Source organism: Hemitrygon akajei, chromosome 3 (genome assembly GCF_048418815.1).
Source record: "Hemitrygon akajei chromosome 3, sHemAka1.3, whole genome shotgun sequence".
In the NCBI taxonomy this organism is placed as follows: Eukaryota; Metazoa; Chordata; class Chondrichthyes; order Myliobatiformes; family Dasyatidae; genus Hemitrygon; species Hemitrygon akajei.
Window position 1 is genome coordinate 113,135,386 of NC_133126.1, and position 115,601 is coordinate 113,250,986.

The window sequence follows — 115,601 nt, forward strand, 5'->3', positions numbered from 1 at the left end:
TTATTCACTATTGTCAACAGAGGCTGCCATTGTCTGAGTTGCCCTGTTCAGGAGTTTCACCAAAAAAGTTAGTTACCTTTTTAAGATGTTTTTGTGAACTAACCATATCCCAAGAGGTGGAGGCTCAATTATTTTTAAGATATCTAAGAGGAGAGGATTCTTTAATTCATTAAAGAATCCTCTGTCAGTCCGGCGTTTGAGAAGTCAGATCACTCCTCCATCTTCTGCCCATGTACAGGCAGAAGCTGAAACAAGAGATGGCACTGTTGGTCTGACCAATTGGTCTCCGTACTACAGGACTGCTTTGATGACATCAGCTGGAATGTCTTTTGTGTTGAGAATGTCTCTGAGTTCACAGAAGGGGTCATGAGCTTCATCCAGAAGTGCTTCTTGGACATTATCCCCCAAAAATCAGTCAGGGTCTATCCAAACCAGAATACCTGGATCAACAGTTCCATGCGTGCTGCACTTACCATGTGAGACAGAGGCAGGAACTCAAGAAATGCAGCTATGATCTACGCAAAATCATCAAGGCAATGGAACAATACAGGGACAAGATCCAGACACAACTGTGTACCAACAACACACGCAGCATATGGCACGGTCTGCACACCAATGCAGACTGAAAGCTAAATGCAGTTGCTGCTCCCAACATCTCTGCCCCTCTCCCAGGTGAGCTAAATCTTTGTTATGCTTGGTTCGATATCGCCAACACTGAGCCCCTGAGGAGAGCCACCGAAGCGACCTGTACCTTGGTCATCTCTGAGGCGGAAGTACGCAGGTGTTTCCAACGTGTGGACAGTCGCAAGGCTGTGGGACTGGATGGCATCCCAGGACGAGTACTCAGGATGTGCACGGCTCACCTGGCAGGTGTGTTTACAGACATTTTTAATCTCTCTCTCCCAGTGTAGAGTGCCCGTCTGCTTCAAAACATCCACCATTGTCCCCATACCTAAAAAGACCAAGGTAACATGTCTGAACAACTGGTGTCCTGTCGCACTCACCTCAATAATAAGCAAATGCTTTGAGAGGCTGGTGAAAGATTACATCTGCAGCATGCTACTATCCACACTGGACCCCCGACAATTCGCCTATCAACACAACCGTTTGACAGATGATGCAATAGCCACAGCTCTACACACTGTCCTTACACACCAGGAGAAGAGGGTTGTTTATGTGAGAATGCTATTCTTGGACTACAGTTCAGTATTCAACACTACAATTCTTTCCAGGCTCGACAAGAAGCTCAGAGACCTCGGCCTTCACCTTGCCTTGTGTAGCTGGATCCTGGACTTCCTGTCAGATCACCAGCAGGTGGAAAGAGTGGGATCCCTCACCTCAGCCCCTTCGACCCTCAACACAGGAGCTCCTCAGAACTGTGTCCTAAGTCGCCTCCTTTACTCTCTGTATACCCATGACTGTGTTGCCACCCACAGCTCCAATCTGCTACTTAAATTTACTGACAATACTACATTGACTGGCATCTCAAATAATACAAGGCGGCCTAAAGAAAAGAAGTAATTACCCTGACTCAGAAAAAATCCTCTCCCTCAATATCGCAAAAATAAAGGAGCTGGTTGTAGACTGCAGGAGGAAAGGAGACATGCTAGCCCCTATTGACATCAATACATCTGGGGTTGAGAGGGTGAACAGCTTTAAGTTCCTCAGCATACACATCACTGAGAACCTTATGTGGTCTGTACATGAAGAAATCTGCAGATGCTAGAAATTGAAGCAACACACACACAAAATGCTGTGTTCCACCAGCGTTTTGTGTGTGTGGTCTGTATATACTGGCTGTGTGTTTAAAAAACTACAACAGTGCCTCTTTCATCTCAGACAGTTGAAGAAGTTTGGTATGAGTCCCCAAATCCCAAGGACATTCTACAGGGGCACAATTGAGAGTATCCTGACTGGCTGCATCACTGCCTAGTATAGGAACTGTACTTCCCTCAATCACAGGACTCTGCAGAGTGGTGTGGATAGCCCAGCGCATCTGTAGATGTGAACTTCCCATTATTCAGGACATTTACAAAGACAGGTGCGTAAAAAGGGCCCAAAGGATCATTGGGGACCCCTGTCACCCCAACCACAAACTGTTCTAGCTGTTACCATCCGGGAAATGATACCACAGTGTTAAAGCCAGGACCAACAGGCTCCAGGATAGCTTCTTCCACCAGACCATCAGACTGATTAATTCACACTGACACAATTGTGTTTCTATGACTGTTCTGTTGTACATACTATTTATTACAAATTACTGTAAATTGTACATTGCACATTCAGACAAAGATGTAAAGATTTTTTCTCCTCATGTATGTGAAAGATTTAAGAAATACAGTAAATTCAATTTATTATACTATTTATACAATTTCTTGGCCATTTCTTTGAGACCACACTACCAGTTTGAAAATGTTTTGCAATAAGACTATGGAATAGCAACTGAGAGAGAGAGCCTTACAACTAAGTGTTTAAAGCTATGACCTGATGATTCAGCTAAGAACAAGTTAACCTGGTTCTTCATAGATATGATTGATGATGTCACTTAAATGCCTAGATTACTGCATTGGAATCAGTCCCAGGAACACATTATGCCATAATAATAGCAGATCTTGTGTTGCTTACTAAAGAGAAAGGTCTTGAATTACTTGGGAGATTGTCACGAGGAAGCAGGGTTTGGTAAGTGAGATAGAAGATGCAGATTACAAATAAGCACATTCACCATTTATTTACAGACAAGCAGTAAAACAATCAACCAAACATCTGTCACAGAAACTACAACACCAAACATTCAAACTCAACAGGTACTGAGCTAAGAGTGTGCATGGGCCTTCCTATATATGCAGCACATTTTCCCAATGGTTCTTCAGCACTGGTCGCGACCTCAGTGTGAAGGTGAGCACCTGGAGACAAAGGAAAGCCTGCAAGTCTCTTGCACGTACTATTCAGCACCTGGAACTGGACTTGGGGAGCAAGGCAACCAATGGGAAGGAGCTGATGCATCCCTTGAAAGGGTTAATCAACAACCAGCACGGTAGCTGCTTTTGATCAACAAGTAAACTAGCCTTTCACATTACAGAGATTCTCCTGCTATGTTGCTTAAAGTATTTTTGAGATTTGTTAGAATGGAAGTGAGGCCGTCAAGAAACAGTTCTCCCTCAAAACTAGTGGCTGCTCCAAACCTTTGACTTCGCCGACAGCTTTTATTTTTACCTATTGCAGTTTCTGAGAATCATGCTTGTAGCTTAAGCACTGGCAAAGAGAAAGAAAACGCTCCCTGCGGGGAACTGGTGTTTTAATTGCTAGGCATCCTAAAGAGACTATTTAAACCTGAAGCTATATGTACAACATAGAGGAAAAAAAAGCTTGGGTGCTGGTAGCACCATATGAACCACGAACTAAGAACTTACCCACATTTGTGTAAGATGGAAGTGATGGTTATTAAATAGTCTGCCAAATGTAATGGCTCTTGACTACTGGATCCAAGATGAAGAAATGCTTTTGCTGTTTAAACTTCTGAAAGTGTTTTGTACCCCATGATATGCTGAAATTTTGTCCAGTGCTGAATTCCAGAAATGCCACATCAGAGGAAGCCACTGCCTTTTTTCCATTGCCTTTATGGACAGTGAATTTCAGATCATAACTACTCCTGATAATTTGTTTCTCACATCCCCTTTACATCTTTTATCTAAAAATTTCTGTTGCTGGCTATTGAAGTAATGGGACCTGCTTTCCTTTATTTACCCAATCAAAACCAATCACATTCGCATGCAATTCAACCAAATCTCTCAACTTGAACAACACAGACAAAACACTGGAGGAACTCGGAATGTAGTTATGGAGGAGAATAAACATTGATGTTTCAGTCCAAGATCCTTCTTCAGGATTGATGAAACCTGATGATCAGGATCTGACTTCTTTCTGTACTTTTTGTGTGTTGCTCAAGATCTCCAGCATTTGCAGAGTCTCTTATGTTTATGATTCCCTCTTGGCTTTCCTTATTCCAAGGAGAGCAAGCACTCTCCATTCTAACTTGACATTAATGCTGATGAATTTTGCTGAGGTTCCTACCAGATTCCTGTTCTGATTCTTTAACTTATAAGAATTATTTCTCTGCAATCACTTGTTTCAAAAGTTATTAGATAAGTTATTCTTACTTTACAGTGAGGTGTTGCCCACCTGGAGATTAGTTCTGGACATCATGCCTTAGTGGCTTTGGAGAGGCTGAAGTATCTAAGGATTAGATCAGCTGATGAGAAGTAATCAACCATTACCTCTTTTTTTTAAGCACAAAACTGCCTGACCTGATGAGTATTTCCAGGAATTTCAGTTGTTTTTGAATTTCAGATTTTCAATTACTGTCCTTGACAATACCTCCTAATTTTGTATCATCATCAAACTTGCTAATTGTGCCATTTATATTCATATCCAAATCATTCACATATATAATGAGTAACAGGTCCTGATGCTGACCTCTGGGCCACACCTGCTAGTCACAGGTCTTCAGTCAGAGTCAACCTTCAAATAACCCTCTGCATCCCATCAGCGAGTCAATTCTGTTCACTATATCCCCTACAACTCAATGGCTACCTATGCATTATAGCAGAAATGACAGAGAACGATTATACAAGGAAAGATGAAAAGATATTATAGTATCTGAGCAATGGTAGGAATTTAGAAATATTTCATAATTTTCAAAATATCACCCACTGTAAATCAAGATACCATGGGCAAAATGAACGTTTTATAGCCAATGAGTCAAGGTATATTTATTATTAATATATATATACAGTATATAACCTGAGCTTCGTGCTCCCACAGGCCACGAAACAAAGAAATGCCACGGAACTCATCCAAAGAAAACATCAAACACTCAATGTGCAAAAGAAAGAACAAATCACTCAAACAGCAAAAAGTAAGAACAACACACAGAATGTTAAATACCAAACTAGAGTCCTCGAAATGGTCTAGGAATGTTCGGTTTAATTCGGTCTGGCACTGTATTGTTTGGTGATAGCAGGCCACAGTGACAGTATGCGCCAAAGTGCCCTAATCAGATCGTGCAAAATGGCAAAAAAAGTAACTAGAATCCAGAGACACATGTAATGTGAACCACAGTCCTCCAAAAACAAGTCCATAGCCATGAACCATGCCAACCACACCTTGCAGTGTGAGACCCGTGGCTCCTGCAGCAGTAAGTGAGGGGGGAGGGAGACCGGTCAAGCACAGACAAATGGCATTGAATACCCACTTGCCTTCCACTCTCGTCCTCGTCAATTTCAATCTTGCTTGATGCTTTAATCAGCGAGAAATAATAGAGCTGACCAGGAGTTTGTGCTCCACCTTTAGGCTGCACACTCTGCTCTCAACCTCGCTAAATTCCTCTGGAGACAGCAAAAGATCCAGAACACTCAGTCGGCACAAAACCACATCATCAAAATGTAAATTTCAGGCACCAGTTACATGCAGTTTAGTTATAGAAGCGTATTTAAAAGAAGTTTTATGAACTGTTTGTGGAACATCACTGTTGGTTGGTCACTGGCGCCATCATGTCGCAATGAAATACATTATCAGTGGTATTGGACTGGAAGAAAATGCTTGTAAAATTGTAATAAATAGTAGGTGAAGGATTGGGGAGCATTTAGAAACCCATAAAGCAAGACTAAAATATTGATTAGAAGGAAATACAAGACTAATACTTCAGAAAGATTGGAAAACAACATAAAACACTGCTATTCGAAAAAAGAGGTTGACAGGTGATTTGAAAGATATATTCTTAATTGTGAAGGGCCTTGGGAAAGTGAAAGAAGAGAATCTGCATGGACCAGCACATTTAAACTGGATGATAAAAGTTGATGTTGATATGAGGAGAAACTTTATCACCCTGTGAACTATCATCATCCAGAAATCACTGCCTGAAAGTGTAATGAAAACAGGTTCAATAATTACTTCTGCAGGATTTTACAAAAGACCTGGGAACTAAATCTGAATCTGAAACAGAACTGATTAAATTATATTTCCAAAGTGTCTGTGCAGACTCTGGCCCAAATAGTCTCCTGGCCTCCTGTAAATTTGCTATAATTCTTGACTCTCTTTAACTGTAATATTTTGCAACCCTCCAACATCTTTGCAATCATTTATTTCTGACTTTACACATTCTCCCCACAACTGGGAGGCTTTGCCAAGAGCTGTGACTGCCCAGTACACAAACTCCTTAACAAAACAATATTTCTTTAACTCCTCTTGTTTTTTTTCTAGATTCTTGGTATGATTCTGACCATGCCTTAAATGAGGCTTATAATGACTTCTTTAAATCCTACTATTTCTGAGATGATATGCACAGCTATTGCCATCACTATCACTCATGGAGATCAACGATTATGTTACAAGCCCATAAGGAACTCTCAGTGACCACTATATTAGGTACACCTGGTTATTATGCAAATAGATAATCAGCCAATCATGTGGCAGCAACTCAAAGCATAAAAGCTTGCAGACATGGTCAAGTGGTTTGGCTGTTGTTCAGACCAAACATCAGAATGGGGAAGAAATGTGATCTAAGTGACTTCGACTGACATGATTGTTGGTGCCAGACAAGGAGGTTTGAGTATCACAGCAACTGCTAATTTCCTGAGATTTTTCACATCTCTAGAGTTTACAAAGAATGGTGCAAAAATCAACAAACATCTAGTGCAAACACGAGGAAATCTGCAGACGCTGGAAATTCAAGCAACACACACAAAATGCTGGTGGAACGCAGCAGGCCAGGCAGCATCTATAGGAAGAAGTAAAGTCGACATTTCGGGTTGAGACCCTTCGTCAGGACTAACTGAAAGAAGAGATAGAGATTTAAAATGAGAGGGGGAGGGGAGCTGAAATGATCGGAGAAGACTGGAGGGGGAGGGATGAAGCTAAGAGCTGGAAAGGTGATTGGCAAAAAGGATACACAGCTGGAGAAGGGAAAGGATCATGGGACAGGAGGCCTAGGGAGAAAGAAAGGGGGAGGGGAGCACCAGAGAGAGATGGGAGAACAGGCAAGGAGTGATTGTGAGAGGGACAGAGAGAGTAAAAAGAGAGAAGGAAAAAATAATAAATAAATAAATGAGTGGTGGGGTAGGAAGGGGAGGGGGAATTAATGGAAGTTAGAGAAATCAATGTTCATAACATCAGGTTGGAGGCTACCCAGACGGAATATAAGGTGTTATTCCTCCAACCTGAGTGTGGCTTCATCTTGACAGTAGAGGAGGCCATGGATAGACATATCAGAATGGGAATGAGACGTGGAATTAAAATGTGTGGCCCTACGCTCTGCCAGAAAAAGCAGGATCTCCCAGTGGCCACACATTTTAATTCCACATCCCATTCCCATTCTGATATGTCTATCCATGGCCTCCTCTACTGTCAAGATGAAGCCACACTCAGGTTGGAGGAACAACACCTTATATTCCATCTGGGTAGCCTACAACCTGATGGCATGAACATTGATTTCTCTAACTTCTGTTAATGCCCCCCTCACCTTCTTACCCATCATTCATTCATTCATTCATTTATTTATTTTCTCTCTTTTTACTCTCTCTCTGTCCCTTTCACAATCACTCCTTGCCTGTTCTCCATCTCCCTCTGGTGCTCCCCTCCCCCTTTCTTTCTCCCTCGGCCTCCTGTCCCATGATCTTTTCCCTTTTCCAGCTGTGTATCCCTTTTGCCAATCAACTTCTCAGCTCTTAGCTTCATCCCTCCCCCTCTGGTCTTCTCCTATCATTTTGGATCTCCCCTCCCCCTCCCACTTTCAAATCTCTTACTATCTCTTCTTCTAGTTAGTCCTGACAAAGGGTCTCAGCCCAAAATGTCGACTAAACATCTAGTGACCTGGCTGGCCATTCTCAATGGTTATTTGAGTTATTGACAGGAAAATGACAATAACTCAAATAACCATATGTAATTTGAGTTATTGTCTCTGCACAACATGTTGAACTTTGAAATGGATGCATTACAACCACTTGTGTTAGGAACAGAAGGTACTTAATAAAGTGATTACTCATTGTATAGGAGCAAAATCACGCCATGTGGTCCATGGAGTTTGCTCTGCCATTCTCATGGCTGTTCTTTTAATCCTATTCTCCTGCCTTTTCCAGTAACCTATCAATCTCTGAATTAAGTATACCCGATGCCTTGACCCCCGTTACCCACAGTAGCAATAAACTGCAAGATTTCATTACCCCCCAACTGAAGAAATCCCTTTATTCTGTGGCTGTGCCCTCAGATCCTAGACTATCTTACTAATGAAAAGATTCTCTCAATGTTCATTCTATTCAGGCCTTTCAGTATTTGGTAAGTTTCAGTGAGATCCCCCATCAGGTAGTCATCATTGAGAGGACATTGCTCTTTCTGTCGCTGAACTGAGGACCTTTTCACTCATTATGTGGCCATTACCTTTCGCTGAGTGCCAAAGATCTGAATGGTTGAGCTACTTTAGAGATGGTTGCAGAATCTGACTGATGCTGACATATTTCCCAACAAACTTCATATTTTGCTGAAGCCGGAATACCTTTTCACAGCAAGTCAAGGCAAGCAAGTGGTTTATGGGAGAGGGAGTTCCTCTACCAGCTACCTCTTCAAATTGGATTTCTACTTTGGCTGAGCTATACCAACAGTAATACATTCCATCCTAATAGGATAATCTCAAAGGTGCCCTGTCATTTCTCAAGACCTTCCAAGAATCTTATTCCAAACAGTGAAAACTCCACTAAAAACAAATAGCACTGAAATCATTGAGACAACACTGATGGGCTATGGAGAATATCAGAGGAAGTAGCTAGTGAGTTTTCAGTCAATTTTAAATTCACTCTGCAGCACATTACAGACCCTTCAGCCCACAATGTTGTGCCGACCATGTAACCTACTCCAGAAACTGCCTAGAATTTCCCTACTGCTTAGCCGTCTATTTTACTAAGTTCTTGGTACCTATCTAAGAGCCTCTTAAAAGACCCTATTGTATCCGCTTCCACCACCATCGCTGGCAGTGCATTCCACGCACCCACCACTCTCTGTGTGAAAAACTTACCTCTGACATCCCCTTTAACCAGCACCTTAAAACTGTGCCCCCTTGTGTCAGCCATTTCAGCCGTGGAAAAAAGCCTCTGGCTATCCACATGATCAATGCCCCTCTTCATCTTATACACCTCTATCAGGTCACCTCTCATCCTCCATCACTCCAAAGAGAAACAGCCACGTTCACTCAACCTATTTTCATCAGGCACGCTCTCCAATTCAGGCAACATCCTTGTAAATCTCTGCACTCTCTCTCTATAGTATCCACATTCTTCCTGTAGTGAGATGACCAGAACTGAACACAGTACTCCAAGTGGGGTCTAACTAAGGTCTTATATAGCTGTAACATTACCTCACGGCTCAGTCCCACGGCTGATGAAGGCCAACACATCATATGCCTTCTCAACAACACTGTCAACCTGCACAGCAGTTTTGAGTGTCCTATGGACATGGATCCCAAGATCTCTCTGATCCTCCACACTGCCAAGAGTCTTACTGTCAATATTATATTCTGTCTTCAAATTTGACCTACTGAAATGAACCACATCACATTTACCAGGGTTGAAATCCATCTGCCACTTCTTAGCCCAGTTCTACATCTTACGATGTCGCGCTATAACCTCTGACAACCCTCCAGACTATCCACATCACCCCCGACTTTTGTGTCATGAGTAAACTTACTAACCCACTCTTCTACTTCCTCATCCAGATAATTTATAAAAATCACAAATACGAGGGGTCCCAGAACAGATCCTTGCGGAACACCACTGATCACTATCCTCCATGCAGAATACAAACCATCTACAACCCCCCTTTGCCGCTGTGGGCAAGCCATTCTGGATCCACAAAGCAAGGTCTCCTTGGATCCCATGCCTTATTACTTTCTGAATAAACCTCATGTAGGGAACCTTATCAAATGCCTTTCTGAAATCCATATATATTACACCCACTGCTTTTTCTTCATCAATGTGTTTTGTTACATCCTCAAAGAATTCAATCAGAAGAAAAACATGGACCCCATAAGGAGTGTTATCAGATGCACCTTTAAACACTGCCCTGCCCAGATTGTTCTTGTGATGGTGTGATCTGGCAATGAACCAGACTTTGATTTGAACCTCCACTCCTCTGATACTTTCACCTAGAACATGGAACATACAACAGTACAGCCCAGGAACAGGCCCTTCAGCCCATAATGTTGCGCCGAACCAGCCAAAAAGCAAAACAAAAACACTAATCCCTCCTACCTACACAATTTCCAGATCCCTCTATCTTACTCACATTCATGTGCCTGTCTAAACATCCCTTAATAGCCTCTGATGTATTTGCCTCTATCACCTTCCGGCATCCATCACTCTCTGAGGAAAAAAGACTTGCCCCTCCCCATTCTCTTTGAACCTGACTCCTCTCACCTTCAATGCATGCCCTCTGGAATTAAACATTTAAACCCGGGAAGCAGATACCCCCGTCTACTCTATCTATGGCTCTCATAATCTCATAAACTACCATCAGATCTCTCCTCAGCCTCTGCCTCTCCAGAGAAAATAACCCAAGTTTATCCAGCCTCTCATGATAGCTCACACCCTCTAAACCAGGCAGCATCCTGGTAAACCTCTTCTGCACCCTCTCCAAAGCCTCAACATCCTTCCTATGGGGGGGGGGGGGCGACCTGAACTGTATGCAATACTCTAGATGCGGCCAATCCAGAGTTTTATATAATTGCAACATAACCTCTTGACTTTTGAAAATGCCTCGACTAATAAAAGCAAGTATTCCATAAGCCGCCTTAACCACCATATCAACCTGTGTAGAGACCTTCAAGGACCTATGATCACAAGACCTCTCTGCTCTGCTGTTAAGGGATCTTGCCTTTAACAGTGTACTGTGTCCTTGCATTTGCCCTACAAAGGGCAACACCTTACATTTATCTGAGTTAAACCCCATCTGCCATTTCTCTGCCCATACCTGCAACTGTTCTATATCACACCACATTCTTCGCCAATCGTCTACACTATCCATAGCTCCACTATCTTGGTATCATCCACAAATTTACTAATCTAGCCATCTACATTTTCATCCAGGTCATTTATATACATCACAAACAGCAGAGGTCCCAGCACAGATCCCTGCAGAACACCATCAATTACAGACCTCTAGCTCAAATAACCCCCTTCAACCACTACCCTCTGTTTTCTATGCACAAGCCAGTTCTGAGTCCAAACAGCCAATTCACTGCAGACCCCATGCATCTTAATCATTTGGATTAGCCTCCCATGAGGGATTTTGTCAGGCACCTTACCAAAACCCACATAGCCAACATTCACAGCCCTTTATTCATCTCTCTCTTCACCTTGTCAAAAAAAATCTAATGGGTAAGGCACGATCTGCCATACACAAAGCCATGCTGGCTCTCCCTAATTAGGCCATGGGTTTCCAAATGCTCATATATCCTATCCTGAGAATTTCCCTACAACTGATGTGAAACTCACCAGACTACAGTTCCCAAGACTTCCCCTTGCTTCCCTTCTTAAATAGAAGTAGAACATTAGCCACTCACCAGTCCTCCAGGATCTTGCCTGTGCCAGAGGGCGTGAAGATACTGATCAAGGCCCCAGCAATCTCATCTCCTGCCTCCTTCAATAACCTGGGGTAAATCCCATCAGGTACTGGAGACTTATCCACCTTAATACTCATTAGGAGGCCCAACAATACCTCCTCCTTAACGTCTAAATGCCCTAACATATTTATACATTCAGCACTGATCTCCTGGTCCTCTATATCCTTTTCCTTGGTAAATATAACCATATAACAATCACAGCACGGAAACAGGCCATTCCGGCCCTCCTAGTCCGTGCCGAACTCTTAATCTCACCTAGTCCCACCTACCCGCACTCAGCCCATAACCCTCCACTCCTTTCCTGTCCATATACCTATCCAATTTTCATACAGTGCAGGAAATGTTCATGCCCAAGGCCAGAAGAAGCAATAAAAACAATTGATTAATTACATGGATGAATGAAGATATACATAAAGAATTATTGAAGAAAAAATAGTAATGATATTAACTGTAGGGCATATGAAAATATGAGAGCTATAGTCAAGAGGGAAATTTGGATTGCCAAAAGCAGGTTGAGAAGGATATTGCTGATAATGTCAAGATTGACCCCAAGAGATTTTTTTCAATCCTTTAGTAGTAAAAGAAAAGTCAAGGAAGAAGTTAAGTGTATTAGGAATAATAGTAGGGTGATGAATTATGCAGAGAAAGATATAGCAGATATTCTTAACTCATATTTGGCTAAAGTATTTACCCGCAAAAATGTTAACAGTATGCCAGAATGTGCAGAGAAAAATAAGTTTAAGAGACTTACAGTTCTTAGAAAGTGAGGTTCTGCTTCAGCTGAAAAGGCTGAAAGTTAATAAATCTGCAGGACCAGACAACATATATCTGAAGGTACTTAAAGAGTTCTGTGATTATACAAACAAACCCCTAACATGTATTTTTCAAAAATCAGTGAAGACTGGTGAAATCCCTAAGGACTGCAAAAGGGCAAACGTTGTCCCAGTATGTAAGAAGGGTGACTCCACTGACCCTGGTAACTATAGACCAGTAAGCTTAATGTGTATCATAGACAAAATAATGGTAATAATAAAGAATGGGATGGAAAAGCAGCTGATAAAAACAGGCATGTTAGCAGAAAGGCCAGTATGAGTTCAGAAAGGGGAAATCATGTTGTACTAACATGCTGGAGTTCTATGAAGAGGCAGCCAAAATTTTTAACGATAAAATGACTTATATCATTTACCTTGGCTTTCAAAAGGGTTTTGACCCCATGGGAGGTTAATAATTAAATTACAAGAGGTAGGGATTCAGAGTAAGGTGTGTGAATAGGTGCAGAATTGGCTCAAAAACAATAAACGAGTTATGGTGAGAAAATCATTTTCACACCTAGATGTTAAAAGTGGGGTTCTGTAGAGGTCAGTTTTGGGGCCGCTGCTGTTTTTAAATTTACATGAATGATTTGGATAAGCACATAATGTATAAACTAGTAATGCCTGCAGATGACACAAATTAGGGGGACGGGTTGATAACTTTCAGGCCGCAGAATCAATACAATTAGATCTAAGTAAAATCCAGATGTGGGCAGATAAATGGCAGATGAAATTTATTGTAACTAAATGTAAAGTATTACATATAGGAAGTAGAAATATTAGATATAGATATACAATGGGGGGCCTTGAGTTAAAAAGTACACTGTATGACAAGGATTTGGTTGTCCTGGTAGACTCACCACTAACAATGTCTAGACAATGCACAGAAGCAATTAGGGCTAATAGAATGTTGGGTATATAATGTGCTCAGTGGAGTTCAAATCAAGAGAGGTTCTCTTTAAGGTGTATAATGCGCATGTGAGGCCACACCTTAAATAATGTGTACAATTTTGGTCTCCATATTGAGTGAGGGATGTGAAGGCACTGGAGACAGACTGGAGAAGGGCACTAGACTCATTTTGGGTCTGCAGGGTATGAGCTGTGAAGAAAGATTGAAAGAATTAAATGTTTTTAGCCCAAGTAGATGTAGATTGAGAGGAGACATGATAGAAGTGTTCAGGATCATTAAGGGTATAAGTAAAGTGGATGCCAGTTGCTACTTCAAAATTAACCCGTCATCAATGACATGGGGCTGTAGGTGGAGATTGGTTAAGGAGAGTTTTCAGACTAACATTGGAAGCATTTCTTTACACAGCGAGTTGAGGACACATGGAACAAACTACCTAGTTGTGTAGTTGAGAGCAGTACCTTAGAGGCTTTCTAATCTAAACTCAATAGTTATTTCAACAAACAATGTGAATATGAATTTGGCAAACAAGAGGAAATCTGCAGATGCTGGAAATCCAAGCAACACATACAAAATGCTGTAGGAACTCAGCAGGCCAGGCAGAATTTGGCAAGCTTTGTTGGGCTGAATAGCCTGTTCTTGTCAAAGACTTCCCAATGTTCTACCGATAGATTGTGGGCGAAAAGAGTATGTCTGTAGTGGGAGGGGCCTTTGATTATGTTAGCTGCTTTACTGAGACCAGCAAGAAGTGTAGGAAGAGTCCATGGAAGGGGGACTGATTTTCATGACAGACTGAATTGTGTCCACAACTCTGCAGTTTCTTGAGGTCTCAGGTAGAGCAGTTGCATACCATGCCATAATGCATCTGGAAAGGGTGATTTCTATGGTCCATCTATGAAAATTGGAGATGGCAAAGACTTTATATTTGTAAGGAGAGATCAGCAAGAAAGGCAAGCACCTTAAATAAGAACAAAAATATAGAGAGCATCAGAGTAAAGTGGGGGCATTGACAACAATTGTTATAAGGGAGATGGGTAACTAAAAAGTGAGAGGAAATTGTTTAAAAATATGAGTGGATCTTCGTAGAGAGGTGAACAATAAAACAGGAGCTGATACCAGGCTTTCAGCCTTGTTAGTACATTCAGTAGCCATTTTATTATGAACCTCCTGTTACTAATAAGGTACCGTCCTAGTGTGTGTAAGTGGTCTTCTGCTGCTGTAGCCCATCCACATCATGCTTCAACATGGTATGCATTCAGAGATGCTCTTCTACACACCACTGTTGAAACGCCTGGTTATTTGAGTTTGAACCAATCTGGCTATTCTCCTCTGACCTCTCTCATTAACAAGGCATTTTCACCAATTTTCACATGAAAACTCTTAAGATATGTAAACCACTTTGTCTGGCACCAACAATCATTCTACAGTCAAAGTCAATTTGGTCACATTTCTTCCCCATTCGGATATTTGGTCTAAACAACACCTGAACCTCTTGACCATGTCTGCATGCTGTGATGCATTGAGTTGCTGTGACATGAGTGGTTGACTAGATATTTGCATTAACAAGCAGGTGTATCTAATAAAGTGGCCTCTGAACATAACTGGGTATGGTAGGAATTACTCAGAAGATATTAAACCAAGAATGGAATTTAGCAGAATATAAATTATTTAGAACAGATGGAGAGGAATAAAAGAGAGGAGTTTGCAGAATGTATAACATAATAGCAATAGAAGATAAATAGAGCAATATGAAGACGAAAATAGAACCACTTAGAAATAATAAAAAGGATTGATCATACTAATGGTGGAAGAGAGGTGGAGGAAAGTATATGCTAGGGAAATGAGCAGAGAAATAAACAATAGTCATGGGGGGGGGCTTCAGTTATCCTATTGGACAGAAGAGGTCAGCGGAGAAGGGAATGTAATCCTATAATGCATATAGCACACTTCTTTTTAGCTCAATATATAAAATCCAAATAAGGGACGATTCATTGTTGAAACTATTAATGATAAGTAGATATGTCGGGGAATAATTCAACAATACTGAGCATTCTACACTCAATAATTGGTCTAAGTATGACAAAAACACATTGACAGATTGGAAAAAAGCTGATTTTGAGTGTCTGAGGTTGGCATAAAGGCAGATAAAATAAACAATATTGGGGAAAAATGTAGAATAATAACGAGAAATAAGTAAAACTGAGCTCAAAGTATAGGAAACGTATGCTTCACAAAAGGAAATTAACAAACTAAATAATCATAAATTAATAAAGATGTAAACTGAAGCTAAGAAGAGGCATATATTATGTACCTGCAGAAGAATACACAATAAGCAAGAATATGTAGGCATTCAGTCATGTCAAGAGTTGAGTTGGAGAATTCTGTATTAAATCATAAAAGAACATAAACCAGAAAATATTTTGCAGACATATCAATGGAAAAATAAGTTGATTGCTGTGAAGACAGAACAAGAGAGGACGCAGGATATTTACTTATTTAGAGATACAGTGTGGAAAAGGCTCTTTGAGCTGCACAAACCCAGCAACTCTGATTTAATCTCAACCTAATTACGAGACAATTTACAATGACCCAGTATGTCTTTGGACTGTGGGAGGAAATTGGCAGACCCAGAGAAAACCCACACCTTCCATGGGGAGGATGTACAGAGGATGCTGGAACTAAACTCCGAGCTGCAAGTGTCATGCTAACCACTATGTTACCATGGTGCCTCATCACATACAATTATGGAGATAGGACAGAAATATTAAATTGGTATTCATCAGAGAGCTACAGTACAATGACATTGGATGAGGCAAGTAATATGGTAAACTCATTTAAAATAGTAGTGGATAAATTGCACACACAGATCAAAACACTGGTTCTGGTGCATCACAGTCATGTATCTAGGTCCTAATGGATTATATTCATTTAAAAAAATTAGAAGAGATAGAGAGCCTCACTTTAATTGCACAGTCCAAGGTGGTAGGTTAATTGGTCATTGTAAATTGTCCCATAATTAGGGTTAAATCGAGGGCTGCTGGGCGTGCGGCTCAAAGGGCTTGAAGGGCCTGGTCTGCACTGTATTTCAATAAATAAATCCATTAAAAGGTTGCAGCACAGAGGATGAGTGACTCTGGAAACATAAACACGGTGTCTAAATTTGCCAATGATGTCAATACACTTGCAGAATGGGCGAATAAGTGGTAGATGAAGTTTAATGTGGCAACTGCAACTTCAAATATTTTGGTAGGAAGAGCAGGAAGCTTTCTTGCTAATGATACTGGAAATGTGTGAAAGATGCCCAGAGGTGACCTCCAGAGAAGACTTTGAAATAATGAAGGACTTTACAGATGCTTACACTAATTAGGAAGACTATAACCAGAGGCCAATAGTGTGAGAAATCCAATAGGGAATTCTAAACAAATTTTGTTGCCCAAACCATGGTAAGAATGTGGAACTTGCTTCCTTAGGGAATAGTTGAATAGTATAGATGTCCTTAAGAGGAGGTTGAACAAGCAGGTGTGGGAGAAAAAGATATGAGGCTTACATTGACAACAAGACAGGAGGCAACTCGAGTGGAGAGTGAACACTGGGCTAACCAGTCTTTTTAGGCATCATGTCCTATGTCATACTCTTCAGTTCAAACCCCCTCCAATCTCATCCTCCATATAAACTTCCCAATGAAAGCATTGATCTTTCAATTTCACTCACCCCTTTCTCCCTGAAGACTATTTCTGAGTACATCCTTTTACTTCACTTCACTCTCATACCTATTCTCAACCTGATTTCCCTTTATTAACCCCCCCCATTAAAAGTCCTTCACAACTACACTACATTTTCAAAACTCAGCCACAATTCTGCTGCTACAAAGCTCAACCAAAACATTATGCTCACTTCCAGATTTAAGGAGATAGTCTCCAATAAAATCAATTCCTCCTCTTACCCTTATGCTAAGTCAGTCCCTTTGCATTGCCTTTATCTCCACTAATGTGATTCTAAGGAATGCAGACGTGAAGACAAGTGGTGGATAACTGATTCAGCCATTCATTGTCCAATCTGTCTAGAAAACTTGAAGCAGCATTAGCCTCTGCATTCATCAACTCAACCTCCTTGCTAAGGGAGGTTCACCCTGGTCCCCTGCCTCCCTTCCTACATACTTACCTTGAACAAAATAATTTTAATTTATACAGAAGATCACGAGATTATCTGATTAACTTTCCTTTCTTTCCTAGCCCATTTTGCTAAACTCCCTCTATGTTTCTTGCCGTGTCTCCAGCTCTAGAATCTAGTTTCCCCCCCCCTCCCTATACCCCTTTAGTTCTTTCTGACTTTTGCATTAAAGTGCAATTTCTGCTTTCTAAACCCTATTCCCATTAAACTGCTGACCATCCAACATCTCTTATCATGTAGTGACATTGCATGGAAACAGGCTCTTCCATCTGAGTTTGAGATGACCAACAAGCACCCATCTCTACTAATCTCAGTCCACCATACAAGTACTGTCACTCTTAAAATCTGTCACCATTTTAAGGACCCCTGAAATATCCACAGTTCCACTTCCGAAATACTTGAGCATGCAACCACTTTAAAGTCCACACACCTTTCCCAGAAAGTGTGAACCTCCATGATGCACCATCAATAACTCACTCTGAGACATAGGAAGCGAGGTATCGGCTTTTATTGACTGGAAGAATGAACAACACTACATCCTGGGGAATGAGGCTGGGCAACAGGCCTCAGTCGCCTTTATACAGGGGTCTGTGGGAGGAGCCATAGGAGCAGTCAGCAGGGGTCTGTGGGAGGAGCCACAGGAGCAGTCCAGACAGGTATATGTAGTTCACCACACTCCAATTGCCAAATTACCAGGGAAAAAACATTCAGCAGCACTCTATGTAATGGTGATGGAGATTAACTTTGCTCATCTGTCTTGAACTGCCAGCAGGCTCTGATACAGCTGACCAAACCATCCTTCTTCACTATTACCCATCAGGCTGGAACTGCATTTGCCTGATTTCACTGTCCTACTATGGCCAGAAAATGAACTGCAACAACTTCCCTCCCCCCTCCTGCATCAGAACTTCCGCTGTCCGTGAAGGTGTGATCCTTGTCAGCCCTCTGCAGTCACCTATGCATTGAGCTTCAACAACGTCATCCAAAAGCATAATGGCACCAGCTGTGTATACATGAAGATGGGCATACAGGTGGACATACAGCACTTAATAACTAGCAAGTTCTCTCTGATGTCACAAATCTGTCCTCTCTTTAAGTCCAACCCTAGCCTTGTCAATTGTGTGAAACTAAAGACCCTTGTCCAACTCCCATTCCCCACCCTCTATAAATTTATATTACAAAGTTTGCTGTCCATTTTCTAACTTACTCTGTTCTGATATACAATCTACATGTGGAGACTCACACTTGACTGACAACAGAACTTTTAAAAAAATCTGATCTTTGACTTCTTAATCCCCCAGGCAATCTCCACCAACCCTCTAATTGATGTGTTCTCAGCTACCTGCAATCTTGTGTATTGCCAAAATAACTGGTAGTTGTGCTTTCCACCATCTTGGCCCCTAACTTTGGAATTCTTTCTCAATCTCTCCAACTTCTTTAAAATGTCCATTAAAATCTATGCTTTTAACCAGGTTTTGGTTATCTACTCTGTTTCATTAAAGTGCTCATAGCCAAATTATATGTATTGTTACAAGCAAGGAAATTGGGAATTCTGCTCATTAACCTTGAGCTTTGCTCTCTGCAGGTACAGATTCAGTCCCCCAAATCCTTCTCATGGTCTAGACATCTATCTTTCTCATATTCTGACAATGTTTGGTAACGTCACGGACCATGAAGAGAGCATGTGGATTTGATATCCATTAGGCAGACACTGCAGGAGCCTGGCAATTATGATTGAATTATACAAAAACCAGTTCTGAGAGGAATGTGATTACCCCCGCAGACCAGGCATCTCAGCATTGTTCCCAGTCCAAAATAAAGATCTCTAAGTGACTGCTGACGTCAGTTTCCGATCCACAGGCCTCCTGAGCTCGGAAGTCACGGCAGTTACCGGGATACCGGCGCCACCGAGCTCGGACACCGCGGCTGACCGGCTACCGGCTCCAGCCAGCGTGGAGCGCGCCGACGCGTGACGTCAGCGCGCTTCAATGCGCGCCGGGATATCGGAGGCCAACACGGTCCTCCAGCCCTTCCAGTCTTTCCGCTGGGTTTAAGTGGCCGCTGCTCCGCCGCCTGAGCGCTGTCTTTCTTCTCTCTGTCGCTGCTGGTTGTCTGCGGCCGTTTGCTTGGGCGGAGTTTCGGGTCACATTGCTGCTGTGACATGGCTACATGATCGAGGGAATGTGTACCAGGGAAGAGGCCGGCCTCCTCCTGCTGCTGCCCCGTCTGAGGCTGACGGTGCGCCCCAAGCACTCGCCACTTTACAAGGTTTGACATTTACGACTTGCTCATTTGTGCCGTGTGTGTGTCCCAGCCGCCACAGATTCCTTCCCGACCCCTGTGAGATGAGGCGGGGGGTGGGGAATGCCGGCATGTCGGCCCGGTGGTAGCCAGCAGATGATACCTGCATCTCCCCTGGCTGGCAACCCGGAGCCCGGCACCACCGTGCCCATGCGTTGCAACAAAAGAAAAGCCTATCCCTGGAGAGTTTCCTATTGCGGCGCTCTCCTGACAACCCCGGCAACAAATGAGGGGAACTCTGCCGCCTGGCATTCCTCCCAGAGCCAACACAAAAAAAGTGCCTCTTCCCAAGATAATAAGTTCGTAACCCAATTCATAGACTTTATTTTTAAATGCTCGCTTTATTGGTGGCATTCTAATCCAACGCCATGGTATATAGGTGCAAAAAAAGTCTGGGCAATTAAAGTAAAAATCCTCGACATTCACAGCACAAATTATCTTTCACGCCACGCGCCACTCCAGTTCTGGTGAAAGGTCTCCGTCCTCTTTCTCCCTCTACAGATGCTGGACCATCCAGCAATTTCCTTTTTCTGTGTGTCATATTTCTAGCATCTGCAGTTTCTTTTGTGTTTTTTAAACAAAATGATTAATGTTTTGTATTTCGCGTTTTGAAAATCGAGCATTTGCGATTGGGGAGGGGATTTGGGGCTACCATACCAGCTGGCACGGCTTAAAACGTTTATCTAGCTGATTTCCTCTCCCCTGCCGCCCCGTTCTGCAAAGGAGGTGGGATTTACAGCGGAGGAGCGGGACTTTCCTTTACTGCCACCTACTGTAGATTAGGGAGGCACTTCTGCTTCTGTGATCAAAGGGAGATCCAATCAGCCAGGCCTCAGGAAGCCAGCCTCATTGATCTACCAAAGTGACGTAGCATTCGTTGTTTTACCAATTGCACTGGTGTCCAAAATGGCCAGTTATTGTGGGCAGTGATCTGCGGCAGAGGAGGAGAAAGCCGCATTTCAGTAAATATTTTAAAACAGTACTGTATTCCGGATAAAAGAGGGAGAGAAGAAAAAATGGGTGAATGTAAGCGGGAGAAGCAAGCGCACAGTCTACATGATGTAAATTACGGATGGAATATAACACCAGTAACACGAGGACGATGGGACTCATAGAGACAGACGCATATCCTAAATAAATGGGAGTCGCGCATTTATATGGCTGAGACACAAGGCAAATGGGAGTGGGGGAACAGATTGACTGTGCAGCACTCCCATTGCCCGCTGCTTCTTGACAGCGAGATTGCAAAATGACATGCTGCTACAGTACATGCATTCTGCCTTTTAGGTGGAATTATTTGATGTATGGGGGCAAAAAAAATCAACCATATTGTTCATTGGGCTCGTGCTAGTAATTCTTCAGTAACTATTTACACTCTGCTCCCAAACTCGTGACTTTTTATTCCCTTTTCTGTTTTACTAGCTTCTCCTTAAATACAATCGTGCTCTAATTATGCTTTGCGTTAGATAGTTCTACCTTATAACCACTGTGGACAAATCTTTTGAAATCAGAGTGGACTTATTAGTGACTGTTTCATTGCCTGCATGGAAATGTCTTCATTCTCTCTAGTTAGATCCTTTCATAATCTTTAAAAAATGTTAATAGTCTAGCTCTAAGACTGTTTTGCTTATGAAGCAGTTCAACCTTCCCTGTTAAGTAGGACTTCTTTGTTCTTGCATCAACCTAGATTTATTTTAAAAAGTGAAAAATAAACTACTTTAAATCTGAAGTTTAAAAACAAAACAAAATGCCAGAAATATTCAGCAAGTCAGGCAGCATCTTAGAGAGAGAAAGCAAGGTAATGCTTTAGTATTGTGCACAATTTTGGTCTCCTTATTTGAAAAAAAACTGCTGTGGAAGGGGCTCACTGAAGATTCGTGTCAGTGGCTTCTGAGACGGCAGGGTTGCTGTACAAGAGGTTGAGTGGAGTTGGCTTGTATTCTGTACAGTTTAGCACGGTAATCTCATCTCAACAAGTTCTTAAAGTGCTAGACAGGGTGAAGTGAAGAAGATTGTTTTTTCCCTTGGAGAGAGGTCTTGAACCAGATGTTACAGAAGTAGAAGAAGGCCTTTAGGACTGAAAGGAGATGAATACTTCTGAGGGTGGTGAATGTTTGATCTGTCACTTTTAATTAATTTGAAATCTTTGAATACAAATGGCCTAATTCTATTCCTATATCTTAATATGCAGACAAGTGCTGAAATAAAATGGTCAGGAGGGTTGTCAGAGTAGGCTCAAAGGCCTACACCAGATTCTCACGTTCCTGTGAGTGGGCACAGTAGAGAAGTGGAACAAGACAATTAAAACTAAAAATCTGAGGTAAAAAAATTATGCTGAAAATCACTGAGTCAGGTGGTAACTGGCATCTTTATATCAGTTCTGATACAAGGTCATCTTGCTGTAACATTAGCTTAGTTTTTCCCTGACTCCACAAATGCTAAATTATTTGAGTATTTAACAATTTTCTGGCTCATTTTCCCTGTATTTTGCATTTGAGTTCCAGCATTGTCTGTTCTCTCTCTCCCCCCCACCCCCACCAGTAAACATTAATCACCCTCTCATAGAGGCCACCAACAGTGTCACCTGGATAATTTTGGGCTGGTTCCTATCACAGCTGTTCCTGTTGTCCTCTCCACACTTCCTCCTCTTTGCAACATAGAACACATTTATTATTTCACTTCTTATGAAAGACCATTGGCCTGAAACATTAGATCTCCAACTGTGTTTACTAATGCTCCTTGACCTGCTGAGAAAATAATGCAATTTCTTCTGGAAGTTGTTTTCATCTTCACTAGTTTCTTTGATGAACAGATGGAGAGATGAAGTGTTCAGACTTTCCTAGTAGGAGTTAGACCCAGTAATTCCACCCAACTAACAGTGTACGCCTTGTTAATGAAACTGAATCTTGAGGAAATGCTGCACTAGAACACTGTATACCTGTTTTTAATAATTTGCTTTTCTTAAAATAAACAATTGTGAATAATAGTTGTGTTTGTACTGTCCCTAATTGCTATGTACAGCTCTTTGTAACACTGTGTACTTGTGCGCTTGTGTTTTATACTGTTGATGTCTGAATATTAGAACTTGACTATGTCAAGGAAATGCTCAAGATTGGACACAGTCGTGATGAATAGACTGTCGACTTCAGGACACTTTATAATAGTACGAAGTACAACAGATGCCAACTAGCAAAATATTTAGACAGTCTACGTGTATTGTTTAGCTCAGACTTTCTATGGTCAAGCTTTAGTGGGCAGTGATTGAGTTCAGAAGTAATGATGTGAGAATGAGCCACATCATGTGGATGAACTGGGGGGGGGGGAGGAACAAAAATTGAGTGCGTTATTCAGATGGTTGGGGACAGATTAAAGACAAAATCCAGTCAATTAGAGGTCACATGATACCCATATACAGTACAGTCTTTCCCTCTGGAGAAATCAAGGCGGGTGTTACTGGCAAGATACATATGAGGTAGTGAGAGATCGGGGGTTCTGTTTAAAGAGTGATAAATGAAGCCCATCAGGATGATACTTCATGATCGTAAAGCAAATGAAATGTTGGTATGTACTGAGAGTTTCGGCACTGATCTGAGAATGTGACTATATGAGCCACTGGTGTGATTGCACTCATACCACTGATCATTACTGGGCCAAAGAAAATTGTAGCAATTCAAGAGGTTATAGAGGAAAGAAGACAAGTGAGGAATTAGATTATGAAAGGTTCATTGAGGAGGCTGAAGGTATTATGAATACAGTATTTCAGATTCCAATGGGTTAGTTGATGCAGAGTCTGTTAAAATAGAGCAGCAAGAAGACATAGTCTGCACTCAATGGCAGCACATTTAAAATGTATCAGCAAAAATTATTTTTCAGTGAACAAAGTGCTTAAAAATATGTAGGAAGAAAACTCAAAGCAGTTAGAATTAATTCAACTGCAAAGGAGATGGGTTCTCAGAAAATAACGTGGCTCTAAATGTGGAATTTAGTACTTCGAGCATGTTTGGGCTAGCAATGGTGGGGTCAGTACAGAAAGCAGTGTCAGAGTAAAAGGGGAGGCTGAGGGATCAAAAAGCTGCCTTCTGCTTCTATTGATGCTGTGTTCTTGGCTGGGATGGGTAATTTCAGATGCATGCTTCCAAGCAAATCTGGAGATGGACTTGTCGGTTCTGCATCTGTTGTGGTCTCTTCAACGAAGTATTATTAGTCAAAACTTATGATAGAGGATGAACTTGCATGGCCTTGGCCTTTCATACTCAAGCTCCCAGTGTGGAATTTGTTCTAAATTCATGGTGGCAGTTCCTTTAATGCTGCTGCCATAAAGACATGCAGAAGCTCGAGAGTCTATGGGGACTTCTGTTTAGTATGTTCCCTTAGAATGGATATTGTTGTAACCAGCAGAGTGAGCTGCCTCTCTTTTGAGGGAGCACTAGAATTGTACCTTGTGTGTGTACTTACCTGTGGTTTCCACATATCTTATTGAACATCAGAAGCATGCTTATGGCTGTACTGTCACTGGACAGTGTTAATCTTCTGATATACTTTTTACATGAGATCATAAGCAAGTACAATGAGTGCTGTAGGGATAAATAAGAAATGCAGAAAATTCTTACTTTTCCTTGCATTAATGTAGGAATTTAACCCGAATTAAAAACTTGGGGGTACTAATTATCGTATTTGTATTTACTAAGTTGTCAGTTGAACTGTGTTTAGCATGTCTAACCAGTGAGATTTCTGTGCTGCTGATTTGTGCTTTCCAAGTGCCTTTGCAGAGGCTCTTCCGGGAGGATCTGGAATTCTTATTGATACTTGATAAATGATGCTCAGAAAGTTTAATAGCAGGATGTTTAAAATATTTGACTGTTTTTCTCTAAGTGGTCTATTTCCTCTGTTGGACCATCAAAAGCCAGCAAACTACCTTAATTATAGCCAGTGTGTTTTTGCAAGAGAAATTGGGAAGTATTTTCTACATGGATTCATGTATTTTCATGATGTTCTAAAAATCATAGTTGATTGTACATGAAATTCTGTCGCTCTGAATGGATTGCCTAGTCACTGAATTGCTGCTTTTGAGAAGTTGTGTGGTATAATCTCACCTCTTCTGCTGAAGAAGATGGTGCCAACAAACAATAGCAACATCTTTCAGATGGTTCACAAAGCTACTTCTGTTACTGCTACTACTTCTTTCCAATATGATTCTCCTACTATTGGAACATACAATTTATATTTTGATGGTGTGTTTTCTAGCTGATTGAGCGATCTGCACTTTGCTGTCTCCGAGTGAGTTCAGTGAGGTTTTGAATGGAGGCCAAGAAGCCTAGAGGTGGGGTGCGAGCCTGTGGTTGGCTCCATTTCTCGCTGTTTAAAGAGTTGAGCAAGATTGAAATCAAGGAGGGCGAAAGTGGAAAGCGAGTAGGTGTTCAGTACTGTCAGCGTTTGACAGATCGATCTCTCTCCTTGCTTGATGCTGTCAGAGTCTTGGTTGTTGGGCAAGGTTTAATTGATGAGGTTTGTGGATTAGGCTCCAGTTCATGGTTATAATGTGTTTCTGATTATTCCTTTTTTAATTGCTATTTTGTGTGATTTTGATCTGGCATTTGTGGCTACAGTCAATGAACAACAGTGCTAAATTGAATTAAACTAAACTGAACATTCCTAGACTGTTTGAATGACTTAATGGTTTGATGTTTGATATTCTGTGTTTTACAACTCATTTTTTGCCATTTGCGCGAATTGTTCTTTTGCACGTTGGATGTTTGATGTTTTTCTTTGAAGGATTTCATAGTGTTTCTTTGTTTCATGGCTGTTTGAACAGATGATTTCAGGGTTGTATACTGTATAAATACTTTAATGTACTTTGAATCTTTGCATTTTTTATTACTTACAGTGTTAGCATCTCTTGTGCTACCTCATTTGACCCAGATGTCAATCTTGCATAATCACATTTGTGTTATGCAGCAATCTAGCTGGAGGCATAGAGACCTTGTTTTTAAGTTTGTCTAGATGTCATTCATCATTACTGCAACATGCTAGGTATTTGCTTCACAAGGGCATTTAACTGAAGTGCTGATTCTGTCTGTGATCATGTCAATTTGTTTGGAAATGAATGTAATTTGAAAATAAAAGAGAATATTTTTCTTTGTGGGTCTTTTGGACAGAATATTACAACTAATTCTGGCTTATCACTGCCCGTAAGCTTGTTTATACTACTGACATAAATGGACTGTCAGAAGCTCCTGAAGACTGTTAACTTACCGATTTGCTTTTGCTAATTTGGATGACGGTATCAGATGTACAGAAACAGTTATTGACCCCCTCCAGTCATTGTTTGGAAGGGCAAAGTTTTTAAATTAATTATAGTTCTGTGTAATTTTCTATGTGGATGGGTAAAGTATACCTGCTCTCTATTACACTGTACAGTTATCCTGGTGGTAACATTGTTGGAATTGTGACATGATTCTGAGCAGATCCAGTAAATGTTGTACTTGGATTTAACTTTGGGGAAATTTCTGAAACTGTGTTAACTTATTCTTTTTGACATGTATTATTTATGGCCCTGTGTTTCAGGCTTCACAAGTTGGGAGAATTTGATCCTAGCTAGGAATGGAAGTGGAGCTGACTGACATCTCTCTGCAATTTCAATAGCCCAATCATCTGTGCAAATTACTTGGTTCCAAAACTTCCAGAACAGGTAAGCATCAGTAACATAGGCATTTCTGTTGTGTGGTTTAATATAGTCAGTACATTTATTCTTTTCCATTCTCTTTCTAACTTGCCACCAGACCATTGTTTATTTGAACACAAGCGTTAAGTGGCAGCAAGTAATTTGACCATGGGCCAGAGGGCCTTAACCTGTCCTCAAATGACCTTTGCGCACACAACACTTGTAGCATAATTTGTGATCAGATATTTCTGTCTATTTTCCTCTCCCGTCAAGCTTGGGGACAAAGTGGCCGATGGTAGCATTCTAGTTATTTACTCAGCAGAGACTGGGATTTGAATCTGGTACACTGCATTGTGTACTTAGCCATACCGGGCACTTAGAGTAGCTGCTTCCAATACTTTCCACTGAAAACGTTCCCCTGAGCAGAGATTCCTCTTTCATCAGTGGATTGAGGAGGTAAAAAAATGTTCTAAATTGTGTTAGAACTGTCGTTAAATGCAGGGTTTGTGTTCTTCAGGCAGGTACAGTACTGTGGAAAGTCCTGTGTACGTCTATGTGGCTAGAACGCCTGAGACTTTTGCACAGTACTGCAGTAACTGTATGTATTGCACTGGCCTGCTGCCACAAAAAAAACACATTTCATGACAGACGTGAGTGATGATAAAGCTGATTCTGATGTGAGTATTTTGGACTGAGACTGGGAAGGGATCAGGGAGTAGAATCATGGTTGGGAAAAGGGAAGGGAGTGGGAAGCACCAGAGAGACATTCTGTAATGATCAATAAACCAATTGACCTTGCCTGGTGTCTCAGGGTGGAGTGTGTCTGCACCTGCAAGTCGCAGAGGCTTAGTTATCATTCTTCCCTTGGTCAACATTAATAAGAGACAAACTGGCCGTTCATCCCCTTTCCAGATCTTTCTGTGCTTAAATAGGCTGTTTACATTTGAATACAAACCCTAATGACTGCTCTCAAAGTGGTTGGGAAATATAACATGCATTGCAGGTTAACATGTCAGAATAGAAACCTTTCAGAACTGGATTGCGCTATGCTCCCAATAGCTTGGCAAATTTTGTGGCAACCAGTATGTTTGAGTTTTGATTGCACAAACTAGGGTTAGGCTGTTGATGGACAAATTACTGTGTGGAGAAGAAACATTCATGAGAAATGAATGTAAAGGCTGGGTCCAAGTATGGAGCCAGTCAAGTACGCAGCTGACAGAGTCTTTATATATGCTTAAAGAGTAGTTACTCTTCCAACATGCACACAGTGCTCTGCTCCAGGGAGCAAGCATTGGCTGCTTCTGTCCTTTGCACTTCTTCAACTCTTGTGTAAGAGTTGCTGCTGTAGCTGCTGAAACCCTCCCCAGTCGCCTATGTTGTGTATAGATCCTATCTGTTCAGCCACAAGTCCTGGGTCCCAGCTGTTTCCTCCCGAAATGTTTAACATTCCATAGTCCTCAAATTTGTAGCTGGCTGGTCCTGTCTGTACTTTTTATTAGAAGTACTGTCTGACCATTTCGTATTGGCAGTCTTTTCATTTATAAGCATATTCCTCCCAAACATCAACTGCCAAGCAGTATTGCAAGATGTCTGCATTAACAAGACTATCCAGGTGAACAGTCCAAGCTCTAAATACAACTTCTTTATAGAAGAAGGGTCCTTATGAAGGATCTCTGCCCGAAACGTTTTTGCTCTTTTCCATGGATGGGGCCTGGTCTGAGTTTCTCCAGCATTTTCTGTGTGTTGCTTTGGATTTCTAGTGTCAGTTGATTTTTCATGTTTGTGTTTCTTTTATGTTAGATTCTCCACATTCACTCCTTTTTTAAAAAAAAAGTAATTTGGAAGTCAATTACTTTCAATGTCCACATTCAACAATAGCAAGAAAATATAATGTATGCATGTTATACTGTAGCTTTCCCATGGTGCAGAGTTGGAGTTGCCAGCTTTCCTGGATTGTCTTAATAGATGGTTCCTACAGCCTGGAAGGAGGGCAGAAACCCATCCTGCTACTCCAGTGCATATTTGAATTAAGTTGGGGAGGTGTAAACCCAAACTCAAACCATAGATCTTTGTATTGTCAAAGCAATTAAACCACTCAAGGTCAGGTTCTGGATTCACCCATCTTGTCTAGATTAGGAGAAGTTGCATGGCTAAATTACTGTTAAGATTAGACCTGGAAAGCTTTCTATGTCAATGCTACCCAGTGTTTTATAATAGTCATTTTGTGAGAACAGTATGAAAATACCTCAGTCGTGTTGGGAAAAATAAGGTGCTGATTCCTCTATTACTGTTTATTTTTTGCATTTTGTCTGTTAAATATGGTGACCCATTGTATTGCTGGAGATCTGTCCTAATCTGCTGTCAGATAATGAAAATTCACTACCTACATCAACCACTTTGTAGATTGTCAACAGTTCAAAATAATTGCGAGTAGCTGTATGGTTAGGCAGAACTTGGAGTATTGTGCGTAGATCTGGTCACCCCAGAAGGGTGTGGAGTCTGGAGAGTGTGCAGAAGACATTCCCCATGATATTGCCTGGACTGGAAGGTATTAGCTGTAAGGAGAAGTTGGATTAAAATTTGGATTATTTTCTCTGCAGCATCAGAGGCTGAGTGGCGAACTGATAGAAGCTTATAAAATTGTGAGAGCTGTAGATAAGTAGAGTAGGAGTCTTTTCCCAGAATAGAAATATCAAATTCTAGAGGGCATGGCTTTAAGGTGAGAGAAGTATGTTTAAAAGAGATGTGCGGGAGCAAATTATTTTTTACAGTGGTAGGTGCATTGAATGTGCTGCCAGGGCTGGTCATGGAAACAGGATGATAGCAACATTTAGAAAATGGAACAGTACAGCTCAGGAACAGGCCCTTCAACCCACATTGTTGTGTCAAACCCAGTAAATTAGTAATCAAATGGCCAACTAAACTAATCCCTTTTAGACTGCACAATATTCATATCTTTTCATTTCCCTCGCATTCATGTGCGTATCTAAATGTCTCTTTAAAATCCCTATTTTATCTGCCTCTACCATCACCCCAGACGGTACATTGTGGGTGCCCACCACTCTGTAAAAAGGAAAAAAGAACCTCCAAGCTTGCCCCCTCTCACCTTAAATGCATGCCCTCTGGTATTAGACATTTCAACCCTGGGAGAAAAGATACTGTCTATCTGCTCTAACTATGCCTCTCATAATCTTACAAACCTCTATCGTATCTCCTATCAGCCTTCAGCACTCTGGAGAAAACAGCACAAGTTTGTCCAACCTCATTATATCACATGCTCTCTAATTCAGGCAGTCTTGTTGTAAACCTCTTCTGCATCCTTTCCAAAGCCTCCACGATCTTCCTATAATGGAGTGACCGTATTGAATGTAGTACACCGGTTGTGGCCTTAGCAAAGTTTAAAAAGTGCAGTATAACTCTTGGTTTTTTAAGATTGTCATAATCAGGGAAGGTAGTGGGGATAAACTTCTGCTACCAATTAAATACTCCCAATGGCATGCATCTCAAATGGCCCCTGAAGTTCCTGGCCTTCACTTGTGGCTTAATTACTAAATGGCAGAACCATTTCTACTGACAGGAAAAAGGACAAAGGTGTGTTACTGTCATCTTAAAACCAGTCGCTTTGGGCAGATGGAGTTCTTTAGCCGTGGTTGGCAGCTCATCGAGGGGAAGGAAAACTCTGATCTCAAATGTCCGCTGCCTTGAGGCTATACCCATTCGAGGGGAAGGTTTCAGGAATAAACCCAGAGGGGAAAATTCCAGCCCATAAGGCAGCTGTACATTGAGTTCAATTCTGACTGGCAACTCCTGTGATGCTGCTGGTTCCCAACTGTATCGGTCTCTGCCGTTTCTTTGGATTGATCAGCTGTGTAGGAGAGGGGGAGCATGCTTGCTCTCCATATCATACTGCCTTGGCTTGCATGTCAAGTAGATAGCCAGGATGCAACATCCACGGTCAACCTCGAACAATGAAGGGGTCAAAACAGCTCCTGAACTCAATTCCTCAACTAATAAATGAGTATGTTATATGCCTGCTTTGAAATCCTATCAACCTGCATAGCCTCTCCTCCCACACACTCGCCTGTCCACCTAGATCTTTTTCCCTTTTGTTTGTCCCTCCATCCCTCCCTACGTGTAGTTCCATCTATCCATTATCATCTGGCTCCATCTGTCACTTACCAACCTCTGTCTCTACTCAACCCACCCCCAACCTCCTCACAATGTCTTGCTGTATACTGGCAATCTTTCCTGATCCCTCTCAGTCCTGATGGAGGATCTTCACACAAAATGTCGACTTACACATCTGACTCCCACAGACACTTGTCTGCTCATTGAGTTCTTCCATTGTCTAGGATCCGGCATCCCTCATGTCTGAGAAATGTCAGACATAGCCCTGAAAGCAAGCCGATGTTACCACAATTTTTTCTAATTTAGTTTTCTGAACATGTGTGGCAATAGGTCTTTCACTGATAAATCTCTTTTTAGGATGAAAAGTAATTTATTAAGACTAACTAGACATCAGTACTTTGGAAGTCTCAACAGAAGTTATGAGTATTGGCATGAGAAGCATTCTGCTCTCAAAATCTGCAGTGAGGCTTTAAATGAGAAAAACTTTGATTTGTATAGCATCTTGTCCTTCCTCCTAACCTTACAAAAATTGAGTGACTTTGTAGCACAGTAACTGTTAGTGCTGTAACCGTTCTACCCATTACAGGATGAGCCTGGCTTCTTTGGAGTTGAGAAAAGAACAAAGTGTAAACCACACATAATGGTTTAGGCTTTTTATTGCTAAATGTTTGATGGTATTCATATGTAGATTTTGTACTACACAATGGCAATACACTGATAGATTGCTTGATGCAGGGTTGAGGTATGGATCAGATAGAAACATAGAAAACCTACAGCACAATACATGCCCTTTGGCCCACAAAGCTGTGCCAGACATGTCCTTACCTTAGAAATTACCTAGGGTTACCAATAGTCCTCTATTTTTCTAAGCTCCATGTGCCTATCCAGGAGTCTCTTTAAAAAAAACCCTATCGTATCTGCCTCTACCACTCTCTGTTTTTTGTTTAAAAAAAACAACTTACCCCTGACATCTCCTCTGTACCTACTTCCAAGCACCTTAAAACTGTGCCCGCTCATGCCTGCCATTTCAGCCCTGGGAAAAAGCCTGTAACTATCCACGCAATCAATGCCTCTCATCATCTTATACACCCCTATCAGGTCACCTCTCATCCTCTGTTGCTCGAAGGAGAAAAGGCCGAGTTCACTCAACTTATTCTCATAAGGCATGCTCCCCAGTCCAGGCAACATCCTTGTAAATCTCCTCTGCACCCTTTCTATGGTTTCCATGTCCTTCCTGTAGTGATGCAACCAGAACTGAGCACGGTACTCCAAGTGGGGGCTGACCAGGGTCCTATATAGCTGCAACATTACCTCTCGGCTCCTAAACACAATCCCACGATTGATGACCGTATGCCTTCTTAACTAGAGAGTCAACCTGTGCAGCTGCTTTGAGTGTCCTATGGGCTCGGACCCCAAGATCCCTCTGATCCTCTGCACTACCCAAGAGTCTTACCATCAATACTATATTCTGTCATCATATTTGACCTACCAAAATGAACCACTTCACACTTATCTGAGTTGAACTCCATCTGCCACTTCTCATCCCAGTTTTGCATCCTAACAGTGTCCTACTGTAACCTCTGACAGCCCTCCACACTATCCACAACACCCCCAACCTTTGTGTCATCAGCAAATTTACTAACCCATCCCTCCACTTCCTCATTCAGGTCATTTATAAAAATCACGAAGATAAGACCATAAGTTATAGGAGGAGAAGTAGACCATTTGGCCCATCGAGTCTGCACTGCCATTCAATCATGGGCTGATCCAATTCTTCCAGTCATCCCCACCCTCCTGCCTTCTCCCCATACTCTTTGACACCCTGGCTAATCAAGAACCTATCTATCTCATCTTAAGTGCACCCACAGTGGCCTCCACAGCCACTCGTGGCAACAAACTCCACAGATTTACCTCCCTCTGACTAAAGTAATTTCTCCGCATCTCTGTTCTAAATGGACGTCCTTCAATCCTGAAGTCATGCCCTAGACTCCTCTACCATGGGAAATAACTTTGCCATATCTAAAATGTTCAGGTCTTTTAACATACCCCTCTCATTCTCCTGAACTCCAGGGAATTCAGCCCAAGAGCAGACAGACGTTCCTCATACAGTAACCCTTTCATTCCTAGAATCATTCTTGTGAATCTTCTCTGAGCCCTCTTCAATGTCAGTATATCCGTTCTAAAATAAGGGGCCCAAAACTGCACGCAATACTCTAAGTGTGGTCTCACGAGTGCCTTATAGAGCCTCAACATCACATCCCTGCTGTTATATTCTATACCTCTAGAAATGAATGCCAACATTGCATTCGTTGCCTTCACCACTGAGTCAACCCGCAGGTTAATCTTTAGGGTATCCTGCACAAGGACTCCCAAGTCCCTTTGCATCTCTGCATTTTGAATTCTCTCCCCATCTAAATAATAGTCTGCCCATTTATTTCTTCCACCAAAGTGTATGAACATACACTTTCCGACATTGTATTTCATTTGCCACTTCTTTACCCATTCCCCTAAACTATCTAAGTCTCTCTGCAGGCTCTCTGTTTCCTCAACACCACCTGCTCCTCCACCTATCTTTGTATCATTGGCAAATTTAGCCACAAATCCATTAATCTCTCAGTCCAAATCATTGACATGCATAGTTAAAAAGCAGTGGTTCCAACACTGACCTCTATGGAACTCCACTGGTAACTGGCAGCCAGTCAGAATAGGATCCCTTTATTCCCACTCTCTGTTTTCTGCCGATCAGCCAATGCTCCACCCATGCTAGTAACTGCCCTGTAATTCCACGCGCTGTTATCTTGCTAAGCAGCCTCATGTGCGGCACCTTGTCAGAGACCTTCTGAAAATCCAAGTACGCCGCATTACTGCATCTCCTTTACCCTGCTTATAATTTCTTCAAAAAATAGCAGGAGGTTATTCAGGCAGGATTTTCCTTTTAGGAAACCATGCTGGCTTTGGCCTATCTTTTCATGTGCCTCCAGGTATTCCATAATCTCATCCCGAACAATCGATTCCAACAACTTCCCAACCACTGATGTCAGGCTAACAGGCCTATAGTTTCTTTTCTGCTGCCTCCCACCCTTCTTAAATAGCGAAGTAACATTTGCAATTTTCCAGTCATCCGGTACAATGCCAGAAATCGATTCTTGAAAGATCATTATTAATGCCTCTGCAATCTCTCTTGCTATTTCCTTCAGAACCCAAGTGTGCATTCCATCAGGTCCAGGAAATTTATCCGCCCTCAGACCATTAAGCTTCTTGAACACCTTCTCAGTTGTAATTTTCACTGCATCTACTTCACTTCCCTGACACTCTTGAATGTCCGGTATATTCCAGATGTGTTCCACTGTGAAGACAGATGCAAAATATACATTCAGTTCCTCTGCCATCTCTGAGTCTTTCATTACAATTTCTCCAGCGTCATTTTTTCTTGGTCTTATATCTACCCTCAATTCTCTTTTACCCTTTATATACTTAAAAAAGCTTTTAGTATCTTCTTTGATATTAGTCGCCAGCTTCCTTTTATAATTCATCTTTTCTTTTCATGACCTTCTTGCTTTCCTTCTGCAAGTTTTTAAAAGCTTCCCAGTCCTCTATCTTCCTACTAACTTTGTCTTCCTTGTATGCTTTCTTTTGCTTTTATTTTGGGTCTGACTTCACTTGTCAGCCACGGTAGTGTCCTTCTTCCATTTGAAAATTTCTTTTTTGTAGTTTATTTTTTTATTGAAGTTCATCATCAAACAAACATTTCCATAAGATCTATTTCAGATATTGTACATATATATCATATAGTCATATATGCCACAAATCACCACATAATATTTATCTGAGGTATACACTTATAGAAAAGAGAGGAAAGAAGGAACAAGTGAAAAGAGAAAACTACAAGTAGGGAGAAATCTTTTTTTTTACAACATATTCATTGATTTTTGAGAATAAAATCAGGCCTCAGAGGTGTTATGTAGTTAAACCATTTTCCCAGTATGAATCAAATTGTTCCAGCTTATGATTAACAGATGCTGTTATCTTCTCCATTTTGTAAATGCCCATTGGAATTTCCATCCATGCATTTAAATTTGGGCTCTCCTGTGATAACCATTTCCTAGTAAGAGTCTTTTTACCAGCCACCAGCAGTATATTCATTAAATATTTATCTCTTTTCAACCATTCTTGAGGTATATATCCAAAATATATGGTCTTGCTCTCTAAGGGTATTTCACATTTAAAGGTGTCTTGTAGGGCATTGTGTATCCCCCTCCAGTAGTCTTTGATAACAGGGCATTCCCAGAAAATATGATAATGGTTTGCATTTTGATTTCCACAATTTCTCCAGCAAACAGGGAGGTTACTATCATAATGGGATTTCTGAGAGGGTGTAATAAAATAACAAGTTTTTCCATCCAAACTCCCTCCATTTCTGTAAACTGGTACACTTCCATTGATACCTCCATATTATTGTCCATTCTTCCTCAGATATAATTATCCCTCCTTCTCCCATTTTGTTTTAATGTATGAAGTCGAATGTGTTTTAAGATTTGACAAACCCTTATACATGCTTGAAATGATTCTACTACCATTATCTGAATTATATGCTTTTCTAAATACCTCTATCAAACATGTTCTTGGCTTGGTTACATTTTTAACCGTCCTATTAACATATTGTCGCATCTGCAAATACTGATAAAAATCTTGTTTTTCTAATAAGTGTTTCTCTTTAAGCATTTCAAAACTGAACAGTGTTCCTTCTTTCATTATATTGTAAAGAACTGTTATTCCTTTAGCTGTCCAGTCCTTAAGTCTAGCATCCAGTTTATTCGGCATAAAATCAGAGTCATATGTACAACATTTAAGAATTGCAAAATCTCCTAGTTTATATTCTTTTATAATAGTTTTCCATATTTTAAGAGTCCATTTCACCCATGGGTTATCAATAGTATTTACGTACCTTTGCAGGTTGTTATCAGCCAAAATTGCTTGTATGGGGATGGAAAGTACCCGCTCCTCAATGTTTTTCCATTGAGCATCATATGATGGGTTGCACCAACATTTCACAACTCTCAAGTGTGCTGCAAAATGATAATCTCGAAAAGAAGGTAGACCCCATCCCCCCCCCCCCCCCCCCCCTTTTCCTTGGCTAATTGCAAACTCTAGGCCTTTTACCTTGCCAAATATATCTTGATAACATTTTGTTCCATTCATTTAATTGATTTTGATTAATCTCTATTGGTAGGGTCTGAAAGAGATATAACAGTCTGGGCAGTATATTCATTTTAATAGATTCCGTCCTTGAACTGAGACTAAAAAAAGGAATTAGATTCCATCTTGTTATATCTTCCTTAACTTTTTTATATATAAGCTGATAATTGCATTCTGATAATTTTGCCAAATCTTTTGGGATAATGTTGCCCAAATATTTGAAATACTCTTTTTGCCATGCCAAGGGATATCTACTTTCAATTTCTCTTGGTGGGCTATAGTTATATGAAAGTAATTAGGTTTTATCCATGTTGATCTTGTATCCTGATAATTGACCATATTGTTCAAAGGATTGCATCAATTTGGGTAAAGAGTATGTTGGTTGCCCTAGATAGATCAAAATGTCATCCGCATAACAAGCCAATTTATGCTCTGTCCCTTTAATAGTAATTCCCCTGATATCTTCATTTTATCTGATGTATTGAGCTAATGGTACCAGATATAATGCGAAGAGTAGTGGTGACCATGCACAACCCTGTCTCGTGCCCCTTTCTAGGGTAAGACTATTAGATAAATATCCATTGATTTTAATCCTAGCAGTAGGGTTGTCATATAGTGCCTGTATAGTTTTAATAATAGTGTCGTGGAAACCAAATCTATGTAAAACTCTGTAAAGAAAATTCCAATTAACCGAATCAAATGCCTTTTCAGTGTCCACACTTATCACTATTGCTTCGATTTAAATTTTTTTGTATATGATCCATTATGTGAAGTGTCATTTGTATATTGTCTTGTGTTTGGTGTTGTTGTTTAAAACCTGTCTGATCGTTACGTATCAGTATGGGTAGAAACTCCTCTAATCGTTTGGCCATGATAGAGGCCTATAATCTACATTAAGAGCAGATTTTGGTCTGAATGTCCCGCATTCCATTTTATCCTTGCTTTCTTTCGTTATAGCTGAGATTATCGCTTCCTTCCAGCTGGGTGGCATTTGTGCCTTTTTTTTAAGAGCCCAGTTCAGTGTGGGGAGTAAGATAGGAATGAACTCATTTTTAAATTCTTTGTACCACTCTGCCGTATACCCATCTGATCCTGGTGACTTGCTTAATTTAAGCCTACTAATTGCATCTTTTAGTTCAACTTCAGTTATATCAGCAGTTATCATTCTATTTTGTTCTTCGTTTAAAGTGGGTAACTCTAGAAAATTCAAGAAGGTGTCAATTTGGGTTATGCTTCCCCCAGGAGCTTTGGAATATAGAGTTTTGCAAAACACTTCAAAAGCTTCTTGAATTTCACTTAGCTTATTTTTTATTTATCATTTTCGTTCTTGGGTCCCTAGTTCTATGAATTGTATTTTATGCTATTTTTTTTTCAGTTTCCACGCCAGTATTTTCATAGATTTTGATCCACTTTCATAAAGTCTCTGTTTCAGAAACATTAAATTTTTCTTGATTTCTTGCATAGCCAAACTATTAATTTCATTCCTAATTTTTAAATTTCCTCTAATGTATCCTGTGCCAAATTCAATTTGTGTTTTTTTTTTCTAGTTTCTATAGCCTATTTTGTAATTCCCCTAATGTTTTATTCCTTACTTTTTTTCTTATATGAAGATATTGCTATAATTTTCCCTCTTTAAACAGCCTTCAGAGTATCCCATAAAATGGGACGTGAAACCTCTCCATTATCATTGAATTCTAAGTAAAGACCAATTTCTTTTTTAATTTGTTCCTTAAAGTAGGGATCATTGAATAGACTTGAATTTCGTTTCCAAATAATATTCTTTGGTTGTAGGTCAAAATCAACAAATAAATATGTAGGTGCATGGTCACTTACATCTATTGTCCCAATTCCACAGGTGTTTATTTTGTCTTTGTCTTTTCCAAATGTTATGAAATAGTCTATTCTTCTATATACAGAATGGGGAGCAGAATAATGAGTATAATCCCTTCTGTCGGGGAAAAGGTCCCTCCATATATCAATTAAACCAACATCCTCAAAAAGTGTATTAACTTTCTTATGTAAAGATTTTGTTTCATAGGTTTTTCTATTGGAAGAGTCTAAGTTTGGTTGTAATTGTAAATTTAAGTCTCCCACACATATCAGGAGACCTTCTGTTTCCTTTACCATAATATTAGTAATTTTCTGGAAGAAACCAATATCACTTCCTGGGGGTGCATATATATTAAATAGAGTAACTGAATTTCTGTCTATATTCCCTGCTTACCAGAATATATCTGCCCTTCTTATCTCCCATTTCGAATACTTTTTCAAAATTTAGCTTGCTTGAGATAAGAATAGCAACTCCTCTCCTATGTCCTGATTTATATGAGGAGAAAAACAAATTAGTGAAGCCCATTCTCTTTAGTTTTCCATGCTCATTATCACTTAAATGAGTTTCCTGTAAATATACTACATGGGCTTGTTCTTTTTTCATTTTGGATAGAATTCTACTACGTTTGATTGGATTTAACAGCCCATTGACATTAAAAAAAAGAATTTTACTTTGTCCTTAACCATGTGTATTTATCTGTAAACATATCATTGAAATTAGCAGAATAAAACTTAATCGATCTACTCCCCGAACAAATAAGAGCCAAGAAATGAGAATAATTTTTAAAAAAGGCAACAAAGGTGTGATTCCAAGGCTGAAGTCTCTATTAGATGACCCTGGGCTGAGCTAGAGGAAATGTCTAGCTGTGGGGGATAGCCCCTCCTACCTGTGAGTTGAGGGCCCCCATTGCAGTACCCATAAAAGTAAGTGAACAAATCTATATCCATTACATAGAAACGATTTCCCTGTGTATTCCTCTCATGTATATATTCACATTTAGGTGGGGAAAAAGAAGTGAATGAATGAATAAAAAAAAATGGAGTAATATAAAATCCACATTATAGTAAGTATTTCTCGAGATAGGTATAGCGCCGTCTATTTTTGCTTCCGTTTAGCTTATCAACATTTTTAAAGTTAGCCAAACCTTATGATTCTTCTGGAGGAGTGAGGGCGGTCTTCGGAGAACTCACAGTCTGTTCCTGATACATTTCTCTCGCCCTCCTCCTGTCCCCTGCTTTCTCGATTCTCTCACTATTTCCCAAGCAGAGCGGGATAACTGCTCAGCCAGGCTTTCCCTCGGTTTGATCACGCTGACGGGCAACCCTCTGGCCTTCATGTCTGTAGTTGCCTCTTCCACTGTCTGATGTAGTTGCATCCCATCTTCATAAAACACTCGAAGTTCAGCAGGGTATGGAGTTTGGAATCTAATCTTTCCTTGCGTTAATATTCGCTTTGCTTCAGAGTATTCTTTATGTTTCTGCAGGATCGCCGGGGGGTAATCTTGATCAAAATATATTAATTTCCCATCCAAAAGCACCCTCTTCTTGCCCCAGACCATTCGTAGAATCTCTGCCTTGGTTTTGTATCGAAGGAATCTAATTACTATTGAGCGTGGCTTATCTTCTCTGTCTCCAGTGAGCCGCGGGGTAAGCGCACGATGCGCCCTCTCAATTTCAAGCTGCATCGTCGAGGGAATCTCTAGCGTGTCCCGAAGCAACTTCCATACAAACTCCATCATAGACAAACCCTCCGCTCCTTCGAGAACATTGTATATCCTAATATTTTTATTGTCTTTCTTAGTATCTGTTCCACGGTTTGCACGCCATCTTCCACCTTCTCAATTCGTGTCTCTGCCACCGCTCTTTTTTGATTAACGTTGGCGAGCTCTGACTTGATACCATTTAGTTGCTGTTTTATATCTTTTTGGAACTCCTGTATCTCTTCCAGAATTTTTATCATATTTGCCGCTTCGCCTGAACAAAGGCCCATCGTCAGCCTCGCTACCACACGTTGGGGTAGGAGAGCCACTCGCTGCACCCCTCTCGTCCACAGGCTCCGCAGTGATGCTTTTTTTTATCAACATTCTTTTTCCCCATTCTTGCCCCTTATCAATTCAGATATTTTCGAAAGATCTTCTATTTGATGGATTAACGGGGCAAAAAATGCATTTTTCCGGAGGAGCTATTGACTTAAGCTGCCATTCTGGGCGATGAAGTCACCGGCTCGAAAATTTCTTCTTGGAATATATCTGTATAGCACTTCCCTCATTTTTCGCAGAAACTACAGCCATTGCTGCTCTGCTGTCCTTCCTGCGAGTGTCCCTTTCCAGTCAACCTTGGCCAGTTCCCCTCTCATACTATTGTAATTTCCTTTATTCCACCGAAATACCAACACATTGGAATTTAGTTTCTCCTTCTCAAATTTCAAAGTGAACTCGATCATATTGTGATCACTGTTCCCTAAGGGTTCCTTAACCTTAAGCTCTCTTATCACCACCAGATCATTACACAACACCCAGTCAGGCACAGCTAATCCCCTAGTGCTCAACAACAAGCTGTTCTTAAAAAGCCATCCCTCAGATATTCTACAAATTCTCTCTTGGGGTCCAGTACTGGCCTGGTTTTCCCAATACGCTTTCACATTAAAATCCCCAAAGATTATCTTGACATTGCCCTTCTGACACGCATTTTCTAACTCCTGCTGTAATTTGTAATCCGCATCCCTGCTGTTGTTTGGAGGTCTGTATACTACTGCCATTATGGTCCTTTTACCCTTGCCATTTCTTTACTCAACCCATAGATACTCTACACCTTCCGATCCTATGTCATCCCTTTCTAATGATCTAATATTATTTCTTATACACAGAGCCACACCACCCCCTCTGCTTACTAACCTATCTTTTTGATGCACCATTTATCCTTGGGCGTTCAGTTCCCAATGGCAGCCATCCTTTAGCCAAGTTTCAGAGATGGCCACAATGTCATTCTTGCCAATCTGTAGCTGAATTTCAAGATCGTCCATTTTATTTATGCTGCGTGCATTCAAATATAACACTTTCAGTCCAGTATTTGTTGCTTTAACTGCACCACGCCTCTATTACTCTGTAACTCATCCCACTGGCTGTGATTATGCCTCATCTCCTGCCTGTCCTTTCTGTTGCAAGTTATCTTTGATTTATTTCTGTTTTCCCCTTCCTCAGTCCTATCACTCTGGTTCCCATCCCCCTGCCAAATTAGTTTAAACCCTCCCTAACAGCTCTATTAAACCTCCCTGCTAGGATATTGGATCCCTGTGGGTTCAGGTGTAACCCGTCCTTCTTGTACAGGTTGTACCTCTCCCAGAAGATGCACCGATGTTCCAGCGACCCTGAGCCCTGCCCCCTACACCAGTCTCTCAGTCGCGCATTAATATGCCTGATCATGCTATTCTTGCGCTTGTTAGCATGTGGCACAGGCAGCAATCCTGAGATTACTACCCTGGAGGACCTGCTTTTCAGCTTCCTACCCAACTCCCTGAATTCTGTCTTCAGAACCTCCTCCCTTTTTCTACCTATGTCATTGGTACCAATATGTACCAAGACTTCTGGCTGTTCATCCTCCCTTCAGAATACTCTACACCCGATCCGAGATATCCCATACCCTGGCACCTGGGAGGCAACACACTGTGTGGGTCTCTCTATCAGGCTGATAGAACCTCCTGTCTGCTCCTCTCACTATGGAATCCCCTATAACTACCACATTCCTCATCTTCTTTCCCTTCTGCACCACGGAACCAGGCTCAGTGCCAGACACCTGATCACTGTGGTCATCCTCTGTCAGGTCACCACCCCCCCCCCCCCACCCAAAGTGGGGCAGAACAATTTTATATCTAATGATAAATGTTAAAAACTTGCTGTTTATAGCATGTGACGAACAAATTGACTGGAAATATTCAGCATGTTTTGTTCAGGATATGTCTGTGAATTCAAAACAGGAAAGAGCAGGTATTTTAGACCACTGCTGTAGCTGGTATTCTTCCTTGTTTTTTTTAGAAACAGTCTTGTAGCGGTGTGCTACACGCAGCGCTGAAATAACGACACGGAGTCAATGAACTGCAGTTACAAAAAGATTTTATTCGAACTTTGCGGCCTCGCTTTAAAGCCTTCCTGATCCTGCCCTCCCTGGGCGCGGATGCTGTAGGGGGCACGTATTCACAGTCCTGTCCCCTGTCCCGCGCGCGGGCTTTTCCCCTTGCTGGTGAGGCAGACTTGGCGCTCTTTTGGGACTGGCCTTTATGCCGGCGCGCTGGCTATTTGTGAGCCAGTTCGAGTGCGCTGGGAAGTGAGTCGCCACATAACACCCCCCGCCCCCAGAACCGGCGATTACACCCCTCAATGTCCACAGTCTGGGCCGGACCCTGTTTGGGAGGTCTGCCTCTGCGCCGCGGTGCCGGAAACTCGACCGGTTGCGCCACGTCCACATGGGCCGGTTTGAGTCGGTCCACCGTGAAAACCTCCTCTCTCCCCCCCCCCCCCCCCCCCCAACGTCCAGCATGAACATGGACCCGTTGTTTCTGATCACCGTAAACAGCCCCTCGTAGGGCCGCTGTAGCGGTGCCCGATGCCCACCCCTTCGTACAAACACAAACTTACAGTTCTGCAGGTCTTTGAGTACGCAGGTCGGGTTCTGCCCATGCTGCGAAGTGGGTATGGGGGCCAGGTTGCCGAGCCTCTCGCGCATAGTCTGCCCAGGACTGCTGAGGGTTCTTCCTCTTGCCCCCTTGGGGCTGGTATGAACTCCCCGGGGACGACCAGGGGTGCGCCGTACACCAACTCGGCCGACGAGGTGTGCAGATCATCTTTGGGCGCTGTGCGGATGCCGAACAGGACCCAGGGAAGCTCGTCCACCCAGTTAGGTCCTCTCAGGCGGGCCATGAGAGCCGACTTTAGGTGACGGTGGAAACGCTCCACCAGGCCGTTCGACTGTGGGTGGTAGGCAGTTGTGTGGTGCAGCTGTGTCCCCAAAAGGCTGGCCATAGCTGACCACAGGCTGGAGGTGAACTGGGCGCCTCTGTCGGAGGTAATGTGGGCCGGTACACCAAAGCGGGATACCCAGGTGGTGATCAGTGCCCGGGCGCAAGATTCGGAGGTGGTGTCGGTGAGCGGGATCGCCTCTGGCCATCTTGTGAACTGGTCCACGATAGTGAGGAGGTGCCGTGCTCCGCGCGACACTGGCAGGGGGCCCACGATATCCACATGAATGTGGTCGAAATGCCGGTGGGTGGGGTGGAACTGCTGCGGCAGAGCTTTGGTGTTCCGCTGCACCTTGGCCGTCTGGCAGTGCATGCACGTTTTGGCCCATTCACTGACTTGCTTGCGGAGTCCGTGCCAAACGAACCTGTTGGAGACCATCCGGACGGTTGTCCTGATGGAGGGGTGGGCCAAGTTATGAATGGAGTTGAAAATGTGCCGCCGCCAGGTTGCCGGGACGACGGGACGGGGTTGGCCGGTGGTGACGTCACAGAGTAGGGTCCTCTCACCTGGGCCTACGGGGAGGTCCTGGAGCTGCAAACCGGAGACTGTGGTTCTGTAACTTGGGATCTCCTCGTCTGCCTGCTGCGCCTCCGCCAGCGCCTCAAAGTCTACCCCTTGGGAAAGGGCATGAATGTTAGGGTGGGAGAGTGTGTCCGCCACGACATTGTCCTTACCCGAGATGTGCCATACATCTGTCGTGTATTCAGAGATGTAGGACAGATGGCGCTGCTGGCGGGACGACCAGGGATCGGACACCTTCGTGAACGCAAAGGTAAGCGGTTTGTGGTCCGTGAATGCAGTGAAGGGCCTACCTTCTAAGAAGTACCTGAAATGCCGGATTGTCAGGTATAGTGCCAACAGTTCCCGGTCGAAAGCACTGTATTTGAGCTCGGGTGGTCGCAGGTGTTTGCTGAAAAACGCCAGGGGTTGCCAGCGACCCTCGATGAGTTGCTCCAGTACCCCACCGACTGCCGTGTTAGATGCGTCCACTGTGAGGATGGTAGGGACGTCCATTCTGGGGTGCACTAGCATCACGGCGTTTGCCAAGGCTTCTTTCGTTTTAATGAAAGCAGCGGCGGACTCCTCGTCCCAGGTAATGTCCTTGCCCGGACCCGACGTCAGGGCGAACAGGGGGCGCATGATTCGGGCAGCTGAAGGGAGGAAGCGGTGGTAGAAATTTACCATACCCACGAATTCCTGAAGGCCTTTGATTGTGGTGGGTCGGGGGAAATGGCGGACTGTGTCTACCTTAGCGGGCAGAGGGGTTGCCCCGTCTGTAGTGATCCTGTGGCCCAGGAAGTCGATGGTGTCGAGCCCGAACTGGCATTTGGCTGGGTTGATTGTCAGGCCGTATTCACTCAGTCGGGCGTAGAGTTGACGGAGGTGGGACAGATGCTCCTGACGACTGCTGCTGGCTATGAGGATGTCGTCCAAATAGATGAAAGTGAAGTCCAGGTCGAGTCCCACCGCGTCCATTAACCGTTGAAACGTCTGTGCGGCATTCTTCAGGCCGAACGGCATGCGGAGGAACTCGAAAAGGCCGAAAGGGGTGATGAGTGCCGTTTTGGGGACGTCGTCCGGATGCATCGGGATTTGATGGTATCCCCGGACGAGGTCTACCTTGGAGAAGATCCGTGCGCCGTGCAGGTTTGCTGCAAAGTCCTGAATGTGTGGCACAGGGTAGCGGTCCGGTGTTGTAGCCTCATTCAGCCTGCGGTAGTCGCCGCATGGTCTCCAGCCCCCTGTTGCTTTGGGCACCATGTGCAGGGGGGAGGCCCATGGGCTGTCAGACCGCCGTATGATCCCCAATTCCTCCATCCTCTTGAACTCCTTCGCCAGCCGGAGCTTGTCCGGGGGAAGCCTTCGAGCACGAGTGTGGAGGGGTGGTCCCTGGGTCAGGATGTGGTGCTGTACGCCGTGTCTGGGCGTGGCTGCCGTGAACTGCGGTGCCAGAACCGATGGGAAATCTGCCAGGACTCTGGTGAAGTCGTTGTCGGACAGTGTGATGGAGTCGAGATGTGGGGCTGGCAACTGGGCTTCACCCAGGGAGAATGTCTGAAAGGTCTTGGTGTGGACCAGCCTCTGCCTCGGCAGGTCGACCAGTAGGCTGTGAGACCGCAAAAAATCCATGCCCAGGAGCGGTTGGGCTATGGCGGCCAGTGTGAAGTCCCACGTGAACCTGCTGGAGCCGAACTGTAGCTGCACCGTACGGGTGCCGTAGGTCCTTACTGTGCTGCCGTTCGCGGCCCTCAGGGTGGGACCCGGTGCCCTGTTGTGGGTGTCGTAACTCGTCGGAGGTAAGACGCTGATCTTGGCACCGGTGTCGACCAAAAAACAGCATCCCGACCGCTTGTCCCACACATACAGGAGGCTATCCCGATGGCCAGCCGCCGTAGCCATCAGTGGCGGCTGGCCCTGGCGTTTCCCGGGAAATTGCAGGGTGGGCGACAGCGGCGGGCTTCTGCGCCCCACCGCTGGTGGTAGAAGCACCATTGTTCGTTGGGCTCCCCACCCCTGCCTCTGGGGTTACCGGGCTCTGCGGCCGGGCCTGGTCTGGTCTGCTGCTGGGAGCGTGGCCTGGTGATCTGTGCGACGGACACCCCACTCTCCTTGGCTTTCCACAGCAAGTCCGCCCGGGCTGCCACCTTCCGGGGGTCGTTGAAATCCACGTCGGACAGCAGCAGGCGTATGTCCTCGGGCAGCTGCTCCAGGAATGCCTGCTCAAACATGAGGCAGGGCTTGTGTCCTCCAGCCAGAGACAACATCTCATTCATCAAAGCCGATGGCGGTCTGTCTCCCAAACCATCCAGGTGCAGTAAACGGGCAGCCCGCTCGCGCCGTGAGAGTCCGAAAGTCCTTATGAGCAGGGCTTTGAATTCCGTGTATCTGCCGTCCACTAGGGGAGACTGTATGAACTCCTCAACCTGGGCTGCTGTGTCCTGGTCGAGGGAGCTCACCATGTAGTAGTTACGTGTGTCCTCCGAGGTTATCTGCCGAATGTGGAATTGGGCTTCTGCTTGCTGGAACTATAGGTGAGGTCGCAGCATCCAGAAGCTTGGCAGTTTCAACAAAACTGCATGAACAGATGCGGCGTCGGTCATCTTCGGCCCAAATATTGTTTGGGCTGTTGGGGTCACCAATTGTAGCGGTGTGCTGCACGCAGCGCTGAAATAACGACACGGAGTCAATGAACTGCAGTTACAAAAATATTTTATTCGAACTTCGCGGCCTCGCTTTAAAGCCTTCCTGATCCCGCCCTCCCTGGGCGCGGATGCTGTGGGGGGCACGTATTCACAGTCCTGTCCTGCGCGCGGATGCTGTAGGGGGCATGTATTCACAGTCCTGTCCCGTGCGCGGATGCTGTGGGGGGCACGTATTCACAGTCCTGTCCTGCGCGCGGATGCTGTAGGGGGCACGTATTCACAGTCCTGTCCCGTGCGCGGATGCTGTAGGGGGCACGTATTCACAGTCCTGTCCCCTGTCCCGCGCGCGGGCTTTTCCCCTTGCTGGTGAAGCAGATTTGGCGCCCTTTTGGGACTGGCCTTTATGCCGGCGCGCTGGCTATTTGTGAGCCGGTTCGAGTGCGCTGGGAAGTGGGTCGCCACAGTCTGGTGTTTTGGATAAAGGCAATGCTGGAAACACTCAACAGGTCAGGTAGCATCTGTGCAGGAAGATATGGTTAGCATTTTGGGTCTGAAACTCTTATTCAGAACTGGACTAGGAAAGTAAAAACTTCAGAACAGAAGATGGAATGATGAGTAAAACAAAGAGCATATCTGCAATAGGACAAGATCAATGAGTTAGTGTAGCAGTTACGATCAGATGATTGGTTAGCTAACAGCTAGACTGTGAAACATGTTGAGTAGATTAGACCATACTTGTAGAAAGAAAAGCTAATGTGGTAACCAGCAGAAATGGTCAGTTCTGATACAGACAGAAAGAAGGTGAGTTGACTGATGTTTGAGAATTCTATATTGAGTCCAGGAGATAGCAGTGCACTCAGACAGAGGATCAGATGTTTGTTCCTCTAACTTGCATTGGGCCTTGTTGTAACCAACAGGAATATCGAAGTGGGGGTAGGTTGAAGAACTACTGTGGCTCTGGGTAACTCATGAGCACTAAGCTTGGCTGTGCTTCAAAGTATTCCCCCAGTCTGCTTTTGGTCTCTCCAAATAGAGGAAACCACATTGGGAACACAAAATGTAGTACATTAGATATGTAGGTGAATCGCTGCTTGGAGGACCATTTAATCCTAGGTTATGTATCTCCTCACACTGCAAGGTATAGAGCTAGTCTTTGCAATTTCTGCCAGCTCCAACAATATTCCATTAGTAGATGCCCTTTGTTATTCTTTAGGACACTATGCCAACCACTTGACTTTTGGTACTTAGTAGAGTAGGAATACAGTTGGGTGGCTGTGATCTCTGTGACCTCCAATACTGTTATAACAGCCGAAAGTAAGCCTGAACAACAATGCCTTATCCACCTGGGTACATGGCAGCCTTCTGAGCAATACAGGTCGAGTTTCATCATCTGCTGTGGCTGATGTGGAAGGCTTAAGAAACGACAGTATACTTGACTGCTTAGCCTCGCACATTTTTCTGTCATACACTTCTTTGTAAGCACTCAAACCATCCTGCACATATGCCCTAAACCTCCATACCCTTTCACAATTAAAGTCATACTTTACTGCAATCATTGCAGTGTTGTCAATCGCAGCAAAAATCTCACGCATTTGCTTCCTGTTCAGTTCCTGGACGATTTCACTTTCAGGCCGTTCGCTACTGCGTTCGGTTTCAATTGTTATCCTTTCCTCTTCATCAGCTCTTCATCTCTCAGTTCTTGGTCATGGGATGCCAAAACCTCTTCAACATCATCTTCATCTTCAACTTCCACAAACCCTTAGCCAAACTCACTATGTCCTTACTTTGTTCACCACAATCGAAACACTTAATTATGTCTAGTTTTACGCTAAGTGTAACACCCTTACGTCCTCTTTTAGGCTTTTCTGATACCTTAGAACTCATCTTGCTAACGAATGCACAAAATAAATCGACATAAAGCACAGATGCTCACAGGCACGTGTTTAAGCAATGCCGGCTAGAATGCAGTTCCGGGGGAGGAGCTTGGCTGATCGGCGAGCGCTGCCTTTTTTCGTAAAAGTGCAACCATCTTCTGTTAGCGAAAACAGGTTACTAATGTAGGTCTTCCGTAACAGCGAGTTGATGTAAAGTGAATGTTCGAAAAACGGGACACCTGTAAAGAGAAAATTAAGAAATCAGAGGTGCAAAGAGACTTGGAAGTCCTCGTGCAGGATTCTTTAAAGGTTAACTTGGTAGTAAAGAAGGCAAGTGCAATTTTAGCATTCTTTTTGAGAGGACTAGAATATAAAAGCAGGGATGTAATGCTGAGGCTTTAAAAGGCATTAGCATTTTGGCTCAGTTTTGCCTTTTTTGTAAGTACAGTCTGCCCCAGTGGGCATCTTCACAACCCTGATGTTAGCATATATTACCCAGAGAAAGCAGAATAATCTGATTTTAATTTTTACATTAACTCGCTTGGTTTCATCCCAACAGAGGTATTCCCATTGTTGTACCATACCCATTCTTTTGCTGCTGAAGAGCTTGTTTTCTTTCATTCTTAGTTCCGTCAAAGCATCTTGGACCTGAAATACTAATGGTTGCCTTTCCATATTTGCTGCAGCATCTGACTGTACCTGGCGTTTTCTGGTTTTATTTTAGATAATCAGCTTCTGAATGGCTTTTGATTTTCACTGATGTTATGGGTATTTGACACCTTGATGAGAATTTTGAATATTTTTCCAAGTTGAAATAACATTCAGTCTGGTTCTGCCTTAAATCTTTCAGTTTTTTTGTGCATTGATTGTTTGTTACTGATTATCCCGACACAACACATGGCAGTCACTAACTTGTAACTGTTTTACCACGTGCTTTTCCGTAAAACAGCCGTACCACTCCTTTCACTATGTTCATTGCAACTGTATCTCTAAACATTTCAATGCAGTGCCTTTAATTGCATTTATTTCCTTAGAAATGTAATAAGAGTACAATCATGTACCTACATAGGTTGTAGTGATCTATATTCTCAACCAGTACGTAACCACCAACAGTCACGTGTTTGTATGAAAGTCTGGGCCTGTAATTTCCCCATATTAATTAAATAAAAAGTTAGTACTTGCATCCTGGTCAATACAAAGCTAATATTACCCTATGATACTTTGCTTCTAATTACCCAGGTGTCCTCCAAGACCTCAACAGCCCCCATTAGGATTTGCAATAATGCAATAAACCCTGTGAAATTCAATGCTAAATCTGTAGTTCAAAATTCAAAGTAAGTTTAATAGCAAAGTGCATATGTCACCATATACAACCCTGAGATTTGTTTTCCTGCAGGCAATCGCAGTAAAGACAAGAAACACAATAGAATCAATGAAAGACCACACCCAATAGGGTGGACAACAACCAATGTTAAAAAAAAATGAACTGCAAATATAAAAAGAGAGGAAAAAATAGATTAATAAGCAATAAATATCGAGAACATAAGATGAAGAGACCTTGAAAGTGAGCCCAGCTCAATGGGAGCAGTTCAGTGATTTGGCAAGTGAAGCTGAGTGATGTTAGCCCCCAGTTCGATGATTGGGGCCCTTGATGATGGATACTGCTTTCCTGCAACAACAATCCGTTAGATGTGCTCAGTGGTGGGGAGGGTTTTACCTGTGATGGACTAGGCTGTATCCACTAAATTTTGTGGGCTTCTCCATTCAAGGGCATTAGTGTTTCTGTACCAGGCCGTGATGCAACCAGTCAGTATACTCTCCACCACACATCTGTAGAAGTTTATCAAAGCTTAGAGGATATGCCAAATCTTCGCAAACTTCTAAGAAAGTAGGGGTGCTGCCGTGCTCTCTTCATAATTTGCCTTGAGTTCTGAACCCAGGGCAGATCCTCTGAAATGATAACACCAAGGAATTTGAAGTTGCTGACCCTCTTTACCCGATTTCCCCACCTCGGCTGAAGACTGGCTCATGAACCACTGTTTATTCCCTCCTTGTCATTGTTAGATTCCTGTTAAAGTCTGCAATTATGTTTGTGATAATGAAGTACAATATTTACATTTACCTTTGTAATCAACACAATAGTTAATTATTTCATTTAGAGCATGTACTTGTAATCAATACCCTAAATAATCCAATTGAAACTTTCTAATTACGTTTATTATTATGCAGTATGTAGTTGGTAATTGCATTATAATGAGAGTTAAAGCTGTAAATAAATTCAAGTATAATCCATTACAAAACCAGTATTTACACTGTTATCCATGAGAATGGCTGTTTTATGTAAATGGCTATTAAGTAGGCAATTACACCCATTATATTTTTAGCAAAAAACATTATTTAGTATAAAATTTGTGATTATCTTATTATCATCATTCTATCTTTCAAAATGAATCATTAACCAAACAATAATCACCTGTCCCGCTATGATAATTTTTTTGTGTTTGATTTTTGTCTGATGGTGAAGAACCATCAGAATATTTTACATTATAATCCAATACATTATACCTCCATATAAATCCAGTTCAGAAACTGCAATTGTTCCATTACAATTCTTATAATTGTCAACACAATAATAATCAACATAAAGGCTATAATTGTATCACACTATAATTCAGTAAACAGCTTCTAATTAAGTCTATAATCCAATATCAAAAACTGTAGTTAACTCCATTGTAATGTATTGTACTCATTGTACATACTCCATATGAAATCTGTAATATTTTTATATAATCTGGTAGGAAGCTGTAATTATCTTCAGATGAATCCTTTATAAAATCTATAATTACGCCTATGTTCCATTACTAAGTGCTTAACCAAGCTTAATTCAGTTGAAAACATCTAACCACAATGACAATTCTAATCACCTCCATTTATAATCTGCATTAAAGCACCACAATGATATCTCTGATCCAGTACAAAGCATGTGAATGTATCTTAATCTGGTATTAAGGCCAAACCTGTTATTAAGCACATTTTAACCTAGTGCAAAGATTGCAGTTACCCCATTGTTTACAATCCAGAATTTGTCATATTCCACAGTAATCCAGTGTAAAGCTTCCGAGGATGTGTTTGAATAATTGAACTGGAAAATTTTAATCACCTACGTGATAAAAATACAGCCCTCAGCAAGATTATTGATTATCTGGTAGTCCAATTGAAGCAGACTACCCACTATGTCTGTGTCTCCTAACAACCACCTATTCGCACTGATCCTACATTAATTTCAATTTCTATTCGCCCTATATTCCCATCAACTCCCCCCACATTCTATCGCTCTTCTATATACTAAGAGCAACTTATAGTTGTCACTAAGCCTACCAACTCGCATATCTTTGGGATGTGGTCAGAAATTGGCGCACCTGAAGGAAAACCTCATAGTAATGAAGGACATACAAACTCCACAATGTTTCAAAAGGATCACCTCTTTTCTAAACTGGAAAGGGAAGGAGCTCAACTGATATAATTATTTTTGCTCCTTAATAAAACAGTCCAATCTTGAACTGCCTCCATTGCAGACTTCTGCCAACTGAAATAAGGACCAAAACTACCGTATGTATGTGCAGAATTCCATTTCTGGCCTTACCATAGTCCTGTTGAGTTCTAACAAGAATTCCTAATTATTGTACTTTAATTTCTTGCAGTACAAACCAAACATTAATTACATTCATAATTGCAACATGCTAATATTTGTGTATGTCCATCTCTCTATTCACAAGTACTTGGACTCTTACCAAAATGAATAACCTTGCATTAGTAATCTTGCCCCCTCACTTTTAACTGATGAAATCCCTTTGCAATCTGTGCCTGCTTTGTAACTTTTCTTCTTCCTTGTGTCAACAGCAAACCAGGATGCACCACAATCTATTGGAGAACCAGTAAGGACACCTCTATGTAAATATGACTGTTTAGTTTTAATCCGATACAAATAGAAACTAATGCAGAGATCTGTAATCCCACCTTTTGTAATTAAAAAAAAAACACACGTAACTATTACAGTTCATCAGAAATTTTAATTACACTAATGTGCAATGTCCATGCTCTTTGAAATACACCAAAGTGCAGTTATACACAAGTAAAATCCAGGGCAACTGTTTTATTCACTTCATTTATAGTCCATGTTAAAACCAGTAATTATCCAATTATGAATGCACAAACCCTACAACTGCTACTTCAAATAACGCAGTGCTTGATGAAGTGGAAGGCATTAAGTTAGAATGTTTGGGGACAAAAGAGGAAAATTTCCATTGAAATGAAGAGGTAGTGCATCCAAAGCTAATCTATTACTCTTTTCAGTTTTCATAGATGCCTTGGCCAGGAATGTAGACCGCAGAACTGTGATAGTTACAAAACTTAGAAAAGTAATTTACTGAATATATTTTTAGACTTCACCAGAGAGAAATAGGCAAAATCATGACAAATATTTAGGAAACAGCGCATTATAAACAATACTCTTTATTTTAAGCTATTTCACTTTTCCCACACTTGCTTTTCAAACCTTTCATGTCTTTTGCCAGCTCTCAGATCAAACCTCTCCCCCATTCTCTGTAACTTAGACTCTCCTGTGCCATTTGCACCCCCAAACCCAATCCTCCTCCTCCCCACTGACTCTAGAGGTAGTTCCCCCATAGCCCAGTGTCTCATTGGCATAAGTGAAGAAACTAGAGCAGCAGGTGGAAATTCACACAGATCTGAGGAGAATGTGTAAGGTCCAAACAGGTAGCATTGTTGGATAGTATTGTTAAAGCAGTGAGGCAGCAATATTGATCATGGTGTGCATATCATCAGACCTTAAATGCAGTAAGGCAAATAGAAAAGGTCAGGAAAGCCCATGATCAGAGTAAAGATGGTTGGGCTAAAGGGCTTTCTTCTGTGTTCACCATATGGCTAGCTTAGTTTTATAATTATAGAATAGATCGAGTTCATGCTTAGGCTTTAGGATACAGTAACTTGGCTTTTGGAGAAATGTGAACAATTCTTCATGCTTTAGCAGGGTAAGAGAGAAACCTACGGGAGCTAATAAGATGATGCATGAAGGTTGGGACTGTTAGACTGAAAAGATTGAGGGCAAAGTTGTACAGATCTTCAAGATGTCAAGAGGATTTGATAGAGTAGATGGATGAAATATTCCATCTAGAAAGTAGATCAGTAACCAGAGATTGGAAATTATTGGCAATAGATCTGGCAACGGATGTTTCCACTCATGGTTCCTGGAACATCCTCTCTGAAAGGTAATGGAAACTAATTCCATAAATCATTTTAAAATTGGAATTGCTTGAGAATGAAGAATTTACAGGGTCACAGACAAATAAAATGGGATGTGCAGCTGGGCATGTGCTCTGAGAAATAATACTGCCAACTTTAAAAACAAAGAAAGAAAAGACGATGAAAGCAAGCTAGGTAAAAATATAGCAGTAAGAGCTTGTACAAATATATGAAAAGAAAGTCCTTTAGTGCATCATCCTTTGAATTAATAATAGGAAATAAAGAAACGAGACTTTGAATAAATATCTTGTAGACGTTTTCATGTTGGAAGGCACTGAAAAAGATTCCAATAATAGAAGAAAATCAGAGATAAATGGAATGGAGGAACATTAAACAATTGCTATCACTGGGAAAAGACATCAGGAAAATTAATGGGAAAATAAATGGTTTAGATGGGGCAGAATTTGTTACGTGTGTCCAGGAAGGATTCCTGAGAAGGTATGCGATCAGGCCTGTTGGGGGGGCAAGCATTTTGGAGTCAGTGACCACAACTGTCTGACCTTTAGCATAGCCGTGGACAGGGATAGGAGCAGATGATATGGCAAATTATTTAATTGAGAGAGGGTGAATTTTGCTTTTAGGCAGGAATTTGGGGGTGGAAATTGGGAATGGATGTACACAGGGAAACGCGCAAAGGAAATGCAGAGGTTGTTTCGGGAGCATTTGTACCACGGTTCTGGATAGGTTTGCCCCATTGAGGCAGGGAAAGGGTGTAGGGTGATGGAACCATGATTGACAAGAGATGTGAAATGTTAGTCAAGAGTAGTGGTTCCCAACCTTTTCTATGCCCCACACCCCTAGGAAATGTTTGATTAATGTTCGCACCCCCTACAAAAGTAATATCACATTTGAAGATGAAGAAGTCTAATTTTTAATTATTGAACCACATACAATACTGCAGGTGAACAAATGGAACTTAAAAAATAAGCTTTTAATTCAGTGCATAAAATGCAAATATAAATTGAAAAAGTAGATTCTAATTTATTCAGAATAAATTGTAAACAGTAAAATCAATCCGAATTGTGAACATAAAATTCAATGACTTCTTTGCTCCTGCTTCTCATTCATGATTTTGTCAAAATGTGGAACTTTCTTGCTGACTGCGATCCGCAGGTCTGCCTGTGGATTCAGTGTGATTCCTAGATTTTGTCTTGATTGACAAAAGAGAGCTGAATCCAGATTCACACAAGTATGTTGTTGCAAATGGAATGAGGACACGGAGTGCTTTTCCACCAAGTCTTGGGAACATATCCAGTGCTGCACACCAAAACTCCTCCAAAGTCTTGCTTTCAAATTGCATTTCTAGAGCTCGATTTGTCCACAAATCAGTAAGATCTTCCTTCAGCTCTTCATCATCTGACATTTTCTCCAAATTGTAGGAATATGGATTCATGATCCATTCTTCTGAAATCTTCAAGTCTCCAGCAGCAAAATATCCATCAAACGATTCTGACAGCATTTCCAAGTGAACCACAATTTCTTCACGCACAGTAGGAGTTATGGATCCAGCATCATCAACCATCTTTTCTAGTGAAGGGAAATTTGAGAGACTGGTTCTTTCCATCCTTCGATGCCAAAGACATAACTTTTCTTTGAAGGCATTCAACTTTTCACAAACCTTCAATATGTTTATCCTTTTTCCTTGAAGAGAAACACTCAGGTCATTCATATAAGTGAAAATGTCAGCTAAGTAAGCCAGCATTTAGGCGAATTCCTGTGATTCCATTGTCCCAACCAGATCACATTCATGGCCCTCCCGAAAAACTTTGATTTCGTCCCGCATTTCAAAGAAGCGGGTTAAAGCTTGTCCTCGTGATAACCAATGGACTTCTGTGTGGAAAAGCAAAACTGAATGCTCACTTCCCAGATCCTCACAAAATGATTTGAAGATGCGATGGTTCAAAGCACGCCCCCTGATCCAGTTGATGATCTTCACACGTCAAAGCATGCCGATGAAGAAAACAATGGGTAACTTGCAAGTCTGGAATCTCCTTTTTCATCAATGCAGAAAAGCCAGATTTATTTCCAAGCATTGCAGGTGCCCCGTCAGTGCACACAGAACCAATGACTTTGATATCTAAATCATGTTTGACAAAGTAGTCTTTCACCAGCTGCATCACATCCTTTTGCAGTTGTGTTTGTTTTCAGATCTTTACAAAACAGGAAATCTTCCTTCACAGCACCGTCGTTGACATACCTCACTAATGTGATGAGTTGACTACAACTGGAGACATCAGTTGACTCATCTAACTGAATAGAGATTTTAAGAGGACTAGCTCTGACATCTGAGATGACTTGGTCCAAAATATCTTCACTCAAATCACTGATTTGGTTGTGAATGACATTATTTGATAGGGGCACCTGCTCAGATTTTTTCCTTGCTTCTTTGCCCAGAATAATTGTTGCCATTTCCAATGCACGTGGCTTGATGAGATCTTCCACAATTGTATGGGGCTTCTTGGATTTGGCCACTTTATATGCCACTTGGTATGAAGCAAGAAGTAGTGGTTTTTCAACAGAAACAAAACCTAATTTTGGAAGAGTTCCTTGTGAATCAAAACAAACTCTTTTGATTTTCAATGACCCAACATCATGTCCTTCAACATCAGCTCCGCCATGCTTGTTCTTGAAGTGCTCTTGAAGCTTGGATGGCTTCAGATTTGAGTTGGAAAACACAACGCTACAAAGAATGCACTGGGGTTTTTGCAAACCATCATTTCCTGTTGTACAAGTGAAAGTGTGTTGTACAAAGTGCGCACAGTCATCATTCTATTTCCTTCTTTTTGACATGATGAAGGGTTAATGAAGGGTTAAGGGTAAAGAGAAAAATATGAGCTAATATGAGAAAAACTATCTGACTAAGTCAGGGATGACTGCTTTACTCAACCAGACATGCCTATAGCAAAGTATCGTGAGAAATATGCTTTTGAATATTATATTACGATATTATCTGCGGTTACAACAAGATAAATTGTCATGTTGAAATGCTACAGGGACACGACACGACTTATTAGGCTACTCTGTACTGAATTTACACACATATTTCTGATGATTACCGGAGATATGAACTCCTACACACGATTCAAAGTCCTCGGTGCTAACCGTGATACCTCTTCAACTAACACAATTCAAAATTATCAACGATTCGAGAAAAAAACCTTTTAAGAGAAGAAAAACCTTTGAAATTCAAAAACTTCTTTAATGCATTGAGACAAATACAAATGAATGTCTTCAGTTGCTTTTTATCAAAATGCGGCTTTTAAAAATTTTATGATTGAATAATTTACCTACTGTCTGCGGGTTTGGTTCTAACGCGGTTATTACCCGATGGTTGATTCGGGATGTATAAAGATTTTGGCATTATGAGATGATTTTTAACTCTGAGATGCAACCTTCTAGCTAACATTGATGAGACTCCTCAACTCTGAGCTGTAACTGCCAGGTAACACTGATGAGACTCCTCAACGCTGACTCGGGCAGCGGGAGACTGGAGTGAGTTTACGTCTCTCTTGCCTCGGGCAGCGGGAGACTAGAGTGCGGACAAACGTTACTACCACTTCTCAAGGCACACTGGCAGTGTGCTGAACGATGACTCATCACTCAAGGACACAAGCCACTCTTTGTCACACCCCCTGAAATCCCATCTTGCATCCCAGGTTGGGAACCCCTGGTCAAGAGGATAAAGAAAGAAGCAAAAAATCTGACAGGGCTCTAGAGAATTACAAGGTATCAAGGAAGGAGCTTAAGAATTACTTGGAGCTGAAGGGGGGAATTAGAAGGCCTTGGTGAGTACAATTAAGGAAAACATCAAAGCATTCCACATGTGAAGAACAGGAACGTGACTAGAATGAGGATAGGACAGATCAGGAATTGAAAAGAAACATTTACTCAGGAGGAAGAAGGAAGCATACTTGAAGTTTAGGAAGCAAACATCAGGCAAGGTGTTGAGAGTTATTGAGGTAGTCAGGAAGAAGCTTGGGAAGGGACTTAGAAGAACTGGAAAGGAACATAAGAAGGACTTTGTGTGTAGGATTATGGAAACCCCCAAGGCATTTACATGTACTTGAAGAGCAGGAGAATGTGGGTAGGACTGTTCACAGTTAAAGGGGTAAACGTACCTGAAGGTGGAGGAAATTCTTAATGAGTACTTTGCTGCATTGTTCACTAGGGATAGAGACTGACGAAGGTGAAGTCAGTGCCAAAGAGGCTAATGTGCTGGAGGCATGTTGAGGTTAAGAAGGAGGCAGTGTTAGAGCTTCCCTGTTAGAAAGTCCCTGGGCCTAGACAGCATATACCCCAAGTTACTGCAGGAAGCAAGGGAGGAGATTGCTGCGGCATTGGTGATGCCTCCCTGGCCGCAAGAGCAGTACAGATGGGTTGGAGGATGGCAAATGTTGTTCCATTGTTAAAGAAGAAGTAACAGGATAAACTTGTGAATTATAAACCAGCGAGACTTACATCATTGGTGGGCAAGCTTCTGGAGAGGATTTTTAGGGACAGGTTATACAAGCATTTGCAGAAGTATAGTCTTATTAGGGATAGCCATCATGGCTTTGTGAGGGGCAGGGCATGCCTCATGAGTCTGGTTGAGTTTTTTTGAGGAAGCGACAAAACTAATTGATAAAGATAGAGCGGTGGATGTGGTGTATGTCGATTTTAGTAAGGCATTCGACAAGGTTCTCCTTTGTACTTTCATTCAGAATGTTAGGAGGCATGGGAGCTTGGCTGTGTGGATTCAGAATTGACTTGCACATAGAAGACAGAGGGTGGCGTTATGGAACATATTCTGCCTGGAGGGTGGTGACCAATAGGGTTTACATGGACCCCTGTTTTTTGTAAATTTTTTTGTAAGTAACTTGGATGGGGAAATGGAGGGATGGGTTAGTAAATTTTGCATATTGCAAGAAGGTTGGTGGTGTTGTGGATAGTGTAGAATGTTTTCACTAGTTGCGACAGGATATAAATGGGATCAGAGCTGGATGAAGAAGAAGCAGATGGAGTTCAATCTGGAAAAGTGTAAAGTGATACACTTTGGAAGTTTGACCTTGAAGATGGAGTACAAATGACAGGATTCTTAGCAGTGTGTAGGATAGAGGGTTCTTGGGTCCAAGTCCATAAACTCCTCAAAGTTGCTGTGTAAGTTGAGAGGGTGGTTACAAAGATGTGTGGTGTGTTGGTCTTCATTAGTTGGGGGGATTGAGTTCAAGATCCACGAGGTAATGTTGCAGCTTTATAAAACTCTGGTTAGACCACACTTGGAGTATTATGTTCAGTTCTGGTTCTCTCATTATAGGAAGGATATGGAAGCTTTGGAGAGGATGCAGAGGAGATTTACCAGGATGCTGCCTGGATTAGTGGGATAGTGCTTTTCTTTTGGAGCGAAGGTGGTTGAGAGGTGACTTGATTAAGGTGTATTAGATCATGAAAAGCATAGACAAAATGGATAGCCAACACCTTTCTCCCAGGGCAGTAGTGGCCAATACCAGTTGATATGTGTTTAAGGTGAGTGGAGGAAAGTTTTAGGGGAGACTAAAACTTGTTATAGTTTTTCAACAAGGATTTGCCCTTTTAAGATAGAGATGAAGAAGAAGATTATTTTTTCTGCTCACATGATTGTGAAACAGTGTGCTACAGATCATGAATCATTGTCCAAGCCAGCCTCAACTATAATTATATTGTTGTTCTACTGGGAATGGAGAACAAACGAGGAAGTGGAGTTGAGGCTGAGGTTACATCAGACTGACTGATAGAGGTGGCTCATTGGGCCTAATTCTGTTGCAATTCCTTATGTCATTAATTTATGATGTCTAATTATCATAGAAACATGCATTGTAAATATTGTAATTACAGCTCAACACAGGAAAGACTGTCTAGTATATGGATGTTAATTGCTCATTATAATCAATCATAAAGCTTGTATAATCTAATATAAAATATGCAATTACTCTTTGAAGTGATTCAATAGAGGGTGCAACTTCATCACAATAATCATATCTTCAAATAACAGTAAATATCCTGTATAATCTGGAAGAATATCTGTAACTATTCTCATAAAATGAGTGAAAATTGTCTGTGTAATCCAGCCCATCCTTTAATTACCTCATTACGATGAGGTACAATCCCATGGTGAAGAACACGCCAGTACAAAACCTGTAAACACTGCCCATATAATTCAGTTCGAAGCTTTCAATTGCCTGTATAATCCATTAGAAGAGCTGTAATTATCTCCTCATTATAGAGCAGGTGCAGAAATATTCATTATAATTCAATGTAATTACCTTTGTTATATTCTGGTACAAAATGTCTCATCAAAAACATTTGCAATAAAATTGTAATCAAGTGTGAAGTCAGTAATGACATAATTGGGGTACACAGTAGAAAGGTTGTAACTGTCTTCATTTTAATCTGTTATGTAGTGTGTAATCACACCTCTGAATAACCCAGTACCCAGTGAGATCTGCTGCTGCTGTAGCCCATCCACTTCAAGGTTCAATGTGCTCTTCTGCATACCACCGTTGTAATGCTTTCCGGTCAGCTTGCATCAGCCTCTCCATGCTCCTCTGACCTCTCTCAGTAACGAGGCATTTTTGTCTTCAGAACTGTTGCTCACTGGCTATTATCACACTATTCCCTGTAAACTCTCGAGACTGCTGTGTGTGAAAATTTCAGGAGATCAGTGGTTTCTGAGATACTCAAAACACCCGTCCTGTCACCAACAATCATTCCACAGTCACTTGGATCCCATTCTTCCCCATTCTGATGTTTGGTTTGAACAACAGCTGAACTTCATGACCATTTCTGCATGCCTGTCTGCCAAAGTAGGCCAAAAGGAAGTATTTCTCTTAAAACTGCATAATAAATACTCCATAATACTTGTGCAATTAAAACCAAAGACCAGCAGAATTCTATCTATTATGTGTCTATTAGTACCCAGTGGTGGGTTCAAGTTTGACATTGCTCTGGAATTTTTGTTAGTAGTAGAAATTTGCAAAGGGTCGGTGATTCAAGATTAGTGCAGGATGTGTGCATTGCTTTCCAATATATATATTTTAGAAAGAGCTTTTAAAGAACTGGGTTGCAAAAAGAGCTTTTGGTAGTTGGCTTATTATTGCCATGTGTACCAAGATGCAGTAAAAAACTTTGTTTTGCGTACCATCCATATAGATCATTCAAAACATACTGCAAGTTCATCAAGGTAGGATGAAAGGAAAAACAATAACATTGCAGAATGTACTGCTAGTTACTGGCAGACAGTAAGCTGCAAAGCCTACAATGGGGTAGGTTGTGAGGTCAAGAGTTCATCTATCATAGCTGAAGTGCATTCAGGAGTATCTTGGCCTTGAGTTGAGTGGTACCTGCAGAACAACTAATGCTGTTTCCCATGGACTCCAGTTATTTAAAGGACCATAGTAAGTTTTTGCTTGGATCTTTCCCCCATACTCTACTAGCACACAACTTTCATCACACACTGCTTATACATTACAGCCTCAATAAAAATTCTGCTGTCTAGGCTTGTTTCCAGAGGGCATTTAGAAAGGCTTAACGCTTGCTGGATGACAAAGAAATGACAATATCAGCCTCAGCAGGAAACAAGTGACAGTGGTGTAGAACGGTTCTTCATTCAAGATGAAGACACTTGATCCCTTCTCTATTCCAAAATATTCTATTTTATTTTGGATTTCCAGTGCTTGCAGATTTTTGATTTTCTTTCATGTTTTCATATCAACGCTTATCACCAAGACTTACCTCATTGAGATCTATCATCTCAAGTGTTGCCTTGGATGTGACTGGACTGCTTTCCCCTCACAGCTGAAGTTGTCATCACCCTACGCTTTCTCCCTTTTGGGACTATTTAGGTTGCTGTGCCTGGCTATGACACATCTCACGGTTTGCTGCTCACAGCTGCACTGGAAAGGCTGCCCAACTTTTCAACAGCAAGGTGAGGCTTCAGTAATGAAAAGAGAAATTGCTGGAAACACTCCACAGGTCAGACTGCATCTGTGGGAAGTGAAAGAGTTAATGTGCCTTGTCAAAAAGCCTTTTTTCAACCTAAAACATTACCTTTGTTTCTCTTCCCAAGTTTTGATCATTTTCTCTGTTTACAGATGTTGGAAAAACTGAATTTTTTTTTAAGATTTCCATCTGCAGGGTGAGGCACTATCTTTTCTCACAGCCCTCAAGAGCTGTTCTGTAAGCAGTCATTTATATTGCATTAAAATTGCAATCACATGTCCAATATTCCATGATTTGCTAGACTTGCAGGCTTCCGTAGAGATACTGTAGGTACATATACACTGCAAACATGTACCTTTAGAGCTCATCTTCATAATCCTAGTACTATAAGCAGGGCTTCAAGTGTAGTCTAACTAAGTATTGGTACTCCATTCTCTTTGCCTTACAGACCAACATTCCATTTGCCTACCTAATATTTATTACTTACAAACAAGACTGTTCACACAGTATAGAGCATGAAGTTAACCAATAAAGGAATTTTTCCATGGTCAATTCAAAGAACCGTTCATATCTTCTTCATTCAGTGGATCACAGCTGCTTATCACCTGTCAGGTGTCATATGGCCCTTGAAGGAAGGATTTTCTACTGTACGGAATCGGCGGGGTGGATGTTGTGTGGTGTACTGTGTGGAATCGGGGCGGATGTGCGGTGTACTGTGTGGAATCGGCAGGGTGGATGTTGTGCGGTGTATTGTATCAGCATGGTGCACGTTGTGTGATGTACTGTGCGGAATTGGCAGAGTGGAGCAGCGATTAGTGCTGCTTACTTGTGCCGTCTGGGACCCATGGTGCATCCTCTCATGGATGCGGAGTTTGCATGTATTTCCTGTGATATCGTCTGTTTCCTTGGAAACTGCAGTTTCCTTCCACATCGTGAAGACTTGCTGGTAGGTTACAAACAGAATGAAGTCTTCAGGTGCCGGAAATCCAAAGCAGCACATAAAATGTTGGAGGATCTCAGCAGGTCAGGCTGCATCCATGGAAATGAAATGGAAATAGTTGATGTTTCGGGCCAAGTCCCTTTATCAGGACTCGGGTGGAACAAGATGGGAAGTCAGAGTGAAAAGGCGGGTGGAGGGGAGGATGATGTGATAGGTGGTAGGTGATAGGTGTAGCTGGGAGAAGGGGAGGAAGTGAAGAGCTGGAAAGTTGATTGGTGAAAGTGGTAAAGGGCTGTGGGAGGGACAATCTGATGGGAGAAGATAGAAGACCATGGAAGAAAAGATAGGAGGAGATGATATGAGCTGTAAGAGGGGAATGGGAATGGTGGTGGGGGGGCCAATTACCTAAAGTTCGAGATATCGATCTTCATGCCAGTTCTGATGGGGTCTCTTTTCCAGTCCTGATGAAGAATCTTGGCTCAGAATGTCAGCTCTTTGTTTTCTCTTTTCAATAGATGCTGCCTGCCCTGCTGAGTTCCTCCAGCATTTAGTGTCTTTTGCTGGTAGGCTAGCTGACAGCTGTAAATTATCCCTTGGTGTAGGTCAGTGGGAAATCTGAATGGAAACTAAGTTGATGGGCAAGTGTGAGAAAACAAATTGCAGGGTTATAGGGAAATAGAATGGGACTGATGGAATTGCTCTGCTGGGAGCTGCATGGGCTCTGGGTCAAATAGCCTCTTCCTATGATGTGATGTGTGATTTGAGTAAGGCTGTCTGGTGGGCTGTATTATAGAGGTAGTTTATTTTCACTACTGCTTATACAGGACCTCTCACAGCATAGCTCGAGGTTTTCCACCATTTTAATGCCCCTCCTCTACTGAGAGATCATGGAACAGAGATTCAGGGAATCAAAGGGCATGTTGCAGTTCTTCAAGGAGGCTTTGAGAACATCTTTGAATCTTTTTCTCTCTGAAACATCTGTTCATCTCATTTTCATATTTTCTTATTTAGAAATACACCGTTGAACAGGCGCTTCTAGCCCAATAAGCCACACCACCCAGCACCATCACTAACCTAACCAAAGGAGAATTTACAATGACCAATTAGCCTACCAACTGGTAGGTCTTTGGACTGTTGGAGGAAACTGGAGCACCCAGAAGAAACCCACATGGTCATGGAGAGAACGTAAAACTCATCACAGACAGTGGTGGGAATTGAATCTGGGTCGCTGGTACTGTAAAGCGTTGTGCTGACCACTATACTACCCCATACATTGCATCAAAGCGTTGTTTGTAATATTTTCCAAGCTGCTAGCTTGCAATAGATGGCAGTTGTGATACTGTATGGGTATCCAACTGTGGAAGTTTAATTCAATGGTATGAGTAATTAGCCATTAGCTCCTTTTCAATACTTTCTTCCCTTGTGATCTGTAAATGCTTCATTCATTGACAGTGTTTGTATTTGAAATGTTCTGTATGTAGGTTTGCTTCCCGAAGGAAAATTTAGCTGTAATGATGAATGAGATTGTGGAAAGGGGGAATGAGGGGCATACCTGTGAGTTTGCAGATATCCTCAGCTGCCCTATTGTTTAGCACTTGCATATCTTTGATAAATAAATTTAATTGCTATAATTATAGACATGAATAGAAGTGGGGTAAAGCAAGATTTCCATAGTTGTTCCTCTGAATTGCATGCTACTTCTATCCTTTGTTGCTGGAGGTAGCAGTTGTGAGAACTGCTGGTGACACTTAGCACAGTTGGAAAACTGAAGACCTGGGGATGTCTGGTATGGTGGATTGATAGAGAGGACAGTAGTGGAGAAGTTGATGACTGAGTCTCTGAGTCGAGTCATTGCCAGTGTGTGTGAGAGAACACAAAAAGGGGTTAGAGGATGTTGTGGAAGCTGTGTGTGTCAGAGAGAGAGAGAGAGCGAGACCAAGGGAGCAAATGTCTATTTTAAAGGCCTTTTGATAGCTCAGTCATAATGTAATTTACCAGAAACGACAGAATATGATGAGTACTTCAAATGGAAGAACAAACGTGATTATAGCATTTCTCTGAGTGTAAGGTGTTGGATGAACCATTGGATCTCTTCACAACCAAGACAAAAAAGGCCTGGGTTACACTATTTTTGTATCTTCTTGTCGCCACCACTGTCCTTGATGTGGATTCTTGTGACATTCTAGAAGTTTCAGTGATGTACTTCTGCTTAGGACCTCATGACTCTGAGATTATTCATTGAAGAACTGAGTAAACAGAACACATCTATTCTCTTGTTCTCTTTTTCATCCTTAGTGACCTGGGCCTCCATTGAAGTTGAGCAACTTTCATGGATGGTTTAATTAGCTAAGGAAGCTTTCTAGTTCCACTTCCTCTTTATACAAATCTAAAGTGTTCATGTTAAGTTGAGTCCTTCTATCATGCTGTTAGCCACTAGGCTACAAACAGGAACGGTGGCAGAAAACCACATTTGTTAATGTGTGGACTGAGTTGCTGACTTGAGGGTGGGGGGGGGGGGGGGTACAGAAAGCAGGAGATGGCATCACCTCTGGAAAACTAGAAGCCAACGATGAGTTGGCAAGTGGCACCACACCTTTACATCTCTTGCAGTGGATGAGAAGGTTGCCTCTCAACCAGCCTTAATGAACAGAAGATGTGGAAATGTTCAGCAAGTTGAGCTGTTAAAGTTGAATCTGAATAAAACTCTGGAGACCGGCTCCTTATTGTCACCACAGTTTATTGCACACCCTCCTTCAGGAGTTTGAGACCCAGTTGTCAAAGGGAAGGCACGTAAGCACTGCCGTCATCTGACAAGTGGACTGACTTAGTCAGGTTACCACTGTATATTTATACATAGTAAGCCCCATTCATTACTATTGCAAGATGCCAAGTCTGTTGGTGCAAAACTTAGTTACAGATAAGAGAGTCCACTGAATCAAGGTTTAATTATAGATGGATTTGCTGTCCAGTCATAGTATTCATCAATTCCCAATGTCTCTCTGCCAATTAAAAAGCAACCAGTATAAGTCAGTTATTTTTCTAATTGCTGAAGACAGAGTTTATTTCAGTTCAAAAATTCCTGTTCAGTCCCAATTATTCTTTTAGCCAGAGGTTACTTAGGTTCGAACTGATTTTTTAAAATATATCCTCAATTCCTCATTCCCTCTTTATCATTTCATGATAACTGTCAGGGCCCAAAGGTTACAATTGGATCCCATCTGCTGGCAGTTTCCCTTGGGAGCCATATATAGGCCTGATTTCCATACACCCAGTGGGTGCTATTTACCAGCTGGGGAGGGTCTGCTGTGGTATAGGTGGTACAGCTGCTATTTCCCAGAAAGACTGCATCTTCCCCTCCCTGGAAGTTACAGTAACAGGTGACATTTACCACTCTGCTGCTGGGCACCTGCAGTTATGGCCAGGATGCATGTCCATTTGGTGGGGGCCTGAGATACCATCCCTCAAAACACTGATGCCACAGTCATCTCCGACTGGACTACAGTTCCTGGACTCACTTCCCCGGGTGTTATTTGAGAAAGCCCAGGAGAGAGTTCCTCACTCTGACTGAGCGGGATTACTGACATTGGAATCGTAGTTTTACCATGCTGCGGAATTGTGGCACAAACCCAGCAGGCCCCTAATTCTACCAGTTTGGCATAAGTGTGACAGAGTCAGAAAGGTGTTGACATGGGGACCCTGGATTTTGGGGTGAGCCCTCTGAGACATAAGCACGAACACCACTATCAACCAATACATTTTCCTTCAGTCCGAAAGAGTCCTTCTACTCAGTTCCTTCAGTAACACGTTTGCAATCTGTTCAATGTATACACTGAGATTGCCCCTTCAGTTTCACAGCCGTGGGAGTGGTCAGTAACACCTGATACGGTCCTCTCCACCGAAGTCCGAGTTTCCCTCGATCCCAGTTCTTGGTCGGGACAAAATCCCCGGGTTCTATGGTGGGATAGTTGCTCCTCTCTGATGGGGTAGTTCTCTTCCTTGTCGTACCTGCGAATGTAATGCTTGGAGAATTTTGGTTAGTTGGCATACATATATTTCCCCATCTCTTCCCTCAGGGTATGCATATCCAATTTTGCTGGTAGACTTTCTGGGAGCAATGGTACACAAGGTCTTGGGCCCCAGGGTGTCCTCATGGGCCATCCATAAATGATTTCAGCTGGTGACAACCCTATTTTCCCCTGTGGACTACCCCTCATGTGGAATAGGGCTAATCAGAGTCCAGCATCTCTGGCCCATGATAATACCTTCACAACAGTCATAGCAGTATTATTGGTAGTTGGAATATCTTCAATCCATCTGCTAAACTCATCTATAATAACTAAGCAGTATCTATAGCAATGTACTCTAGGCAATTCAGTAAAATCAACTTGTAGACATGAAAAAGGTCCACCTGGGAAGAGAGTCATACCTGGTGTGCAGGGTACAGGTTACCAACCATTCCCTCCTTTCCCAGGTGTGTACAATCATGTATATAATCGACCAGTATTGGCAAAGACTGTGTAGGAACACAAACCTGTCCTGGTGGGGTGATCCAAAGGCCTAGGTCGGGATCTTTCTGGCACCCCATCTGGGACCACAATTTGCGCTCCTCAGAGGCGTCCCCCTGAAAAGTACGTACCTCCGGCATGCTTGGCAAACCTGTTCTGCTTAAGTCACGGAAAGTTGCTTGACGGGAACCCGAGGGGACTACAACTACCGAGGGTGGTGCTGCACTTTTCGCTGTCTTATCTGCTAAAGCATTGCCTTTCATGACCCGGTTGGGCATGTGGGTGTGGGCCGCACATTTAATAATAGCCAAAACTCGAGGTAGCTGCAGAGTGGTGAGTAAGTTGTTTACAAAGGTGGCATTACTAATGAGGTGGCCAGAGGAAGTCAGGAATCCCTGATGTTCCCAGAGAGCCCCATAGTCATGTACAATTCCAACTGCATAACGCGAGTCTGTGTAAATGTTCGCACATTTGTCTGTTGCTAGGATACAGGCACAAGTCAGAGCAAACAATTCAGCCTTCTGGGTTGAGACAGCTGCTTCAAAAGAGGCCTGCTCAATTACTTCACTGTCCGTCACTATCGCATCGCCAGAATATCGTTTTCCTGCTGGATCCACAAAAGAGCTTCCATCCTCATAAAATCTTGCCGCGGGCTTGAGGGGGTTTTGCGGAATGGATGAGAGAGTCTGTCCTCCTTTCACGGTCATCCGGGGGTGGGGGGGGGGGGCAGTTGGTGCGGCTGACTTCATGGTCTGAAATTGCCCAGAGATGGGGTACAATGTCTTGGGTTCGGTCAATATTAAAAGAGTGTCTTATTAGATGTTCCGTCTTTACCTCAGACTCCTTCCAGTATCAGAGTTGGCCCGCAGGCAAATCTTGCCAGTCTCCTTTGGTGCTGGAGGCTTGTTTTGTCAGGGTGTAGGCAAGGAACCCTAGGCTCTTTGGCTTCTCCCACCCGCATGCCACTTCTGCAGGCTGGAGGAGACCATGTACCACATGTACATGGAGTGTGCGAGGCTGCAGCTTCTTTTTGCGTATTTGTGTGGGCTGCTTCTCGCCTTCTGGCTGCATTTTAGCCCCACCCTATTTATATATGGTCATCCATTAAGGAAGGGGGCATGGAGGGATGAGGATGTCCTAGTCAACTTGCTCCTGGGGCTGGCGAAATCCGCCATCCGAGGGTCTTGGAAACGGGTGGCGGGAGGATCTCCCCCAGCAGACTGCCTCGCAATGTTTAGAGGGTATGTTCGTGCCCGGGTAAATATTGAAAAAGAACACGCGCAGTCCACAGCGACGTTAGAGGAGTTTCGAGACCGTTGGGCTCCGCGGGGTGTAAATGCCATCGTGGATAGAGATGGCAACATTTTGGTGTAATGTCTATTGTCTATTTGTAGTGAAGTAATTGTGTTTGCCACTGTTTTGTATATATTTTATAGCACCGATATTTGTAATAAAGGATTTTGTAAAAAAAAAAAGGCTCTTTGGCTTGAACCCAGGGCAAACCTTAACTGTGGTATGGGGAACCACCAGTCCTGTCTGTTGCCAAAGGAAATCCGGAACTTCGGCCAGCAATGCACTGCCCTCCCTTCCTTTAATCTCTCCAATCACTGTGACTGGGAACTTCTGTCCCTCGAGGGGTGCATAATATTGGCTTTCCTTAGTTGAGCACCCCATGGGGTCATAGCACAGGGTTACATGGGGGTCGACCGCTGGCAGAGGGGGTTCAAACGAAGTGGTGTCCAGATTAGGTGCCCACCACTGGGGGTTCGGTAACTGGGGAAGCTGCCGGTTGTTCACTAGTCCCAGGGTGATACCCTTGTCCGTGCATAGAACACTGACATTCCAACGGACAGAGCAAGTCTCTCCCTGCTAGATCACACCCCAGACTGGTGGTGACTGTAAATGAAACCTCACACTGGTTCCCCTGGAATTCCACCTGCAGTGGCTGGGTATGTGAATACTTATGTACCGTGCCTTCGAACCCAGACAGAGTGATTGTAGCGTCTGATAGCTGGAATCCCTGTTACGATACTTTTTCCTAATCGAGAGTGGTTGTGGTTGCCCCCATATCAATCATAAATGGAATTGGAATTGCAGCAACTTGCAATATTACATTGGGCTCTTCCTGAGGGGTGGTACTCATGGTAAGAAGCATCCTTGCTCGTCAATTTCTAAATGGGTTGTTGTCCCCACCTGTCCCTTGGTAGATTTTTGTCCCCGTTTCTGATCCCCAGATGTAGCCCGCTCGCGTCCTTCTTCCCCCTGAACATATTCACCGTTAATATTAGTTCCCTTCAGGGTTGATCGGGATTCGAAAGCCGGGTCCCAATAATATGTCAAAGCTCGTCACATTCGATTTCAGTCATTGTCAGGCCAATCCTTATTATTTGTTTTAATCATGTTGTCTAACTTAATTGGAGCAGTAAGACATTAAACTGGGGGGACAGATTCCCATTATTAAAGGCTTGGCCTCCTGCGAAAGTGCCCTAGCAGGTCACAAATCGCACCCAATAGTCTGGTCCTGATTCCCCAGGCTTAGGTTTGCATTCAAGTACTTTAGTGATGTTTACCGGTTGTTGGAGAGCCCTCTCCAAGGCTTGAATGCAGGTTTCCCCCACTATTCGAAAGTAGAGCATTCCTGAAACGGTTTGTAAGCCAGAATGTCGTAAAGTGAAGAAACAATTACCATTTATTTATATGGGAAAGATTTGTGAGTGTTCACAGACCCAAAAAATAACCTATCAAATCATGCCAAATAACACATAAAACCAAAAATAATAGTTACATATAGTAAAAGCAGGAATGATCTGATAAATACACAGCCTATATAAAGTAGGAATAATGTATGTACGGTGTAGTTTCACTTACTGGAATCGGGAAGACAGCACACTAATGATGGTTTGTTAGGCTGAGTTGTCGGAGGTTGGGGTGGTGGGGCATTGGGGTGTCATCTCATCGTCATCTGTTTCCATCAGGGCAGGCAGGTCACCTTCTTCTATGTCTGCCTGCCTCGAAGTTGAAGGTCGAGGTTCGTCATTCATTCTCATTATGGATTCCCACTTGTAACTCCTGATAGGTTTGGTATCTCAATTCTGCCTTCCATTTCCGCCCCTCATCAGCTGAGAGAATCATGCAGCAGAGACCGAATAAATCTCGCGGGATTGCATTAGACATTTGTATAGTACTGCGGACACACTGAGCAAACTGTGCTGGTTTTTCTTTTCTATCTGGGGCCTGATTCATGATCGTTATCATTTCTTGAAGCTTCCAAGGTGCATACACAGGAATTACTGAGGGCTGTCCCTCCTCTGCTGCTTGTGGGTTGGGCACCATTCGGGTGGGCAATTGTCTTGGAGGAGCCATTAACTCTGGGGTTTTATTAGATTCTTCCCTCCCTGTCTCAGAATAATCCTCTGTATTCCCTTTTTGGATCTTGGTATAGAGAGCCTCCCCTTCCCTGCTGCCGCTGTTTAACCCGAGTGGCCACCGTATCTGAATACTGGGAGGATTAGGGTTCGGGAGCACTGGGTGCACTTGGCCTCTGGTCAGGTGGGGGGCTACAGTGGGTGCCCACTCATCTCTATAGTTGCTCTATAACCTACTGAGTATTTTCAGCATTTTTTGGTTAGAATCAGAACCAGATTTATTATCACTGGTATATAATATATCATGAGATTTGTTGTTTTGTGGCAGCCATACTGTGCAAGACAAAAAAAAATTACTATAAGTTCCAAAAAAGTGTAGAAGATGAATAATCTTCACTGCTCCCTGTTACAATGATGGTGAGAATTTGGTAAGGACCTAAAAGTACCTGGATTACAGACTTGAGTTGAGCACCAACACGGAGGCTGTGTACAAGTAGGGCTAGAGTGGCCTCTACTTCCTGAGGAGACTGAGGTCCTTTGGAATATGCAGGCCTTTCCTCCACGTGTTCTACCAGTCTGATGTCTCCAGTACAATCTTCTATGTGGTGTTGTCCTGGAGCAATGGCGTCAACAGGCTCAACAGACTGATCAGAAAGGCCGGCTCTGTTGTAGGAGTCAAACTGGACATACTGGATGCTGTGGTAGAAAAAAGGACCCTATGGACAATGTTTCTCACCCTCTGCATGCCACCTTGGCTGAACAAAGAAGCACTTTTAGTGATAGACTAGGACAACTGTGCTGCACCAAAGAATGCTAGATGAGGTCATTCTTGCCCTCGGCCATTAGACTCTATAGTCAACCTATAGCTGGGCAAGTGATGACTCCCTCCTGTTAGACTGTTCAAGGTAGCTTATTTTTTATTCTTTCTTACTTCTCTTCTGATATTTGTATATCTATATACTTGTAATGCTACTGTGATGCTGTAATTTCCTTTGTGATCAATAAGGTATCTATCTAATAAGATGGTGTTCATGGACTGTCCAGAAATCTGATGGTGGAGGGGTAAAAGCTGTTCTTAAAATATTGAGTGTCAGTGTTCAGGCTTCCTCGATGGTAGTAACTCAAAGAGGGCATGGTGAGGGTCTTTAACGATAGATGCTGCCTTCTTAAGGCACTGCCTCCTGAAGATGCCCCATGTGATGGAGTTGGCTGAATCTACACCCTTTGCAGCCTCTTCGATTTTGTACATTGGAACCTCCATACCAGACTGATGCAACCAATCAGAATGCTCTTCACCATTCTGTGAAATTTCACCATTTCTGTGGAAATTTGAAAGAGTCTTTGGTGACGTACTTTATTTGGAGCCTGAAGAGATTTGGTAAGCCACTGCCATGTTGTCTTCTGATTACATTAATGTTTTGGGCCCTGGATAAATCCTTGAAATGTTGATGCCCAGGAATTTGAAGTTGCTCACCCTTTCCACCACTGACCCCTCAGTGAGGACTGGTGTGTGTTTTCCTGACTTCCCCCTTCCTGAGGTGCACAATCAATTCCTTAAGAGGCACAGTAGCGTAGCAGTCAGCACAAAGCTTTACAGTGCTAGCGGTCAGTTGGAAGATCAAGGCTCAGTTCCCATTGGTGTCTGTAAGGAGTTTGTACTTTCTCTCCGTGACCATGTAGGTTTCCTTCCACGTTCCAAAAACATTCGGGTTAGGGTTGGTAAGTTGTGGGCACCCTATGTTGGTGCCGGAAGCATGGCGGCACATGCAGCTGCCCCAGTAAACTGTTAATCATTCACACAGATGCTGCATTTCATTGTGTGTTTCGATGTTCATTGGCGAATAAAGCTAATCTTCATGCTGAGTGCAAGGTTGTTGGCAGACCATTCATAAGCTGATCTACCTCAGTCCTGTAGGTTTCCTTGTAGCTATCTGAGATGTGCCACAACAGTGGTGTCATCAGCAATTTTATAATGATGTTTGAACTGTGCCTAGCCATTCTGTCAAGAGGGTAAGTGTGCATCCTTCAGGTGCACCTGTGTTAATTGTCAGCAAAGAGTAGTTGTTATTAGCATTCTGAACTCACCATAGTGTCTGAAAAAGGGAGCCAAGAGTCTAGTTGCAGAGGGAGGTACGCAGCCCAAGTGATGAAGCTTGTTGATTCGTATTGAGGGGTTGATGGTGTTGAGCACCAAGCTGCAATCTGTAAAAAGCAGCCTGACATGTTCTGCTGTTTCTTAAGTGCCTCAAAGATGAGTGGAGAACAAGGGAGATTACATCTGCTGTAGACCTGTTGTGGCAGTAGGCAAATTGTGAGACACTCTACTCTAGGTGCAATCTCATCAAAGATTTTCTATTTTCGTGGTATGACATCTTCCCTCCTATACTCAAATCCTCTTGTTTTATTTTAATATTACTCTCCTAATAACTTGCTGTACCTGCATATTAGCTTTCAGTGACTTGTATCTAAGGGCACCTGATTCATATTGAGCATTTTTCAGTCCCATCACCATTTGAACAGAAAGAAGTCTGCTTTTCTGCTTGTGCAGTGTAGTGGTGACCTTTCTTCACATTGTATTCCATTTACCATGCATGTGTCTATGCTCTTGACACAGTTTTACCTCATCCTGCCTGATCACAATCTCACAGGGTTTTGTATCATCAGCAAACTTAGAAATAAGACATATTGCCTCATCAGTCAACTGTTATAGATTGTGAATAACATTGATTCCTGCAGTTCTGTTTAGTCACAGCCTAAGAATGATCCATTTATTCTCACTTTTAACCAATTCTTACACCCTTTGAGTATGTTGCCCCCAATTCTCTGTGCTTCACCTTTGCTGACTAATCTCTTGTGCAGTAACTTAATCAACTTTCATGCCCTGATTTCCTCCTTTTCTATTCTACTAGTCATATTCTCAAAGAACTCTAATGGATTAGACAAACTTGGTTTTCTTTTCATAAAGCCCTGTTCACTCTGCTCTATCCTATCATCTGTTTTAGATGTTTTGTTCCTATATCATCCATTATAGTTTAAAATGTTCTCTGCTGTGTTTGTTAGGCTAGTAGATTGATGGATCCCTGTTTTCCTTTCATATTAAGTAAGACATCACTGCCTCTGTAGATTCTGCTAACAAAACTGAGAGATAGATAATTGAGTCCTTGGGAATTATCAGCTTAAAATCCCAGCAACTTGTACATTTTCTTTTACTAATTACCAGTGGCACACTGTCTCAGTTCCAGCAACCTGGAATCAATCCTAACCTTTGGAGTTTGCATGTTCTCCCTGTGAGTGTGTTTCCTCCCACATCCCAAAGATATGTTGGCATTTGCTAATTGCAACTGTAAATTGCCTCTAGCGTGTAGGTGAGTTGTAGAATCTGGCAGTAGTGAGGGGGTGGTGTTTGTGGGAATGTGGGAAGAATGAAATGTACAGGGACAGGATTAATGTAAATAGTTGGTTGGCGGTCTGTGTGCAGACCCTTTCTCTGGTTCTGACTTGTATCCACACTTGTGGTTCTCAAGTATTTCTGGCAATTCTTTAGTGTTTTTTTTTATGAAGACAGATGTAGTGTTTGTGTAATTTATTTGTCTTTATTCCCTGTATAACAAAATTTCCTATTTGTGCCTATAATGGGTCCACATTTATCCTGGCTAGTCTTTTCCACTTTGCATTTCTATAGAAGCTTTTGCAGTCTGCACTTACTGTCAATTAAACCTTTCCTCTTTTTGATCAATTTCTCATGTTTGCTGTCATAAATTACTCCTAGTTTTCAAGCTTCCTGTTTTTTCTTCCCTGACAAGTTTGTGAACCATTCTATTGATTTCTCTTCAATTTCTGGTCAGGCTGGCACCTTTATTCATTTTGTTTCTTATTTTACATGCTTAGTAATTTCTGTAAATCGTATGTTATTTTGTAGTTCCAGTTCTATGCATTCCCAATAAACTGAAAGTTTGTTTTGATAGGACACTAGTTTCAGATTGATGTTATGGCCCAGACTTTTGCACCAAGACTTGATATTAATCCTTCCTCATTACTAGATGTAAAATGGCTTTGGTATACTAATCTAGAAAGATGTCCAGTATTGCTCTTCATGTTTGACCTCCACCTTTGTGCCACAAATTTAGCTTATTTAATCTGTCTGCAGATTAAAGCCCTCTTTGCCCTGTTACTGTTTAACCCTTAAGTTTATGGCCAATATTACAACTACTGTTTGACAGCCTGCAAATAAATCCCACCCACCAGAGTTTGTTGCCCTTTGCTATTTTGTGACTCCACCCAAAATATACTAACTCTACATCTATAGAGCCAAGATAATTTCTCACTACTGACCTATTGATGCATATTAATAGTGCAGATTGCCTCTCCCTCTTAAATATTAATTACCCTTGTTCATTCGGCAAATTGCTTACTAATTCCATCTGAGATGTAAATAGAGGAGATGAATGGAAAGGGGAGAGGAAAAAAATCAAGGTGATATCTGAGAGATCCACATTTTAGTGTTGAAAATGTGAAATGAAAGAATGCTGAAAATACCCAGAAAATCGGGCAATATCTCAGTGAGAGAAATAGGGTTAGTGCTTCAGGTTGAAGATGTTGCATCATGTCTGTGTGGACTATAGAGTCAGTAAGGTTTGCTGAAAGAAGAAAGAGAAGTATTTGGAAAATGTGTAAGAGAAAATGGTGAGATTGGGGAAGGTTCAATACGGAAGGGTTGAGGGGAGCTCTGCAGGAAGGATGTGGGAATGAGTATCACTGCGTGAGCGAGATAAAATATAAAGAAAAGTCTGAATAGACAGATGCACCCCCTCTGTTAACGTGCTTCACTGCTGCTATCTGCTGCTTCGTCCTTTAGATCAGGAGTAACTCATCACATTTGATGGATTTGTTGAGCAGAGTCTGAATAAGGAAGAACGTAAAGGCTGCAGCTGTTAAATAAGTATTGAACACTCTTGTGAGACATGGCATTTCTTCCTAGGACTGTTACTCCTAATAGACCCCTCCATGGTAGGGGTGTCGCTGTAGTCAGAGGGTCTCCATAGACCCCCATAATTGAAAGCATCTTTCCAATGGGTGGTATTCTGTACACCACTCTCCCTTCTCTAAACACTGCTTCAGCCTTGCTTCAAAAATCAGTACTGTCCGGAGTGGAAGAGTGTTGCTTGTCCTCAACGCTTTCCAAAGTTGCATCTGTGTACTAGCAGCTGCAATTGAGTAGCAATTAAATGTGTTACTACATCAGGAAGTTTAACAATGCTCTAAATATCGTATTAGCACTTTTAGAAAATGGTGTAAGCAGACTACATTTCTGTTTTTAATGCATGTGAAATATGGTAGTACAAATAGTATTATCTAATTCCCAAGTTAGGCCTTGTAGCTTTGTTGTAAAGCATCTCTGTTTATATTACGTTGTGCATACTTAATGTTAAAAGAAAGGCTGTTCCTCTTCTGTCATTATGGACTTGTATTTAAAGGTCATGGAAGTGAACTGCCAAGTCTATGAAACATCTGTGGTATTAAAGTCTGTGTAAACTTAATACTATGTGCTTTCATCATTCGGTTAACATATTGCATTTTTCATACAAAAACTTAAATGCAAAATTATTTGGTTTTATGACGTTTTCTACTTGCATAGTGTACATAGTAGCAGCCAGTACTATTCCAGTGCAGGCCCTAATTGTATGAATGTTGATGCACTCTGCAAATAGTACCATATGTTTAAAGTTTAGCAGGAAATTCTGCGGAAAGGAACTATAGGATTGCCTATTGAAGGAGGTATTTGCGGCAATTAAAAAAAAATGGTATCTTATGTTGTCAAATTAATTTTGATTTCTTACGAATTGCTTTGGTTCCAGAATGATTAGAAGGAGGGGGAAAAGCCTGAACAGTGATACCAAAGCAAGTCTTATTGAAGCTGTTGCTGCAGATGGATTATTTGAAATTAATGGAGAATTACATTAGTTTTAATAGTAGAGGAGACGGTCTTGTTCTTTCCACTCATTTCCACATCCTATCGGCTGCCAAGATCTTAAATCTGATTACCCTTCATAATTCTGTATACTTCTATCATTTCCTCCTGAATCTTTGTTCAGAGAGTATCAACCCTAGCTTCTCTAGTTCAAATTTAGAGCTGAAATCTGGTAAATCTTCTTTGCACTCCCTTGGATCTTCCTGACTGGTAACCAGATTTTGTTGGACAAAATTTCAGCTGTGGCCCAAGCAGTGTTTAATGCAGGTTGCACATATCTGTTCTCGTACACAATAAGCCTGTTTATAAACCTCAGCAATGCCATATGCTTTAGACTTTTACCACTCAGAAATGCCCTCCGCCTGCATCCTCTTTTAGAAATGTGCTATTATTCCCTTTTCTCTATTCGTCCTGCTAAAGTGTGCCACTTCACAGTTCTATGCACTGTTTCACCTGCACGTGTCTGCCCATACCCTCAACCTGTCTCTACCTTATTGCTGTACATTATCATCTTCCTTATGAAGCTTTGTGTCATCTGCAATGCTGGAAACTACCCGTGCCAATCCCAGCAGTGACTGCTATCCACTAGCCGACAATAGTTACATACAACAGTTTACCACTACTGTTCTCCATTTTCCATCAGTTTCCAGGCATTGTACCTTCAATTCTATTTCTGTTTTCTGTTAGGCTGATTTCTAACCATATAACCTTGGGTCTTGATATTCCATAAACTTTAATTCTTGATTTCAATCCATTTAGCTGAACATGATTTCCTTCTAGCAATTTATCGTTGCTCTCCTCTCCATCAATGCATGAAGCCAGGGGATATGAATGAGGTCCTAAACAAATACTTCTAATCCATATTCATTACTGAGAAGATCATGAAAGCTGGAGAGTTGAGCGAGGGTATTTTGCAGCACATCTGTATCAGGAATGTAGTAATCCTGGAAATATTGGAGTAAATTAGGATGGGAAAATCCCCACAATGCAACAGGATCTATCCCAAGATGCTAAGGGATGCAGGAGAGGAGACTTGGGACCCTGATGGAGATTTTTACATCTTTGTTAGCTTCTGGTGATGTTCCAGAGGACTTGAAGGGTAACTAATGTTGTTTACTTATACAGAAAGAAATATACTTGGAAACTACAGGTTGGTGAGTCTTGTATCTGTGGTAGAGAGGCTCCTTGAGAATTTTCTGAGGAACTGGATTTATGTTCCCTTGGAAAGGCAGGGAGTGATCAGGAAGAGGCAACCTGGGGAGATACTGTGTCTCAAATCTTGAATTTTTTTGAGGAGATGACTGGGAAATTTGATGACCTGAATGGTAGATGTGGTTGATGTGGACTTTAGTAAGATTTTTGACAAAGTCTTGTATGGTAGACTGGTTTAGAAAGTTACAACACAATGGATCCAAGGCATCTTGGCAGATTGAATCCAAAATTTTCTTGAAGATAGGAGGTAGAGGGGAGTGATGAATGGCATTTTTCTGACTGAAAATCTCTAATAAGAGGTGTACTACAGAGATTGGTGCTGGGTGCTTTGTTTGTTACATTGATTTAGATGAGAATGATTGGTAAGTTTGCAGATGATACAAAAATTAGTGGAGTTATAGGTATAAAAAAAGAATGCCATGGACATAAATCTGCTGGAAAGTTGGTATAGGAGATGCAGATTGAGTTTAATCCAGGCAAGTGAGAAGTAATGCATTTGGGAAGTCAAATTCTGGTAGGACATGGAGACTAAATGTCAGTTGGTGTTGAGATACAGAAAGAACTTGGGGTACAAATTCAATACTTGCTGAATGTAGTGACAGGTAGAGAGGGTGGTAGAAAGAGACATTTGGAGTGGATGACTTTGATGGCCAAGGCATCGAGTATGAGTTGAGACATCTCTGTGCAGCTGTATAAAACAGTGGTTAGATTACTCTTGGAATATTGTATAGTTCTGATTGTCATGTTGTCATAAGGATGTGATAGAACTAGAGAGAGTTCAGAATAGATTCACTGGGGCATTGCCTGGAAGGAGGGCTGTGGTTACAGACAGACAAACATACTTTATTGATCCCGAGGGAAATTGGGTTTCATTGCAGTCACACCAACCAAGAATAGTGTAGAAATATAGCAATATAAAACCATAAATAATTAAATAATAATAAGTAAATTATTCCAAGTGGAAATTAGTCCAGGACCAGCCTATTGGCACAGGGTGTCTGACACTCCGAGGGAGGAGTTGTAAAGTTTGATGGCCATAGGCAGGAATGACTTCCTATGATGCTCAGTGTTGCATCTCGGTGGAATGAGTCTCTGGCTGAACGTACTCCTGTGCCTAACCAGTACATTATGGAGTGGATGGGAGACATTGTCTAAGATGGCATGCGACTTGGACAGCATCCTCTTTTCAGACACCACCGTCAGAGAGTCCAGTTCCATCCCCACAACATCACTGGCCTTACGAATGAGTTTGTTGATTCTGTTGGTGTCTGCTACCCTCAACCTGTTGCCTCAGCACACAATAACAAACATGATAGCACTGGCCACCACAGACTCGTAGAACATCCTCAGCATTGTCCAGCAGATGTTAAAGGACCTCAGTCTCCTCAGGAAGTAGAGACGGCTCTGACCCTTCTTGTAGACAGCCTCAGTGTTCTTTGACCAGTCCAGTTTAAAAGAAGAGATTGGATAGGTTGGGTTTATTCTCAGTGAAATATGGATGGCTGGGAGGTGACATTCTAGAGATTTATAAAAATTATAGGACTTGGTAGATGGGCACAGTTTTTTTTAAACCCCAGACAGGGATGTCTAGAACTAGAGGGTACATGAAAGGGGAAAATATCAAAGGAGATCTGAGAGGTAAGTTTTTCCGCAAATAGTAACTGTGTAGAATGAGCTCCTGGTGGAGGCAGATACAGTAACAATATTTACAAGATATTGAGGGATCTGGGTCTAATGTGGGTTAATGGGATTTAGTGTTGATAGTTGGCATGGACAAGATGGATTGAAAGGGCCTGTTTTTGTGCTATGTGATTTTATGTTTCTATGAGACACAAATATTTAGGGAGATTGGCCTTTAGTGCAAGTTAGATTGGGCAAATGTTGTGGAGACTTGTTGCCTTGTGCACATTACATGAGACAACACGAGTACTGGTTTCAGTTTAGCACTCTTATTTAAGGAGGGATAATTTGGTGAAGACTCACTTGGATAATTCCTAGGTTGAAGGGGTTAATTTATGAGGAATGGTTGAGTAAATTTAGACAGCATTGGAGCTTGAGAGGTGATCTCGTTGAAATGTACAAGATTCTGAGTAAGCTTGACAAGGTAGATGCTGAAAGGATAATTCACCACAAGAATAAATCTTGACCAAGGAAGCATAGGTTTGGAATAAGAGGCCTCCTATGAAGAAGGAATTATTTTACTCAGCTGTAATTCTCCACCCCTTACAGCTTTGAAGGCCGGGTCTTTAAGGTTGTGATAGATTTTTGTTCTGCTAGGGGGTTTACTGGGAACAAGAGCTGAGTTGACCCAAGGCCAAGGACAGATCAGGTAAATTGGCTCATTATTGTTATATGTACTAAGAAAAACTTGGCTTTAGGTGAGATAGTGCAAGGAAAAACATGGCCTTTCTGAACGGTGGAGCAGTCCTGAATGTCCGTATGGCTTGTTCTGATCTGATCTGATCTCCTGTATTCTTGTAATATCTTTTAGCACACTTTGGTTTCCTTTCCATTTCCTCGCTGGGCACAATATATTCATGTAGTTTCTGTCTGTGGCTGTTCACCTGATTTCTGTAGTACTCCATTTACTTTTGTTATCTTCTGTACTACTTTATCTTTTAGGGATCTCCTAATTTTACCGTGGGAGTGAATCAGGAGTGTGAAGGAATACTTTGCCTGGAGGAATGCAACTTCAAAAACACACAGGACACAGCAACCTACTTGATAGGTGCCCCACCCGCCCCACCCAAAGCTAGATTGCTCAACAAGGAACTATGTGGGTCAATGGGACAAATGTCTCAGCAGAAACACCTCTTAGATAGGTGTTAGCTCTCTCCTTGTGTTGTGAAGTTCAAAATACTTTTGATACTGAACCCAAGTTTAGAAATACAAGTGTAAGTCTGTAGTCTTGAGTAATATACTCTGATTTGGTTGCTGCTTTCTGATGTGCTCACACTTGTGACAGGGTTGAACTATTGCAGTTTTGCTCATGTATGTTATGTGACCACTTGCTGATGGCAACCACATTGGTGGAAGATTGCATGTACTTTATGTGTCTCTAATTGTTGGGCATTCTCTTGCTCAGGGTGCCGTGTTGACACAGTGGTGCAGAGAAGGATGGGGAAGAGGCGGTGCCTTCAAGCAGAGCCAACCCTCGAGCAGAAGATAGCAGCGGGTTGCTGTGGAGTGAAGAAGCCCAAGCTGTCTGGCAGCAATGTACACAACCAGCTGAACCACTCTGGCGTAGGCTGTGGCTCGGTTCCCAGCCTGCAGTCTGGAACAGCCCTGGGGAACCACCACAACTACAGCCAGAACCACAACTACAGCCAGAACCATTGCGAGAGGAACAATCGGGACAGCAATGGAAACCTGAACTCTTTGAACTCTACACACAGCTCCGTGACTGGGCTGACTGCAGTGGGAAGTCGTCCAAACGGGACTGGGCACAGTGGGACCAGTGGACTGAATGTGAGGAACTTGGTGGTGACCGCAGAGATGTGCTGCTACTGCTTTGATGTGTTGTATTGTCATCTCTATGGATTCCCACTGCCCCGATCACCCAGGTTCACCAATGACCCATAGTGAGTACTGCAGTACAAGGATAGGTTGTAAAGAGAAGCAAGCACATCCCCATTGAGGGAAGATGAAGTTAAATCCCGTCCTGTTTAAAAGAAAGTCATTGTGTACCTTGGTTTCTTTCCAACCCTTCTACCTGGTTCCAATTTATACTGAAGGACTTTGCTCTCAGGCTAACTAAACTGTGCAGTGAGTTAAGTAAAGCCTGTTCTCCAGTACACCCATATGGGCTGTGTTCTTCCACATAGAGAATGTTACGTGGGCAAGCACGGAATGTCAATTATACAATTCTTCCATAATTATGTCTATCCAGTTGAATAGTAATGTTTATATTGTTAGTGACCTGAGAGCAAAATTCTTTATGGTGTTTTGTTTTTACTTTCAAGGGATACTTGGTTATGATATTTAGATCCAGTGCATCCACTGTGCCTGAGACATCTGGCTGCAGTTTGCCAGTTGTCACTCAGGTCATTTGGACACAGTTCAGTGACCAGCGCAGTGTACAGATCAGGAACTGACACAGTGGCTGTTCTGAAGCTGTGCACTGGCCACTGCCAAGGCTTTTTGGGTGCAATATATCATCATGACGCTATGAAGGATCTTGTTTATGTGCATTTAGAAGTAAGAGTCTAAAGTCTTGCTAGTTTAGTGACCTTGAACAACTTTCTCTTTGCTTTCCAGCAGATGATGGAAGAACTAAAGTGGTGGGAGCACAGATTGTTTCCTCTGTATTTTTTTTGTCAGGGAACAGGAAGAACATTTGGCTTAAAACAGGAGTTGCAACTCTAAGATATGCCTTCAATTTGAGTGTGGCCTGAGCAAATTAGAGTCTATTCTCCTTGCTTGGTGCTGATAAAGAGATGAGTTTGGATTGATTTTTAATAGTTTAACTGGGCCAACTGTAAAATGGTGTTTGGCAATACAAAAACTCATGCAAAATTGGTGAGTGTATTTAAATTAAGTGCTGAAGACCACCATTGATCCACTGCTTCCGTGGTGCTAAGAAAACACGCGGCATGTTGAATTATGTAGGGGAAAGTATAATCCATTGTAAGAACAGTGTTTATAATTGTACATGACAATGTGTTTTTTCTCATCTTGAGCACTCGGTTTCAAAAAGGTATTGATCCTAGAGCTGCAAAATGAAGAACCAGAATTTAGAGGGTGTTGGGAGTCATCTCTTGAAGTACCATGAGGAGAATTTGTTTGAGTTCTGGTTATCTTGTTCAATACAAGCGAGAACGTAGATTGAATGTGAGTGTGAACGGAATAATCACACAATCCTGGGGTAATTCCTTCCGAAGAATTGGTCAATGTGTGAATCCACTGCATGCAACTGAGTTGGAAGGAAAGGCAGAGGATGGGTTCCTGGCCGCTGGGGGAAAAATCATTCATTTAACTTCCCAGGGGAAAACCGACCAAGTAGGCTGGAGAACTAACAGTATTTCTTTATAGGAAGTCAGCCCATCCAAGAGTTTGTCATTACCACTCCTGATGCACTTTGATAAGGTATTACAGATAGCAAATTAGATAAACAATCAACAGATCAAGTAGCACTTGGAATCTACTACATCCAGTTGAGTGATCTGGTTTAGTATCTCATATGATGCAGTACTGCCTCTCTAATGCACTGAATTAGCAATGTAAGATCATATCACTTTAATGTACCGGTAATCGAGTTTAATCCCACAATTTTAGGAATCAAACAAGAGTGCTACCACTGAACCATATTAATTCTTTGAACAAATGATTCTTGGCCTGAAGCATGTTCTGTAGTTATTTGTAATTTGTGATTGATTGAGGCGATTAGATGAATGTTTAGACTCTTGATGTTGTTACGTATCCCGTAACTGGATCACTTACCAGCAAAGATAGAGAGAGAGGTCCACTGAAGTCTGATGGTACCATTTTTAAACGTTTTCATTTATAAAGGGGCACAAACGTAAGGTTAATACAAACGTTCAGATAACATACATTGTCAATTCTCAATCTAAAGCGCAGGTATAGTAATAATAAGAAATAAGCTCTATCGTTGTCTAGGGGTAATATATATATTGTCCGATGTATATCTAAAAGTCTCTTGCGGTCACTGCAATTCCACCAGCTGCCGTCTTTTGGGTGTCGCGGTGGTGCACTTTGTTGGAGATAGAGAGATAGGGATAGAATGGAACAGTTACCCGGCGGGTTTTTCCAACCTTTATGATTTCGATCCGTCGGAGTCTCGTTGGGGAATGGCCGCTCACTTGTGGCCTCTCCTGTAGCTAAAGCCGTTCTTCCGTGGTGAGGTCGCCAATCCCAGGCAAGGAAAAGACGCACACGAACCCCCCCACCGGCTATCGCTATTAAACGCTGTCACAGGATTTCTAGCGTGTCTTCTGGTGCGTCTGGGGGGCCGTCTTTACAACCCCTCTTTTATCTGAACTCACGGGGTCTCAGATGTCAATCAGGTTGGGATGATGCAATCTCTCTCCATCTCTCCACCCACGTTGCCCTGAGGGTATACACGTAGTACAGTTCCCAATTCACAAAGGTGTCTCCACGAGACAATGACCACAGTCGCCAGCTTTTGCCTCGCCGTGAAACGAGGGACACCGCACATATCTCTCTCTTCTCTTGGGTCATTGACCCCCCCCCTTCACTAGGGCTCTTGCGATTCTCACAAAGGAGGGGGCTGGGGTCATAACAATGTTGCATGTTGAGTCTGGGGATATTCATAAAATCTAGAGCAAATCTTCCGAAGGAAATCTAATAGCATAAAGTGTGGCTGCTTTAATTGTATTTAAAATCTCAATGTCTTATTAGATTATTAAAATGTTTTCCACGTAGCATTTGGCCACCTCATTAAGTTCAGCAGAAAATCTAGGTTGACTCTGGGCTGTGGATATTCTATTTTTGAAGCTATGTCAGAATTTGATTATTTTCAAACTGTAACAAGATGAGTGCAGGGAATAAAAGTGAGAAAAGTTTCACTCTTGATACTAAACAAAATAGTTGAAAACCTGTTTTGTCTGTACTGATTAGACTGATGTTGGGGACCTTTCAGATGTACATTTCAAGCACATAGAAACTCAAATGTGTGTGACAGCTCCACTAACAAGCTATCTCCTTGCTGCCTACTCCGAATACTACTTTGGAGAATTTTACCATGTTTGCCATCAGCATCCAAGTGTGGGAGGTAATAAATGTGGCTCACTTTACAGTAAACAAAAGTGCATGCAGTATTTAGTCAGGCTGTATTCAGAAGTGACACAGTCAAGTTCTTCAGAAAAATAGAATTTTGTCAGCCTTTTTCATTCGACTGCAGAAATTAGCTCTTGGTTTTACATAATGCATTAAGATGGTAATTGGGAGAGTAATAGAAGTTGTTTCATTTTCCTGTGGTATGAAATTGAGATTTAAAAAAGAATTTACACTTGAAGTTGGTGCAGTGTAGGTTCACAGACTACTTCCTGTGCTGAGAGACAATGAGGAAGATGGTCGACACTCACTGGAGCTTGCAATGAAAGGTGATCTCATTGAGGCACACAACACTGAAAGGCATTGCCACAGTTAAATGTCAAGAAGTTGTTTCCTCAAACTGTTGAGTCTGGAACTAGGAAATTCAGGCAGGGAGTCACATAAATATAACATGGGAGTTTCTGTCCTCAACTTTGCTAACCTTTGAAATTCACTTCCATAGAAGGCTTTTATTGTATTGAGTATGTACTAGGCTGAGATCTGCGCTTCTGGACTCTGTAGGAAGTGGATTTGAGGTGTAGGCTCAGTGTGATCATCTTGCTGAATAACGAAGCAGGCACAAGGAGTGGTGTGAATTTTACTGCTCCTTTTGTCTCTGTTCACCTTAGCAGATTTCATTCAGGAATATCCCATTGGCATTACTAATCCTAGAATTTCTAAAAAAAAAAGTGCCTATCTGTATAACATTAAATCTTCTATTATCAAACAATGCCTCAAAGCTGCAGATGTAACAGCTTGTCCCAAGGTATTTGATGTGAGTTTAATCCCAGGATGTGTATAATTAGCCTCCAAAGAAATTTTTGAATGTGAAGGAAACCTTAGTGGAAAAATGTGTGGCAAAATTACCAGGCCATAATGCAGATTCTGGAATATTTGTGTAAATCAAGTCAATTCCATAAATATCTAGGCACTAAGGCAAGTCCAGCATATCCATGAAATGGGATTCATGATAGAGCATATGGAATATTTGCCAGTTTGTATGACGAATGGAGGTAATTGCATGCTGACTGCCTCATGGAGGTTATTTGAAAGACACATTTTATTCTGAGTACATTGAATCAGATCAAGACTTTTGGCAAAAAGTATCAGAAACCTGTATCTGTTAAAGTTGCTAACCATTTCTAGTTTTGCATATAATCCTAAAATGTCTTCTGAACGTATGATTTTATGAACAGTATTACTAAAATGTTTGATACCAAATTTTCTGTAGTACTTAAGTATAATCGTGTTATCTTTCTATGAGCTACCAGAATGATGGTATTACCAAACTACGCATGTCACCATTTTGCCTATTATCATAGCTATGAGGTTTAATGAAAAATATTGTTTCTAGACTCTTTACAGGTTTTTGCAGCTCATTCTGCGAGGTTCTTCCAGCAGTTTGTATGGTGTAATTCCATGACCTGAGTTTACCCTGACAGTCTGACATTGAGCTTATTTGAAAGACACGTTATTCTGAGTACATTGGACTTTTAGATCTTCTCTAGGTATTAATGTTCATAGACAATCCCCTTTTTATGGTTGTTGATGTACAGGGATAATACTCTGTGTATACAGGACAAAAGCTTATGTCCAGAGCACCTAAATAACTTGAGGCAGGATTTTTTAGGTTCAAAAGCACTGTAACAATGAGCAAGGCATCATGCTTGCTGTCTGGTTTCAAGGTATGGGTCCTCCTGCTGCATGTTGGATTGAGTGATACAGCAGACAGCATCAACAATGTGTCCGTGAAAGTTGATTTTATTATGTAGATGAATGGCTTTGTGTTTTTTAGCCCGTTGTTTGTAACGTGGAAGATGGGCCGGGATAAACGCCTGCGAGGCTGCATTGGAACTTTCTCTGCCATGAACCTCCATTCAGGACTCAGGGAATATACACTTACCAGGTAAGGACATGAGACCCTCTGAGTAATGATAATGAATCTACAATGAGTGCAATAGACATTGTCATCCCTGCGTGAAAATGCACTCCTTTTGTCAACAAAATTTGTGTGGAGTACAGACTCTCTTCCTGATCCATCTAGTTCTTCCTACGCTCCTCCCAGCTGTCTCCTTTACACACTTCTTTCACTGGTTTCCCTAACTGTTCCCACCTGTCCTCGCAGCTCCCTCACTTGATTGCACACTCCACCTCCTTTTCCAATCAGATTCCATCATCTCTAGCCCATTGTTATCGTCACCTATTACCCTGAAGCCTCTGTCACTTTCCACTCTCGCCTCCCCCATCAGCTTGTCACTTTGCTCATCTGGATCCACCTATCACCTGTCTGCTCTTGCTCCACACCCTTCCCTCCATTTTGCAGTCCAGATGTAGGGTCATGACCCAAAACACTGACTATCTATTTCCCTCCATAGGCACTGCCTGACCTGTTGAGGTCTTCCAGCATCTACGTAGGACTGGTTGGGCTCAATGGGCTTGATTCTAGAGTTAATATAAAATAGTCCTTTAATTGTGTATATTGGTTTAATTTCATGCACATAGTGAATGGAAACTCCATAAATGTGGTAAACCACATTTTATGAGGTGTAACTTTTGGAAGGACAATACATTCACAGCATGAGGGAACATAGACTGGTACTGGTTTAGATCATTCTGATCTGAATAGTGGAAAAGAGACTGTGACTCTACTGCTCCTGGCTCTGGGGAGAGGAGTATAACCTGTTCAGCTCCTGACTGAAAGGAATATACTCTGTGGATGTAATGTAGACGGAAACATCCACTCCTTTTGGGAAGTAAATGGAGGTGTAATGTTCAAGGACTTTGTTTTTTATTGGTGGAATGCAGCAGGCCAGGCAGCATCTGTAAGGAGAAGCGCTGTCGACGTTTCGGGCCGAGACCCTTCGTCAGGACTAACTGAAAGGAAAGATAGTAAGATAGTCCTGACGAAGGGTCTTGGCCCAAAGTGTCGACAGCACTTCTCCCTATCAATGCTGCCTAGCCTGCTACGTTCCACCAGCATTTTGTGTGTGTTGCTTGAATTTCCAGCATCTGCAGATTTCCTCGTGTTTGCCTTTGTTTTTTATTGGTGGACAAGAAAATGTTGTAGAGGCTATGCAAGGTGAGATTTTCATTGTTCAGAGTAAGAACTGTAATTGAAAGAAACTATTGAATTCCTAACATTCATTGATCTTTGATGTAACTAACAACCTCACTCCATGTTATCACAACTACCTAGATTCTGAGCTTCTCCCTGGAAATCAGTAGGACATAATCCATCAACATTCTGAATCTTCATCAGTATCTTTCTCTTCTCACAGTGCCCTTAAGGACAGTCGCTTCCCCCCGCTGACTCGTGAGGAACTTCCTAAACTCTTCTGCTCTGTTTCGCTACTCACTAATTTTGAAGATGCCAGCGATTATCTGGACTGGGAGGTAATGAAATTCCAGTTCAAACTTCTTACCACCGCAGGAAGCTGGGACTGGGCAGCCCTTTTGAAACTGAATAGAAAGTGACTCTGATGATACAGTTTTCTCCATCCCCCTTTTGAAGGTACTGATTTGTTCTAGAATGAGGATCCTGAGTATGGATAGCTTTCTTTAAGAGAGCAGATCTGCCTTTCTTGCGTCTAGACTTGGACAGTGAGTATTGGAGGTTGGGTGTTACTGTAGGAAGCTGAGGCTTGTTCTTGCCCAGAATCTGCTCGTTTATGCTCTATAGATGAAACCCATCACTGTTATTACAGACAGACTACTAGGAAATCTGCACCCAGCTAGTAAGATTTCCATGTACCCCTTATGAAGTGCATCTAGAGTGCTGATGGGGACATTCCTTTTATATTCTCTTTGTGAGTTCTGAGTACTGAGTGGGTAGAAGACCCACACCTCAAGGTTCAACAACAGCTGTTTCCCCACTGCCATCACGTTCTCAAAAGGACCTGAAAAACCCTTAATATTATGTCAGACTTCTTTTTATGCTCTATGTCGTCCACTAGTGTCGTTATCTTTATTTTGTTGTTTACTTTGCACACATCCAAGTTCCATATAATTTGGGTTAATTTAACTTATTTTTGTCCTTGTCTTGTACTGTGCTGGTGCTGCATTAAGCTAACTTTCCTGGCATTTATACCCTGTGTATGTATTCCTATAAGAACAATATACTTGAACTTGAGTTACCAGGGAGCTGATCAGGGGGAGGAAACCAGAGGTCCATGGGCCAGTCCTCATTGGGGTATCTGATGTGGAGAGGGTCAACTTTAAATTCCTTGATGTTATTATTTCAGAGCATCTTTCCTGGGTCCAGCATGCAAGCACCATTACGAAAAAAGCATGGCAAGTTCTCTGCTTTCTTAGATGCTTGCAAAGATTTGTTGTGTCTTCTAGAACTCTTACAAACTTCTATAGATGTGCGGCGGAGAGTATATTGACTGGTTGTATCATGGCCTGGTATGGAAGCACCAATGCCCTTGAATGGAAAAGCCTACAAAAAGTAGTGGATATGGCCCAGACAATCATGGGTAAAGCCCTCCCCACCATTGAGCATGGAAACATTGCCTCGGGAAAGCACCATCCATCATCAAAGACCCCCACCAACCAGGCCATGCTCTCTTCTCACTGCTGCCACCAGGAAGAAGATATAGAAACTTCAGGACCCACACCACTAGGTTCAGGAACAGTTAATACCCTTCATTCACAATTGTCTCTTGAATTTACTGAGAATGGAGCAAAAAACAAAAAAAAAAAATCAGCCAATATAGTCAAAGACCCCATATACCAAGGCATTCTTTCTTCCATCCCAAAATCCACCCATTGGGAAGAAGATACAAAAGCCTCAACTGTATCATCAGAGTCACACCACCATACACACCACCAGGTTTAAGGACAGCTTCTATCCCACCACCATAAGCCTATTGCCGTATAGGATCAAATATAACGTTGATCTCAATGTGGCATTGCACCTTGCTGCTTGGCTGCACGGTAATTTTTCTGTAATATTTAACACTCTATTCTGCAGTCTTTTATCCTTTGCCCTTGTGCTATCTTCATGTACTTGTGTTTTGAAATGATCTGTATGGATGGCATGCAAAGTTGTTTTTCCACTGTATCTTGGTACATGTGACAGTTTGTCCCCACCTAGACGTTTTGTGAGGGCATGGTTCCTATCCCATTTCCAGTGTAAATGGTCGCATTATTTTTTTCAGAATTTTGGATCTGTTTTGTGTTGAACACTACTGGTGGGGGGTGTTATGTAGTAGTAGTAGTAGTAGTAGACTTTGTTCACTACTGGTGTACTACTACTACTACTACATAACACCCCCCACCAGTAGTGTTCAACACAAAACAGAATAAAAATTCTGTAAAAAAGTGATGTGACCATTTCCACTGGAAATGGGATAGGAGCCATGCCCTCACAAAACGTCTAGGTGAGGAGACTGTAATGGTTAGATGTACCAAGATACAGTGGAAAAACAACTTTGCATACCATCCATATAGATCATTCCAAAACACAAGTACATGAAGATAGCACAAGGATAAAAGGGGGTGGGGGAACATGTAGGTTATGATTAAAATGTATTCTGAGTGGGATCTCAATGTGCAATTGCATAGTATAGCATGTGTGGACACACGCACACACACACACACACACACACACACACACACAATGCAATTACACATAGTACGTATAGTATTGCATGGTAATAGCACTACTGCCAAAGCTAATAGAGTCCTGGATCCTGGAGCATGCTGCCAGATTTGGTGTGGTGCAAATTATGAGAGGACTTAAGGGAAAAGAATCTACTTGACTTTGTCCTCACAAATTCAGTTCTCTGTTGAATATTATTATTGTGCTAAATGGAATGGATTCGGAATGGATCAGCCATTCAAACTGGCATTCATTGTACAAGTTTCCCCTGCTATCCGAAGGTAGAACATTCCTATGAAACCGTTCGTAAGCTGAAATGTTGTAAAGCGAAGAAGCAATTACCATTAACTTATATGGGAAAATTTTTTGAACGTTCCCAGACCCAAAAAATAACCTACCAAATCGAACCAAATAACACATAAAACCTAAAATAACACGAACATATAGTAAAAGCAGGAATTATATGATAAATATATAGCTTGTATAAAGCAGAAATATTTTATGTACGGTGTAGTTTCACTTATCAAAAGCGGGAAGGCAGCAAGCTGAAATTGATTTGGAGGAAAAAAATCGGCACGTACATGCATGCCCATTCAACTGCCCGCATAAGGCTTCACGGTCATGATAGTCTTTCTCGGGGTAAACACACATATAAAGCGGGGGTCTTTTTTTCATAAAAGCGAAAATCCTCTTTAGTTAGCGAAATCAAGTACTAATGTGTGTCTTTCGTAACAGCGAGCTGTCGTAAAGCGAACGTTCGAAAAACGGGGGCCACCTGTACTGTGAGCCATCAGCCACAACATTATTGTGGTCAATCAGTATAAGTAACTTGGCACAGCACATCCTTTGCTGTCTTTATCATCATTCTGGTACAACAAAGTATGCAGAAAATCATTCTGAGATCAGCTGCTCTTTTGTTAAAAACCTTGAAGCTCTAGCACAGGGCTGTGTGCAGACTAAGCAGCAGAAGCGGTGTGCCAAAGAGAGCCAAGTCCAGGAAGTAATGTGATCAAAGAGCCATTCTGCAGCCTGTAAATGTCATGGATAGTTAAACTATTAATGAGAGGAAGGAGCTTCCTGAGGATCTCCATCATTAATCACGCTACAAAAGTTCAGACTTAAAGCATTGGTTATCAACTTTAGCATCCTGTGTGATCTTTCTCAGCCTTACAACACTGAAGCCACTTTTGAAGTAAAGTAGCACCTGAGTGTACTGGATACCACAGTGGTTATGGACATCCTGGCTGCTTGCTTCAGAATTAGCCTCACCTCTATTCAAGCTACTCCAGTATACTGACGTTCAGAACCTATTCCACAATGTGTAAAATTTGTCCCGTCCTGCCCGCAGAAAGCAGAAATCCAAACTGATTATTAACCCCCCTCATTTTCATTTCCACCTCCATGATGTAAAGTGTTATCCAGAATGCCGTCACTACTCATCAGTAACAGGCTCGGTTCAAATTGTGACAGGATGATTCTGCTTCATCACAGCCTCAGGCATGGAAAAATTATCTGAATTTCAGAGTTGAGAAGAAATTTACTGACCTTGACATCAAGTTACCATTTGACAATGTGCATTATCAAGGATCCCTAGTAAATCTGATTGGAATTCACAACATCTGAATATTGTTCAGACTTGGAATGATATGGAAAGTAAGGTTTTCCCAAGATGTGAAACCCTTGCTTTCATGTCATATGCATCAACATCAGCATAATTAAACTCCACAATCAACATCTTGGTGATCTCCTTTGACTGGAAGATTTATTGTCCCACCACATAAATAGTGTGGCTGGATGTTCTGTGGGAAATGATTCAGCATCTGCTGCTTCAGAGCTGGAAGATGCTTCCTTTGCCCAAGGTCAAAGCAGATGTTTGGAAATCACTCCAGCTGCCTAAATAGGTGAAATGCCAAGCACATTCATTGGAGACATGAGGCAGCAGGTTCTAGAATCTGGAGCAACACACAAGATGCTGAAGGAACGCAACAGGTCAGGCAGCATCTATAGAAGGAAATGACTCAACATTTCTGGTTGAGACCCTTCACCTGGACTGAAAGATAGAGGAAAGATGGCCAGTACATTTTTAAAAAGCAGGTAGAGGAAAGTGCTGCAACAGAAGCTGGCAGGTTATAGTTGGAGGGGTGATTGGCAGATGGAGGAAAGGAGAATGGAAATTAAATAGTGACAGAAGCTGGCAGGTGATGGGTGGAAGTGACCAGAGGCTGAAGACGATGGAATTTGATAGAAAGCAAAGTGGAACTTGGTCATCACTTTGAAGGAGAGTAGATGGCCCAAAGCTGCCAGGGGGATTAAATGTCTCTGGACTCAGCTGAGATGTTGACTTCATTACAGAGAGTGATAAATGGAAATTCCACCCATTTCTTGTTCTCACTCACCTCTGTGATTGGCACCTTGGCTACTGGAAGACAACTTTGCCAGACTGGGACCAAGCAGATTGCCTCTGCCTTAAACTTTTCATGCTTTCTACAGCCATCTATTATTGATACCTCTGAATGGACCTCCTGAATTCTGGGCTTGGTTCTCTCCAAATTAATCTGTACAAACCAAAGCAATGGGGAGGGGAGGGAAAACCCAAGTTATTCTAGATTTCAAATGCTCTTGGGTTAGGTTAAAGTAAATTTAAAAATTAGCGAACTTTGAGGCAAACAAAGTTTCCAGGGTGATTTCAAATATGTGGATTAATTTATCTGATGGTATCATAGACTGGTACGCAATGAAAACAGGCCATTTGGCCCAACTCATCAGTACCAACCAAGATGCCTCTATGTCAATTCTGTTTGCCTGTGTTTGGTTCATATCCCTCTTAAACCTTTCTGATCCAAATACTTCTCCATATGTGTGTTAAATATTGTAATAGCTTGTACCACCTCCTTTGGCAGTCCCACCATCCCCTCTGTGGAAAAACCTGCTCCTTTAAATCTTTCTCTATCTTAAACCTGTGTTGCTAGAATTTGATTTCCCTGTTACCCTGGGGAAAAATCCTGTGATATCTACCCTATTCATATGCTTTGACACAGAAACTCATCATGGTCATAAATGATGCTGGAGAAGTAGTAATGGGGAACAAAGAAATGGTGGACAAACTGATTTAAGTATTTTGTTTCAATCTGTACTGTGGAAGACACCAGCAGTATACCAGAGAGTGTCAGGAGGCAGAAATTAATGTAGCCGCTATTACCAAGGAAGAAGGTGCTTCGGAAGCTTAAAGGTATGAAGATAGATGTCACCTGGACCATATGGGCTACACCCCAGGGTTTTGAAAAAAAAAAGTAGCTGAAGAGGTTGTGGTGTAGTGATCTTTTAAGAAACACTAGATTCTGAATTGATTCCAAAGGAATGCAAAATGACAAATATCATGTTCCTTTTCAGAAGGGAGAGAGGCAAAAGACACAGAATTATAGGTCAGTTAGCCTGACTTCAGTGGTTGGAAAGTTGTTGGAGTGTATTATTAAGGACATGGTTTCAGGGTTCTTGGAGGCACATGATAAATAGGCTGAAATCAGCTTGATTTTCTTAAGGGAAAACTTTGCCTGACAGATCTGTTGGAATTTTTTGAGGAAATAACAAGCAGGATAGACGGTCAGTAAATGTGGTTTACTTGGATTTTCAGAAAGCTTTTGACAATGTGCCGCATATGAGGCTGCTTAACAAAATAAAAGCCCATGGTACTACAGGAAATGTACTAGCATGTACAGGCTAACTGCAGAAGGCAGAGTGGGAATAGAAGGGATCTTCTGGTTGTTCTGCAGTGGTTGGTGGGGTCCCCTACTTTTCATGTTGTATGTTAATTATCTAGATGATGGAATTGATGACTTTGTGGCCAAATTATGGACGATACAAAGATAGAGGGGCATGTGGTGTTGAGGGAGGGAGTGTGCAGAAGGAGGTGGACAGATTAGGAGAATGGGCAAAGAAGTGACAGGTGGAATACAGCATAGGGAAGTGTATGGTCATGTTCTTTGGTAGAAAGAATAAATTCATAGACTATTTTCTAAATGGAGGGGGGAAATTCAGAGACTGGAGATGCAAAGTCCATTGAGAGTCCTTGTGGGATCCCCTAAAGGTTAATTTGCAGGTTGAGTTGGTGTAAGGAAGGCAAATACAATGTTGACATTCATTTTGAGAGGACTAGATTATAAAAACAAGGATGTACAGTGGTGCTAGAAAGCTTGTGACACCTCTATTTCTACACAAGTAGGACCTAAAATGCAATCAGATCTTCATGCAAGTCGTAAAACTAATTTAAGAGAACCCAATTAAATAAATAACACAAAAAATATTATACTTGTTCATTTATTGAGAAAAATGATCTAATATTACATGTAACATGAGTGAATCTGCAGATGCTGGAAATAAATAAAAACACAAAATGCTGGCAGAACATAGCAGGCCAGACAGCATCTATGGGAGGGAGGTAGTGACGATGTTTCAGGCCGAAACCCTTCATCAGGAGTGAAGTAACATGGGATGGTCGAGGGGGGACAAGAAGTGGGGGGAGGGATAAAGTAGAGAGCTAGGAAGTGATAGGCTGGAGGGAAATGGGCTAGGGGGAAGGTGGAGAATTATGGGAAATAAAAGAGAAAGAAAGGTAGGGCTGGGGGGAGATTATAGTGAGGGGGGGAAAAAAGAGAGAGAAAGAGAACCAGACTAAAATTATAGATAGGGATGGGGGTAAGGGGGGGGGGGGCAGGGGTATCAACAGAGGTCTGTGAATTGGATGTTCATGCCGGCAGGTAGGAGGCTACCTAGGTGGGAGATAAGGTATTGCTCCATCGACCTGCGTGTGGCCTCATCTTGATGGTAGAGAAGGCCATGGACAGACATATCGGAGTCGGAGTGGTCTGTGGAATTGAAGTGTGTGGCCACAGGGAGATCCCGCCACTGCTGAAGGACTGAGCGCCGGCGTTCAGCGAAACGGTCTCCCAGTCTGCGGCGGGTCTCCCCAATGTATAAATGGCCACATCGGGAGCACTGGATACAGTATATCACCCCAGTTGACTAGCAGGTGAAGTGGTGCCTCACCTGAAAGGACTGTCTGGGGCCTGGGATGGTGGTGAGGGAAGAAGTGTGGGGGCAGGTGTAGCATTTCTTCTGTTTGCAGGGATGAGTGCCTGGAGGGAGGTCGGTGGGGAGGGATGGGGGGGGGGGATGAATGGACAAGGGAGTCGTGTAGGGAGCGATCCCTGTGGAAAGCCGAGAGTGGGGGGGAGGGTGGTGGGATCCTGTAGGAGGTGGCGGAAGTTACGGAGGATTATACGTTGGATCTGTATGCTGGTAGGGTGATAGGTGAGGACCAGGGGAACTCTATCCCTGCTGGGCTAGCGGGGGGATGGGGTGAGGGCAGAGGTGCATGAAATACGGGAGACACGATTTGTTGGCAAGAGTATGTGAATCTTTGCTTTCAGTAACTGGTGTGACACCCCCCACCCCCTGTACAGCAATAACTTCAACCAAATGTTTCCGATAACTGCAGATCAATCCTGCAGGTCAGCCCGGAGGAATTTTAGGCCATTCCTCCTTACAAAACGGCTTCAACTCAGGGATGTTCTTGAGCTTCCTTCCGGTCCTTCTATAGGATTAAGGTCAGGACTTTAACTTAGCCATTCCAAAACACAAATTTTCTTCTTTTCAAACCATTCTGTTGTTGATTTACTCTAGTTTGTTTGTTTTTTTTGGATCATTGTCTTGTTGTATTATCCAACTTCTATTAAGCTTCAGGTGATGGACTGCTACCCTGACCTTCTCTTGTAAAATGTCCTGATACAATTTTGAATTCCTTGTTCCCTCAGTGGTTGCAAGCTGTCCAGGCCCTGAGGGAGCAAAGCAGCCCCAAACCATGATGCTCCTTTCAGCGTGTTTCACAGTTGGAATGAAGTTTTGGTGTTGGTGTGCAGTTCCCTTTTTCCTCCAAACATAGCAATGTGCACTTCTGCCAAAGAAGTTCTACTTTTAGTAAACACTAAGTACACTGCAGATGCTGTGGTCAATTCAACACGTACAAACAAGTTGGATGAACTCAGCAGGTCAGGCAGCATCCGTTGAAAAGTTACTTGCCGGACTGGTTGCTCGAATGATTCTCCTTGCTGCTGACATTGAAGAGCAACATTGTGCTGAAGGTGCTATATACGCTGGGGATCAGAATGCCTTGGCTTGTTTTTTTTCAACGGATGCTGCCCGACCTGCTGAGTTCATCAAGCTTGTTTGTATGTGTTAAGTTCTACTTTTGTCTCAACTGTCCACAAAACATTGTCTCAGAGGCATTGTACAACATCCAGGTGGTCTTTTGCAAACTCGAGATGTGCAGCAATGCTTTTTTTTGGAGAGCGGTGGTTTCCTCCATGGTGTCCTCCATAAATACCATTTTTGTTCACTATTTTTCTTATAGTGGATACATGAAAGAGACTTTAGCAAGTTTGAGAGGTTTCTGCAGATGTTTTGCTATTTGTGTTCTTTTTCACCTCCTTCAGCATTGCATGTTGTGCTCTTGGTGTGATCTTTGCTGGATGCCTGCTCCTGGGGAAAGTAGCAACAGTACTGAGTTTCTTACATTTGTAGACAATTTCTCTTGCTGAGGACTGATGAATGTTCACGTCTTTAGAAATGCTTTTGTAGCCTTTTCCAGCTTCATGCATCTCTACAATTCCTCTAAGGTCCTCTGAAAGTTGTTTTGATTGAGGCATGGTGCACATGAACAGATCTTTCTCGAGAAGAGTAGGCTCTGTCAGTAACTTGACTTTGTGTGCCCTTTTTGTAGGGCAGGGCACCTCTACAACCCACACCTCCAATCTCATTTCATTGATTGGAACACCTGATTCCAAATAGCTTTTCTAGAAGACATTACCTCAGAGGTTCACATAATTCTTCCAGCAAATACACGTAATATTGGATCAATTTTCTCAATAAATAATGAATAAATAAATAAGTGAAATGTTTTTTGTATTATTTAATTGGGCTCTTTTAATCTAGTTTTAGAACTTTACGTGAAGATCTGATCACATTTTAGGTCCTAATTATGCAGAAATAGAGAAAATTATACAGGGTTCACAAACTCTGTAGCACCACTGTAATGTTGAGGCTTTAAAGCACCGATAAGACTGCACTTGTATTGTAAGCAGTTTTGGGCCCCTTATTTAAAAAAAAAATGTGCTAGCATTGGAGAGGGTCCAGAGGAGGTTTACAAGAATAATCCCAGGAATGAAGGGATTAACACATTGATGACTCTGGGCCTGTACTCTGTAGAGTTTATCGCTATCTATAACTAGGACTGTGCAACTTTGCTTATCTATTGCCAGAGTCAGATGAGGAGCTTTTGTAGAAAGATCTGATCTTGGATTTATTTTCAATCCGTTGATTTTCTCCTCTTTCCTCCCTCCCCACCCGAAAGATGAGAGGTCAACTCTCACTAACACAATAAGACAAGTGCCTTTGTTTTACTTTGCTGACTTAGTAATGCAAAGATAGTTTTGTTAAAAACCAATTTTGTCATTAATCTTTCAGCTTTCACCAACCGTAATCTCAAAATACTGGAGGCGCAGACCAGTTGGATTAGTGTCAGAGAGGAGATGAAAAGTATTTTAACGTGTATGAAGTTAAGCTTAACAATATGAAATTTGACACTGCTGAACCTGAATTTATAAGTGTTGTGCTCAGGTTCTTTGCAACTTTGGATGAAGTATGTGTTTGCCTCTTTAAATAACTAAGCCTCACTTGTCTGGTCAGTAGAAATTGGACCACTGAAATTGACCAGAATCAAAACAACAAACCTTCTTCATTAGCTAAAATCGGTATGTAACGTGCTGTAAGGTTTCACTGCTAATGTAATTGGCCTCTCTGTAACGTTTCACTGCTAATCTAATGGTTTCTTTGTAGCAGCAATGTTTGGGTTTTGACCAGAGTAACGGGCTGTGGAATGTGGGCCATCCGATGAGAGGCATGTTGTTCTTTCTTGTGGGTCTGAGAGAAGTGATCTCATGGTCTTTTTTTTTGGGAAGAGATGAAGAGAGAAGACGCAAATAGAGAGAGTTGATAGACTGCCAGACGGAGTGGACCTGGAGGGTCCTAGGGTCGGCTATCATTTTTGAGGAGGTAGACGGGGAACAAATGAACGGAACCGCGAGCTTCAATGTTGCACATTAGACTGTTTCATGAGAAGGGGCCCTTTTCCTTTTATGTTTCTTTACTAACCATATAGTCAAATTAAGAATTATAAATCTCAATCATTTAATTGCATATTGTGCACTGTTTGTTATTTCGGGGTACTGATTTGTAACAGGGTAACACATCACTCAGCATCCACCCAAACAAGATTTCTTAAGTTTGGCTGGGCCGGGGGCTGTTTTCCCCTAGATTAAGCCACTAGCTGAACCGAGGTACAAAGTTAAAATCCAAGTCAACAGGCTTAGCTAACTAACCATCATGTTGCATTCACTCACTTCTATTAAAAAGCAACTAAAATTTATTATAACAATAGAGTGGTTGATATCATTAACTTGGACTTTAAGAAGGCTTTTGACAAGTTATCCCATGAGAGGTTAATAATCAAATTGCAGGATTCAGGGATTCAGGATAAGGTGTCCGAATGGGTGCAGAATTGGTTCAAAAACTGAAAACAATGAATTATGGTGAGAGGATTATTTTCACATCTAGATGATGATAAAAGTGGAGTTCTGTAGGGATCGGTTTTGGGGCCACTGCTGTTTTTAATTTACCTTAATGATTTGGATAAGCACATAACAAATAATCTAGTAAAGTTTGCTGATGACAGAAAATTAGAGGGATGGGCTGATATCATTAAGGCACAGAATCAATACATTTAGACCTAAACAAAATCCAGGTGTAGGCAGATAAATGGCAGATGAAATTTAGTGTAAGTAAATGTAAAATATTACATATAGGAAGTATTAATATTAGATATAAATAAAAGTGCACTGCATGAGAAGGATTTGGGCTTCCTGGTAGATTCATCATTATCAACATCTAGACAATGAACATCAGCATCTTAGGAAGGCTGATAGACATATGGACATATAATCCACTCAGTGGAGTTCAAGTCTAGAGACACTCGTTAAGCTCTATAATGCGCTTGTGAGGCCACACCTTGAGTACTGGGTATAATTTTGGTCTCCATATTGTGTGAGGGATGTGAAGGCACTGGAGACAGTCCAGAGAAGGGTGACTAGACTCATTCCAGGTCTGCAGGGTATGAGCTGTGAAGAAAGATTGAAAGAATTAAATGTTTTTGGCCTAAGCAGATGTAGAATGAGAGGAGACACGATAGAAGTGTTCAAAATCATTAAGGGTGTAAGTAAGGTGGGTGCCATCTGCTACTTCAAAATTAATCCATCATCAAAGACACAGGGCAATAGGAGGAAACTGATTAAAGGGAGAATTGTGTCTAAAATGAGGAAGCATTTTACACAGTGAATTGTGGACACATGGAACAAACTACCTAGTTGTGTAGTTGAAATTAGTACCTTAGAGACTTTCAAATCTAAACTGGATAGTAAACACAAAGTACACTGCAGATGCTGTGGTCAAATCAAGACGTACTCAGCAGGTCGGGCAGCATCCGTTGAAAGAAGCAGTCAACGTTTCGGGTCGAGACCCTTCGTCAGGACTAAAGAAGGAGGGGGCAGGGGCCCTATAAAGAAGGTGGGGAGAGGGTGGAAAACCAGTCAGAGGAAAGATCAAGGGGTGGGGGAGGGGAAGCATGGAGGGGGTAGGCAGGAGAGGTGAAGAAGGAATCTAAGGGGAAAGCACTATGAGTAGTAGAAGAAGGCAGAGTCATTAGAGGTGATAGGCAGCTAGAAGAGGAGACAGAGTGAAGGTGGGATGGGGGAAGGGAGAGGGAGGGAATTACCAGAAGTTGGAGAATTCGATGTTCATACCAAGGGGCTGGAGACTACCCAGAAGGAATATGAGGTGTTGTTCCTCCAACTGAAGTTTGGCCTCATCATGGCAGTAGAGGAGGCCATGTATGGACATATCCGAATGAGAATGTGAAGGAGAGTTGAAGTGAGTGGCAACTGGGAGATCCTGTCTCTCACAAGTGAAGTGTTGCCTCACCTGGAAGGACAGTTTGGGGCCCTGACTGGTGGTAAGAGAGGAGGTGTAGGGACAGGTGTAGCACTTACGCTTGTAGGGATAAGTGCCAGGTGGGAGATCTGTGGGAAGGGACATGTGGACCAGGCAGTCGCAGAGGGAACGATCCCTGCGAAAAGCAGAGAGGGAAAGATGTCCTTAGTGGTGGGGTCCTGTTGAAGGTAGCGGAAGTTGCGGAGGATAATATGCTGGATCCGGAGGCTGGTGGGGTGATAGGTGAGGACAAGGGGAACACGGTCCCTGTTGTGGTGACGGGAGGATGGGGTGAGGGCCGAAGTGTGGGAAATGGAGGAGATGTGGGTGAGGGCATCATTGATGACGGCAGAAGGGAAACCACGATTCTTAAAGAAAGAGGACATTTGGGATGTCCTGGAACGGAAAGCAGATGCAGCGGAGACGGAGGAACTGGGAATAGGGAATAGAATTTTTGCATTTGGCAGGGTGGGAAGAGGTATAATCAAGGTAGTTATGGGAGTCAGTGGGTTTATAGAAGATGTCAGTGGACAGTCTATCTCCAGAGATGGAGACCGAGAGATCGAGAAAGGAACCTTAACTACCTTGATGCTGCCCGACCTGCTGAGTTCATCCAGCTTTTTTGTACGTCTTAAACTGGATAGTTATTTCAGCACACTATGTGAATAGGAATTTGGCGAGCTTTGTTGGGCTGGATGGCCTGTTTTGTCAGAATTTATCATGATTTTACACAATGTGTGATTGGGACCAGCGAGTCACAGAAGGACATGAGGAAAGGGGAAATTCCAAGACAAGTCAAGTCACTTTTATTGTCATTTTGACGATAACTGCTGGTACAGTACATAGTAAAAATGAGACAATGTTTTTTCAGGACCATGTTGTTACATGGCACAGTACAAAAACTAGACTGAACTACGTAAAAAACAACACAGAAAAAAACTAGACTGCATACCTACAGATTCCACAGTGAATGCAGTTGAATAAAGGCAAGCATGAGGTGGTTTCATTTGGATCTGAGATGTAACAATCTGAATATTTTAAATGGTGTGGATCAGTGTAGAGATTAGTTGTCTATTTACACTAAATCTCTCAAACATCAGTGAATGGCTATCAACTGTAATCTGAGAGTAAGAAAAGGGTATTTACACAAAACCTTTGTCAGACACCGGTATGAGAACAGGTTTAACTTGGAGCACTGATAATCGGGAAAGATGTATTGGTTTTAGTGGCTTACCAAACTTGTACCAGGATCTAAAGGTGTAAATTTAAACTTGACTCTGTCTCCTTGGCTGAATGGCAATTAGATGAGACCAATAACATTGAAATCGCCAGTACTTCAGCGAAGATAATCAAACTGACAGTGCACTTAAAATATCTTGGATATTTCATTCAGTGTGAGTTATCACAGGCACAATTTATTTCAACATTAGAGTCCATTCTCTTTTTTTCTCCCCCCATCTCTGTCTTGTTTTATTATGATTTGGTCCAGGATGAAATGCACAATAATAGTGAGTAGCAGTACACTGTATGAGAATGTTGTTATCTTTATAGTAATGAAGATAAATCTGTGTTTAGGTGGGAGTACATGGGATTCGAATAGAGTTTGTGAATGAGAAGGGGGCAAAACGCACAGCAACGTACCTACCAGAGGTGGCCAAGGAGCAGGGTAGGTGTGAGCAACAGCTTGGTAATCTGTTCTTGTACTCTGTGTTTCAGTAGGAAGTTGTTAAGAGCACAAGTAATAACTGTCAGTTCAATAGTGTAAAAGATTTCATGGTTCAACCTGGATGCATTATATACTAAATGCAACTTTAACTCTCTCAGGATATACAGTAAACAGATCAGGCTGCATCTCTGGAAAGAGACACAGTTGAAATCCCTTTAGAACAGATGAACATTTTTTGCCAAGAGTTTCCATTTTAAACGTAAACTCGGTTATTGTTTCAGCAGATGCTGCCTGACCTGCTGAATGTTCCCACCATTTTCTGTTTTTGTTCCCCATTTCCAGCATAGGCAGTTGTTTTATTTTTTTAATTTAATTTAATTTTCCAACATCATCTTGCCCATAAACATTTTTGACACATTATTTTGTAGAACCATAGAACATTACAGCACAGAAACAGGCCTTTTGGCCTTGTTGACTGTGCCAAACCATTTTTCTGCCTAGTCCCACTGACCTGCACCTGGACCATATCCCTCCATACACCTCTCATCCATGTACCTGTCCAAGTTTTTCTTAAATGTTAAAAGTGAGCCCGCATTAACCACTTTATCTGGCAGCTCATTCCACACTCCCACCACTCTGTGTGAAGAAGCCCCCCACTAATGTTCCCTTTAAACTTTTCCCCCTTCACCCTTAACTCATGTCCTCTGGTTTTTTTTTCTCCCCTAGCCTCAGTGGAAAAAGCCTGCTTTTCCATAAACAAGCAGGTTTATGGAGCCTGCCTAAAGTTAATCTAGTTGTAAGGAAACACTTCCAGGTAATTTTTTTCCTGCAACAATTACTTTTCCTTTCTAGATTTGGTGATGTTGCTTGGGACCTTGGGGCTATTTGCTGGAGAACTAGTGCAGCTGAACCATCATTATTAGCTGGTACCAAGTTGTGGATGTATCTCTGTAACTTCTGTTTGTGCATATTTCTGATTTTGTGTTGCAGACTGGGACCAGATTCAAACTATAGACTCTCTTCTGCGTAAAGGAGGTTACAAAGCTCCCATCACAAATGAATTCAGGAAAGCAATCAAGCTCACCAGGTGAGTGACAGTGAAGCCATCTCTGGCATTTGTATGGTGGTTAGAGCCTATAGTGATGTTAGCTGCCAAAAGCCAGGTTATCCCCAGGAAAGGAGATTGGGAGTAGGGGAATCACCAACCTGTGTGGAGAAACTTGATGTAGAAAAGGCAAGAAGAGGAAAATTGTTTTGCTATAGCTGAATTGACCTGGTTTTCTCTCTCTGAAGTTATCTAATCCGTTGAGCACTTCCTGCATTTATTTAACCTGCTGAGCACTTCCTGTATCTCCTGTAATTGTTTGCAGCATATAAAGTATTTTGCTTTTCTAAGATTGCATACTAATTTGAAGTGCAATTGGATGTCCAATTACAGAAAAGCACAAGATGATCTAGGCACGCAGTATATAGATCTGACATTTTTCTAACTGTCACAGAACTGTTTGCCACTGATGTATGTGGGATTCTTCACTGCCAGCTGTATAAATGACCTTAGAAGTGAAGTGTGAGGTAGTGTCCACACAATGCTGTTCCAACGTGACACTGTCTTGGGAGGCACCCGGAAAATACAAGGATCAAGAGTAAGACTGTTTTTGCATTAAGGAAAGGACTTGCATTTATGTAGCACAGTTCTTTATTTAAAGATGTGCTAAAACACCACTCAGCAAATATTATTAATTTGAGTGCGGACACTTATAATGAAGAAAAGTGGGATCCCTAAACACCAATATGATAAATAACCAGGGAGTCAGAGGAATTCCTTGAAAATGTGAAAATTTCCTGTTGTCTTAATATTACAGTGGAAAGCTTTACCATGGATGACTTGGGTGAGATGGTGCCTTATTTTGATGCCTCAAGCTCTCTGGTGCAGAACTTCCTCATTGCCCACACTTAAGAAAAGGAGGGAGAAGTGAGGGGAAACTGAGAAAAAGGATTGAATGTCAATTCAGTTTAGTGGCAGATAGCTGCTGGTGCACCCTTGTGGTTGTATCCGGCATTTAACTGTATGCCAGACAGCACTGCAGGGGGCACCCTCCTGGTTAGCTTTTGTCAAGAGCAGTGGACTGTGAATCTCCTCTTCTCTTGATGAAGTGTCCTTTGGTACATCTTCTGGGACACTGGCTTCATCAGCAGAGGATGCTTCTATAGCTTCCCGTCAGTTCGCTGATCCAAATGTCACCTAACAATTCGTCTGTCTGAGCTTAGCTCAAGCTCTGCTACTCGACCATGATAATGCCAAATGTCAGCCGGTAGCCCGTTTTCTTCCACTGAAGTGCGTGTGTAGACTCTCTCTGGCACCAAACATTCACAGCCTTGTATTTTTGTTTTGCTGTGAATTTGCTCCTGGATAGCTGGCTGTATCACATTTTCTCTCTGTGGTCGATCAAGTTCTTATTCTACCTTGGGCCCCACTGCAGACGTCACTTGTAAAACTTCGGCTGACAGTTCTCCTTAATCTTGAACTTAGCTGCAAGGACTACCGTATTGATCAAAGGTGTTATCTCGGAAAATCCACTGATGCTTTTGTAATAGAGGATTCAGTGTGGGATTTCCCCAATATAATTGATGCTGGACAGCACCGATGGCATCTTTTTAATCCACCTTCTGCCCAGTATATGAGGCTGCTGGCCTCTCCTGACCGTGTTCACAGGTAAGTGAAACAGGTCCCCTGGTGAACTACTTCTGTTGTAATGACACCATGCACATCCACACTGTCTCTAGTGGATCTGTGGAACAACAAATTCGCTGCTGCAATTTTGGAATCTGGTGTAAGGATAAGCCCCATTTCCAGCTCAGATGTAATGGGCTGTTTGTCCACTGAGAGTGTAACCAAAAGAAGCTGGTTTCAGTGGCCTACGTCATGGGTTGGCTTGGTAAATCGTGCCCACTTCTTCACTTTGGCTCCTCCTTATGTGGAGTTGATGGTTGAATCCTGCAGTTTTCTCATGGTGTGTTGCTTAACAAAGTACACCTTCTCAAGGTTCCCTACCTTCCAACAGAACCGGCAGACTGTCTTATGATGCCCAGTGGTCTGTTTGCAAGCTTGACTTGCCCCACAATGTTGGTATCTCTGGAGACTGTAGGCTGTGGGTCAGTACCCTCTGCAAGCATTGACGTTTTCAAGAGGGGGCTGAATCTACATAAAGCCTCTCTTTACTGCCTTCCAGCGGCAATCTGTAGAGTATGCTTTGTCCCAGGACAGATCGTGCTTTTCAGACAGGAGGCTCTCCTATGCCCTTCCATCTTGAACTCTAACAATCAGCTCCTGAATAACCATCATTTCTTCAAATTTGCTTGGTGGGGTATGTTTGTACTTGCATTCCTGTACCGCTAGGGTCAGTCTTGCGATGAAATTAAATCAAAGTGCATGCGGAGCAGCTTGAGCGTTACTGCTTCCTCTGGCTTTGCCACTGATATAAAAATTGGTAGGAGTTCTATGTGGTTTTCTGGCCGCATTCTCGCAATCGATCTGATACAGTACGATGGTATGTCTTTCTGTGGCTATTAAGCATTTCTAACAAGGTACATTATGATTTTTGTTTTACATTAAAGAAGTATTGTGCAATAAATAGATTTTGGCTAAAGGCCTTCATAATTAATGAGGAATACAAAGCAAGTGTGCTGACCATAATTTCTGATTTCTGTTTATCTGCATTCGCAGTTGAAATTGTTCAATGTAACTTGTCCAGAGAATGGATGGGAAGAGATTTGATAAATAGGTCACCCTGGTCAATTAGAGAGCAGCTTGACAGCTGGCTGATGAATGCAAGTACACCCCTTCCCCAAAGAAAAGGAGGATGAAAACAAGCTTGAAAGTAGAAATGAGGGGAAAAATCAATAGTGCGAATTAAAAGCAGCCCACTCTGCTTCCCAGACCTGCCAGCATATGAGAAAAGAAAAAATGTTAGCATTTCATCTGTGTCCCATTTATCTGAACTCTTAACTACACAATGGTGTTCTGCCAGTCATCTTTTGAAATGTTAACCTGCTCTGGGTAAAAGTCATGCTGGAACAGAAGTGGAAAGGTTACTTGGTAGTTAATGAAGGTTCTAATGTGCAAGCAAAATACCAAATGTCATGTAACATTTTGGAGCTTCGTGAGAATCCTAGTTTGTTACGGTGATGGAGGGTGGCACTTGGCCCACTTGTTTCTGCTGGTCCTGGCACAGCAGTTGTTTGATTACTGTTGAAGAATATGGCGTGGATCAATGCCAGAATCTATAACGTTGATCTTGTAACAAAACACAAATAATTGCTGATTTGTTTATTAATATCACAAGAAGATACAGTGAATAGCTTCTGTTTGCATGCCATTCTGACAGGTGATTCTATACACAAGTTCATCGGGGTAGTTCAGAAGGAAACAAGCAGAATACAGAGCATCATGCTACCGTTACAGAGGAAGCGCAGAGCAGGTAGAGAAATAAAGTGCACGGGCTATGATGAGGTACAGAGATCGAAAGATCAAGAGTTCATCTTTATCACACAAGATCTATTCAAGAGTGTTATAACTGCACAATAGAAGTTACCTCTGAGCTTGGTAGTATGTGTTCTCATGTTTTTGTAGCTTCTGCCCTTTGGACGGTGGGGGGGGGGGGGTGTGGGGAGAGTGATTTAACATTTATGAAAGTAAAATTGTGTTTGATTAATCTCCTCGAGCTGTTTGAGGATGTGAGTTGTGGAATTAGGGAACCACTATATTTGCACATTCAACAGACTTCTTGTAAAACCGTCACACAAGCTAGTCGACAAAAGTCTGGCTTTGATATTTTCTTCCCCACAGGTTTGGGATTAAATTGTTTGTCATTGAATAATGAGCAACATACAACCCCAACACAATGGGTTTGTGTCCCAGCTCTTGTTTGTTAGTCTGTATATTCAGGAATCTCAGCAGAAGCAACCTGTGTAACTCACCACTCTTTCTGTCTCCTCAGGTACCGCAGTGAGAAAATAACAGTTAGCTACGCTGAGTACATGGCCTCACGACAGCATTATTTTCAGAATGGCACCCTCCATGCCCCACCTCTCTACAATCATTACTCCTGACAACAAGCAGCACGACCAATCACAGGAATCCAGCTACCACCTCATCGGAGGTGACACCTCCTCTTCCTGGTCTAGTTACTTTTACTACTGCACTATTTTATGATGCTAGCTTCCGTTGCCAAGCACGCCTTCGGTTAGCGCTACCTCAGACAGACTTGGCAACGGAACGCTGTGACGAAACAGTAGAATCTTGTTTTGGGGAAGGGAGGGATTTCTAACAAATCTTGTTTCTGTTTCTATACTTGTTTACCTATGTTTGCCTTACTTTGGTGACTTGCAGGATTCTGTGTACGAACTGCAGGTTTTTTAGTACTGAAACCATTGACGTACAGTACGTAGGGTGCTCAGTCTCTTCACCAATGGATGACGTATCCACTGGGTTGTTGATTTAGTCTTGCCTCCCTAAACCCAAAGGTTACTGGTTCGCAGTTTTCATTTTGGTGAATCGTGGGATGTGATTTCCCCAAAACGCTGCTCAGAGTGGGGAGAAAATTCCAAAATCCTGTGTAATAAAAATGGAGCTTTTCTTTATTCAGTCCGCACAAGCCAATGGTCAGTCAGTAGGTGCGGTTGAAAATGCAGTCAGGACGGAAATGTTTTCCGATGTTGCTGAAAAGTCGTGTCTCCCATGACATGAGTAAGTATTAACTTGAAGTAAATAGCAGGACTTCTAATGGACATGCTGTGCGTAATTGCCAAGTGGTGCGCGATTATGTGTGCGTGCCTACAGGTCAAGCATAAACCAAGGGTGAATGCTGGATTTCTTTGCACATTATAGAAGATGTCAGCACAGCCCTAGTTCCAGCATCACTCTGGCAATAATCTGGTTACCTTTTAATCAACAGTGTTGGAAGGGTAGTAAAAATCTAGTTTTTTTTTTGTTGCCCTCATTTACTACTTGTATATCTATAGCCCAAGCATACATTTTGTGAATGAAAACCCTTTGATAAAGTAAATTGTATTTACTCTCTGTCTCTGTGTCTATGTGCAGCATAACAAGCCTGTTCTCTATAGCCCTACACTCACAAAATGATCCACTGTTCAGTCTTTCTCCTGCGAAAATGGGACACTGCATGCTAAAGTTGAAATTTGGCAGTGCTGAGGCCAGGACTTTCAGATTCACACAGAAGCAGCTTCCAAGTTTGAATTCCGTTCTGTTTAGAATGATGTGTACTGCCACCACTCTTGGCACCCTCACAATTCAAGAGAATTCCATAATTTATACTGATCACAGTCCAGTGGCCTGTGCTCAGATGCATTTTAGTGCATCGTGACATGAGACAAAGTTGAGGGATCATGTCCTCTTTTCTCTGCAGAGCCGATTGATAGAAAAGCAGAGTTTGCACTGCTTATTTTCTGCCATTATCCTCACTAAGTTAAACAAGTTGTGAAGCCAATAACTGTAACTGTATTATGGTTTATTGTCCTGTACTGAGGTACAGTGGAAAAACTTGCACACCATCCGTACAGATCGTTTCATCACATCAGTACATTGAGGTAATACAAGGGGGAAATAATGACGATGCAGAATAAAATATTACAGATATGGATAGTGCAGGGCAGCTAGATGATGGGTTGCAAAGCTATAACAAGATAAATTGTGAGGTTAGGAAGGAATTTTATTGTACTAGGGAACCATTCCATACATGCTTTGCCAATGTAAGAGAAGAGAGAATGTCCGGGGTGAGTGACGCACTTGATTATGTTTGCTGCTTTACCATGCCACTGAGATGTGCAGACAGAGTCCTTGGAAGGGAAGCTGGTTTCTGCAATATGTCGAGCTGCGTCCACAGCTCTGAACTGTTCTCCAGTGTACATCGTGACAGGTGAGAGATGAAGTTCAAGTTGAGGGTTGATGCCCTCTCGAATGTACAGGGAAGATGGAACAAGAGTAGAGGAGCAGAGTTTGTACCACCATTATCCTCACTAAGCCGAGCAATTTGTGCAGCTAATATTTTATTAATGCTTTAAAAATACTTGCACTGTGATTAGTATGTTAGTTTTGAAAACAAACAGGTACTTTATCAAGTAGGGATACAACCACAATGTTGTTATTAGTAATGTCCTAAAGAAAATGAGAGAATTGAGCTGTCCATAGTTGCATCAAACCCTACTGACAGAACCAATCACAGAGCTCTATGGAACATGGAGCAGTACGGGACGAGAACATCTCTCTCTTCAGCCCACAATGAACATGATGCCAAATTAAATAATCACTTCTGCCTACATCCCTCTATGTCCTGCATATTTGTGTGCCTGTCCAAATGCCACTGTTGTATTTGCTACCACCATTTACCCCGGCAGCCTGCTCAATAGAGCCACCACTCTGTTTATATAAACATGAAACAACTTGCACATCTACTCTTAGCTTTCCCCCTCTCCCCCTAAATGCATATACTCTAGTATACTCTAGTATGTGACATGTGATGAGGATGTTAGGAGAATTCAGGGTGACTTGGATAGGCTGGGTGAGTGGGCAGATACTTGGCAGATGATGTTTAATGTGAATAAGTGTGAGGTTATCCACTTTGGGAGTAAGAACAGGAAGGCAGATTATTATCTGAATGGTGTAAAGTTAGGTAAGGGAGAAATACAAAGAGATCTAGGAGTCCTTGTTCATCAGTCACTGAAGGTGAATGAGCAAGTGCAGCAGGCAGTGAAGAAGGCTAGTGGAATGTTGGCCTTTATTACAAAGGGAATTGAGTACAAGAGCAAGGAAATCCTCTTGCATTTGTACAGGGCCCTGGTGAGACCACACCTGGAGCATTGTGTACAGTTTTGGTCTCCAGGGTTAAGGAAGGACATCCTGGCTGTAGAGGAAGTGCAGCGTAGATTCACAAGGTTAATTCCTGGGATGTCAGGACTATCTTACACAGAGAGGTTAGAGAGACTGGGCTTGTACACGCTGGAATTAAGGAGATTGAGAGGGGATCTGATTGCAACATATAAGATTATTAAGGGATTAGACAAGATAGAGGCAGGAAATATGTTCCAGATGCTGGGAGAGTCCAATACTAGAGGGCATGGTTTGAGAATAAGGGGTAGGTCATTTAGGATAGAGTTAAGGAAAAACTTCTTCTCCCAGAGAGTTGTGGGGGTCTGGAGTGCACTGCCTCGGAAGGCAATGGAGGCCGATTCTCTGGGTGCTTTCAAGAAGGAGCTAGATAGGTATCTTATGGATAGGGGAATCAAGGGATATGGAGACAAGGCAGGAACCGGGTATTGATAGTAGATGATCAGCCATGATCTCAAAATGGCAGTGCAGGCTCGAAGGGCCGAATGGTCTACTTCTGCACCTATTGTCTATTGTATATGTGACATTTCTATCCTGGGAAAGGCACTTGATATTTACCCTATTTACAACTCTCAATTTTATGAACCTGTCAGATCACCCCTCAGCCTCCACCTCTAGAGAAAACAACCTGTCTCCCAAACTTTCTGTGTAGTTAATACTCTCCACTGCATCCTCTCCAGAACCTGTAATGGGACACCCAGAACTGCACAATACTCCAAGTGCAGCCTAACCAAAGTTTTATACAACATGAAGTGACTTACTGCACTTGCCAGATATACTTGCAGGTACCATGTTAACCTGATTTCCATGACTGTTTTGAAGTGTGCTAACAGCAATGACTCGACTTTTTGATTGCTAGTCCAACACTAGTACTGCACCAAATTGTCTGCCCTTCTGAACAAAGCAATTTGAATAAATTTGAAGACTACTGGTGATCCTTTCAACAGGTGTTTACCTTGTATCTCTGACAGTTTGATCTTTATTCCCAAGCCATCAGTCACTGGAGATGCATTCGTCATTGATCCTGGTCATGGTTCTGACCATGGTTGACTGACAACTCCAGGATTGTTGCTCATTGTGCTCTGTTAAACTTGCGGCTGAAGAAATACCCTTGAATGAGTGGCTTTCTAGTCTTGCACAGAACAGTGGAAGTTTGATTCCTAGCACAGCATCTTATGTGAGAGAACTAGGGATGACTGACTATATCATAGGGATAGACCCTAACAAGCCATGTTATTAGCAGTGCAGTAAACCACCAAAATGAGAGCTTATATATGTGTGTGAGAGAAAAAGGCTAAGTCTCTCAAAAGAGCAAAATGTATCAATCATCAAACTAACACTTCTTTTGATGAAACTGGTATTTCCAAAATACACAGTATGCCACATACTAAGGAAAAGTAATGGACGTTACAGCCCACACAAAAACATTAAGTCAATATCAGGAACAGGATTAAACTGTTGAGCTCTTCAATGCTGTTCTGCTATTTGGTTGGTTGGTCAGGACAAAGACGTTCACCTACCTTCCATATTTATTCATGGTCTTGGTTTCTTTGAAAAGAAATATAAATACTTTTTGAAACTTCTAGCTGATTACCAATGTTAAATGTATTTTTCTTGAGAGTTGATTTCTATTGTTGTTTGATGTTCTTCTTTGCATCACGTGAATGGCCAAGGGCAATATCCTCTTATAAAAGATTCTCCCAAAGGAGCCAGTGGGCCAGCAGCATCTGTGGGAGAAAAACATCTTCCATCAGAACTGGGAAACAGGGATGATGAGTTGGTTTTAAGTTGCAGAGAAAATGGGAGACAAATGGCTAGGACAAAGTAATATCTGTGATTGGTTGAGGTCAGACTTGCTGTGGGGATGTTGCAAATGAGGTCACCCATTTCATGGTTTAATTGGGGAACATGAACAAAGAAACATAAAATTTATGAAATAAAGACACTTGGAATGAGAACACAAAGGAACAGAAGGTACAGTACAAGATGTAGAACTCTGTTATTTCATCCAGTCTCACTGGGCATGTCCCAAAGAGCCAGTTTCACAAATGGAGGAGCCTTGTGTGGATACAGAATGAGAAAGGAAGTTGCCTGAACCTGTAGAATTGGATGAGTCCATAATGCTGTAATGTTCCCAGATGAAAGTAGAGGTGCTGTTGGTTCTTTTCCCAATCTTCCTGGTTCTCTATCCCATAGTTTTTAATCTCTCTGCATTTTCTTTCTATGACTGCCTGGGCACTTAATGACTTTAAATATCCTTGAAAGCCCCTCACAGCCTCCTCTGTTCCAAGGATAATGGAAAATGTGAAGTTGATTTATTTTGGAATGTTAAATTTTAAAAGTATACAGGGTTAATGACAGGATTCTTGGCAGTGTGGAGGAACAGGGGGATCTTGGGGTCCACATCCATAGCTCCCTCAAATTTGCCACGCAAGTTAATAGGGTTGTGAAGAAGATGTATGGTGTATTGGCCTTCAATGATTGAGGGATTAAGCTTAAGAGCCGGGAAGAAATGTTGCAGCTTGATAAAACTAATTGGACCAGAGTACTATGGAATACTGGGTTTAGTTCTTGTCACTTCATTATAGGTGGTGTGTGAAAGGTTAAGAGTGCAGAGGAAACTTACCAGGATGTTGTCTGGACCAGAGGGGATATCCATGAAGATAGGTTGAATGAGCTCGGGCTTTTTTCTTAGCAAAGGAGGATGAGCGATGACTTGATAGAGGTGTACAGGATAAGAGGCATGGATCAAGTGGATAGTCAGAGACTTTTTCTCAGGACAGAAATGGCTAATACCAGGAGGGAGTAATTTTAAAATTCATTAGAGGAAAGTATAGGACGGATGTCAGAGGGACGTTTTTCTACGAAGATTAGTGGGTAGGTGAAACATGCCAAGGGTGATGGTAGAGGGAGATAAATTAGGGGCATTTAATGAACTCCTGGATAGGCACATGGATGATAGAAAAATAGAGGACTATGTAGTAGGGAAGGGTTTGTTTCCTTGGAATAGGTTAAAAGGTTGGCACAACATCTTGGACTGAAGTGCCTGTAATGTGCTGTTCTATAACAGTCTCAACTTCTCCAGTCTGTTGACAGAACTAATGTCTCTTGCCTCCGGCATCATTCCAGTAAATCTCTCTATACCCTTCCTAAAATCTCCTTTCCTAAGACATGATGCCCAGAAATGGCCTGTTGTGGCTGAACCAGTGCTATATGAAGGATTATAATGACTTTATTGCTCTTGTCCACTCTGCCTCTTATAAAGTCAGTCCTGTGTGCCATTGGTAACATTTTTGTAATTTGCCACGTCACTTTCAGTGAGCTCAAACACAGCCAAATGTCTTTGCCCCGGTTCCATTGAGAACTGTCCCCTGCCCTCACCCTGACTCCAATGTTCTTTTGTCCCTGTCCATTGAAATGTGGCTCTTGTCAATTTACGCAATACATTTCATTGGCTTTATGTCCACTCCTGCCTTGGGCTGAATGGATCCTCCCCATCTTTCTCAGGATTCACTAATTATAAAACTTTGTATGCCATCTTTTTTGACTATGCCCTGCAGCAGTGGAGATAGTACAAAGAAGACTCACTAATTCTTGGAATGAAGGTTGTCTAAGTCTTAACAAGAGAGGATACTCTATTTCAGTAGGTATTCTTTAGTGTTTAGAAAAATGAGGGTTGACTTTATTGAAACAGGTAAGATCTCAAGAGGGTTTGACAACGATGTTGCAATGTTTTTACCAGTGGGAGAGTCTCCAATGAGGGGACACAATTACAGCACAAAGGGACTGAGGTGGTGTAGAAACAACTTGCTGCAGAGGAGAGTGAATATCTGGAAATTGCTGAAGGCCGGATCTTAAATATATTTGAGGTGGATAAATGTTTGTAAGCAAGGAATTTACACCTCTGGGGATTTGGTACAGAAGAGATGAGGTCTCCTGAGTGACCACCAGGAGAGGTAAGGGGAGTAAGCAGTCAGTGTTAGATTTCCCTCTGGCCATTCCCCTCAGCAACACGTACACCTCTTTGGATACTGCTGGGCTGGGGGGGGGGGGTGAGGTGGGGTGGTTGACCTATCAACCAGCCATGTCAGTAGAGCAGTAGTAATAGGAGACTCAATAAGGGGACGGGTAGGAGATTTTGTGGCTGCAGAAGAGACGCCAGGATGGTGCAAAGTTAGGATATCTCAGAGTGACTATAGAATATTCTCGGGGGAGGGAAAGCAGCCAGAAGTCTTGGGTAGAAATGGGAAGAGGTCCTGCACAGAGAGTATAGGGAGTTAGGAAACTTGCTAAAGAGCAGTATCTCCAAAGTAGTAATCTCTGGATTACTCCTGGTGCCACGTGCTAGTCAGGGCAGCAATAGGAATGATAGTACAGATGAATGAATGGCTGAGGAAGTGGTACCAGAGGACAAGGTTTCAGGTTTTTGGATCATTGGAACCTCTTCTGGAGCAGGGGTAACCTGTACAAGAGAGATGGGTTGCACATGAACTGGAGGGGAATTAATATCCTGCCTGGGAGGTTTGCTGGTGCTACTCAGAAAGGTTTAAATTAGTTTGGCAGGAGGATGGGAACTAGAGCACCAGGTCAGAAAGTGGAGGGATGGAGAGGAAGGTGGATGTTGGGCAGTAAAAATTGGCAGGAGCAAATGATGGGATGGATAGTTTGAAGTGTGTGTATTTTAATCCTAGGAATATTATCAATATGGAACTATGATATTGTGGCCATTACAGAGACTTAGTTGAAAGAGGGACAGAAATGGGTGTTTAATGTCCCAGGGTCATGATGTTTTAGAAAAGATAGAGAAGGGGATGGGAGTGGCCTTACTAATCAGAGACAATATCACAGCTGCACTCAGGACAATATGGAGGGCTCATCTGAGTCTTTATGGGTAGAACTCAAAAATAGGAAGAGTGCAATCGCTCTGTTAGCAACAGATAGGGATAGGTGTGTACCTTGTGGGAGAGTATTAAATTGGAGCATGGCAAATTATGAGAGCATTAAGCAGGAACTGAGGAGAGTTTATCAGGAACAGCTGTATTTGGGCAAGTCCATATCTGAAATGTGGAAGGTGTTTAAAGACTGACTGCACATCCTACAGAACAGGTATGTTTCAGCAGAAGGAAGGACAAAGATGGCAAGGTAAGAGAACTTGGATGTCAAGATAAGTGATGGATGTAGTCAAAAAAAGTATGTTAAGCTTAGGAAGCTAGAATGAAACAAGGTCCTTGAGAATTATGAATAAACCAGAAAAGAACTCAAGAAAGGAATTAGGAAAGCCGAGAGGCCACAAAAAGCCTTGGCAAGTAGGAGAGAATCCTAAGGCATTTAATACATACATCACAAGCAAGAGGATAACAAGGATAAAGGGGGGAACATTTGCTTGGACACCAAGGATGTGGGGAGGTCCTTAATGATTACATCAATATTTACAAAGGAGAAGGGTGTGGAGGATGGGGAGATTAGGGCTGAGTGTATTCATATGCTATTTAAAGGTAGAGGAGAAGGTAGATTTGGGTCTCTTAAAGAGCATTAAGGTCCCCAGGGCCTGATGGGATATACCTCAGGATATTGTCAGAGGCAAGAAATGAGATTGCTAGGGCCTTGACCAATATCTTCATGTCCTCTCTAGCAACAAGTGTGTAGCTGATGTTTCATAATTCAAAGAGGGAACCAGGGATAATCCTGGTAACTGTAGACCATTGTGTCCCAAGTCAGTGATAGGGAAGTTGCTGGAGAGAATTCTTAAGGATAGAATTTGAGGATTTGGAGACCATGGACTAATTAGGGAGAGCCAGTATGGCTTTGTGCGGGGCAAGTCATATCTTACTAACTTGATTATTTTTGACAAGGTGATTGAGGAAAGTAGAGCTGTGGATGTTGTCCACATGGATTTTAGTAAGGCATTTGATGACGTCCCTTAAGGGAGACTCATCCAGAATATTAAGGTGCATGGGATCTGGGTGAATAGGCCGTTTGGATTTGGAACTAGCTTGTCCATAGAAGACAGGGTAGTGGTTGAAGGGACTTGTTCGAGCTGGAGTGTAATTAGTGTTCTGCAGAGATCTGTACTGGGACCTCTGCTATTTGTGAGGTATATAAATGATCTGGCAGAAAATGTAGATGGGTGGGTTAGTAAGTTTGAAGATATGAAGATTGGTGATATTGTGGATAGCGTAGAAGGCTGGCAAGAAATACAGCAGGATATAGATCAGTTGTAAATATGGGCAGAGAAATGGGAGATCGTTTAACAAGGCCAAATGTGAGCTGTTGCGTCTGAGTCAAATGTAAAGAGACAGTATGCCGCTAAGGGCAATGACTGACTGGTGAACGTTTAGGTGGGTACATGGAAGTGAGGGAATACAATAAACTATTGTGTAGGGAGAAAGGATGAGTTTAGGTAGCCATTTGATTACTAATTTAGTTGGCTTGGCACAGCATTGTGGGCCAAATGGCCAGTTCCTATGCTGTATTTTATGTTCCATAAAATTGTTACCTGTCTTGGTATTCAGCAATGTTAAATTGACAACTACCCTCAGCAAAGACAGACCATTCCCAGCAGAACAATCCCATCCGTCACAT

General features: G+C 42.2%; 1 protein-coding gene and 1 long non-coding RNA gene across 4 annotated transcripts; one reads left to right on the forward strand and one right to left on the reverse strand.

Annotated features, from left to right (window-relative positions):
* Positions 1 to 19,539: 19,539 nt before the first annotated feature.
* Positions 19,540 to 107,191, forward strand: LOC140725308 (AMMECR1-like protein). Of its 3 annotated transcripts, XM_073040614.1 has the most exons (9): positions 19,540 to 19,819; positions 26,417 to 26,540; positions 51,597 to 51,631; positions 80,047 to 80,542; positions 85,549 to 85,659; positions 87,032 to 87,146; positions 101,026 to 101,116; positions 102,107 to 102,203; positions 106,114 to 107,191. In XM_073040614.1, exons 4-9 carry the CDS (start codon positions 80,079 to 80,081, stop codon positions 106,223 to 106,225), a joined length of 990 nt encoding a protein of 329 aa, XP_072896715.1. In that variant the 5' UTR covers positions 19,540 to 19,819; positions 26,417 to 26,540; positions 51,597 to 51,631; positions 80,047 to 80,078; the 3' UTR covers positions 106,226 to 107,191. The 3 variants fall into 3 exon arrangements, with proteins under 3 accessions (XP_072896715.1, XP_072896713.1, XP_072896714.1); XM_073040612.1 differs by lacking the exon at positions 51,597 to 51,631; XM_073040613.1 differs by lacking the exons at positions 19,540 to 19,819; positions 51,597 to 51,631 and adding an exon at positions 20,796 to 20,814.
* Positions 64,632 to 72,068, reverse strand: LOC140725306 (uncharacterized). Its single transcript, XR_012098314.1, has 2 exons — positions 69,285 to 72,068; positions 64,632 to 65,930 (listed from the first exon to the last, which is right to left on the reverse strand). It is a non-coding gene; the product is annotated as an uncharacterized lncRNA (long non-coding RNA).
* Positions 107,192 to 115,601: the final 8,410 nt, after the last annotated feature.

Coding starts and splice junctions, on each gene's coding strand:
- LOC140725308 (XM_073040614.1), top strand. CDS start 80,079: ATGGGGAAGAGGCGGTGCCTTCAAGCAGAGCCAACCCTCGAGCAGAAG. Junction 85,660..87,031: donor AGGGAATATACACTTACCAG/GTAAGGACATGA, acceptor CTCTTCTCACAG/TGCCCTTAAGGACAGTCGCT. Junction 102,204..106,113: donor AAAGCAATCAAGCTCACCAG/GTGAGTGACAGT, acceptor CTGTCTCCTCAG/GTACCGCAGTGAGAAAATAA.